This window comes from Mytilus galloprovincialis, chromosome 12 (assembly GCF_965363235.1).
Source record: "Mytilus galloprovincialis chromosome 12, xbMytGall1.hap1.1, whole genome shotgun sequence".
NCBI lineage: Eukaryota > Metazoa > Mollusca > Bivalvia > Mytilida > Mytilidae > Mytilus > Mytilus galloprovincialis.
Window position 1 is genome coordinate 67,524,234 of NC_134849.1, and position 144,179 is coordinate 67,668,412.

The 144,179-nt window shown below is 32.7% G+C and overlaps 2 protein-coding genes across 2 annotated transcripts in view; both read left to right on the plus strand.

Annotated features, from left to right (window-relative positions):
- The first annotated feature begins 43,560 nt into the window (after positions 1–43,560).
- LOC143054619 (two pore potassium channel protein sup-9-like) lies at positions 43,561–117,814 on the plus strand. The gene is made up of 3 exons (XM_076227632.1): positions 43,561–44,182; positions 81,260–82,270; positions 116,308–117,814. The coding sequence occupies exons 2-3, from the start codon at positions 81,985–81,987 to the stop codon at positions 117,111–117,113; spliced, it is 1,092 nt and encodes a 363-aa protein (XP_076083747.1). The 5' UTR covers positions 43,561–44,182; positions 81,260–81,984; the 3' UTR covers positions 117,114–117,814.
- A 25,081-nt stretch (positions 117,815–142,895) lies between these two features.
- Positions 142,896–144,179, plus strand: part of LOC143054621 (two pore potassium channel protein sup-9-like) — a 4,796-nt gene continuing 3,512 nt past the window's right edge. Inside the window, exons 1-2 of the mRNA XM_076227634.1 lie at positions 142,896–142,913; positions 143,729–143,986. The gene's annotated coding sequence lies outside the window, so the exon portion shown is untranslated. The remainder of the gene's footprint in view (positions 142,914–143,728; positions 143,987–144,179) is intronic.

The window sequence follows — 144,179 nt, forward strand, 5'->3', positions numbered from 1 at the left end:
AAGTATTTCGTAAAGCTTTTTTTAGCTATTTTTTAATATTTTGATTGAAAGTGTTTTGTTTAAGGTTCAATAGCAAGTATTTCATGCTTATTCAAAAGAACAATTTGAACAATAAACTAAATGAGTTGGTAAAAGACAAAAATAATTACCAGATGTCGTTATGAGATTTCAGCTACTTATTTTATTTGGATATACATGATATATGGGTAAATTCCTATTTTGAATATAAAACAATAGATGTGGTACGTGTATGATAGTCAATGAGACAACAATCCATCAAAGTTTAAACAAAGTGGATGTAAGCAGCTATATGCAATTCAATTCAATGTTTTATTAAAGTCTCATCTCTCAACAAGTACAATCAATCTTTATACATTGTAAAATAACACTAGATAAAATGAGAGCCATTCTATACAGAATTATAAGAGACTATTAAAATGCATAGATATAATACACAATATATACTATTTACAATATATAAAATTTCTACGTCTTTTTAAAATCAAATGACAGGTTTTGGCACACACACGTATCATATAAAGAATCTGAGAATAAAAACACTAACTTTTGATTATCATCTAGAGTATTAAAATTATCATTAAAAGTTTCACCAACATAATATAAATGGTTTCTAAAATCGTCATAAAGAGGACATCTTAATAAAAACATGCGCTTCATTTTCAATAAAAACGTTACAAATATGGCACACTCTATTTTCTAAAACAATATTTTCATATCTCCCTGTTTCAATTCTTAGGGGAGCAACACCACATCTAAATTTGACGAAAGCACTTCTGTGACTAAAGGGTAAAGCTATTTTCCAGTATTCCTCCGGTTCAAAATTTTCCTTAAACAGTCTGTAAGTTCGTAGCTTATTGCCACCTCTGCCCGATATAGATTTATCAGAATGTAAAAACAGCATGCCAATTATCGACATGTTTTTCGTGTAATTTTGACATAAATTTTTTTTTATAACATAGTTAGTGTCCATATTTTCAGGACACGATAAATTACTTAAATTTAGTTCACAGAAGGTTTTCTTTACTAAAAAATTCCAGTTTTAACACACTTATGCTTAATACTCACCCACTTGTGAACTTTTGCATTTAACCGATTTGAGCTCATGTTATTTAATCTACACCACACACGAATAATACTTTTCCACTGCTTATCAAAAATAGGTGTTATACCTAAGTCTCCAGTAACTGCAGCATTTGGTGCATATTTTCCTACTCCGAGAAAAAATCTACAAGCCCTATTATGTATGGAGTTAATACAAGAATATGTTTTTACACACCATATACCTGCTCCATATTCTATTATAGGACAAACCAAACTTTCATATAATTTTACAAATACATCGAAACAAACACCACCTAAAAGTGTACACTTGGCTATTTCCAACCCTAAAGCTCTATTTGCTGAAGATGCAACTGCTTTTGCAGTAATATTATAGTCTAAATGCTCGTTTAAAATGAGACCAAGATAAGTATAATTACTAGAAAACTTAATAATATGACCATTACAATTAAACATTACATCAGATCTAGGTATAGATGGCGGTCTAAAATGTACAACGTTACTCTTGTTTGCATTAAATAAATTGTCATACAATTGTCCTCACACCATGTAGATAAAGCATTTAACAGAAGTTGTAGCTCTTTTTCATCGTTTTCTATAATTACAACGTCATCAGCATATAATGAAATACACAGTTTTTCATCACCTATTTCTATTTCACAGTCAAAGGACTTAAGAAATGTAACTAAATCATTAATATACAAGTTGAAGAAAATGGGCGACAAGGGACATCCTTGTGTCAAGCCACAGTTAACATGCATCAACCGTATGCCCTACAACAGTGAGAATAAATCATACCGTGGTGTAGGTTAGAAAAACACATGAAAATTATGAAAATAATCAATTGAGAAAACTAACGACCTAATTAATTCATAACAAAACAATTTGCGAAAAACAATAATGAAAGACATAAATCATTGACGTCCACACTTGAAGACAAGCTCCTGACTTGTAAAAATGCACATACAGAATGTAACGGGGTTAATGTGATGGCACCAAACCATCCTCTTGACCAGAAACAGTATTAATGAACTTCCATGAAGGAGATTTGGTTAGAATATAGTTGACACAATTTTAACCGTAAATACAATGTTTCTCGTAGAATAATAACTTATCGAGTACTGTCTTGATTTTCCGGAGACTTTTGAAACCAGTTATAGCACTGTTTCTTAATGTTTGTTATATTTTTTGCGGGAAAATTCAACCAGCAGCTGCGGCAGCCTTAGCTAGCTTTTTAAATTAAGAAATAATTCATGGAAGCCATAGATTGTTGGAAATTTACACATGGCTTTGGCCGTGATATTCGAATTTTATCCTGAGCGTTGTATAAAAGTTTAATATTCGAATAGTGGTAAAATGTTCATCTATAAGGGCACTTTGTCGGTGTTTTGTATCAATGTGGTGGAAAGTCAAGACAGCAAGCTCTTCTATGGTAGAAGCGTGTTCTGTTGTCAAGGCAGCAAGCTCATCTTTGGTAGATACGTGTTCTGTTGTCAAGGCAGAAAGCTCATCTTTGGTAGAAGCGTGTTCTGTTGTCAAGACAGAAAGCTCTTATTTGGTAGAAGCGTGTTCTGTTGTCAAGGCAGCAAGATCATCCTTGGTAGATCCGTGTTCTGTTGACAAGGCAGACAGGTTTTGTTTGGTAGCAGCATGTTCCGTTGTCAAGATCGCAAGCTCATTTTTGGTAGAAACCTGTTCTGTTGTCAAAGCAGCAACGTTTTGTTTGGTCAATGCATAATCTTTGGTAAATGAATGCAACAGTTCCTTAGTGGAGGCGTATTCGGTGGACAAAATATTCAGCAACCGGTTGGTTCTAGTAAGCTAATTTTCGAGTCTGGTGTTGTGATCCATAACGGTTCTTAAAGTTGTGAGCACGACTTCTATCTGTGTTGCCATATTTACGTCATTGGTCTTGTCAACTGTTATCGATGTGTGCTTATTATAATTTGTATTAGTCTGTGCCAAGACTATACTAAATCCACAAAAAAATTAAAATCAACATCTCCAAAATTCGATTAACTTGCAACAATCTGGTGAGCTTATACATGTATTCATGTACATGTAAGGTCAAGACATCTAGTGAAAGAAAGATAAGCAGGTAAAGCGACTATAGTTATAGTCATGAAATAGTGGCAAGGAAAATATAGGCTTGATTGATAAGGGACGACATCAAAAGATCACAAGGATAAAAAAAAATCAAATAACTTGGGGGTGAGAGTTAACATTTATGCAGTTTTTGTTTATTTGAAATCGAATTTACATGTATCCCTTCCCTATTGCTCAATCATTTCCCCCAAATTTAGTTACGAGGGGGACGGGGGGTAGTGAAAAAACTTTGTAAATTAGGTTTTTCATCCTTCATTGAACTTTTTTTGTCGTCCTTAACTAAATGTTAAAATATATGACTTACAAAATGTAATTAGATTTTCAGTTCCCTGTAAAATATTTGCATTTTTAATAGATAATCATAGAAGTTACTGATTGTGCACGTGTAATGCAATCTAAAACCATTTTCTATTATTCGACTCAGATAAAAGACTGCGATATGGGCTTTGCTCATTGTTGAAGGCCATATGTTGACCTTAAAAATCGTTAATTTCTGTGTCATTTGGTATCTTGCAAAGAGTTGTCTCATTGGCAATCATACCACATGTTCTTTTTTATATCTAGATCTAATAAGCTTTGACAGTTTACATATAAAAATCGTTAATCAAAAACAATCTTTCGTTCCGGAAAAATCATAACGATATATATTTTCCAATTGGTATGGTAAAAAATTTAAAACATGGTTTACGAGCTCAACACTACGCACAATATAATAGTTATCCTTATATTTCCATTGAATATAGATCATGGCTTTTTTAACTTGGTAATATCCCAAACTTCTGTATTGCTAGATTTGCTGTGAATTGCTCATATGAGGAGTCTAAACCATGCAAATTATAATGGTTTACTTTTATAAATTGTTATTGGATGGAGAGTTGTCTCACACCACATCTTCCTATATCTATAAACAATTTAATCATATAACTACTATGATAGTGTTGATAACAGTTGTTAAACATAAAACAACATGATGAATAGTAGAGATACAACATTATGAAAACATTGTTCTCTAAAGTAAATAGATGAAGAAGCCATTATTTAGAATTTTTGAAATACTAAGGCTTTTCTACCCCTGGAATAGATTACTTTAGCTGTATTTGGCAAAACTTTTAGGATTTTTTGGACCCTAATGCTCTTCAACGTCATACTTTATTTGGCCTTTTCAACATTTTGGGATTCGAGCGTCACTGATGAGTCTTAAGCTTGTTTGGCGTAAATATGAAATTTTAATCCTGATATATATGATGAGTTTATTTACAATCCAATGCGAGTGTAGAGATAGAACAGTTGAGTTCTAACAAACACTCGACGAGTGTAGAAGTGAGGCGAAAGATACTACATCTGCATTCAAACTCATACATATAAGTGGAAAATAAACTGACAATATCATGGCTAAACAAGAAAAAGACAAACAGGTACATAATAGTACACAAAAAAACAACATACACAAGTAAAGACTACGCAATACAAACTCAACAAAAAAAAGAGGGGTTGATCTCAGATGCTCTTGGAGGGTAAGTAGATCCTGCTGCACTTGTGGAACCTGTCTTGCTGCTCATGTAAGTATAAACCCGATTATAAGTCTACTTCAATAGGTCACATTCGAGAAAAGGCGGGACGAGATTGTAGTTTTGACATTAGGAAGCAAAGGTTTCCCCCCGTTAATCCGCCACTGAGCATACCTGGTTAAGGATATTCCAGAAACAAATGTCTTTCGGACTATCGTTGGTTTATTTTGTTTTATTCTGATATAAGGAATCCTGAAAACCAGGACCATCCGAAACCAAAAACGCGAACATTTCGGTTGTTTACACTAAGATTGTTGTAAATTCTGATCCAAACATCATCCCCGAGTGCCAAATTCAACACGGCAGATAATGTTCCAACGCCATGGGTACTTTTATCTCTATCAAATGAATACACTATCGGAACGCCTTTAAGGACTAATTCAGTTTCAATATCCTCGGCAGAATGAGCCATTATTGTTGCTGAGAAATAATAAAGTCCCGCCTTAGGTGCTCTGAAAACATTGGCCTGTCCATCCCACCCGTTACCAACATTTGTGACAGTCTTTTGGAATCCTACTGTTTGGTGTATGCCCAAATTTTGTTGATGATCGGTCATAACGGCAAAGAAGGCTACACTCTGTCGAACCGGTTTTGATGTCGTCACTGTTGAAAAACAGAATGAAGTTTTACGCAAAAAGTAAATTAGGTATCTTATTTAAAAACATTCAAATGTTTTATATGTTTTGCACAGACCCTTCACATTCAAATTTTACTCACAACAATTTCATGTTAATTTAAATTCATGTGCGTCTCACGTGAAATTCACGTGAAATTTCACCTCAAACGAGCATATATATATACGTGAAAATCACATGAAATCAGTCACATGAATCTCATATCAAACATGTCAAACTGATCTGAATTTCACGTGAAATTCATGTAAATTTTTTAATCAAGTTATCCAAATAACATCTAAATTTACAAACTCAGTCAAAATCATGAAATATAACAATTTTTTGTTGTTGAAAAGTTACTGTGAAAAGGAGTAAAATTGCAAGACAGTTCTAAGCATTTAATTTATACACTAAAGTGAAGTTATAATTCTGTCGATATAAGTTGTTATAATGGCTTTGCAAGTTTTGTGGTACACCTAAACGATTTGTAATATGATGCATATGATAAGCTATATGTGTGATCATAATAAAAATACAGACTTAATTCCTCTGTTTGTCTTTGAACTGACAATATCCATCTATACACCTCAAACATGTGAACACTTTATAATTTTAAACCTCAGTTTTGTATTAGAAATGAGTATGATTTATTATCCAGGAGAAATACTGTAGAAACAAATCTTATTCTCGATACAGCAATGCATATTTAACTTTTCCGTTATATGTTACCTGTATTACAAAAATGTACATGTGAAATGGCGCAAATGAAGTTTTTATATTTTGGCGCAAATGAAATATAATCATGTGGCGCTAATGAAAGATTATATTTTTTTTAAATTGCGCAAATGCAATGGTATTGCTACTCGTGTTATTTAGTTTTAGGTGGGATATACATGTAGCTCCGGTATAATGTACTTGCATAATTTTTTTTTAAAGAAATGGATCAAATTTCGAAAGTATTAAATTTGAACTTACAAATTTAAATATGGACTAAGGAAGGCGCTTGTAAATATGGGAATAACCCTTCATGGGAATCAGTTTTAGATTTTCCCAAATTTTTTTTTAATAGAAGCAAGTTCGTGTTGAGCTTGCTATTTTAACTATCAGTCGTATTTTATTAGCTAGTAAAAGAGTGTGGTCCTTCTGTTTGAAGATGCATTAGGCACTTATTATTGTTATACACTTTTTTACCTGCAATTGCAGTTGGTAGTATAATCCTGGACTGGCGGTTTCTTTCTTTTTCATGTGCCAACGCTCGTTTTACTTTGACTAATTCATTACTAGCTTTGTCAAGGTCAGTTCTGGTTGTATGTAATATCCGATTAGTGATACAGTGATCATCTGTAACGACACTAAGTCTGTTTTTAGTGTCAGTGTGCATGATCGTCAAGGCAGTAAGCTCTTCTCTGGTAGAATCGTATTCTGTTGTCAAAGCTGCCAGGCTTTGTTTAGTAGCAGCATGTTCCGTTGATAAGGCAGCCAAATTTGGTTTGGTAGCAGCATGTTCTTTTGACAAAGCAGCAAGCTCTTCTTTGGTAGAAGCGTGTTCTGTTGTCAAGGCAGCCAGCTTTTCTTTGGTCAATACGTAATCTTCGGTAAATGAATACAATAGTTCCTTGGTCGATGCGTATTCTCTGGACAAAATGTTCAGACGTCGCGTACGGTGTTGGTGTTAGTTTTGGTAACGTTAGTTTGACGTTATTTTTCATGCATTGTATAAATAACGTCGTACTTTTTTCTTTTCGTGCAGCTCAATCATATGTAGCATAATTTATATGAGCGGTGTGCTTGACTTGCTACGTTTAGAACCGAAATGCAAAAGCGGCACATATTTTTTTAAGTACAGTTAAATTAAAACAGAAAAATAATATTCATTTGAATAAGTATCCCCTTGGAGCAAAGATATTTTCTCTTTTTTTAATTGAAACAGGATATTTAAGTTGAAACCCCTGTCTTTTCTGCTGCTTTTTCTTTTAGTTTAAACATATTTATTTATAATGGATTGGGAAACAAGTTATTACAACTTATATTAATCCGTTTCCACTTTGAGGGTGCGAGTGCTTCCTTGTAGCCTTAGCCTGCTCTTTTCGAAATCTAAAAGGGTGACTTCTACGTGCAAGAGATACTGCTCTCTCTTAACACGGGTCAGTTATTTATCGCCCCCTTCCGACGGACTATCATTGTTTCACAAGTCCATCATACTCGCAAATGGTGTCAAGGGCTTATTCTTTTATACGCTTTTGATAATTTCCGAATAAAAAAATTATTAGTTGAATCGTTTGTTTCATCGCCTGTATTAAATGCTAAAAGAATCAACAGTTGAAAGCAAATTCAAAATTAACCACAATAAAATTAATTTAATCAAATTTGCCAATTTCATAAACAAAAGGAAATTTAATCTCACCTATGAACAAGAAAACAGATGGGCGCAGACAATTTTAGCGAAAAACTACTAGGGGACATTTTAGCGCAGACATTAGAGCCCATTTTAGCGCAGAATTAATCCGTTCAGCTGTATTTTCGATAGCCCATTTTAGCGAAAACTTTCCTAGTTGAATAATACTAAAACCACGAGCATTAATTTATGCTGGCTTAATATTAAAGTTGTATGTTTATATAAATATGTTCACTATGTTCATTATGGAAATAAAAGTAATTCTATAGTTGTCACTCAGCTATTTACGTTTTTCTTGATACTATCATCAAATTGCAAACAACAACATATATAAAAATACAATGTATAGACGAATGTGCACCACAATCTAGACAAGATAAAAAGAAAAATCAGTTCCTACTGCAACTTTATGAACAGTATTGTTCAGGGGGTATACCCAGAGCCCATTACGTACGTTTTCTGGAGTATAAATTCCAGGCTAGAACGGACTTTTAAAAATTGATTTTAAAATTTTAGTGTTATACTTTAATGGACATGATATTTTTTAAATTGTGCTGTCTTGCTTCTATTTAATAAAAAATATTGATCATTAATCATTAATCCAGTCATAAAATGGATTAAAGCATTGCTCTAAAATAGGCATTGATAATTTCCATTTTCGCTCGAATGGGTTTTAAATTTTTGGCTAAACTGGGCTTTACTTTGGCGCTAAAACGTTACATTTTTTTCTCTAAAATGTCCTACCAATGCGTTAAAATGTCCTCCGCCGAAACAGATACAGATATTAATTTGAACTAGATTCGATAAAAACTGTTAAGATATTGTATCAAAATTATGATAATTTGAAATGAAAAATTATAAATTTGATACATCAAATCCCTTTTGCACTGATTGTGCATGGGTTTTCTCTTCTAGATCTCGCGCATGGGTCATTGTTTTTAATAAAAAGTGTGCAAACAAAATAAATATTGAAACAAACATATAAAGAAAAATGGAAGGATGAACTTAAGGATGTTTCATTAATCCTTGTATGTGCCCATCGAAATTGATCAAGAAGCATGCCAGGATTTTGAGGAAGGGGAAGCATTTTTTTATCCTTGCATGTTCCCATGTCCCTAGAAACACACTATCCGTTCTTTCTGATTTGAAAATGTGCAATATAAATTGATTCTTTTTCTATTATAATCGTTCGTTCTAAGACACCAGGACTAAATAGAGAACGTTCAAACTAGTCCCCCAAACTGCCTCAAATAATAGATAAAAGGGGAGGGAAAGGGTTTCAGAAACATTAAAACCTGTTAAGAAAGTTTTAAATAAGCATTCACTGACATATTTGTAGCTGGAAGTCAGATAAACAATGAACCAATACACATAAATAATGCGCCAATTTGGGTTACGCAATGTTTCAATCAATCTCATTATTATAATTAAAACATACTATTGGTAGAGAAATTCACAATTTGTTATATCAAATTGAAAATTTGTTATTTCTAATTGATAATTTGATAAATCAAATTGATAATCTGTTATATAAAATTGATAATTTGTTATACCAAATTGATAATCTGTTATAACAAATTGATAATTTTAAATTCATATTTTGTTATATCAAATTCATAATCTGTTATATCAAATTCATAATTCGTGATATCAAATTGGAAAAAGTTAATTAGCATGGCACGTAAAGGCTTCCGTAAGGTGTGACATTATGACTAGACAAAAGTAGTCGCTGACTGTGTCGTTAATTCTTCCGACATGTGATCGAAAATGGGTTAAAAAAAATCCCTGAACAGTAGATTTTAATGTTATATAGTATTTTTTGTGCTATTATAATTTCAAATTTCCCCCCTCCAAAACTGTATTATATGAATTATCATACTTGTAACAAAAATGTAAAAAAACGGCGTTTTGTGACATTATGACTAGACAAAACAAAAAGATCGCGTTTATTTTTTTTGCAATATTTTCTCTTAAAACTTTGACACAATTTTTTTTCATACACTTAAAAAAATAGTTTTCACGTTTGAATAAAATTTCATATCGTAGAAAAGACTGTAACTGCCTATTACCTTTCATAAGACACTTAACAAACACGTCAAAACGTCAGAAAACGGCGAGTGTGACATTTCAACGGATTTAATAAAATGAACAATTTAGGACATAATTTAAACAATACTTACTAATTGAAGACATAGAAAGTTGTATATTTATTGTATAATTTTGACACAGGAAGGGTGGATATGTAAATTGTGGTTTGGATCTGCAGCATTCGTTCGAATTTTGAAGAGCTCCAAATAATATGCGAGATTTGGGTTTTGTGACAGAAATACAAATTTCAAATTATCATTAATTCTGACACGATCCTTTGAAATCTCATAACAAAACTTTTTATTTTTTCTCCCTTATTATATACGGAATAAAAAGATATATCATTTTCGCAATAATCTATTTGAATTACCTTTTAAAATCACTCTTAACTTCACCCCTATCCATTTTTTTTCTATTTTCGGCTTGACCACAAAACAATGTGAACTTTTCGTCCTGGTCAGACGCGTTCAGTTAACGATGACGTCATAAATAAAACATACACCATTAACACCAAAGACTACTCTTGCTAGGAGTACAACTTTTTTTTAATAATTTTAAAAAATGACATGAATAACTTCAAAGCAACGCTGATCATATGTCGCGGTGTTACTTGTCTACACGCTCAAAATCAGTGTTATGAGGGATCATTCGAGTAACAAAATGAATAAAAGTATTGATTTTAAGGCATATTCCATTTCTACTTTTAATTTCGCACATTTTGATATATACATTTATATAGTTATCAATTCCGAAACTTCTAACAAATGCAATAAAGGCGAACTGGAAAGCAAAACCCGTATTATCACCAACACCGTACGCGACGTCTCAGCAAATTGTTGGTTCTACCAAGCTCATTTTCAAGCCTGGTGTTACGGTCCATAACGGATTTTAAAGTTGTAAGGACGACTTCCATCTGGGTTGCCATATTTGCTTCATTTGTCTGGTCACTTTTAATCGATTTGTGTTCATCATAATTTGTATATGTTTGCGCTAACACTAAACTAAATCCACAAAAGATTACGGTGATTTGTAATACCATCTTGACAGATATCTTTAACAATCCTGATAGCTTATATACATTTAAGGTCAAGACATATAAAGAAAGATAAGGCAGATAATAAACGATGGGAGTTTAAACCGACCTCGACCATCAACCCTCGCACGGTCGGTAAATAATACTACAAAGGGATATTCAAACTCATAAGTAAAAACATTCAACCAACGGTCTAATCTATATAGAAAACGAGAAAAGAAAAACACTTACCAACAACATCAACAAACAACAACTACTGAACATCAGATTTGTTTGGATATTGTTCAGCGAATCTCAACATGACTCATAAGAGGCATACAGTGTACATGTTTTCGATTATGTGAACTTATCTGTTTTCGTAATTTTTAAGACATATTTTCTCGTTAAAAATTAAAATCTTCCTAAAAAGTCAAATTTGCGCGAAAACGTTATTTTTATGATGTTTTTGAAAAGGCAAAATTGTACATTGGGAAATAATAAATACAACTACTTTGTACCAGTATCAGTAATTTTTCTGAACACACATGTTGTACTTTAATTTGTACTAATTATCTTCTTAATATAAAACATCAAAAATGACTTCTTACTGGTCAATTGCGATACATGAATCGATTTCTCTTACGAAACAGCAAGCATAGACACAGAATCTACGACCAAAAAAAAATGAATGCTAATCAGTCAGAGTTGACGTGAAAACACGAGTTATGCCGCGTTCACCAAACATTTTGCCAAAGCAACACTTAAATTTATAAACGATTGTGCATTGGTTTTATCCGATTTCCGTGGAAGTTCAAAATACTTACAAAAGAACTTCAATTTACCGTAAAAACGATGCCACAAAAGACAAAATTACAATCAACAATTCGTTTCAGTGTAACAGAAACCAGTGGCGGATTCAGAGGGGGGCGTAGAGGGCGTACGCCCCCCCCCCCCTTTGCTCGGACATTTTTTTTTTTTTTTTTTGGTAAAATGATTAATCAGACTTTGCCATTTCCTTTGTACCTTAATTAGTACTCTAGTATTTAATTTTTATGCGACAATTCTTTACTTAGAAAGATATATTTTGCTGAAATTTACTGATTATCAAAGTCATGTGATTCCCTACGGTGGAGTCGACCAGTGCGTCTCTCTGTCAAATTACAGTAACAATGCTCAGGCTGAGTGAGGATGACAATCATGACACCTTCATAGCAACGAAGTATTGACTTCTATTTCACTATACTACCAAACAGAAAGTAATACTCTCACTCCACAGCAGAAGAGTCATCTAACTACGAAAAGCCCCAAACGCCCCAGCCTATTTTAAAATAACATAGCTGAATAATGATCCCTGGGGCAGTCGTTTTAAGCTCTAGATAGTCGTAATTAAGTACGAACCAATGGATTTAAGGAGACAGTCTTAGATATTTGAGAGAAAAAAAATGACTCTGATTTTTGCCATAATGTCTAACCGGAATGTCTGTTTCGCCGAACTGATATATGGAATACTTTTTTTCAAGACCAGACTGCAACCTGCCTGCTGGGTGTGACCTTTATGAAAAATGTTGGCCGTACCTGGATTGAAAACAAAAATCTTGTCCACCTTTTTGCTATTAGAAATGAATATTTCCAACAGAATTGTATGGCATTAAATGAACATGATGAATAAAACGGGCATATTTTTTTGTGGCAGGGGTTTTAATGTCTGACCCGAATGTTCTTATATGATAGACAAAAAATAGGGAGAATACAGCATCGAAAATGTCCAACCCTAAACACCTTTACAGCAACTACAAAATATGCCCCACGCCATGAACGGTTTTTAAAAAAAGTGCATATTACTTTATTTTATGTTTTAGCCCAAAAAAGGGCCCAAAAAAATTTTTCGCCTCGCTCCGCTCGGCGATCTTTAAAAATTTCGCCCCCCCTTTCCAAAATCCTGGATCCGCCCCTGGAAACACATGATCATATATTGCTCTGAAACTTCCTGCGACAGAATAGAGCAAGATAAATGTAAATGCTATCGGCATTGGTGTATCCTTTATGAAGAATACAAACTGAGACAACGGATCTATATGGAGGTTTGGGGGTTAAGCCAAGCTTATGAATAATCTTTCACTCTAGTGGTCAGGAACGTCCGCTTGACATGCACGTTATTTCTAATCGGAGATATACAATGTAAGTCTGTAATAAATCATAAGTCCACTTAATAAAATTCTGCGTTATTTTCTTTGATACGACTTACAGAGGTTGCATACAAGCTCCTTACCACTTTTTATTTGTCTTTGACAATATCTTACAAAGTGACGAGAAATTACTTCCGACATCATAATAAAACTGAAACAAGTTACATTGTAGGCTAGAACTCACCAGACGCGTTCATGGTACATCAAGATATCATTAATCACAATAATAAAGTTTTGGGAGTCTTAGGTTGAATGCCGATAAACATGAATAGTTATGCTAGCGAGCTGATCTAATGAATTACACATTTTATCAGAGAAATTTACAATAAGTTCCTTTTTTGTTGTTCTTAGGTTGTGATATTTCGCAATTGTCCCAAGATAGGCATTTGTACTGTATTGGATATTTGTCCCATTTGACAATCATACAACATTTCCTTGACGTATAATATGAAATACCAACAATTACTATACTGTGAAACTATTCAACGGGAAAACCAACGGTCTAATCTATATAAAAAACAAGAAACGAGAAACACTTATGAACCACATCAACAAACGACAGAATCCGGACTAAAAGGTGCAATCAATTTCAGCGTGTTAAAACGTCTTAATGATACCAAACCTTCACCCTTATCTAAAACAATAGTGTCACATCACAATGATAATGTCCTTCAAAACTTGCCATTTACTGGCATCTCTGCCTAGTGAAAATCTCGGGAGTAGTGTCGTTTGGTTGCTGTCTCATTGTAATGCACTCGAAATTTTTTTTTATTCGTGTGCAATGTGCTTCAGAAACGTTTCTGTGTGTACTTACACTATACGGAAGACATAAATGGGACAGTCTTGCAAGTTGTTTAATTTGTTGATTGATACCTTTATGATATTGCCGGTCATTTTGATTTGGACTTCTGACATCGGATATTCTAATAAAACCATGATAATAAAGATAATCTAATAAAGAACATTTTTTGATACATCAGTTGTTAGAGTCATGGTTGATAAATTAAGATTAAATTTCATATATGCACATATTTTATTGCGAAATTATGAAACCAGAAAACCATGACCAACCGTTTCCATAAACACGAACGTTACCAGCATTCACGTTAGGGTTATTATATATTCGTATCCAGACATCATCTCCTGTTTGTAATTTCAAAACCCCGGATAAAGATCCTACGCCGAGAGTTCCTTTATCGCCATCGTACGAATAAATCAAACCAACTCCATTGCGCACTAATTCAGTTTCTATATCTTCACCTAGGTGGCTCATGATGGATGCAGAGAAGTAATATAGTCCGGCTCTTGGTGCTTTAAAAGTACTGGTTCGAGAATCCCATGCATTTCCTTCATTTGTGATTGTTTTCGGGAATTCAACTATTTGATGGATGCCTAAATTTTCGGGATGGGTATTCATAGTGGCAAAGAAGGCCACATCAGATACTGCAGGCTGTGATGTCACTACTAGAAAAAAATATGCATTTCAATCTATTTGAAACAATGTTATTTGAACATTGGTGGCTGAATTAAGCAACATTACTATATGTTACCGAAAGACCTTCAGCAGTGAGATACACTCATGCCGAATAGTCAGCTTTCAAAGTCTCTGATAGGACAAATTGTGAAATAGTTCAAAGAAAACGGTATACCGCCAGATGTATAATTAAACAATAAATAAAAACAAATATTACAAAAAGCAACTACTAGCAGCTCAAATAAAATGTAGTGTTTTTCACCCGCATTTTTCAGGATTGTACTTTAGTTTGAACAGTTACAGAAGAATGATGTCTTTTGAGGGCGTCACGTTGCTGTCTCTTTGACAAGTACCCTATTTTTTCTATTCATTCGTCCTACTTTTCATATTGTTTTATTGACTTCTTGTTCATTTTAACAATATTTAGTTGCAGCAACAAACCTTTTCAAACACCTCAGGTTTTTTTGTCTACTGTCGACTATTTGTACTTTAATTTAGATTATCGTTGCCAGTCTATGTTGCAGGTATTTGAATAAAAAAAAGAGTAATTTCAAATAAAGTCAGCCACAATATATTAATTGTACCTGTAGTTTCTGTTGGTGGTATAATCCTCGACTGTCGGTGTCTTTCTTTTTCATGTTCTAACTCTCGTTTAACCTTAGCCAATTCCTCGGTGGTGTGGTCAAGTTCAGTTTGTGTTCTTTTCAATGTTTGCTTAGTGGCGGAATGATCATCTGTAAGAGCACCAATCCGTTTTTCGGTTTCAATGTGCTGAATTGTCAAGGCAGCCAGGCTTTGTTTGGTTAATACGGTATCCTTACGAAATAGTTCTTTAGAAGCGGCGAATTCAGTGTACAAACTATTCAACAACTGATTGGTTCTGGTAAGCTCATTTTCCATCCTTGTACATGTATTATGGTCCTTCCGTTCTGTCATATTTTCTTCATTTGGTCGGACAATTTTAACCGATTTGTGTCCATTATTGTTTGTAGAATTCTGGCCCAAAACCGAATATAATCCATAAAAGATTAACAAGAATTTGAATACACACATGCCCAAATTCAGTTCAGTTTAACAAATGTCAAATCTTGAATATTTGAGGTCATTACTGCAACAAGATAAGACATGACTATAATCGTATGAATACTACTACAAACAATCCTTAACTTTGGAATTTACGAGTATATCACGGACTGGACAAGAATTATAATTTTAGAAATAGTAAACTTCTGTTGCTTCTTATTTATATCGTAACACAAAGTAACGTACTGCTATTGAAGACTAACTGAGTTATATCTATAAGTCTTGTATGTACTTTTGTCATTGATTTAATTTATCGCACCGCTGGTAAAATATCACGTTGTGATTGGTTTAGCGCCGTCACGTGGTGACCCCCTATGAGACCGTAGGGGGTTAGTAAATTTCATAGGGGGTTCATGAGACGTTAATGGTGACGTCATCTATTAATGTTGTTGTGTTTCATTGTTTATTTTTCAACAAAATGCAGCAGAAAAAGTTCAACGTGCGATAAATTCGTTATACGGTTAACTACTAACCATAGAGGGTGAATAAAATCAATAAGGGATTCGGCCTCCGGCCTCATCCCCTATGGATTTTACTAACCCTCTATGATCCGTAGGGGGTCAGTAGCGAACCATATAACTGATATTAAATTGCACATGGACGGAACATGTCAATGCCGATCAAGTAATTTGTTTAAGATTTTTTTCCCTTGGAAATATATATTATTATATTTAAAATTGCATTGTGTCTGTTTGCATGCCTTCGATCATTTCTTTTACTGAGATATCTCAGTTATAAAGATATAGAAAAGTTGCATTCAGTCCAAAAAAAATCACGATAGGGTTAATAATGGTTCCTGTCGCATGGGTATTCTTGTGTTTTGATATATGCAAAAATACCGCGGCGCAACCATGTCTCTCATAGGCTGAGGCTCAGACACACGTAATGATCTTTAAGCTTATTGCATATAGTGTGCCTGACGTATTGTAAAGTATGAATACTTGTAGTCTCCAATAACAACTTCAGCTTGTAAAATCATTCAAGAAGATTTATTATTATATTACGCTTATTTTTGATTACTTCAGGACAAAATACAAGATAATATTATGACATGCGTTTCCTTCCCTAATCTATACAATCCAATGTTTTCTCTCTGTTAGAACTTTATCTTATAATGTATCTATAGAATTCCCTTGTAAAAGCCAATTGTTATCACAAAGGCATAGAATAATTAACATCAAAGAATGATTCTTTGTCGACAGACACTATATAATGAAGGAGATGACGGGTATAGAATTCCAAATAAGACAGAGTGGTAATCATAGTTGATCCGTCACGATTTCGGGCTTTATGTGTCTCCAAAATGGCAGCTAAAAATAAACCGGCTATCATAGTGGACATACTCAATCTGAATAAAGCTAGACAATCATGGATTTAGTATACATTTTGTAATTGTGTCTGTAAAAAGGGTTAACGGTACTGTTAATTAAGGGGCGAAGAAAAAAGAATAATGTTTAGTTATCAACTGGTCGAAAATAGTATGACTACTCACGATTATCACAAATGAAAGTTCGTTTTCTCATTACGAACAATCGGTTATCCTCCTCCGTACATAAAACTACTCCAACATAAATATGAGAAAGACATAAGTGACATCGACGCTTAATGGGTTTAACGGTCATAATCACGAATCGGTCCACCGATACGATGCGTCGCTGTCTCAATTCGCTAGCAATATATGTCGCCGGCTTAAATCTGTATATACCATTATACTCTTAGCACATCGATAGTTTTGCCGAGTGTGACCTATTCCTGTGTGTAGATTTTAATGATGGGTGATACATGCACAGTAGGAAAGTTAACGCTTACTATGTCGACGCAACCAGCTTTGTTACTTTTGGGGTTCATGCTTTCCCTCAGTTTCTGTTTGATTTTGTCTCTTAGAAAACAACCATTTAACTGCAAAAGGGGGGGGGGTCTAAAAAAAATCATTCACAATTTGATGAACAAAATAATCTGACCAAGCAGATGACTAAAAAAAAATTCTGAATCCAGATTTCCCCAATACATTTGATCGATAGCGTTGGAAATTTAAAAAAAAAATCTGACTGAGAAATCCCCCTTATTAAATGGTTGCTCCATTATTGGTCGATTTACGAGAATTGAGAATCAGTAATCTATTGTTGCATTTAAAAATGACTGTTTGCTCAATTGTAACACTCAATAGTTTCTATTGTCAGTATTAAGATATATGTTAATTTACATTTGTCACCCATCTCAAAACCTTTCACCGTCCATTCAATAATCGTTCGCCACTCATTTTTAACATTTCGCTAGCAATTTAAAGACCTTTTGTAAATCATTTCTTGACCCTTAATCGTCCGTTCCTTAACCTTTTGCCATTTTTATAGCATTTCGCCACATATTTGATAACCTTCGCAATTCATTTTATAACATTTCACTATATTTGATGACCTTTCAACAGTCATTCCCCAGTAAGACAAACATATTTTCAGCCGTACTTATTCTTCAGGCGATATTTTCTATTTATTTCGCCTCCGACCATTTATGCATTTAACACCCTTCACCAAATGTTAAGGTGTTGTGAGAGGTTTAGCGCTATAAAATCAGGTGCAATCCACCATTTTCTACATGTGAAATTGCCTGTACCAAGACAGGAATATGACAGTTGTTGTCCATTCCTTTGATGTGTTTTGTCATTTGATTTTGTTATTTGATTAGGGTCTTTCCGTTTTGAATTTTCCTGGGAGTTCAGTATTTTTGTGATTCTACTTTTTTTTATCACGTATGCTTGACTTTCATAACATTCTTTTTTTATCAAAATTGTCCGAAAGCAGATAAGTTGTCCGATTGTACATGTTAATGTGCTTTCATAATTTAGTTTTTAGGACATATTGAAAAGTGGCCAAATTTTAGCGTTGTAAAAGCTCATCTACACCTTAACGAACGGCTTCAAAATTTCTTTAATGTAAAGAACATGGCACTCTTCACATACAAAGGCAGATATCGATTTCCACGTCCCCATTCTGATCGAACGTGTAATCGTATTTATACATCCCACACAGTAAACCCTTTTGGTTGACAAATATGCTCATGTTTCATGGATTATAATTTCTTTTTCGAGTCACGTGGTATCACTACCTTCTACTGTACGATTCTCGGTATACTTTTGTATTGTGTTACATGTTACTGGTTTTAACATTTAGGCAACCCTACACGGTAAACCTTTTCTGAAGGATTTGCAAAGTTATTTTATGTCAAAATGGGATATTTATCAGTTGGTAATTTTTAGAACTTTTAGTATTGAAACGTAACGAAGTCAAATTATAAAATAGTGATATAAAAAGTTGAAACGACACATTTCACTGTTCTTAGTCACCTGAGACTAGCCCGATTTTTGTATTAGACTAGTGTTACCTATTCTTTACATATAAATTGTGTTCTCAGTAGTGTTTTGTGAACGGTAGTTTACTTTTTTGTATGCTCATATTCGGGTCACTTGTGACTAGCCCGACTTTTGTATTAATATACTTGTGTTATCTATTCTGTATATATATATATATAGTATTCTCAATAGTGTTTTTGTGAAATGTGGTTTATTGTTTTGTCTGCTTTAGTTATATGTATCTTCATACTTGTTTTACAACAGGTATGGGCTTTGCTCATTGTTGAAGGCCGTACGGTGACCTATAGTTGTTAATGTCTGTGTCATTTTGGTCTTTTGTGGATAGTTGTCTCATTGGCAATCATACCACATCTTCTTTTTTAAACTATCTATTTTGGGACTATATTTAGAGGCTGCATACATTCATATATACGTTCAAGAATTAAAATGTAAGACTATGTGACTCCCCTAAAACCCAAAATTAAGATATTAAATTTAATTGAACGAAATAGATAAAAAGTATAATCACAAAAATACTGAACTCAGAGGAAAATCAATTCGGAAAGTCCATAATCACATGGCAAAATCAAATAACAAAACGCATCAAAAACGAATATACAAGAACTGTCATATTCCTGACTTGGTACAGGCATTTTCAAATGAAGAAAACGCATTCGGCCGTTCGGTGACCTATAGTTGCTAATGTCTTTGTCATTTTGTAATGGTCTCTTGTGGACAGTTGTCTCATTGGCAATCATACCACATTCTTCTTTTTTATATATATATATATATATATATACATTGCGTTACCCGTTAGTCTAATACTTGGAAATTTTGTATATTCGTAGCATTTCCGGTGCATATGTTTAGATTGTCCAATATCCATACGTGCATTGCTTACGCAACTTTCAAAGACCTCGCAATCATCGTATTCTAGTAATAGAATACAATATAAATCCATCTTATTCGGACGACACGGAATGAAGTATTCCTATCGGCAAAAATGTTCTGAATGATTTTCTCGATAATCTATCATTCATTCTGGTTATTAACTAGATTCTGTATAAAACATAATAAAACATCAATACATCAAGCGTTTATGTGACGTTATTCTGAATATAGATGAGGGTCGCATGTTTACGGACAAACATAAACACAGAATCGTTCCCGGGAGTAACACTGATATTGATTACGGTAATTTTGATTTAGACTTGCAAATGATGCTTCCAGCCGTCTCATCTATCATTAGCTATATGATCAAAGGAAACTTTGTATTGAATATCTGATGAAGCTTTGGTTTTCTATGTGATTGCAGTATAAAAGATGCAGAGGCTGTATTTTGATACTCATTAGAGATTAAACAATGGATAAATCCGAATTGATCCGAATGACGAAATGTTGATGGGAAACTGTCATATTTTCCAAACATTTAAGAGAGCCTTATTCAACTCCTCTTTCTAAAGTTGAGTAAGACTGCAATGCTCATTCTGAAGCTGGAGAAGGTTTTAATGTTCTTTCTAAAGCTGGATTTGATTTCAATGCTTTTTCTAAGTTGTATTAGATTCCAATATACAATGTATGAATTAATGACATTTGATATAATAAAGTCTCTTTTTGTAGAGGGGGAGGGGGCTGACAGAAAGTGAACATCCGCAGGACAACTTCCCGATATAGCCATATCAGAAACACCTATCTTGTTTAAACAATTACAAATGGGCATCGGGTTACTGTTGTTCTGACTTTTAAAGTGGTACTGATATATGATCAGCTTGTATGTTAAAAAACATTTAAACTTACTTTTAGATATTCTTTCTTTCTCATTCAGTTCTGTTCAAAATGAGTTTTCTCTTGAATTCATCAAAATATTTGTTAAATTAATAAATACATGATGAAGGTCGTAAATCAGTCTAATGCTATGTAAGACACAGTGCACACGCACATACACATATACATTGTACATTGTATACGTGCATTGTCATTGTATTGTGTCGTTACACCACCGTCTGACTCTCTGGTAAAGGGATTCATTTTGTGGCGCCTTCAAACATGCAAATCTCCAAATTCTTTATGAACCTGTCCAAAATCAGGTGCCTGTATTTCAGTGATTGTCGTAGCTTCATGTTTGTCATATTTGTTATTCGTTAGTTGTTAAGTCATAAATTGGGAAGTTTTTTCTCAATTGCATTGCTTCACATTTTTCAAGTAAGGGCCTTTTATAGCCGACAATACGTATCCTTGTTTCTCATTGTTGAAGGGCCTACGGCTGCCTATAATTATTTACATCTACTTATTTGAACTTTGGTGAATAGTTTTCTCATTGGTAATCATACCACATCTTGTTTTTATTAAATGACAACCTACACTTTATTTGTACAATCTTGTTAGAGAATGAGGGAGCTTTTATCCTTCAATTGATAGATATAGGAAGATGTGGTGTGAGTGCCAATGAGACAACTCTCCATCCAAATAACAATTTTAAAAAAGTAAACCATGATAGGTCAATGTACGGCCTTCAAGGCGGAGCCTTGGCTCATATCGAACAACAAGCTATAAAGGTCCCCAAAACAACTAGTGTAAAACCATTCGAACGGGAAAACCAACGGTCTAATCTATATAAAGTATAAAAAAAAAGAGAAACGAGAAACACGTATAAATTACATAAACAAACGACAACTACTGTACATCAGATTCCTGACTCAGGACAGGTGCAAACATTTGCAGCTTAAACAAATAGATTATACCTAGTACTTTCCGTTCATTTCGATTTTCAGTTATATTGACAATCGAAAATGAGCCTTTAGGGAACGACCATTTAAATTCAAATGCGGGGGAAGGAGGCATCTGAAAAAAAAAGAACAAATCTGAATCAGACCAATAACGTAACTCCCCCTTCCCCACCCCACCTTTTTTGTTTTGAAATTTATATGGTTGCTCCCACACAAAACTGTGATTATACGATAATTTGAACGAAGCCGTTCACTTCCCTCACGCACATATATATCGCTTCATGTAACATGTATCAGTACCCCTGTTGTTGGTTTTTTTTAAGTAAAATGGTTGCGATGACAGAATGAATTTCTTTTCATTGGAAAACTTAGTCTTGATTGCATGGTTTTCAGTATTTATTTAACTGATATTGACTAGATATTTGATTAAATTAGATAAAGACAGTTTTGAGCGATATGAAGTATTGTCACTGTAGGAACTATTTTACTAGATGCAGGCGATTTATATAATTACTAAATGTTTTATTTCCAACAGGAGACTAGGGTTATTAATCATTTTTTAACTTCCAGTAGACAAGTACAATTACAAAAAGTGGTCACTTATAAACACTGCATAGATCCTACATGATGATATTAAAGAGCTCATTAAAAATTCATAACAAAACCTGAGTTCGGAGGATACATGCGCATGTTTTAATTACAAAGTTTTATATCGGATTCTATTACCCAAGAATAAAGAGTTGCAATGCAATACGTGCATGTGTATCAGGTTGAATAAAGGATATTATGGCCTCGTAAGATAACCATCCAAGACCTCCAGGAAATAACAGTATCCAGCAGCATGGAGACTTACATGTAGGCAAAAAAGGTGGAGATGGATGAGGTGACCAGAGTCGCCCACCGATGATGCATGAACACCTAAGGGGAGAAAAATAGGACGACCCAAAACAACATGGTGAAGAACAGTTGAAGCTGAAATAATAGAACACAGAATCAGCTAGGACAATGGAAAAGAACGCAAAGAACAGTAGTGTTGGATAATCGGTTGAAATTACCAACCGATTATCTATTACAATCGGTTAACAGCAACCAACCGACTATCGGTTATAATCGCATCATAATACCTTGCCCTTTTTTTAAATGAAATCATGCATTTAGTCTCATTGTACATGTCTAATGTGTAGATTCATTGTATAGTTTATTATATTCATATTTGATCTTTTGTTTCCTTTTCATATATTCTGGCGTACTAAAGTATAATCCTGGTACCTTTGATAACTATTTATTTAGCAGTTAAAACAAAGAATTAATAAGAATCAAGATTCATATTGAACATATTTTATCTCATAATTACAACATTAATTACCAACAGTATGACAGTGACACTAACATTTCTAAATTTCAATGGTGTAACTCACAATACAATTTCAATATAACACAGCTGTATAAACATTTGAGTGCTTCTAATTAAAAAAAGATATATAAAGTTTTTAACTTTAAAACAATTAAGATTAACAGAAAAAAATAAAACAATGCATTTGCATTATAATATATACAGTAAACAAAGCCAATGTCTGTTAATTCGTGTAGAATGCTTTTTTTTTCACTTTTGTGATCATTATTTTTCTGTCAATTGTGTCATTCGTGCGTCTGAACTTATAATTGCAAGAATGCGGAATTATTTCATAGTTGAACCGTATCCGATTTGTGATTCTTATATTTTTCAATATGGCGGACAAATTTCGGAAAATTTACAAAAATAAACGATGTTTGACAAGCAATTTGAAAAGGAATATGACGTTTTTGATGCTACAAATGGATAAAACATTAATAAAAGGCAATTTGCAACACGTTCTAATGAAGCAAAGAAATTATTTTGTCTAAACTCAGAATGATTTTATGTACGCTCTCAAGTAACAAGTAGAATCTACCGGTATTGGAAGAAAGTGTTTCATACAAAGTTATTAATTTTAAATAACATTCCATCAATCAGCAAATATTTATAGTCAATGCATTTGTCACGTTTATAAAGAAGGAAATTGGTTAAGTCTTTAATTATAGGATGTTTGACATTGTTATTGTCATCGATCCTGATTTTTTTTGTTATTATTTGTTTGACTGCGCATATAAAATGCAAACCGCAAACGGACCGGAAGTTGATATTTAAAGTCCGGAACTTTAACGACAATCGATTAAACAAAATCCCAATCGATTATCGACATCGCCAGGCCCAACCAACTGATTTCCGACTTATTCCGATCATCAGAACAACACTAAAGAACAGACGAGTGGAAAGGTCTAGACTGTCCTATGTGACTCTGGACATAAAAGGACTAGGTCTTGATTGCATGGTTTTCAGTATTTATTTAACTGATATTGACTAGATATTCGGATTAAATTAGATAAAGACAGTTTTGAGTGATATGAAGTATTGTCACTGTAGGAACTATTTTACTAGATGCAGGCGATTTATATAATTAGTAAATGTTTTATTTCAAACAGGAGACAAGGGTTATTGATCATTCTTTAACTTCCAGTAGACAAGTACAATTACAAAAAGTGGTCAATTATAAACACTGCATAGATCCTACATGATGATATTAAAGAGCTCATTAAAAATTCATAACAAAACCTGAGTTCGGAGGATACATGCGCATGTTTTAATTACAAAGTTTTATATCGGATTCTATTACCCAAGAATAAAGAGTTGCAATGCAATACGTGCATGTGTATCAGGTTGAATAAAGGATATTATGGCCTCGTAAGATAACCATCCAAGACTTCCAGGAAATAACAGTATCCAGCAACATAGAGACTTACATGTAGGCAAAAAAGGTGGAGATGAATGAGGTGACCAGAGTCGCCCTCCGATGATACATGAACACATAAGGGGAGAAAAATAGGACGCCCCAAAACAACATGGTGAAGGGGGTCGCCCCGATATTCCGACACCCCGTTAGTGCGACACCCCATTGTGAATAACAGTTGAAGCTGAAATAATAGAACACAGAATCAGCTGGGACAATGGAAAAGAACGCAAAGAACAGACGAGTGGAAAGGTCGAGACTGTCCTATGTGATTCCGGGCATAAAAGGACTACTAGGTATGTATGTAGGTAGGTAGGTAGGTATAAGATTAAATAAAGGAAACAGAGGTCACGTGACAGTGTCTACCGTCTGCAATGCGATAAACATTCGTATGGTATAACATAAGAAGATGTTGTATGATATCCAAAAGTTATAACGGTCAAATGAAGCCCTTTCCTTCTAAAAACATCTTTTGTAAACATAAATCAGACAGTTTTTTTCGTTTGAATTATTTAAATTTGTCATGTCGGGCCTTATAAAAGTTACTCTTTGGTATGGGTTTTATTATTATTTTTGAAGTAATTCATCGATTTATCGAAAACAAATCAAGGTTAAAACCATGAGAGTGTATTGAAAGAACTTTATATTTGAAAAAAGATAAATAAACATGTGACAGAAGAAACAATTTGCATTACGCTGGTGTGTTGTTAAACATAATTATTTAATATATAGGACAGCAATCTAGCGACAAAAATAATAACAAAAGAAAACATTTATCTATATAGGTCAACACCACATAGACAAGTGTCAATACAATATATAAAGCTACAACTCGCACTGAGTCTAGATATTTCTGAATAACTCGATCAACAGAAACTACGATCATTCGTCTCAACTCGGCCGATTCCGTAGGAGAGTAGCGGATTCTACCGAGGATTGCCGAATGATACTACGATGACTACGATGAAAGTTCTGTCACCACAATCAAATTCCTTAAGGGCATCCGATACAGTTACAGGGGAGGTAATGACGTTGCTAACGTAAAATGTTATTTTCGCGACGTCAAACTGTGACATATCGGGAAAAGATGCATTTTTCGACTAATTTTTATCATTCAGACTGATTTAATTTGAAAACGAGTGCATGGACCCCCATTTTTTAAAACGACATTTTGTTTCATTTTGCAGGGAGATTATGTGGACCAAATTGTATAAAACTGTAAATAGTGCAATTTTTTTAATTTTGAAAAATATACAGCTAAAAATTACGTTTTTTTCCTCAATTCATGACCATTGGATTAATATGAGTTGTTTCTGAACAAAAAATGCATAAATTTTTAGATTACTTATAAAATACAGAAATTACAAATTATTTAACAAAAAACAATTTGTGTTTATCTTTTAAAACAAAAAAGTTATGTCTTTCTTTCGAAAGGGAAAATACGGCCACAAATCCGAATTTTTAGCAAATATACAAAATTTCGACCTCATTTAACTCAAAAAGTAGCACATGAAGGTATATTTTTTATAACATATTTGATTTAATCAGGATTTAGATAGCCTATATGCAAATGTTCATCAACTTGTAAATACGGGATCAAAACTGTATCGTATGCCCTTAAAGGACAAACAATTTACAAAAATGTTAGATAATAGACAATAACTGTTTGATGTCTTTAAATATCAGCTTTATTTATACGAGGCTAGGAAACAAGGTGTATGCGAGCTTTTAGCGAGCTACTACACCTGTTTCGAGCTGAGGTTTGGGATTTGAAATCACTTGAGGCCCGTGTAGTAATACGACACAGTAATTACACATTCAGCTGCAGACGGGTTCGCAAACAAAAAGAATCTCGAATGTCAACAATAATACATCGCTTAAGGTGAATAAGTATCTATTTTATGTGAGGTATAATCACAATGAATGTGTTTGTAGATAGATGTTTTTGTGTTCTGTTAAATTGTTCCTATTAAAATTGTTATACGATGATGACTGATGTACCCATATTTTTACTATTTTATTTATTGTGTCTGTTCAGTTAACAGTTAACAGTTAACAGTTAACAGTCTGGCAGTGGGCGGGCTTTTAAGCGATATCTGTGTGGTATACAGCTATATCATAGCGATATCTGTAGGGCTGTATCTGTATAGTAGAACACCCAATGCAGGATAAATTGTATATCACGATAGCACATTCTAACTGAAGGCCGCAATTGAATTACGTTACAAATTATTTAAACTTGTTTTCCATATCTCAGAAGGACGCGGACTTAAGTAATATTACCCAATAGACATACTAGATGTTTTGGTAAAAGAAAACTTAATTTGTCTTCGTTGTTGGAAAATGAAATAAGACATTTCTTTATTTGATCAAATATGGCGTTGCCAAAGAGAAGCCAAACAGACGAATAGACAGCTTTGGAGAGAATTAAAAACACGTCGCTTTTAATGTTTGAGTCGTTTGACAACTGTATAAGATACCATGCAATTTCATACGATCAATTTTCGTATGACTTAGTTTTCTATCATGTAAGATTTATATTGAAAAAAGTATTTTCAATGAATATGGTATTTAACATGTTTAAAGCAGATTTAATTATATTATTTTGTTTTCTATCTAAAAAGGCAGTTTGATTGAAAAACGTCTGTTTAAATGCACTTTAAAGAGTGTTCTCCACTCATGCTTTCACTGCCTTCTCGGTCAATGACTTTGTCTGGTTGATCTAGACTCCTTATTTTAAACATGGTATCACTTAAAGTCTTTAATACACGTAACGCCAATTTTGATTGGATGGGATTTGCAAGTCTAGTTGATTTTTATTTTAAATATTTAGGCCCATTACATTTGCATCGTTACACATTTGGCTGTTCTAGATTAAAATGGAAAAAAAGGAACTAATTTTAAATATCTTTTTTTTTTATATTATGACATGTACAGTGTTTGTCAGAGAGCAAACAAAAGAAGCACAAGTTAGAGATACGTATGTAGATAAAAATGATAAAATCATTTCGTTATTGATTAAGCAAGCATATCATTTTTGAAATGTTAGACAATTTGGTAAAATATTTAATGCATATTTTTGTTTAAAATCGTGACTTTGTCATTTATATATACGTAATTTCACAATCCAAACTGCAGCTATTGTTTTCTTTTTGTGTATCTTTTTCTCTCATCAGATCGATTGTAATTAATATTCTGTCCAGTTGTGGTCCTTCCAGAATCACATCTGTTACTTCTGGAATAGAGATATTTTACATATCTCGTACTTTTACCAATAAAAACACTTGTTAATATTCCTACGTTTTTCCTTTTGTTTGGAAATTCCTGACATCTTTTTTATGTATTATCTCAATGTTACATGTTTGATTTATGGTTAAAGGTTTCTGTTTAAAGAATAGTTAACCCAAATTATTCTTTAAAATATTACTGCCATATCTGTCTATCTGAAGAGCACGTATTTTCAAGAAGCAATTTCTGAATGCTTACTGTTTTGTTATTATATAAACAAAAATCACTTTTAATCTTTATTCCAATTTATTTTCACATCATTGCATGTTGATAAGATCATTTTATGACAATTGCATGAAGAGAAAAAGTAAATACACCAAGAGAACGACTTAAGAATTTTCAATCGATGATATAGGGTCATTGCACTAATATGTCAAGGAATCATATTTTCCGTAGCACATCATATTGGGTGAAATTCCAAATGTACACATGGAAATTTCACTGACATTAATTTCACACGAGTATTTAAAGTCATGTGAAATTTCACCTCAAACCAGCTTATACGTACGGTGACCTATAGTTCATGTAGTTGTAAATGTCTGTGTCATTTTGGTCTCATGTGGATAGTTGTCTCATTGGCACTCATACCACATCTTTTTATATATTATAAGTGGATTTCACGTGAAAATCACACGTGAAATTCATAGAATTTTTAAAATAAGGTAATTCAAATAACATCGTTTAATATTATCCAATTTCATTAAAATCATAAAAAAAAAATACCATTTTTTCGTAAATTTTACGTGAAATGCATCTGAGATTCTGATGAATATGAATTTACGTAAAATTCACATGCAAATTTTCACGTGAGTTATATGTATGAGACCATTTGAGGTGCATAGTCTCACGTTAAATCTTTTACGTGAATTTCATATGAGATTCATGTGAAATTCACGTATACACATATGCTTGTGCATTACTTATATGATGCAATGGGATGGAAAATACTCCTAATTTTTAATTGATAGCATTACCGATCATCAAAACCATCATGTGAAAAACGCCCTTTTTACCATGTTTCTGACAGATACTAAAAAAGGAAGCACTGCTGCAAAAAATATTCTGCATGTTCAGTGTCTGCTATATATATAATGAGTGTTTTTGCAGTTTGTCATTGAATCGTGATATAGGTGTTTGAAAGAACGAAAGGAATATTGATATAGCTGGGCGATGAACATATGGCTACAGGTTATTTTTTTGTTAAAATCCCTGATTTATGTCAAAACAACAAAGGAAAAACAAAAATGACAGTCAGCACCGAACATTCCATTACAGGTCATTGCTCTCGAATGATAAAATACGTTATCAAACTTGGTTATAATTAACCTATGCACATGTTTTACACGTATGCACGTTTTGTCATAAATCTTCAAATGCTCTTAAATGTTATATAATGTAGGTTGTATACATTGTTTATAATTGACCACTTTTTTTATAATTACACTTGTCTACTAGAAGTTCAACAATGATCAATAACACTTTCCTACTTTCTGAAATGAAACATTTACTTATTATCTAAATCGGCAGCATCTAATATAATTGTACGGCTGTGACAATCCTTCATGTCTCACAGAACTGTCATTATTTAATGCAATTCTCATCTAGATCCGATACTGAAGGACGTGTCATCTTGCATGTGATCTTACTGCGCTAATTTATGACTCTCCTCATGGGTTTTGTGATTATGTGATTACTTGGCATTTTTATAGTGATTATTTGATTATCTGACGAAATATTTCATGATTATTTGGTTTTTGATAAATTAGGACTGCATTTTTGATTATTTGATTATCTGGTTAAAAAAAGGATTATGTGATTATGTGATTATATTGGCAAAAAGTTTGTGATTTTGTGATTACTTGGCATTTTTATAGTGATTATCTGATTACCAGACTAAATATTTCATGATCATTTTATTATTTGATAACTTAGGACTGCATTTTTTATTAAAAATAATTAATGATATGTGATTATATTGGCAAAAGACTTTTGATTATGTGTGATTACTTGACCCTTTTTATAGTGATTATTTGATTAGCAGATTAAATATTTCATGATTATTTGATAACTTAGGACTGCATTTTTGATTATTTGATTATCTGGTTAAAAAAAATAATTATCATGATATTTGATTATATTGGCAAAAAGTTTGTGATTATGTGATTACTTGGCATCTTTATAGTGATTATTTGATTACCAGACTAGCTAATTCATGATTATTTGATTATTAGATTAATCGGGTAAAAAAAATAATTAATGATATGTGATTATATTGGCAAAAAGTTTGTGATTTTGTGATTACTTGGCCCTTTTTATAGTGATTATATGATTACCTGACGAAATCTTTCATGATTATTTGGTTTTTGATAACTTAGGACTGAATTTTTGATTATTTGATTATCTGGTTAAAAAAATAATCAATGATTATGTGATGATATTGGCAAAAGATTTTTGATTATGTGATTACTTGCAATTTGTCACCCCTATGAGTAGCCTCATTTAAGGACGTGTCATCTTGTGATCTTACTGCACCAATGTTATCAAAAGATTTAAATGCATGGTGTTTAGCTACAAATAAACTCATCAAAGTAACCAGGATTGAATTTTTATATTTGCGCCAGACGCTCGTTTTGTCTCCAAAAGACTCATTAGTGACGCTCGAAACCAAAAAAAAGTTAAAAAAGAACTAAAAATAAATAATAATAAGAGCGAAGTTGAAGGGCCTTGAGGACCAAAATTTCTAAAAGTTATAACAAATACATCTGCATTTGTAAGGTAATCCATTCCTGATGTAAATGTAGAAAAGCCTTATAGTATTTCAAAAATGTACATTTTGTAAACAGTAAATTTATAATCTGACCTAACCAAGATATAAAATTGATTGAAACTTATAACATCCCCATTTACAGCTATTAGAATTGTTTATTGTTTGTAAAACATCGTAGACAATTTGTTTTTTATGAATCAATTATATTTGTTTTCTCACAAAGTGTATCATGTTAAATTATTTTCTATTATTATTAATATTATCTTGTTATTTTTTAATGAAATCGCGAACGAAAAAGTTATTAAAGCACATAAAGACGATCTTTAACCAGAAAGGTGCGTACTAAAACAAGATATAATATCCCCGTAAATACCTTTAAGTGCCCATAATCTTCATTAATCAGCTTAATTGATAAAAAAAAAAAAAAAGATTCCTATTAAAAGTACAGACAATTACCAGTAAATTCCATAAACGTGATTCTGAAACATATAAATTAAGTAATTGCACTGTCATCTTATGCGAGAATAAATCTTACTTACTTGTGAATCACGTTGTTTATTCTAATATAACTGTACTCTAACTACAGCACTTCCTAGTTGATAAATTGATGGAAGAAGTCCGAGTACAAGGAGAGAAAAACACCGACAGTATGTAGAACTTAAGATTGAAATCGAACGCACCTGAGACTATGGGGGTTCGAACGGACAACTTCTATGTTGACAGGCTAGTGATAAGGGTAGAACACTGCTACAGTCTTTTGGCTACAGAGGCTCCTCCTATAAACTATAAGTAGGACATTTTAGATTTAATACATGTAGATTAATTAATTGCACTGTCATATTTTTGTAGCTTCGATCTTTAACAGAAAGGTGCGTTTGAAAAACAAGGTACAATATGCCTCGTAAATATCTTTAACTGACCATAATCGTAAATAATCATCGTAATTTCTATCTATGAAAGCATATTCCTCTTTAAAAGGACAGCAAATTAATAATAAATGCTGTAAACGTGATGCTAAAACATATGAACAAAGTGATTGCACTGTCATCTTATTGGAGTATAAATCTGACTTATATATGATTCATGTCGTTTATTCTATAACTGCTTCCTGGTTGATAGATAATTGTACCATTTGGAGTTCGTTACTCTCTATGTAGGCTTTTCTTTTGATGAATTATAAAATCTTTGTCAGTTTATGGACACTGAACATGTTTTCTAAATAGTTAAAAATGCTTTTTTAAATGGGTTGGTATGGTGCAGAATAAATTGATGTTTGGTGATTTTTTTGTTTGTGGTAAGGCCGATTACAAAGGAGAAAACAAACGACATTTAAGGTAGATGGGGTGTCTAAATTATAATCCATAGAATTTTTTAATAATTTGCCAAAATGAAGTTTATATTATGCTTTTAAAAAAAAGAAATAAAAAGAATGGGTCACCGGGCTTTTTTTCATGCTACACGGTGTTCAAAATTGTCAAATTTTGTATAGATTATGCATGGAAACCCCAATTTTCTGCAATAAAGCGTAAACTACACCATAGAATTTTGAGATAACATATGAGAAGATAGCTTTGATAGTATGCTTTCAGTTAAGAAAAAGAAAAAATGGGGTCACCGGACCTGTTTTATTGTTACATAATAAAATAGAGAAATTCCTAACACATTCTATTGTAAAAATACCCTAATCTGAATTATCTGCCCTTTGCATTTGAGTTGCCTCCCCTTATGTGGCAAAGTTGGAAAAAAATTGTTCAAACAAAAAAGTTCTGTTTTTTGTAAAATACAATCATAAATATGATAAAACATATCATTTTCTATGTAGAAGTGGAATTTCTTACACATGAATTATCTACTTCTCTAAATATTTGCACATTCTTTTAAAGATCTAGACCTTGTTTTCTGGTATTTCCAAATCCAAGATGGAGGAAGACACCCTATCTACCTTAATAGGACAAACTGACGACAATACTAGCAGGGCCGTAACTACATTGAGGCAAATGAGGCAAATGCCTCATTTAAAAAAAACTTTAAAAAAATAAATAAAACAAAAGGTTGTTTTCATATCAAATTGTTTTCACGTTTCACGGAAAGTGTCTTGCAAGAAGCAAGTTCTCTTCACTCTCTGGTGTATCCCCTGGATGTTTTTCGTTATCCATGTTTCTATTTTCCTTTTAGTTTTCAGAGTTGATGGTCTATTGTTTTTACTTCTGTGTTCCGGGTTTGTCTTTTGTTCATTTATTGTCCTACTTTATGACTATAGTCTGAGCGTTGACTTTCATTTGTAAACGTGGTTTTGCTTGTAGCATGTCCACCGATGTCCAGAATTGTGCGAGAAATATATTTTAAGAACATGCGATGCTACTCAGTGGACACAAAAACAATTGGCCTTTCTGCATGGACAATTGAAATTTATATCAAAGAATACAAAACAGTTTGTTTTATTGTGAGTAAAACTAGATAGCTGACATGGTTTGAATTAAAGTAAGGTCACATATTTCCCGGTATCAAATAATTTGAAGAAAAAAAACAAGGTATTGCCATATATGGCCTTTTACATTGAAAGGTTAAACTTGCATTAAGTCGTGTTGAGACCCTTTAACAGATAATAAAGGAGTATGGGGACATAATCGCACACATAGAAAAAATACAAATGATCAATGGTCAAAGTTTGTGTTCCTGCTCTTCATCTTGATAGTTGCCGGATGGTCTTCAGCAATACTTTTAAAGAATCATTAATACCGTAAAAGATCGTAAAACAAGGTGAAGATGGTCCCTAGTGTGGACTTAAGCAGTACTAGTACTTAAAGTATAATACTGAAATGTCACTATATTTAAATCTAGTCATAAAAAAATCACCAAGTCTAATCACAATACAGGACAAGAGCAGACAGACAGATACGGTATTAATAATTATGAGAATTACGATTTTTGCTTTATCCTACATATCGGTCTTATGTATGGGTTATGCTTGACTTGTTGTAGTATGTGTCCATTTAAACTATAGATGTTATGGCTTTTGTTTCTGATGCTTAGGATGTAGCATGTTTTGACATTAAACCGCATTCCAAAGTACATCCACAATGTACAAGCTTCTGACAAAATGATGAGGCCTTAGAAAGAGTTATTTAAAAGTTATCCTCTCTGTCCCTTCGCCATTCATAAGCGCTTGAACTGGGTATCATAAGAGTCAATTCCACGCTCGTCCCCTAAACACCTGCCTTAGTATATTGCACGTTTTACCCTCAATTAGTCTTCCCTTTTGCGCAAATAGTTATTTTCTTGATTCGTTAACCATGTTTTCCCCATCTGATAAGTTTGTGTGCTTTTACAGTTAAGACACGGTGATTTAGGCTGATCAATCATCATTCTTCATGTCAAAGTCACATCTTCAAATGCCACCAACGTCTCCCACGCAGTCTTATTTTCCTTTTCAAGCAATCAGAGAACCGTATCACAACTGGTAAATACATGGAGCACAATAAGTGTGTGTAATCACTCATTGCTAGGTTCATTTGTAAATATATTTATCCAAAGCTTTTTGCCCTCCCAAATACAATCCATAGTTCGTCTACCCCTGTCACGGAATAGCGAAACAATAACGACTATTCGAATCATGACTCGTGCAAGTTCGTGGTTCATTGTATCAAACACATGCACCATGATTATATTGTCAGCCTCTTAATGTGAACATGGTGATAAACTTTAAATACATCTCGAAGTAGATAAGATAGAATGTCCTGAGCATTTGTTATAAGAAGCAAGAGCTACATTTAGGGGAAATGGAATACACTGACGAATCAAGACTCAAAACAAAATTACGACAATAAGAAAGAACTTTTAAGTTTTCATTCGCAACAGCTTGCTCGATAGATTTTGAGGGAAAGGTAGTTGTAGCAACAATTACTCAGGATGTTCTGTGTTATCCACCACATGATGATGTTGCAAGCTTAGCATCATTTTCACGTAAAGAGGCTGACACTTGAATCAAGATGCATGTGTCTGATGCAGTGAAACACAGACTTAACTGAGTCATAACTCGAACATTCGATACTGATGTTGCTGTCATTGCGGTTTCGCTTTTCAGTGACCTAGGGGCAGACAAACTTTGGCTTGCATTTGGAAGTGGGAAAAGCTTCAGATATATATCTATCCATGACCTTTCAAATACACTAGGCATTGAGATATTACACGTTTGCTGGAAAAGGAACTGGATGGTGTTTAAAGATGTGACTCTATCATTTAGAATGATGATTGATCAGCCAACATCACCAGATATGGATTTGACAATGTCATTGATAGAACGATACGTGGTTTTGTTGTACGATCGAACAAACTTATCAGATGGGGTTAACGAAGCAAGAAAAAATGTGTTTTTGGAAGAGGAAATACTTATTGAGGCTATTCCCACGACTCGGTCTAGTCTTTTTCAGCAAGTAAAACGTGCAATATACTATGGCGGATGTGAATGAGTAACAAGCTTGGTATTGGTTCCTTTTCTAACTAGTCCATCCCTTATGAATGGCGAAGGGGAAAATATTAGCCATGGCACCCTTTTCAACAACTCTTTTGTGAGGCCTCTTAATCTTATCAGGAGCTTGTACATTATAGATGTAGGAAACAATACCACGATCTTTGTAAATTTGGAAAATAAGCTCTCCTATTGTGAGTAAACATGTATATGCGACCATAAATAAGTCATTCTAAACAACTTTAGTGATTTTATTTTGTTTTAATCAATCTATCCAAAACTCTACATCGAATATATGGATTGAGGATTCATCTTTGTAATTTTCGCCATATTGACTTTTTACCGGAAGTGTTAATTTTGTATTGAATCATATGCAATTGAATAGAATTAGTGGTTTTAAGGATGACTTAAAGCCAAAAGTTTAATGACAACCCCAAAAAATTCATTTTATTTACAGTTTGAAAAAAGTTGAATATAAAAATGAAAAATTATCAATATTTCTATGTCCGCCATATTGGATATTACCGGAAGTAAGGGTTTTAAAGACATTGTATCCATGAAAAGCACCAAAGAAAGGTTCATGCACAATATAATGATAGTAGCAATACTTTAAAACACATTTCAATTATCCTTCCTAAAAATAAGCTTATTGTAGTACTATATCCACCATGTTTGATTTTACCGGAAGTAGGGTTTTTGAAGACATCTTATCTATATCATATATCCAAAAGTAGTACAAAACAAAGGTTTGTACCAAATATTATGAAAGTAGCATGTCAATAACACCGTTTCACATACTAGCCTTCGATATTGGGCTAATTTAAGTATGATGTCCGCCATTTTGAATTTTTCTCAAATGCCTCCCTATCTGAAATGAAAGAGAAATAGTTGAGGAAGGACTATGCCAAATTTCATGCTTGTAGCAGGATGTGGACAATTTTTCACAAAGCCGCCGTACTATTATACCAAGTATTTGATTAACATTTTGCAAGAGGGACAAGACAATTAATAATAATAATAATAATAATAATAATAATAATAATAATAATAATAATAGTATCTTTATTTAGAGAGAGAGTAACTCATTTGGATTACACCAATTTTCAACAATAATAATAACAAAACATCAATAATAATGATAAATAAAGATTATATACAATTTAAAATACAATAAACAATTATGATATGGCATTACAGTACAAATATGACTCGACGATAAGAAACCCTCACAAATATGATGGTAACGTTAAAAGTACATAGATTTGTAGTAATGTTTAAATTCTGATACTGTATTTGATTTTTTGATTGAATTGGGAAGAGCATTCCACACTTATTGGTCCAGTGTACGAGAAAATAGACTTATACAACTCTGTATTTGGTTTTGGAAAATACACCACATGTTGAACCCTCCCAATACAGAATCATAGAATACAAACGACTTAAACATCTAGGAAGTTCTATTTAACTTAACTTAGAGAAATTGTCCAGAAAAAAATATTTTACTTTAATTTACTATTATAATATTGTAATAAAAAAATTTTGATAAACCGCCGCCTTCGATGATGAATTTGAGCTGGAAAAAAACATGTGGGAGGTTTGTGGCAATGAAAATAAGGATATAATTATACTAAAGAAATAAGTTTTATTATACTAGTTTAACATGGGTAGGCATTTTATTCGTGATTATTTTTGCCCGAGCGATCTTGTGTTTGAGGTATTTCGATTCTGATTTAGACAATTACGGTAATTTCTATGTCCGATGTGTATAAGTGAAGAGCTTTTTATGTAGGCTCTTCCATGTAACTCCCTTTTTGATTTTAAACAAGCAAACGACTGGCAATGTGATTTTTTAGAGGAAGGAGTTTTGAACAGCCAGCATGAAGAACGGTGGTCGATGCCTCTGCTGGTGGACTGTTAGTCCCCGAGGGTATCACCAGCCCAGTAGCCAGTAAGTACTTCGGTACTGGCATGAAAATACGGATTGTTTTGTATTATTAAAATTTTCTGTTACAAAATGTTAGAAATTATTATAAATTAAGGAATGTATCAACCTCGTGCAAAGCGCTGATTCCTTTCACGGATTTGGCTATACTTTTTGGACCTTTTCGATTATAGCTCTTCACCTTTAAAAAATTTATATAAGCTTTGGATTTCAAATATTTTGGCCACGAGCATCACTGAAGAGACATGTATTGTAGAAATGCGCATCTGGTGCAGGAACATTGGTACCATTAATGTTATTGTCGTATCTAGGTCAAATACGTCAATTTCGAATTGCAACACGTTACAGACAGTCAAGATAAATGAATAAGTAACAATATGTTCATCATTTAAGAGTTTGGAAGTGTTTTAGGTTAAAGAAATATGTTAAATGTATGCCAATTTGACAAAATTCCTTATTCTGCAGTAGTCAATATACGCATGTGCCAACTCATTTTATTGGATTTAGAGTATGGGTTTATTCACAAAGCGAAAGAAGCAAGTAATGTTAGAATCGGTTTCTATGACACGGATACTTTTTTTCTCAATATCAACGTGTCATACTCAAAATAGTGATACATGGGATAAAATGGATAGTGTAGGAGCAAAGACAATAACAATCAAAACCAAGGAGTAAACAAAGACTCAAAAAACAAAGAGCATTTACATCAACAGTTATAAATAATAAATAAGAAACAACACGAACTCCACTTAAACCCGGGAGTAAAATCAGGTGCTCCGGAAGGGTAAGCATTTCCTGCACCGTATACGGCACCCGTCAACGGACAGAAGATCCAAACAATCAATTCGTTAGCTTCATGAATAAACTTTAAAGGGTCAAGATCAAAATTTGGAATCGCATTGATATTGCTTAATTGCTTTGGTAAAACACTTAAGTCTTAAAACTAGCAATCAACTTATGTTACCATTCCATGTGAATGTTACGAACCTTCGGAACTTATTACTTTATTTTATTTTTGCAAGTTTTAGCGTGTTTTTGTTGGGGTTGTTTTTTTGCTGTTGTTTTTTTGTTGTGTTTTTTTTTTTTATTATACTCTTTACCTCAATTTTAATGCTAATAATTTCGAATTGCATTAATAACGTACTAACAAACCAAACGACGATAGTCTAATCCCTTGTCTTTTGAAATGTTCTACGATTCGAACAGTGTCTATCAAACCATTAAAATCTAATTCCGAATGAAGTCGTTCGGAAAATTAGCCGAATCAGGAACTGTTCTTCATCAGCATATAATTTGAAATAACGAGGAAACAACCGCATTTTCCTTTTAAATCTTATTGATTAATCGTATTAACTCCTAAAAATTATAAATTAATGTAGAGACATTATCGCTAACAGTTTTAGAGCAATTTTGCAGGATTTTCCGACGTAAAATCGGAAATAGCTTAGTTATTGCTACTTCTCTGCAGCTTAAGCAATGGATTTTATCGTCGTAAATAATATTTTATAGAGTTATTGAGAAGTCATGGCGAGGCTAATGTTCTGATAGTATGACAAGATTTAAACTCTCTCTGGAATAGTAACATAGGTGTACGGAATCACGAAGCTAATGATTTGGTGCCGTTTTATCCAGAATTATCTAGTTTAAGACGCAAGCTTGTTATCTATCATCTAATTGACCGATTTCTTTCTTCTGTTGACTGAATTTAACTAATTATCCAATTTACATGTTACACACAGAATCATTTTTTGTTTTTGTTTTGCTGGTTTAAGATCCACAAGACCGAAGTAAACTTGTCGTCAAGGACTTTTAGTAAAAATTTAAGGGGGTGATGGTGTCTTTTCTTTTTTTATAAATACATTTGATCATCGCTAATATGTACAGTTGCTATATACTCATGTTTTGGCATTGCATAAGGTGGGGCGCTTTTCAGACTATTTATGACGTCTGTATACTAAATTCGAGTTGGTTTGGTAAACTGATTTGATTGATTAATTGGTGTTGATTGCTTAAAAAAATTACGTTACTTTCAACACTTTTTTTGTTATTTCGTGGCGGTTAGTTTTTATAGGTGGAGAAAGCCAGAGTATCCAGAGAGAACCACTGAACTTTGGTAGGCAAACCAATAATACTAGTCAATTAAGATTACAGTCGAAAGCAGCTGCATCGTGCAGAATTCGAACTCACAACCTCAGTATTGACAGGCTAGTGAGTGATACAGTATTTCGACTCCTCAACCACTCGGCCGCCGAGATCACCCGAATTCGTTTGACGTGTGCTAATTGACAGTCTGTGATAACATGATTTATTTGTTAAAAGTCACTGAAAGTACAAGTACTCTTATTTCGGTGTTTTGTGTGTTTTGTTTTTTTGTTAATCGTATTTATTGCCTCGTACCAATGCTTTGAGTTAAACTTATTGCAACATGTTTACCCGCAACATTCTGTATATGATTGTTCCTAGTCAGGAGCCTGTAATTCTGTGGTTGTTGTTGTATCATATCGGTCATACTTTATTCTTCGTGAATTGTTTTGTTAAAAATTATGCCGTTAGTTTCTTGATTGCATTGTTGCACATTGTGTCGGAGTCTTTAATAGCCGACTATACGCGGCATTGCTTTTTCTCATCTTTTAATGCCGTATATTTGATGGCCTATGGTTGCTTACTTTCACTTCATTTGAACTCTGGTGAATAGTCGTCTCATCACTAATCATACTGCATTTCCATATTTGTATACTTATATAAGATCCTAAATGTTACAACAAAATCATACGTTTAAATTTTTCTGACGGACATATAGAAACAGTTGCACTCCTGACGTAGCTGTCAATTTCTAAATATCTCATTCAGGGCCGTAACTAGGGTTCTAATTCAGGGGAGGCCGGGGTTTGGGGGCCGCCGACTGAGGCCGCCGCCCCCCCCCCCCCCCCCCCCCCCCCGCCATTTTTTTCTCTCAGTAAAATGCCTAAAAATCACCCTTTTTCCTTTGATTTCCTTACTTTAAGGATTGCTTGAACCTGGAAGCAAATTTTATGCAAAAACAAGTTGAGATTGCTGAGAGTGTTGTTCGGGGTGAGCCAAGGCTCCGTCTTGAAGGCCGTACTTTGACCTATAATTATTAACAATAAATACATTGTGACTGCAGAATTTTTCTCAATAGAATCAGTGGCTAAAAATGATGTTTTCCTTCGATTTCCTTACTTTAAGAAACATCAGTATTGCTGGATCCTGGAAGCAATTTTTATGCAAACAATTATTATCTGTATTTAAAGATATTTTCGTTAGAAATCGACCTGAACTGGTAAGTTAAAAAAACCATATAAAGCAAGATCATAGAACGAAAGATATTTTTTTTTATCGAGGCCCTTGAATTTCAATATTGTTGACATCTGAACAGACATGTATATAACTACAACCAGGGACTTTCTATACTAGTATATATTTAGTATAGAAATTCACTGCTACAACGAATGGGAGTGTTTAACTTCTAAGGTATTGACCACAATGTTCTTGTACGATATGGAGATGATAAAATAAATGATCCAACAGCTGATTCAGTCGGTAACAAATTTCTGATATCATAAAAGATTCATAATACAAAGGGAATTTCCTCTGCTTAATTGAGCCCCTAAATAAATGTGAACAGTTAAGTTTTATTCAAAATTGTCGAAAGCAAAGTTTCATATGTGTTCTCGTACAAATATACTGAATAACAGACGGACGGCTACACGAAAAAAAAAACAAATACTGAAACCAAGGACGTATAAATATTTATACGTCCTTGCTGAAACGTTCCACTATCGATCAAAAATCCGGAAAATGACGTATATATATATCACGAATCATGATAACACTGTTAAAACTGTAAACTTGTATTGTTTATAATACAAATTCAAGTTCTTCGTGTACATATTGTCAATATTTCATTTTATTACTTAAAAAAAATGGTGTAGAAAATTATCATAGGTAGTTACGGCCCTGTCATTGATAGCTAAGAACTCTTCTTTCAAACATTTAAAGACAGTTTTGTTGGGATAAAGCACTCTCTTTTACTATCGTAAAATACCGATCGGTCCTAGACAATTCATAGAACTCTCGTCTAAAACACTTAACTTAATGTACAGTTACAAACTCTTTGAAGCATGTGTTAAAAAAAAGCAGACAAATTTAAATATGTATGTAAATCAATCTCTAAGACTTAATCATCCGAAATTATATTTTCAAACATGTTTACATGCAGCTAGCTGATCCCATGAACGTTTTAAACAATCTTAATTGTTATAATGGATACCCATTACTGTTAAGAATTAATTAAACCCGTAATTTACCATGTAACGATACTTAATTACAATTTTATTAACACGACGTAACATTTAATGGTAGAGGGTACGGATGGGGGTTTACAGAATAGAGAATTATGGGTAAAAACTATGAAGACTGAAGAAAAATAGACCAAAACATAAATAAAAGAGAATTTCGAAGCACTAAAATATAAAAAAATAGAGAATAGTGAGGTTCTAAAATATAAAGAATAGAGGAAAATGGTCAAAAAGTATAAAAAATTGATTGGTGTTTAGTGTTGATGGGTTTGAGTGCAAAATTACATGTAAGAGCAGACGTTCAAGTCATTTCCCGCGATTTATTTGCTATAATTTCCAGACTTTTCAATACTTAAATACGTCATTCAACACTTATATAAATATACATGAAAAATGATGAAAAAGAATTATGAAAGGTTCGTGAATTGAGCGATAAGAGTATTTCTCGCGGTATCATGATATCTAAAATTGAGAAAGGAAATGGTGAATATGTCAAAGCGACAACCACCCGACTATAGAGCAAACAACAGCCGAAGGCAACCAATGGGTCTTCAATGTAGCGAGAATTCCCGCACCCGTAGGTGTCCTTCAGCTGGCCCCTAAAATATGCATAATAGTACAGTGATAATGGACGTCATACTAAACTCCGAATTATACACAAAATATATAAAACGCACATAATCGAAAGTATTGGTTTTTGATGGTTTGTTTCAGGTAAAGTTTAGTATTATGTACTACACATACAAACGTTTAGGTGTACAAGACCCATTTAGAAGGTTCTTGGTGTGAATTCATGATTTGAGAATTCATTGGCTAAAGCAATAAAGAATAATTGAGAAAAAATACATTGAAATCTAAGGAAAGATGAAAATTTACCATTAAACCTAAAAAAAAAAAAAAGAGAGAGAATAATCGGCAAAACAAAATTAAAAGAAAAACGTCACCAAATTCTATAGAAATGGAGAAAAATGGCCAACGAAATAGAAAAAAAAACAGAGAAAAAGACCCCAAATCAAGAGCCTTATCTATTGCATTGAAATTTGATTTCATATGAATGTCAGAGCATTTTGGTCGGGTTCACGGTTGGTTCATTAACAAGTTGATAAGTCAACTTGTCGGCTGTTGAACTATGATCTAAACATCCAATTAAATTTGTATCAGAGACTTTTGCCTTTCCATAACCTAAAAGTAATACTACGTTCTGTTAATGGAAAACAAAATCTGAAAAAATCGTTCTTTAGATTTTTACTTTTAACATGACCTTGAAAAAAAATAACCTTGTATTAGAGACAAATTGTCTTTCCTTAACCTAAATTTAAGAAATATTGTTTATATGAAGAACAAAATCTGAACAAATTGTCCTTTTAACTTTTGATACGACCCTGCATGAATCTCCTACATGTGAATTACAGACTATTGTCTTCCCTTTTCCTATAATTAAGAAATGTTGTTTATGGAGTACAAAATCTGAACAAATCTTCTTTGTAAAACTTTAGATATGACCATACATAAAAAATAACATATTCTAAGCTTGTATTAGAGTAATTTGTCTTTCTTCAACCTTTTCAGAAATATTGTTTATGGAGAACAAAATCTAAACAAATTGTCTACTAACTTTTAACTTTTGACATGACCCTACATAAAAAAAATGCTCTAAGATTATTTTAGAAACTATTGTCTTTCCATAAAAAAATCTCCGAAGCTTGAACGTATTAGAAACTATTGTCTATTATGTCTATCCTTAATCTAAATTTAGGAAATAATGGTTAAATTTTAAACAGTCAAGAAATCATTAAAACATGCTTGGTGTCACTGTCTTGTTGGTTGTGTACGACGTATACAAATTAGGGAAAATAGAGCTTTAGCTGTTATTGAAATTCTATTTTCAATTAATTCTTTCTTCCAAGAATTACCACGACAGCGGTTCTTGGGAGGTTTTCTCATATGAATTAAATGATTTAATTCGATAAAACAGCATCTTCAAAATCCGGTCAACCAATACATAATGAAATATAATATTCTTGTGTAAAATAACATTATCGATATGATGCAATTAGGAGTATTCAAGTTGTAAACTTAAAAATAATAATAATTTCACATTCAGTGTGCGACAGGCGTTCAAAAATAATATGCGTGAAAAAGATCAATACTTGAATCATATCGCGCAGCTGTTAGCATCTTACTCCTGCTAACGTTTGGATGATCGATCGTACATATCAACCAATTATCTTCAAAATAAATGACATTTTCCCATAAAGCACATTGTTGATTGCTATAATTATCAGATATCAAAGAATATCAATATGTAAACACGATCAAATGATCTTGTCTGTTCAGTCGCATAGCATTATGCTTATTTTGTGTTTCCGTTCCATTTTTATAAGGTGTACAATTCTCTCGGATTTTATCCATACTGTTATACGCGAAGCAGACGACATTTTACAAATGTCGGATCTGAGTGTGACTGACAAACGGAATAATGTCCTTCTACAAGCATGAAGATACTGAAGAAATATTTTTGCGTAAATAATGTAAAAATCAATACTACTGAATTAACTACATTTGAACCATCGGAGATAGAACACACATATGAGGAGATGTAAAACTGGAATTTTTAAAAGATAAAATGTGATATTATGAAATTATCATTTCATATTTACAATTCATCACTTTCTAAATAAAAACAGGTGTGTGTCTACTAAAGGAATATTTGATGACATAGATGACTTTGGAATATGGTATATTTATACATTTATGATTATTATATGGCGAATTAGCAAATATACCCAATTAAGAAGTCACCATTAATTAATCGTTAATTATCCGAGGTAGATCGCTATTAGTCAGATGCTCTGATAAGCGTGGAAAATAAACGGATACTTATCTACGCACAGGATCTTAAAAAAAACCACGGTAAGACTTTTTACTCTAACGATTTTTGTCTTTTATCTCCGTTTATTTAATTTGTATCTGTTGCTTCTTAACAGATAATAAAATTAATCATTTGATGTTATTCCACTAAAACGGTTAAAGCTGCTAAAACCGGGAATAAAACGGTTTTTGTGTCGATTATATAGATCGAGACACTGAAAGATTGAGAAAACCGTTAGGATTCTAATTGCCACTTTTATCTTATTATATTATTCTGTTTCTGTGTTTAAGTAATGTTATAAACGCATACTGTAACAGTTGTTCTTTTCTTTACAAAGAACAATATGATAGCTCGAACTTCTGCATAAAAATGTTTTGCTCCGTGTTGAAGGCCTCATTCTGACTTTGAGATGAAGAACAGCAATTAAATCGCTCTTCCTTTTTTTTTTTGCTGTGCATAAAATGAGTTTGTATTTTGAATGGATACTTCATATTATTGCTTTTTTATCATTCCCTTTTAATAGTTCATGTTTTCCCTTTTACACTGTTTTCGTTATTAAGACAGGGTGGGTGGGGGGTCTTTGCCGTGAAAAGACAGAAAAGATAACGACAGTTGACCTATAAAAAATAAATCTAAATGAACAGATCTTAGAACAGGGGTTGGGGATACTTTTTATTTCATGTCAACATTCTGAAGTTATGTATATGTATGTGTGTAATGTTAATGATAATCTTTATTGTCTTAAAACATGCACTAAACAACGTAACGAAAATAACACTACATGCCAAGGCAAAAATAAAAAAATAAATTTATTTGATGGGTTGCTGTTTGATTGACATTTATCCACATTATGTTATATTAAGAGCCACGAATAGTTAACGAACTGCATTCGAACATTCTAAATGAATAAAATATGTCAATGTAAATCTATAATAAAGTCACTAATCATTTTCAAATGTTGCTGATTATATTTTTAACAATATTCGTATTCTCTGTGGAGTTGCGAGAGTTAAGCGTGATCACCTAGAGCTAATTGATTAACGATTGTAACGATACAATATAACATTTTTATAAATACACGTTCTGGTTAAAAAAAATCAATTTCTAAATCTGTGTTTATACATTGATGAAATTACACAGAAATTTATAGTAATTCTCAAAAACTATAAAATATTACAATTTTATAAATACACGTTCTGTGAAAAAAATCCATTTCGAAATCTGTGTTTACATGAACACGGCCGACACTCGGCTAACCGAGAGATTGGTCGGTTAATCTATATTGAGTATGCGGCTATATGGGCGATTGGTCTGTTAATCGGGTTGGTTATACGTCTGTTAAGAGTAAAATGCTTAATTTAATGTTAAACTCTATTAAATATACAGATTTTTGGCATGTTATAAGAACCAAATCAAAAAAAGAAAAGTGTCTGACAAAATGATATCTATCATAGAACATTTTGCATTTGTAAAAACATTTCTTAGTCTGCGCAGTTTTCAGTAAAACTAAAAGGCGTCGCGCAAGTATGTAGTATTTATGCTTATACGCATAGCAATTTTTTGAATAAAAGGCGAAACAAACAAATTTAGATATCATTTAAAGGACAAAAAATAGTACTGTGGTTCTAAAAAATAAATTGACATTAGTAAATATTTCATAAGTGTAAAATCACGTGAATAATACCACGTTTTAGTGAAATTATGGGAATAAAGTCTGTTAATGGGTTGGACAATTGAAATTGTGTCAGTTAAGAGTTATTTAGCCACGACAAATTTAAGAATGAGATGTTCCTGAGTAAACACAAATGACAATACGGTGCCACAGTATCCTAGAAAGAGCATTTTTATTTTGACTTTCTTTGCATTTTATTGAAGGGTGTGTCACTTCAATATAGCGTGATATGTATTGGCCTCTGGAATATGCATGAATTTTTTATTGACGTTTTCAATCAGCCTTAAGTTTTGTGTCTGTTTGAAGTAGCACGTTCTCAATTCCGACTGAAAGTGTCTTTCTAATACAACACAGGGTACATATAACGTGTTCTCGTTCACATATGAACATGATATTTGTCACTGGACGTTAAACCCTAATTCGTCAGCATCATCCAATTGGTTCTTTTCTTCTATTACTTAATCATATGTTGTTTACAAATCACTCTAAAGAAGTAAACGGAAAGGAGCGAATGCAGCTACAGTTGGTTATTTTAAGTTTCAATTGATTTTATTCCGTCTAGTTCCTTTCTACATAAGTGCAGAGGAGAACTACAGTTGTCTATGGTGGCCGGTGAAGTCCATTTCGCGTTTTCGCGATTTCGCCTTTCATATTCTATAGGGCGAAAACGCGAAATAGCGAAAAGGCGAAATCGCAAAGTCGAAAACGCGAAAACGCGAAGTCGAAAACGAGAAATCGATTTCGCATTTTCGCGTTTTCGACTTCGCATTTTTGCGTTTCCGCCATATAGAATATGTAAGGCGAAAACGCTAAAGCGCTAAAACGCAAAATGGCATTAACCTGCCACCATAGTTGTCCGCATGTAAACCTCTAGAATTTGTCACATATATAAGTACATCGCAATCCGTTACTGTTTCAACAGCCATCGGTGTTTCATGTGTGTATTCTTAAACAAGTATTATTTTTCTCTCGTTTTTAGCAATGTATCACTCTCTACTGTCCTTATATATTATTCTATATTCTGCGTTTCCATCCAGATTCTCGTGTATACCATGAGGGTCCGGATTGGGGTTTTTGTTGATTTCTGTACTCTTTAAATTGTTATGTCATTTTTTTTCTACATTTTGTTTATCTTACTCATTATTCTTTCTTTCTTTTCATATTTTGTCATCCCAATATATTTTACTTACTGATGTTTAGTTACATTACGACGTTTATTTCTGATTTATATATATTGGTTACCAATGTAGATGACAAATTTGTGTCATGCATGACAATTAAGCAGAATCAACATGATATATGCGATCATTCTTGGATGAAATTAATATTACTTTAATATTACACTTTTTGAAACCATTTTTATCAATTTTCAATTTCATGTGTTTTCGTATATGCTATGTTTCATTGCTCATGTGGTGTTTCCGTATATTTTAGCCGCTCGTCTTGAGCCTACTCATTTGATCCGATAACACCCCATATATCAATAAAATTATACTTTTATTGCCATTCATAACTCTTAACAGACCAATTAACAGACCGAGTTTTATACATCCGACCCATTAACAGACCAGGTTTTAAATAAAGGTTGATTTATGTCACCAAAATACAGATTTTCGTGTAGATTTTTCACACAATGATATCAATATGGTTAACAAACATAATGCCTTTCTTTTTTCGATGTTCAAAATATTGAATGCAAGTAAATTTAACCAATGTGTCATTTTGTGTACATTTTATGTGTGTAAAATGTGTATAAATTTATTGATGAGTAACCCGCCTTTTCATTTTATAGATCGTACATCGAAGCTAGAAAAATAATAATTACACCACTGAATTCAGTACATTGAATTGTTTTGTTAGACATGAATACTTTTTATGATGAAAATATATTTAGAAAGTTATACCATGAAACATGCTGAACTTTCAATGATTTTCTCGATAACACCTGATTAACAGACTTTAGCCAACCCGATTAACAGACCAACCGCCAATATAGCCGCATACTCAATATAGATTAACCGACCAATCTCTCGGTTAGCCGAGTGTCGGCCGTGATGAAGAAATTACCCAGAAATGTATATTAATACTCAAAACATTAAAATGATTCATCATACATCGTGTACATTTCAATTAATGAAATAAACAGATGTTAATTCGAAACAGCCAACAAGTAATATAATGTTTAAATAACTTGAACTCTTGAGTTGAGAATAGGTTAATGGCCGGTGCAAAATTACTCTTTGTAGCAGTCTCGTATCTCCGACAGGGGGTTGTGGGGGTAGTAAGGTGGGGTGGTACAATCTTTAGTGTTCTGCCATTTCTCTGCGAGTTGTTTTGATTTTCTTTTTATTGGTCATAAACGTGATGCCTGTCTTTCTTTTTTGGTTTTAGGTCGCCCATTTAGTACCCCCTCTTGATAAAAAAAAAATGTGTCAGGGATTTTGAGAACATTTTGTAAACGTTAAGTTTTTCACTATCATTTCTACGTGTACGGTGTTTTATACGAAAAGGAAGAACGATGTAATTTTCAAACAATTATTCTGAATTTCAATAGACATTTTTGTTACGGCATTTGAAATCTAAGAGCATATGATATAGATAAGCTTCAAGTGGTTGTTATAAATACATATTTTATAGCAATCACCTACAGTTTCAATCGGAAACGTTTACACTAATAAAAAGTGTAATCGAACCTTAAAGCTACCTTAGAGGCAGTCGCCGTCCAAATCGAAACACTGGTTATACCTATTATACTTTTATAACATTTAACCAGATTGTCAAGTATATACTCTTCATACCCGTAGCAAAGGGGGGGGGGGTCGGGGGGACGAACCCCCCTTGAAATCAAATAAGCACTGTTAAAGTCAACGTTTTGTTCAAAGTGTGACTGTTAAAGTCGAGTTCATGAGTCCAACGAACCCCCCCCCTTGGAAATTCCTGGCTACGGGCCTGCTCTTCAATCCTTACAGCAGATTATAGTCGGTCTCGAAATATTGTCCCATTTGATTTCTGAACATCATTGTTTAAAGCCTTAATTGTCCAATTGTTTCTTTATTGTTTTTTTTTTTATCTTATTTGTCTGTTATTTGTCTTTGTTGTTATTTATAAGTATCAATTCACTTATATAAGCATGATAAGTAAATAGATATAACAAAATGTGGTATGAGTAAATGAAAACATACCTACAATGTATACTTCTAATACATTGTGACTAAGATGGAGAGTTGTTCCATTGGCAATCATACCACATCTTCTGATTTATAATAATCAAACTGAAACGTGTATTGCATAACGTAAAACTATTAGTATGTACAATATATGAAACAATGATATAAGCATAGGAGTTTCTTCAGTTCTAATAACAATGCAAACTTTAAACTAAGAGGGTGCTGATTACTGCAAAGCTGCACTTGATTACTTCTATTTTAGAGACTATGCAACAATTGAGTTAACGCTTTTCATGATCAGCTATAAGTAAGGGAGCTACCATTTGATTTTTATGGGAGGGGGGGCTAGGATGAAAATGAAAAATTTTGTCCTGCATTTTTTTAGCTTTAATTTCTGTCCTACCTTATTTTTTAGTTTATCCTGACATTTTTTTTTACCTAAATTGTTGTCCTGACTTATTTTTTGTAAGTGTCTTATCCTGCCCTTTTTTTACTCAATACTCCTGTCCTACCTTTTTTTCAAATTTCATCCTAGCCCCACCCCACCCCCCCCCCACCCCCCTAAAAATCAAATGGTAGCTCCCTAAATGCAAATGATGCCTATTTCTTCAGACTTTTTCTTGTGCCTATATTTGTTTTCTGCGCGCATAAAAGCAAATAAGTATAATATCTTGATTCTTTGGTAAAATTTGAAACAGTTATTCTAATGCTAATGATTTGTTTTGAAATAGAAGTTTCTAAAAATACAAGTTCGAAATTTAAGATTTTTTTTTTGCCACTTGAAGATTCGTTTTAGTTTTTGCTCATAATGGAATAAAGGGTATGGAATATGTATTTAAAAATGAACAGATACTATAGAATTGTAAAACAACAAAGTTTCCAGAGGAACTTCTGTTAGTGGAAACACATATACGTTGACAGTGGACTATGATTTGTTGGTTTCTTGTTGCTGTGTGCATAATTATGTATGTGTGTGTGTGCTTTAACTTTTAGCTTTCATATTTTAATTCGTTTAATGGGTTAATGCAATAAGTAGAGCAAATAAAGTATGGATTGACCTCTGTTGTACGGAAATCTGATACAATACAATAAATATAATACATTAACATATGCAATTGATAAATTAATGAAGGCAGCAACCATTTGATTTTCGGGGGGGGGGGGGGGGGGGGGCACAGGCGAAAAAAAAGTTTGTCCAGAAAAAAATCCATAGCCCCCCCCCCCCCCCCCCCGAAAATCAAATGGTTGCTGCCTAAACAGTACAACATGTCAATACTCATTGTAGTGGAAACGAAATAATCCTTCCGCGAATAATTTGCTTCTTTTATCTTTGAACACAATTATAATCCACCTACTTCATGTTTCTAAGAACACTAGGACATGTTGTTCTTTTTTTAGAATAGTGAAATGTAAGGCACTGACCACCCACATCATTTACATTTTAAAATGAGGGGGGTGATGTTGATGGATGTTTTATAAATGAATTTCTAAAATCAGAATTTCTTGAAAACAAAATCGTTTGTTTCAGGATTGAAATGAGCAACCAATATTCCACAGAAAATAGCTCGCCAGTGTCTAATCAGTCATCTGGGATATTTTGGTCATATTATGAGTACTCTTACTGTTTAGACAAATAAACAAGAGAATGATTTTGACTACAGTAAATGAAACCCCATTTTTATGACGAGCAATGCTTTCGGATTAGACACATTGTTGGACCCCCCCCTCCGGCCTTTAGTCAATGGTTGAATCCCCCTTTAAAAATGGCTCGATCCGCCACTGTCAACCATAGATTATGAATGGTCATCTCAGTGCCTTCAAAGGTTATATTTAAAGACTGTTATTATATATACACATGGAAAAAAGTATTGCAACACCAAATTGAAATTGAATTTAACAATTTTTTTTTATTTTTTTGTGATATAATTTGGTAAAATAGAACAACTTAAACATTATTTAAGTATCACCTGAGCTTAATCAATAAATATCGAATCGATAAGTTTTTATCTGCACATGCAGCTACTGTACCCGTAAACAGCAAAACAGATGTTTTCATCCTCATTGTTTTCAACACTTTAAATAACCAAGTTTTTAAAGTTATGTGATTGACACATTGTAATGGGTCCTCGACAACTCTAAACTGCAGCAAGATGGCATATTATCAGCATGAGAGAAGCAGGGATGTCACTGTAACAACTGCACGTATTGTTGGTCATCACCATTCCACTATAAGTCGTTTTGAGTTAAAAATAAGGCACTAAACGATGTTCAAGACCTTCCGAGATAAAGAAGACCCCCTATACCATTTGCTAGGGAAAATCAAGCATAATGAAGGTTTGTCAGAAGGAAACCCATTGCATACAATACAATCCTAAAAAGAGAGTGGTGGGCATACAGGAGCTTTTTAACAAGAACTGTTCGTGATCGACTCATCGCTACTGGTTATCGTGCGATAAGACCATTTCAGAGACCTTTGCTTACAAACAGACACACAGTTTTCCGTATCCAATGTAGTGCAGAGCTCGCTAAAGTTGAAAATTAGCATCGTGGAGGAAGATCCATTGTTCCAATGGAACTCGGTTCATCTTTCTTGGACGGATCGTAGCCCAGATTTGAACCATATCAAGCATATATGGAACACTATTGGGCGGAACATGTGCGAAAGGATACCCCAGTTCAAACACATCATGAAATAAACAATGTTCTTCATCAGAAATGGTTGCTGCTACCTTAGCAACAAATTAGTCGATTTTTGGCAGGAATCAGAAGACGTTTAGATGCGGTTATCCGTTTGAATGGAGGCTGCGCACAAAGTACTAATTCTTTGGCGTATAACGATCAACCATGATGTGAACAGTCATCTGAAGATTAATTTTGAAATGTCTGACATTGTAAGGTTCGACTACAGTAAAAGTTGTAAAATGCATTTTTTTTGTACAAAAAACATTTCATTTTGTTATTAAAATTGTGGTTATATAAATCATTTTTTTCAAACATTTTTTGTTAGTTTCAATGCCAATGTTATCATAAACTATGTTTCAATAATATTATACAAATATTTTATTATATTCCATCCAAAAAAAGAGGCTGATTTTTCAAATTTTAAAAAATCAAGGTGTTGCAATACTTTTTTTCATGTGTATATATCTCGTGCGACATCAGGTGGAAAGTTAATCAGATGTCATTAAACCTAGGCTTATTTGTTTGTTTAACCGTATGACGTTGTTGCTGACTTTTATAATATATCTGTATATATTATTTTATATATAAATATAGGTGCTTCATCACGAAATGTCTATATATATTGATTATACAATCTAATATTATAATAGTATATAAAAATAATGAAATATTGTATAATTGCCAATGCAACAACAACCCACCAGAGACCTAATGGCGAAAATGTGTGTAAATAGTTAGAGGGCACTGTACAGTTACACTTGACGACACATATGCTTCATTTATGACCACAATCCCATCCTTTTTTGTACATATTTACACAAAAAACACGACGGGTGTCACACGTGGAGCATGATCTGCTTCCCCTTCTGGGGCACATCTGTTTTTTTTCGTGATGCTCAGTATTGCTCAGTCTTTAGTGTCCTACCTTGTGCTGCGTTCTGTGTACTGTTGTTTGTCTTTGGTCTATGTTTTTCCTTTTTTTACCATGGTGGTGTAAGTTCATTTTCGACTTAAGAGTTTGATTGTTCCTTTGGTATCGTTCGTCTCTTTTTCGCAGTAACGGAATCTTAATTATACAAGGGAAATAGATTTATTGGAGTAAATCTGTATTCTTGAAACGTTTGGTATTATTTTACTTTTCAAGTTTAACATGTTAAAAGGAAAAACAATCTTATCAAATTCTGTTTTAGCCCTGTGACCCACTTTCCTCTCTGCATGTGAAGAACAAACAACTCGTGGTGGGGTCCATAGGTATAACCTGTTGCAAGGCTAAGTTTGTGTTCCTTATCAAATAAACACTTCCGATGGCACTCCAAATATTCCGTCCATCATCCAGATTCCTGGTCTACAAATAGTACAGGACCTACATGTACCTATAATTGTATGTCCTTTGATATGAAGAAATATTTGCCACTGGAAATAAAGCAAACAATAATCAGTCAACATTTTAAGTTAAGCCTTTGTACATGAGAGTCTGGATGGGGGCGGGGGGGGGGGGGTCTGTTATTCTGCAAACATTTAATTTTCGTCCTTTTTTTCTCTTAATCTTAATTTAAAAATTAACCCCTTTTTCTCTAATCTTCAAATAAATTAACCCCTTTTTTCTCTAATCTTCATTTTTTTGGCCATTTATTCTCTAATCTTCATTTTTTAAGGGCATTATTCTTTAATAATTTAACCCCATCCAAACCCTTGTACATGTTATACCAAAATGCATAAACTGCCATCCATTATGGCTCAAACATGTCAATTTCTTCATTTCCGGCAATGACCGACCAGGAACATCTCAAGTGACAGTTTTGCACTAAGGTCACAATAGTGTTTAAACCTGTTAATCCATTAACAGAAACCGTAATACTACTTTTAGAATTTCAGAGTCCAAACAATGGCTCTTATTCTCCTTTTGCGAAACTGTATAAATTTAAAACATAGAAACAAATCTGTTTCGAACATTATATCCGTCATGTCCGTAAATATATAATTTTTTTATATACCCCTATAAATGCAATCAAAGTTCTATCTAATTTTCATTACATGTCAGTTAAACATGATATAGTATAGATTATCTTTTATTCTCTCGAGTCGAACTCTATTTATATTAAAGTAGCTTATTGTTTAGATGAAAATAGATATAAGATGGTGTATGAGTGCAATGAGAAAACTCTCAATCCAAGTCGCAATTTGCAAAAGTAAACCGTTACTGGTCAAAGTACGGTCTTCAACAAGGATCCTTGGTTCACACCGAATGCAAGTTATACAGGGCACCACCAATGACTAGTGTTAGAATATTCAATTGTTGTGGAAGGTTTTTGTTTGTTTTTATACCCTTATTTGATATAATTGTTTTATTCATTTAGTTATATATATCTATTTATTTTCTTCGTCTTTTGATTGTTTTTGTTTGTTTTGACACATGTCGAGATTGGTTACTGCACCTCTATGAACATCGCATGTGAAAGCACTTATCCGTGTGCGTGAAGCAACACAAACGTTATGTCATAAATAATGGATAAAACAACCTGAAAATTGATGACGACGAACACTTCCATGCGTTTACAAACAAATGCTATTTATTTACAAATATATAACATAAGCGTGTTAACGTATCAAAAATACCACTTTTAAACCACATTAATGTTAAATACACGATAATGCAATTAGAACCTCTACGTCAGGCATAAATATAGATAAATATCAAACTTATGCATGTTATGTATATATATATATCTATTAAAATAGCTGTAAATAATATCACCCACGCCATTTCACTTCCAAAATGGAACAAGTCCTGACTTTAATGGTTTTCTCGAATCATATGTAATTGATTCCCGTGTAATAATAAGTGGCCTTCTGCTATCAATACCAATATTCTGACAAGTTTTCAAGAGTGTATTGTTTTATTTACTGTAAGGAAAGGTTACAAACATGTAAGGAAAGGTTACAAACATACAAATAATTCAATTGTATAGTAATTGATGCTGAAAGCAAATATTTACAACCTTGTGACTTGTTGAACAGGTATACATGTACGTACACATAAAACAGGTATACATGTACGTACACATAAAACAGGTATACATGTAGTACATGTATAAAACAGGTATACATGACGTAGTACACATAAAACAGGTATACATGTAGTACACATAAAACAGGTATACACGTTTAATTAAACTTATCAGAAAACTCATTACAGTAATTTGACACATTTTTTTGGTTTCAGTGATGTTGGCATGTTGAATCCAGAAAATGGCATCGGACATTCCACTAAAGTTTTACCTTCATTGTTCTAGTTGAAAAATGCATGAACTATTTGCCCCTGGAAATTTAAATATTCAGCATTCAATAATTGCCTGCATGGTTTCGATGCTCTTTAAATATTTAATACGTTTGGCCTTCGTAATATAAAACGTTTTAACCTAAGGTAGTATTGTTCGGGGTGAAGTGTATTCCTGATTGAAACACGTGACTTGCGGGCGGACATCCATATCATGCTATATGTAGTAAAATTGAAAATGAAAATGGGGAATATGTGTTTATAAAAATCATGCCTATTTCTTTCAAATAGTTCATTATTTGGGGGGGGGGGGGGGGGACTCAAAAGAAAAGAAACGATTGATAAATAATACAAAGTTAAAATATATGTAGAATAAGATTTACCAAACTAAACTATAGTACAGTATTATGGCATATATTCTAGATTGTCTCAGCTTACACTATAGTACCATCATATTTGTTATTGTAAAAGCATGAAATAGAATATAGGGTCGAAGGTATTACGTTTGGATTGGCAAATAATAGCACAGAATTTTAGCTTGTACAGCACCCCCCCCCCCCTTTCCTCCGCAGAAGGAAACATCTTTTTTCATGTCTACATGTATTTGCGATATTTTGGCTGATATACAATTTGCAAGCTGACCAGTTTGCCAAGAGGCAACAAACTGTACGTAAAAACTCGCTTTTTACGAGTTTGTTTTTAGATTTCAACTTCTGGATCTATTAAATAATAACATAAAAAAAAAAATGTCTGCGCTATAAGTAAACTCAGAGTTCAGCTCTAACTAGATTATCATCTGTTGTCTCAAGAGTTTGCTTCTCAATGGAAATAATAACTTCTAATTATGAGTGTTATTAATTGGACGCCTGCTACCAGCTAATAGTTGAATAAAACTTCTATATTGTCCTCTGTCTGAACTCTCAAAATCCCTTTTTATATTATTGTCAGCTATCATTTTTATTGTTAAATTAGATGCAGATAGTATAATTATAAAGTATTATAAAGTAGCCGTATTACCGTCCATCAACCAATTAACGATTCAATAGAACACGTGATCGCCAATCAACCAATTAACAATTCAATAAAACACGTGGTATTAATTTTGTGGTAAATCCCCAGACCACTTAGACATACTTAGCCGATATGGACGCTTTTTCAGGACAAATGAGAAAGATAAATGCTTACATTTTGAAGCTGTTCAGCAGATCCGGTTGCGAGATTTTTGCTATGTTGAAGATCCATTGATGGCCTTCTGCTGTTTTTCTGCTGTTTGGTCGGGTTGTTGTCTCTTTGACACATTACCCATTTCCATTCTCATTTTTATTATTATAGTTATGTAGCTATGTTCATAGTCTGTGTTTCGCAATAATTTTAGTCCTGCTTTTATTCATTTGGTTAAAATGTATAAAGTATTGTCTGCAGCATCGGACATCTCTGATGTACACATGCATAAAGTCGCATCTGGTGAATTGAAATGGTAACTCAGAAATATACTGCGTTTAAAAATAGCATTCAAAGGTGTTACTCAAATAAGAAATGAAAGAAAACACAAAAAAGCAGGAACATGGTATCGCACATGCACTTGTCAACAGTACTTGATATACTGTAGTTTACAGTGGAAAAACCCAGAGTGCGATAGAATAGAATATAAATCATAGTAAAATTGGAATATACATAATGGTATGCAAAAGTCTAGAAAAAAAACCTGGGAACAAGACAAATTTGAAATTAGATTTGTGGAGATACCTTTCATACAAACCGTTGATAGGTTACTTTCCAGTTTGATTTTAGATAATTAAGCTGTTATCACAAACCTTTATATCAGGAATCTGATGTTCAGTAGTTGTCGTTTGTTGATGTGGTCCATAAGTGTTTCTCGTTTTTAATATATATTAGACCGTTGGTTTTCCCGTTTGCATGATTTTACTTTAGTCGTTTTTTTGGGCCCTTTATAACTTGCTAATTGATCTGAGCCAAGGCTCCATGTTGAAAACCGTACATTGACCTGTAATGGTTTAATTTTACAAATTGTGACTTGGATGGAGAGTTGTTTCATTTACACTCATATCACATCGTCTTATATCTAATAATGAAAATGATACAAACGAATTTAGTTTTGTACTAAAGTTTGATCAGCCAGTGTACCCATGTTTAGTAGCGTGTTAATCTGAAATTGCTCAAACTTAGTACCGCTGCACGGAAACAATAAATCAATAGTTACATTAAAATGCCGTATAAAAAAATCCCAACGAAGATGCAATATTCACAGAACATTATCAAGACAAAATCAGATCAAAACTTGATTTTCCAATAAGACGTAAGACGATTTCTTGAATTAAATAGTCAGGTTTTAAATAGGATTACCAATAAATTGCTTAGCTATGGTGCAGTTGCCTGGAGGTCATGCATGTTCAGACATATTTATTATTATTCTTTATAATTGTTACAATCGGTTTAAATACACCTGCAAAGTTCAAGATACGATCAAATATTTCATAGAACATTCAAGAAACGTATGAAATAGATTTGTCTAATTGATTGCAATATTTCTACAAAACTCGTTATATTTTTGTGCTCTACGAAGGCTACATTAAACGCGAGTAGAAGTGATCGATAACGTGGAGGGCCAACATTATTCGGGATATGCCTCAGGTTGTTACAATCGGTTTAATAGTCCTTCAAAGTTCAAGATACGATCAGATATTAAAGAGAACATTCAAGAAACGTATGAAATAGATTTCTAATTGGTTACAATATCTCAACAAAACTCTTCTACGAAGGGTGCACATTAAACGCGTGCATGTAGAAAAGATCGATATTGGAGAGGGCCTGAGTTATGTCCTAAAACGGTCTTAGATGTTTAGTATGCAAAAGAAGATGTGATAGGTCGTAAATGTGGCGTAATTTACTCAAAATTTTCTTTGAAATTAAGTTCCAACCTTGATTCGAATTATGACCTTACTGACACTTTGAAAGTCAACTTTGACGTACACTCCAAACTCTTAAACTCTAGATCACTCTATGTTTAGCTGAACTTGTGATTAATCAATTTTCCAGACGACTATGCATATGGCTTTTAATTATCCCCTTCATAAAATGCACGTGGTTCGTGTAAAAAGCAATAGTTGAAAACAACATATCGTTGTTCTATTACATGAAAATGGTGTTAAAGTATTGATTAAACAGATACCATTAGATAAACATTTATAAACATCGTTTTTGATGTTTTTAGTCTAAGATTAGTTACAAATACATGTAACAATCTTGTTGATTGAGCAGAATAAATGTATCAACACATTGAGGAACATGTAAAGGATCTACCATTTGATTTATGGAGGTAGGGGGCTAGGATGAAATTTGAAAAAGGCAGGAGGGTAGCATTGGTGGATCCAGGGGGGGGGGGTTCCGGGGGGTTGGAATCCCCCCTTTTTTTTGGCCGATCAATGCATTTGAATGGGAGCATATAGCTGGAACCCCCCCCCCCCCCCGCTTTACTCTGGATTGGGAACCCCCCTTTTTAAAATGGCTGGATCCGCCTCTGGGTAATTTTGAGTAAAATAAAAGGCAGGATGAGAAAATTTCCAAAATAAAAAAAAGCAAGATTGCATTGTAAAAAAGTCAGGATATTCGAATAAAAAAGGCAGGATATTCTAATAAAAAAGGCAGGATCAAATACAGGGAAACATAAAAGTGCAGGACAGAAATTACAGCTTAAAAAAATGCAGGAAAACATTTTTCACCCCATTGCATTGATGCCCTTTAGATGTTTACATGTTATTTTTTTGTCGTTGGATTGCTTTCTCGTTAATATATACCTCATCAGGGGTTTGAGGGAAGGGGTCAGGGGTACAAGAGGAAACAAACACATGCACCCTCTTCCGACATCAGTCGAAACAAATCGCTGCTGGAGTGGCATTTAAGTGTACAGCATTGTTGACCTTTAGATGTCTGCATACTTGTTAATTTTGTCGTTTGAATGCTATCTCTTTAACATAAACCTCATTCACTGGCGGATCCAGGGGTCTTGGGGAGGGGGGTTAACAACTCATTTTTCTTATTATAAAAAAGTTTCATAGTATTTCGGAGGTTTGAACCCCAATTTCAAAATGGCTGAATCTGCACCTGTCTTTCCTTTATTTTATTTTGACCTTTTGGCCTAAAATCCTGTACCTTTTTATAATTCTGTCTCATGATAATGCAGAAAGAATGATTTTAAATAACGTAGAACACATCAACTTAAACAGGTTGTCGTAAATACTTCTATAAACAAAAAATGTCTGGTATATTGGAGAATTTGAAAAAAGTGTTTAAGAGTAGCATTTCAACAATTCTAGGTAATTTCAATGTGTAGGTGGTAAAGTTCCAGGATCTCGAGTGTGTGCTTTAACAAGTGTTTAAAAACACCATTGCAACAATTCTATGTAATTTAACTATGTAGGTGGCAATCTTTGAATTTCAATTTCTTGATAGTATGCTGATTAGAAATCGTGTTAAAGTAAAGTGGTGATATATTTATTTTGTATTCTGATTTATGATTAGATTGCGTAACGTACATAGTACTCTACTTTAAGTAGTGAACGATGTATTTTCTCGCCTCGGATCAATTTGCTTGTTTTCGAGATATTACCCATTGGAATTTTGGCGGGAAAATATTCTCTCTTGATTTTTTTATAGCTTTATCATTGTCAAGTTACAGTTCTCAAACACTATTAAAAAATAAATAAAATTTTATAAGACTTTTACAATTGGCCTATAATTATACATGTAAAAGATTTATAAAAAGAAAAATGGGATCCATGGGCAAATTTTTTAAGGCATTCAAATGGATAAAACCAGAGAATTTCGAAAATCTGACAAAAATTCCAAAACATGACAAGCAAACATCCTTAAGTAGTGAACGATGTATTTTCACGCCTTGGATCTACACTTTCTGCTACTGACGCTAAGAAGCAGATCATAATGTAAAAACTTGTTTCGGTAAAAATGTTGCCAACTTCTATGTTATTTGGTCACACTTTAATTTGTTTGCATGCGTTCAAGTAATACAGAATTAGCGTGTCTTTAACGTACTCTCTGGATATATTTTAAAGTTAGATTATTTCATATCTTCTTGGAACACATAGTTAAGTCGATAATTCATTTTCAAATAAGCATTTTTAGAACACAGCAAAGAAATTCAATATAACAATTACATACATTTAAAGAAAGTAATTAAAACTTGTTTTCAGGCGTGGTCTATTTCATGTGTATATATAATGTAAAGATACTGTGGACAAATAAATAGACCCCAACTACTTTGTTGCACATGACACACCATATATTGATGATACTCATTTGGTTAGAAGTCTTCATAGAGTATTGTAGATCACCAAAAATAGTTCCTCAAATTCCATTAAAAGATCAATGTTTAAACAAATATCAGTTAAGAAGCAGTAGCAAAGTATTCTTATCACACCTTCATGTTCCCGTCCGGATAAAATGAAATATTTGCCGCTGGACGTTAGATAAAAACATATCACATCTTCATATTCCCGTCCTGATATGCGTGTACTACTTACTGCTGGACGTTAATTTTAACAATATCACATCTTCATCTTCTCGTACTGATATGCATGTACTACTTACCGCTGGACCTTACAAATAAAATTATCACATCTTCATGTTCCCGTCAGGATATGCATGCACTTCTTGCCACTGGACGTTAAATGTAAATATATTACATCTTCGCGTTTCCTTCCTGATATGCGCGCACTAACTGCCATGCCGCGTGTACTAATTGCCGCTGAACGTTGAATATAAACACATCACATCTTCATGTTTCTCCAGATATACATGTACTTATTGCCGCTGGACGTTAAATATAACATATCGCATCTTCATATTGTCGTCCTGATATATGCATGTACTACTTACCGCTGGATGTTAAATATAAACATATCACATCGTCATGTTTCTTCAGATATGCATGTACTACTTGCCGCTGGACGTTAAATATAACATATCACATCTTCATATTGTCGTCCTGATATGCATGTACTACCTATCGCTGGACGTTAAATATAAACATATCACATCGTCATGTTTCTCCAGATATTAATACATGTACTGCTTTCCACTGGACGTTAAATATAGACACATCACATCTTCATGATGTCGTCCTGATATGCATTTACTGCTTGCCACTGGACATTAAATATAAACACATCACATTTTCATGTTTCTCCAGATATGCATGTACTACTTGCCGCTGGACGTTAAATATAAACATATCACATCTTCAGGTTTTCGTCCTGATAAACATGTACTATTGCCACTGAACGTTCAATATAAACATAATTATCACATCTTCATGTTCTCGTCCTTATATGGAAGTAATACTTGTTGCTGGACAGTAAGTATAAACAAATCACATCTTTCTGTTCTTGTCCTGATTTGCTTGTACTATTTGCCACTGGACTCGAAATATAAACATATCACATCTTTATCTTCTTGTTCTGATATGGTTGTACTACTTGTCACTGGACGTGATATATAAACATATCACATCTTTATGTTCTTGTTCTGATATGGTTGTACTACTTGCCACTGGATGTTAAATATAAACATAGTACATTTTTATGTTCCCGTCCTGATATGCAAGTACTACTTGCCACTGTACGTGAAATATAAAAATAGTACATTTTCATGTTCTTGTCCTGATATGCATGTTCTACTTACCACTGGACGTTAAATATAAACATAGTATATCTTCATGTTCTTGTCCAGATATGTATGTACTACTTACCGCTGAACGTTAAATATAAACATATCACATCGTCATGTTTCTCCTAATATACATGTACTACTTACCGCTGGACGTTAAATATAAACATATAACATCTTCATGTTCCCGTCCTGAATTGCATGTACTACTTGCCACTGGACGTTTATTATAAACACATCACATCTTCATGTTTCTTCAGATATGCATGTACTACTTACCGCTGGACGTTAAATATAAACATATCACATCGTCATTTTACTCCAGATATACATGTACTACTTACCGCTGGACGTTAAATATAAACATATCACATCTTTATGCTCCCGTCCTGATATGTATGTACTACTTGTCACTAGACGTTAAATATAAAGATATCAAATCTGCATGTTCCTGTCATGATATGTATGTACTACTTGCCACTGGACGTTAAATATAAAGATATCCCATCCATTTTCATGTTCCCTTCCTGATATGCTTGTACTATTTTCCACTGGACGTGAAATATAAACATCAAATCTTCATTTTCTCGTCCTAATATGTATGTACTACTTGTCACTGGACGTTAAATATAAACATATAATATCTTCATGTTCCCTTCCTGTTTTGCTTTTACTATTTGCCACTGGACGTGAAATATAAACATCACATCTTCATGTTGTCGTCGTGATATGCATGTACTACTTGCCACTGTACGTGAAATATAAGCATATCACATCTTCAGGTTCTCGTCCTGATATGAATGTACTACTTGCCACTGGACGTTAAAGATAAACGTGTCCCTTTTTGACGTTCTCGTTCTGACATGCATTTACTACTTGGTACTGGGCGTTAAACTTCATGTTCCCGTCCTGATATGCATGTACTACTTGCTGATGGACGTTAAATATAAACACATTACATCTTCATGAATCGCGCTGATATACATGTACTTCGTTAACTATAAACATATTACATCTTTATGTTCTTGTCCTGAAATGTGTTTACTACTTGCCACTTGACGTTAAATATAAACATGTCACATCTTCAGGTTGCAGTCTTGTAATTGACTGCTCTATAGGCTTACATGCAAAACAGCTGATTTTTGAAAATAAAAAAATAAAAAATACTTTCTGTTTGCTGTTTTTACTAGGTCGCACTACTTCCAGTAAACATGATATCCTTCAACTTTCCAGGATTGATATCCCCCAAAAGATGCAAGATTTTTATATTTTTATATTATTTTCTATATATATGTTTCAATTTAGCATAAACCTATAATTAAACAGAAAAAAAATTGGAGTTCAGAAAAAAAATCAGAAAAGAATGCACTATTTTGTTTCCCTCCATGTTTTGTCATGCACCGGAAACTGGAGTTGTAATACAAGACTGGTACCTATAATGTTTTCGTCTTGATATGCATGTACTACTTGCCACTGCACATTAAACACAAATTCATCCACCGTTCATCAAGTTGGACATTAAAGTGTCATGTTTAAACGGTAAATCTATATTATAGTGTCATATTCAAATGGTAAATCGACATCCCCATGAACCACAGGGCACCTGTTGCAAAGGATAGATAAAGTCATCCATAAAATTGTAAACATAAATCATAATCGATCCTATACGAACACGACAAACAATACCTGTACGAGTGATACGGGTTATTTCTGAATTGTTTGTTTTATGTCATTTTGATGTGTTTACTCTTGCAAACAGCTGTGACATTCTGACTCCTATTGACCTTTTAATTAAGTGCATATCATATTGTTGATATATATTTTTTATACAAAATCAATGTAAAAAAAAATAATATTTCATATGAATTATGGTTGACACGTTCAATGTCAGTGCAGATATTGAAATATATGTTTTGTCAATGATTTTAATATTTCTGTAAAAGATACATGTATATTTATAATACTGTAATTTACTGTCACGATGTTACATTGTGACTGGCATACTTTTAACGACTCGGAATGTTTGCATTAATCGGATTATCCTAAAGACAGTACATTGTCAACATTCGTTAGGTAGGATTTTATACTATTGACGGATCGCGGAAGAACGAGTACTTGTAAACGATCACGGCAATCCGATTATATAAGTTTAAGGACATTTAACACTAAAAAAGGTAATTCGTATTTGTTTCTTCTACTATAGTCTTATTGTTGTGCCATTGACTTATTCACACCAACTAATTATAAAGGAAGTTCAATGCCGCCCTTTGTTTCCGAAATGCAAATCCATTATTTTTATTTCTTCTCTTCCTTGTTGATAATTACTGGAATATTTAAACAAAAGATATAAAAAAACTATGCACGGCAAGTCCAGGTTGGCCCTACTGGACTCGAATGAGGGCCCTCCAACGATAGATGTTGCAAATACTAATGAAAGCACATACATGTAGTTAAAGCAGAACTATAACAATATTTGAAGACAAGCCAACTGTTTTACTTCATAATGGTTGATTCGCTTTCTCATATTTTTATCTACTACTCTGTATCACCTTGCAAATATATTAAAAACAGAAGCTGTCGTATGCTATTTTAGAGCATTTTTGGAAATATTGTAAGACAAATAACGTATCCATAAGCGATCCACGTCTACTATCCATGACATGTTTTTCGGAATTACATTAATTATAATACCGTTTAAACTACACATTGCCTTATCCATTTATCACATTGGAAATGAAAATATAGGTTCTAAAAAGCATGGTTAACCAGTTAATCTTTTGAAGTTTGTAACTGTATATTTATTGACAAAGAATTGTAAAGCAATGCTTTAGAAAGTTCAATCAGTTCAGTTGCAATTCATATATTAATCAGGCCAAACATAAAAGTATGTGTGTTTACTGTTACATGCTGAAAACTATGGTAGGTAGGGAGGGAGTTTGTAATTGTATATTTATTGACAAAGAATTGTAAAGTAATAAACAATTCTTTCGAAAGTTCAATCAGTTCACTTGCAATTCATAAATTGATAAGCAATTCAGATCTTCGATGTATATTTCGTGTTAATTAATTATTTTGTGTAAAAGGAGATATAGTCCGAGTAGTTATGTAGAAGATAAATTAAGTCCATGGATTAACACAGACAATTTTCAAGACTGAAGCTATTATAATAATTACAGTATTTTCGTCGTAGGAAAATCTGTAAACATTCTAACCTTTTGAAATACTATTAAATACATGAATGTGTCTGAAAAATTGAATGGGTGTAGTGTGTTGGAGATCCATTGGTGGCCTTTGCCTGTTTTCTGGCCTTTGTTCGGGTAGCTGTTACTTTTAAAAAACACATTCTACATTGCCATTCAATTTCATGTATATTAATAATTCCATGACCAAAAATAAAAATTGAGTATAGCCTTTCAATATATTACTTTTTATGAATTACCGTCTCAAAACGGTTTGAACTGTAACAATAAAGAATAATGCAGAAGATCTAAAGACAGTGCTCAGTAATAGTTAAAGGCAATGGTAACGCGACATCGCCGTTAAATTTGCTGTAGTGATTCCTTCAAACTCTTTGTATACAAACCTGTATTTTAAAAAATATCAAATATTTTAAATATAAAATAAATGAAAGTACGAAGCATTTTCTTATGGCATCAGTTGTAAATGAAGGACGGAGAAATTGTATTCGTCGTCTCATCACTATCGATACTACAAAATAGTGCTAATAAAAATTAGTGTTTCGGTGAGTAAACACAACAAACTCCAATATATTCGATTAGGCACAATGCAAATTAACTTGGTTGCTGTAGCTGATTTTGAACGAGGTTTTCAAACACATATGTAAATGAATGAAGAGCAAACAGATGTGTATGACGTCCTTCTTTTAAAACACCATGATAAGGCAGAACGCATATAATCTCCTGCGAGTTAAAATTTTCGAAATTAATAGTGTGAATTAGTGTCATTCTAAAGATTGACACTTGCTGATGTTCCATGCAAACGTCAAGCTATATTTGCGTCCATGCTAGTATATTTGTTACAATGAGACAAAGAAGGCAACTTTTACATGACTTTTTCGTGTATATTTCTCCGTGTGTTGACCTTTATGACCTAATGTTCCACGCTAACATCAACATAAATATGCGTCCATGCTATAATTGTCACACTGTGGTTATGTGTACATATTTTACATGTGTGTTTTACCCCATATGTCGTATGCTATTGGGTGGAACACATTCACTGTGATGCTGGCATCATGTTAAGCATACATATTTGACATTTCGTGTTAGGATGCATTATTTCGTAGATGTAGAATTCGGCCTTTTTAATCATCTTTGATATAACCATCATGACATTCAGTAGTGCCAAACCCAATAAATACATCGTCTATGACGTTTAATACTTGACTTCAATCACCTTCAATATTCATAATTATCTTGGTGTATTATGATTTGCACTGACATCCGCGTATTATGATTTGTAATGACATGCGCGTTATATGTTTTGTACTGACATGCGCATGACCTCAGTGAAGGCCAAATTTAATCAGACTTGTTTTGTTTAAAGTAAACTAGGTTGTAGCATTGTTTTTACATATCACGAACATGCATCCAATTGGGAATAATAAATTATTTACAGTATTATTGTGATTTGATCAGAAATTATGGGGATTATTGATGCAGCTCAGCTGTTTACTTTTTAAATTCAATAATTAAATGTATTCTCAAAATATTGACAGTTACAAAACAGTCCTGCAACTACAAAGAGGAAAATAATAGGATTATTGATGTAGTGTACGTAGCTGTTTATATATTTTTATAAAATTTGATGTACTCATAAATAAAATATACTATGAAATAATTGAAGCAAATATTTTATTTTTTGGTACATTTTATGTTACATATTTTTTTTCCTTCATTTTTTGTACATAAATTAGGCCGTTAGTTTTCTCGTTTGAACTGTATTCATTGTCATTTCGGGGCCTTTCATAGCTGACTATGCGGTAGATTTGCTCATTGTTGAAGGCCGTACGGTGACCTAGTTCTTAAAAAATAGTTCTTAATTTCTGCGTCTTTTTGGTCTCTTGTGGGGAGTTGTCTCATTAATCATACCACATCTTCTTTTTTATACTAATCAAAACTTTTGACAAGCCAATGTAGAAACAATCTTACAGAAACTGGTGTCACTTGTATGTAAATGAAAGTTGTGATTTAAGGTGGTACCTTACACTACAGGGAGATAACTCTTTAAAAATCATATAAACGTTTTAATCACGTTGTATTGATAAGGAAATATTAAGCTTCTCAATGATCAAAATTGTCAAACTGCTATATTTCTATGAGAATTTGTGGTTCAAAGTTTTTGAAATTTTAATGTTTTTGTCAAAGGGTCAAAGTAAATATTTTATCCAAATTTTAAATGAAAATTAAACGAGCCAAATTAATTTAAGTCGAGTTATTTAGTACGTCCACCTTAAATGAAAAAGCCAGAAGTCAATGACAACTTGTCTATTGCCACAAAAGAATTTAGGAAAGAACGACGACTCTTGCTAGGTCGTAATTTATCGTTTACTGTACTTGTATTGTTTTTGTAGAAAACAATGAATTAATCAAGTCCTGGGTGTAGAAAAATATACTTTGGCTTACATATAACAATTGATAGACTAGGTAATTTGCCTAAACAAACATACTATGCTTATATATGTTGTTTTTGCAATGTAAGTTATTTACACAACTCTCTTCAATATACATACTTATTCATATTCATTAACTTTGGTACATTTGCTGCGATTGTTTCTGTTTAATAGGTTACTATTATAACAGCTTTTCCTGACATATAGATAAATAGTATGATACTTTTTCTTTTACAAATTGTGACTTGGGTGGAGAGTTGTCTCATTGGCACTCATGCCACATCTTCTCATATTTATTCATTCTAATAAACTTTGGTACAGTTTCTGAATGTTTTTCTGTTTAAAAGGTACTGCAATAGCATGTCCTTCAGTATATTTACTTTTTCTTTTACAAATTGTGACTTGGATCGAGAGTTGTCTCATGGCACTCGTGCCACATCTTCTTATATTTATTCATTACAATAATAGCATGTCCTTCAGTATAAATACGTTTTCTTTTACAAATTGTGACTTGGATCGAGAGTTGTCTCATTGGCATTCATGCCACATCTTCTTATATTTATTCGTTGTCATTATCTTTGGTACATTTTTTGCAATTGTTTCTTATTACAATAGCAAATCCTGAAGTATGTATACTTATTCATTGTCATTAACATTGGTACATTTTCTGCAATTGTTTCTGTTTGATGGGTACTATACTAGCATTTCCTTCAGTATACATACTTATAAACTTATATTATTCATTTTCATTAACTTCGGTACATTTTCTGCGATAGTTTCTTCATAATAGGTATATTATAATAGCTTTCCTTCTGTATACATACTTATATTATTCGTTCTCATTAACTTCGGTACATTTTCTGCGATTGTTTCTGTTTGATAGGTACTATAATAGCATTTCCTTTCTCACTTTCCAGACACTCAGAATGCAACAATGTTTTGATGTGTTCTGGATAACGGTAATTGATGATTGTAAAGAGACACATGTTTGATATTAAACAATCTTCTATGCTATGATTAGTTAGTATTAACTGATTTAGATGAAAAGTAGTCAATTCTTGATGGATATATGCTTAGGTCTTTACGTAACTACAAGGATTTCGTAACTCGCAGTCTAACTTCAAAGAGAATTACATGCATGCCATAAATAATGATATCAAATTGAATGTACATTTTTTTTTTTTTTTTTTTTTTTTTTTCATTAAAACTAAGTTTTATTAACATATTTACATTTGTTAATAGATACATCAAATACCGGTACCCTTTCCCGGCCTCGTTAATATTAGTATAGAACATCTATTATGGTTAATTATGTTAGTACACAAATTTTCAAATAAACAAAGAAACTAGTATAGAAAATCAGTCAGGCGAAGACATGAATTATATCCGGATTATTGAATGTACATTTTGTACATTTCTCTATATGTACTTTTCATGAAAGAACTGTTAGTTATTGTATAAAATAACAGATGCATAAACTACTCCTCTTTCAGAAGCACATGATTTGAACGCCCTTGTTTGGAAGGTGTACATGTATGTATATTGATTGATTGTTGGTTGCTTTACGCCGCATTAGCACAAAAAGGCTATATCGCGGCGATCACACATGTATGTATAGATACACTCTCTCTTCTGTTCTGAATGAAGTCGTGAAAGCCAATGAAGGGAGAATTATCTGCTCTCTATTTGTAAAGGAATCAATCATTTCAACAACTCTGTTAAGGGTCAACAAGGGGATTATTGCAGGGTCAGACCTTGTCTCATTCCAACATACGGGTATCTTCATTTTGAGCACCAATCGAAGTCCTATATTGCAGTCTATATCCATTTCCCAATTTTCCTATTGAATAAAATTGAGAATGGAAATGGGGAATGTGTCAAAAAGACAACAACCCGACCAAATAAAAAACAACAGCAGAGGGTCACAAACAGGTCTTCAATGTAGCGAGAAATTCCCGCACCCAGAGGCTAGTTATCTGTTCTAGTCATGAATATGCATGAACGTATTACACTAGATTAAGTTTCCATTAATCTAAAGTAGCTGATGCATTATCATACATTTTTTTTTGTAAATTCAAAGAAAAGTTTTACCGTCCTAAAAATGAGTGACTGAAAACACATTAGTTGTTAAAGCACATTAAAATGACAAAAACTCATGTATGATGTAACGTTTTGAATGATGTTAACGTGTATGGTTGATGGTTGTCTCATTTGCAATACCACATCTCTTTATCTTGTATAAGGTGTAATGAAAATGCTGTAATGGCTTTATGGTGTAATTATGTACGGTTTTAAATTTCAGTTCGTTTTGTAAAATAAAAATGTTTTGAAATCTGAAATTTTCTCAAAAACGTTACGTTGTCGCTGATTTTGATTGGTGTAAATGCTCCACTAGTGTAGAGTCAAGTAGAAACGATAAATAGGTGGGGGATTTTTTTTTTGGGGGGGGGGTACAATTCAGGGACTATATTAATCAGCTTCTAGATAATTTCAATGTTATTTTTAGTCGCAGTGCTGCATAAAAGACTTCTGCCTCTAGCTTGTTTATACTGTGCCTATTAGCCCGGTTGGTAGTGATGAATTATAGGTAATTGCATTGTTTCCCGTGTACTGCAGAATGAAAACAACGTCCCGCCATTGGTTGAATTGTCTTACTTTATTAAGGATGTTGTTAACAAATAGCAGAATGTCGGTGTATATATATACGTATCTCAAAATATTATCTAAAAGATAATATATTAAGTTATCTCCCTCGTATTAACCAATCAACATCTGACATTTTAACATGAAGTATAATACTCTGGTATATCGAATATTTGTACAATTAACCATGAGTAACAGATCAAATTGGCATGTCTTCATGCTGAAACTTTTAGCAAGATTTTAGTTTAAAAAAAGGTTTATTAACATATCTAACTCATTTACAGTGAGAAACATGCAAATACTGATCGTTTGAGTAAATTCCCTCATCGACATTTGCATGTTTTTTTTATAATGACCCGTATGTGAAATGACCCGTATGTGAACATAAAATCAAGGTCACAAAGTCTTTCAAACTCTTGTAAGTGCTTGTAGAATTTGCAACTTTAGAGGATATTAAGTAAAATGTATAATATATCATCTAGTATATGTTTAATCATGCAGAGACTAATTCCAGTATATATGCATTTAAGCTCTTTGAAGTATTTGATCCGTAGAAATCAAATGAAATTAACGGACTATTAGGTACCAGCATTTCTTTTGTCGAACATGAAAGTTTAACCCGTAGATTGAAGCAGTTTATTGCGGGAATTTACATTTCGACAACATTAAGATAAGGTAACATCTTGGAAGTAATGTACCAAAAAAGTTCATGGAATTGAAAATTTATATCAGAAACATGTTGTATATAACGCGGAATAGTGGAACAAACAAGCACGGAAAACACCGTGCAAAGAAGGTGTATCAAACCTACAAAATACTGAAACCAGTTCAGATGCAACAAATAAACTCTCGCATATCATTACTGTAACAGCGTCGTGTGTTGTCTCACAATAAAAGGTATCATCATTTAGCCCATCGTATCTTTGAGCTATACTGTTAGCGTCAAGTCACGGAAAATGTGTAATGTAATTTGTCACGTGGGGTACCTCATTCCCAATCTCTTTCGTGACCGAGCCTTTCGTATCTTTGGGCTATACTGTTAGCGTCAAGTCAAGAAAATGTGCATCGTAAATCGTCACATGGTGTACCTCAGTCCCAATATCTTTCTTTACTAACTGCAATATTTTTTGTCAAACATGTGTATCGTAAATCGTCACGTAGAGTACCTCCTTCCCAATATCTTTCGATCGTAAATCGTCACGTGGGTTACAATCATGAACCTCATTCCCAATCTATTTCTTAATTGACTGCAATAGTCATTCCCAATCTATTTCTTAACTGACTGCAATAGTCATTTGTCAAAAATTAAATGTTGATTATCACATCAAAAGAGTTATGCCTTAACCTGCATCGTGACGTCATCATCATCTTACCAATTAACATGCCATATTGTTGAGTATATGAATGATAAGAACCGACGTTACAAATAGTGGCTATAGAGTATGTGCATCGACTATAATTAGATATGTAGGAATTATTTTGAGAAGTATGTTCTTAATGAATAAAACCTTTACGACTAATGTAGAAGGATTTCTGGTTCAGAACTATGATCATGCTGATGTTGCTTCACTGAAACCCTAAAATAGTCAATTTGACATTTAATCAGTCAAGTATACTACAGAAAGATTTCGGGTTGTGAATCATATAGCTGGTGTTGCTTCACTGAAGATCTACATTAATTAGTCAACTGACCATTTGAATCGGTAATTTTGACTGTCCTTTAGCTGACAATGCTCTAGAAAGGCCTTTCAAAATAGTGAGAACGAAGGGTTTTCATATCCTTGTAATACACCTGCTGTGTATTAAGATTAGATTCAGGCGTGGATCCAGAAACTTTTAAAAGAGTTGGGGGACTGACTGCCTAAGAGGTGGTACGCTCAAGTCATGCTTCAGTGATTCCCTACTTGATCAATCATAAAAGAAAACCCAGCAATGTGCAGGGGACGGGCCCTATCCCCTGATAAATCCGTCATTGAGAATGCGTACAGAAAGAGACATATATATACATGTGTACACGTGTGAATACATGTCTCTGGTATAGGTCTACACTTTCAACTAGACCTTCAAGTCTTTTTTATACGTATATATTTCATTTATGGTCAGAAGGAATCAGAGTTTTTAATTATTCATACATCCCAGATTTTCAAATATTTGTTGGGTTTTATTTATGCGCTTATAGATCTGTTGAATGTTATAACCACAGCAATGCAGGGGCACTAAATTCAAATAAAAGTTACTTTCATTTTTTTTACGATAAGGATAAAAAAACATTTCTGTTTAAATTAAACAAATCTTATCAGAGCAGGAATCTGACATTTTAATGAATACAATGTATAAAGATTGGAACAATACCAATAAAGTGAAACAAAGAATTCAAGCTCATAAAAAATAGAAATATTCAATTTACTTCCTGGTGGGGTTGATTTTGTGTATTAGTTTTCTTTGATTGACATTCAGGTGCAATGGGAATGAGTGTACTGCTTTTTGGATTTGTTTTTTTACATGAACTTTTCACTTTTTCAGGTGAAACATTATAATACTGACGAATTTGGCTTCCTAGTGAGGTTTCTTTTGTATATTAGTTTTCTCTGATTGACATTCAGGTGCAATGGAATGCATGCACTGCTTATTGGACTTTTTTTATATGAACTTTTCACTGTTTTGAGGTGAAACAATATAATACCGGTGAATTTGGCTTCCTGGTGGGGGTTGATTTTGTATATTAGTTTTCTCTGCTTGACATTCAGGTGCAATGTAAACGCAAGTACTGCTTTTTTGACCCTTTTGCATGTTGAACTTTTCACTTTTTACAAGACTTGGTGAAACACATTTAATACCGTTGAATTTGACAGCACATTGCAAGGTTACTCGTCCGTCATTACAATGTAATAGGTACTAAGGCAGCAACCATTTGATTTTCGGGGGGGGGGGGCTATGTTTTTTTTTTGGAAAAAAAAGTTTGTTTCCAGTTTTTGGAGAAAAAAATAATTTGTTTTTGATTCTGAGAAAAAAAAATTGTTGGTTTCACCCTCAGCTGCCACTATATGTAATGCTAAAATTGAAAGAAAAAAATTGTTTTCGACTTGTCGCGAAAAAAATAGATTGATTTTCAAAAAAAATTTGTCCAGAAAAAAAAACCAATAAATAAATAATAGAAATTTCTTTTCATTGCTTAATTAAATTAATATTGTAGAGAAAGCAGTAGTTATGTAAATTTTTTAAAAGCTCTGCATATTTATGTAATTCATACGTTACTTCAAGTATAGGGGCCTAGGTGGCAGAGTGGTCTTAATAAACTACTGTATACATTGTAACTAGGCGTAGCCAAGGCAACCAACACCGAAGTTGTAAGTTCGAAAACTGTGCATGACTGGTGCGTTCTGCTCTAATCTGATAGAGACACACATGTCGTCCCTTTTTTCGTTGTCGTCCCTTTTTATATTCCCTAGTGTTGACAGTGGGTTACTTGCCATTAATTTTTATACCCCTTCAAAATTTATTTCTCCATGTTTAATGCCTCAAATTGCAAGGAGGGGGTGAAATTGCACTTTAAAAAATTTTTGGGTCCAGAATTTTAAAGGAAAGTAGTGATTTGGTCCAGCTGAAAAAGGTTAAAAATTAGCACTTCGGAATCTGTCAAAAGATTTCAAGACGCCCTAAACATAAAATTGTCCATATTTTGAGTTAGAGCCGATGATGTTTTCTATAATTATGATATAATTTGTACCAAAAGAAGTACAACACACTGTAAAAATTTCATGGAGAAAGCCCAGGTGGCATATTTTTAATTACGAAACTACGAAATAATTGTGGTCCGAGTCGGACCATCTGTATTTGACGAGGATAGCCAGTCGAAGTTTGATGTTTCTCTCCGAGCACTCCAGCTTCCTTTGACCAATAAAAACTTAGCGCAATGAAATAGAGTAAAACAGAAATAAATTATTCATCTATAAAACTAATAATTAATTCAAAAGGTGATATTACTTGATATGTTTATGTACAACGAATCACTTTATACAAAGCATGAAAACTTAATATTCATGAATATTTTTTCTTTTCAATTAAACCGTAATATTGATCAGATGAAATACATTTGCAAGGCTGATATGCATAAATCTACTGAAGTTGAGATTCATTCCGAACGGACAGATTTTCCAACATGTCCTACGACAAATTAGTACTATACGAGTGGTTTTATGCATAATAGTAGCGATTTGTGTTCCTTGTTCAAGTTGTTGACATGCATTTGTTAAAGTCGGGTTTACGTTTTAACTAAGTGAAAATTAAGTATTGACTTAAATGTCCCGATAATTAAAATCAAAGTGTCGGGTCTATTGCATGCAGAACGTTGACATGCTTAAATTACAAATGAAATTCACGTTACAGAATAAAAATAGAGATGTCATCACATGACAACTTCGATGGAAGAACCTATAAAATGTATTAACAAATAATCTTCTATCGTATTGTAAAACGATCTTTTTGTACAAATTTTATGGCTGCTATGTTGTAGGAAATGTAATCAGCAAATGTGGGTACACAATAGTGACACGCTCAAAGAAATACGTTATAAAACAGAAATGTACTAGTAGATAGAAACGCCATTTACGCGAAGATATTGACAAAGATTCTTAGCTCGTACTGTATAGCCTTTTTTGTACAAAAATAATTTGACTGCTATGCTGTCAGAAATTCAATCAGCAAATGTGGGCGCATAATATTTACATGCTAAAATTAATTCTGAGGAAAAAAAACATTTTCGCTCGTGCATAATGTTCAAATATCTTTTTGAAACAAAATTCAAAAAAGTTGTTCTGCTGTAGGAAATAGCTAAAGGAAATATGTGAAGAAAAATTCTTATACCCGGGTTTAAACGTAAAAGACCAATTTTGTTGTGTTATTTTCATGAACAATCCGACATGTACTGTATTATAGCCATTATTTATCAAGATTTCCTCATACAACACATGCAAGACTAATTTCTACTTGTGATCTCATTTATTTCGTAATACCGCTTATTGTATCCTTCCCTTATTCAAGACATTTCGAATTAATTTCTATTTGTACATGTAATCCATCTATATTCCTGTCACATCTCTTATTTTTCATACCCTGCATGGCATTCTGGACAAACCCCCTCTTTACTCTACTGTGAAGCAGTCAGGCAGGTTCCATGGTATTATTTTTTCCTATCTACAGAATTTTTATCATAAGACTTTTAATCCCACCAATCTTGTTATCCGTCTCATCATCAGTGTTGATGTTTTTTATCATTTAAAACAATAAATAAGAAAGTTGTTAACTAATTTCAGTAATTACATTTTCCTGTAAGTGCTCCAATAAACTATCATGAAGATGGTTGCATAATATGGAGGTAATTTGTTTTAATGTGAAGTTTCTGTACAGTTTAATGTATTTCTTGAAATAATGCTATAACTTCTACGCAAAAGCTGATGAAACAACACTAGCATTGCTATAATTCTGTGTATTTATTGAGATAATGATACAATAATACAAAAAAGCTGGTGAAATGACACAAACATTGCTGCACAGTTTTAAAATATATTTATTTTCTTTCGGTTATACAGTTTAATGTATTTGTTTTCTTTCGGTTGTACAGTTTAATGTATTTCTTTTTCTTTCGGTTGTACAGTTTATTGTTTTTTTTTTTCTTTCGGTTGTACAGTTTAATGTATTTTTTCTTTCGGTTTTAAGGTTTTCCGTCATGTTTTGAAGATATTCTTTCGTGCACTAAATTTAAGGCTTGTGGCTGTTTTCTGCTCTTTAGTCCGGATGTTGTCTCTTTCCATTCTCAATTTTATAAACGTAGAAACACAATTGTTTCAATTTGGTTAATTTTAATAGTTCTATATATATACATGTATAGTGCATTTTTATTGAAATAATATTGGTGTTTACTGATATAACTTAAATCTCTAGATTTCAAGTTTTCTTTTATTTAAAATAACATATGGCGATAATTCGATCGAGTCTCGTTTTTCTTCCGCAGTTCATCAGGTGGTTACAGCTGTGATCTTTTATTCGATTTGCAAACATTGAATATTTTTCCTTAGAAGAGACTAACATTTGTAACCTAAAGGCATATAACTTATACAGAACAAAATTATTGTCATCTATCAAAGGAAACGAAATACAATACAGCTAGCTCTGAACAGTGATGAGGATCTAGATGTGTCAGACCGCGCACATTCACTTCTTTCAATTAAGTAGAGTAGTCCTACTCTGACAAAAAATAGTGTTTTTGATGTAAATGTTTACTTTATCTAACCTACAAATTTGCAGAAAAAATAATATCGAATAATAGGTTAAAAAATCATAAAGATAGAGAATAATCGTGTGCTATAATGTGAAGAAAAGAGAATAATCGTGTGCTATAAATATAAAGGAAAGAGAATAATCGTCTGCTATAATATAAAGAAAAGAGAATAATCGTCTGCTATAATGTAAAGAAAAGAGAATAAAGAGTAAAGAAATATAAGATGAGGCAAAAATCATGTGCTAAAATATAGAGAATATAAAGAATAATATAGTGCTTTATTATAAAGAATAGAAAATAATAGGTTTAATCTAGATCAGAGAGAATAAAAGAGAAAAAGATATAAGGAATAGAGAACAAAAGATAGGATGAAATATAAAGAATAGAGAATAAAAGATAGGATGAAATATAAAGAATAGAGAATAAAAGATAGGATGAAATATAAAGAATAGAGAATAAAAGATAGGATGAAATATAAAGAATAGAGAATAAAAGATAGGATGAAATATAAAGAATAGGGAATAATAGATAGGATGAAATATAAAGAATAGGGAATAAAAGATAGGATGAAATATAAAGAATAGGGAATAAAAGATAAGATGAAATATAAAGAATAGAGAATAAAAGATAGGATGAAATATAAAGAATAGAGAATAAAAGATAGGATGAAATATAAAGAATAGGGAATAATAGATAGGATGAAATATAAAGAATAGAGAATAAAAGATAGGATGAAATATAAAGAATAGAGAATAAAAGATAGGATGAAATATAAAGAATAGAGAATAAAAGATAGGATGAAATATAAAGAATAGGGAATAAAAGATAGATGAAATATAAAGAATAGGGAATAATAGATAGGATGAAATATAAAGAATAGGGAATAAAAGATAGATGAAATATAAAGAATAGAGAATAAAAGATAAGATGAAATATAAAGAATAGGGAATAAAAGATAGGATGAAATATAAAGAATAGGGAATAAAAGATAGGATGAAATATAAAGAATAGGGAATAATAGAAAGGATGAAATATAAAGAATAGGGAATAATAGATAGGATGAAATATAAAGAATAGGGAATAAAAGATAGGATGAAATATAAAGAAAAGAGAATAAAAGATAGGATGAAATATAAAGAATAGAGAATAAAAGATAGGATGAAATATAAAGAATAGGGAATAAAAGATAGGATGAAATATAAAGAATAGGGAATAAAAGATAGGATGAAATATAAAGAATAGAGAATAAAAGATAGGATGAAATATAAAGAATAGAGAATAAAAGATAGGATGAAATATAAAGAATAGAGAATAAAAGATAGATGAAATATAAAGAATAGGGAATAATAGATAGGATGAAATATAAAGAATAGGGAATAAAAGATAGGATGAAATATAAAGAATAGAGAATAAAAGATAGATGAAATATAAAGAATAGGGAATAATAGATAGGATGAAATATAAAGAATAGGGAATAATAGATAAAAATTATGAACATAATAAAATAATCGGGTGCTCAAATATAAAGAAAAGAGAATAAAAGATTAAAAAATACAAAGAATATTATAGAAACAGAAAAGAAAATTGACTTAAAAGAAATAAAGAATGGTTACTTATATATGAAGTATCCCCATCCAGGTCCTCAATTATGGCTTGAGGATTCTAACGCAAAGAATCACTAATAAATAATATTAAACAGGTTTCTTTTCCGAACGTCACTGTCCTTCGGAGATATCCAATAGTTCTGTCTTTTGTGTACATCATTATATTTTGACAACTGAGAAAATAATGTAATTTCGAGTTGTTGCTTTGGAAAATATACAATTTTCCCTGAAGATTTGTCGGAAAATTAGTTTTGTGTAAGGCAAATTGACTAGAATTTAGAGTAGTGGTTATATCAACAGGGTTATATACAACATAGGTCTGATTGTGTTAAGTCAACAAGTCAACACGTGGACAAAGGCGGAGGGTTCCCTTTTCAATCGAATGTTTTGTTTGTGCTGTCAGGGTTATACATGTACGTATGTTTAAAGAAAATAAAAAAGATAAAAAAGCCAAATTAAAATTGTACAAAAACATGTAAAATTTACATAATTGAATTGGATTCGTGTCAATAGCAATATATAGCTTAATAAAGTTGGATTTTATGAAAATACACATTTCTAAAATGATTGCAGTTGATCTTTATACAGTATGGTATTGAAGTTGCAACGCTCCACTCGTCAGTTGTAACTTTCACATGATAATAATTTTCTCAAAAGTTTATGCAAGATATTTCGGTTTACAATATTTTCTTTTGTATGGTGTACTTTATTATACGCGTCTTTTCTTCATGTTTTCTTTTTAGATATCTATTTCGTCGTGAACATGCATGAAATATTTGCCACTGGACTTTAAGCCACCAACAATAAATCATGTCAATCACATTTTTTGTAAAAGTGCATTACCACAGTAAATAAAGTGTAACAGTTTAAATGAACCAAGTACTCTTGATCCGAAGAGCCGAATACAAATTATTTCCTTAAAATGTATTATATAATATTGGAAATGTATTAAAACGTCTGAAAGTATTAGTTTGATTCAGTTCCGGTAAACTTTACACACTTCCGTTTTTAAAGTACAAACTCATCGTTAAAGTATAAATTATGACTCTTACACAAGGGCCAATAACATGTAACTTTGTTTATGATGATGGATACATCAGTGTTTTTTTTATTGATTTAAAATTTAGAATAAAACGTTTTACACATGCAATTTCCAGATAGATGTTTTAAGCGATTAATAAAAATGCACTGTTGGGTAACCGACTATCGACAATGAGATGTCAACCTTGGACTGTAGCCGGACATAATTTGTATTTAGTCTAGCTCTTTACTTTGCGTAAGTGAATAGACCATAGCACGGATATATATATGTGTGACTGAGGCATCGGTTTGGGTTCAAGAAAACCTAATCTATATTTATAATTGATATGGAAAATTTACCATATTGATTTTTTGTCAGCTTTTTTTGCATATTTTGACCAAGGTGATGTGTTCCAGCTACATGTGCTTAAATTGTGATATTTTTAACATTTTTGATGGATTAAAATCATATAGCACAAATTTTACTATCTCGAAAAATAAATTATTATCTGTGTCATTTGGTCACTTGTGGAGAGTTGTCTCATTGGCAATCATACCACGTCTTCTTTTTTATACATCTTCACCGACATTTACTTAATATGATAAAATATACACTTTAATGACAGCCATCTAATATCGCAATCCTCAAAAACTGAGTCTTTTTAATTAACATTTAAAAGAAATTGATTTGTTTTTACTGCAAAGAAAGTAATGGAGTTGGTGCGTTTCTTTTATTGTTGAGTATTTTTACTCTTATAGTTTCAGCTTATATTAAATACTATTGGAATTATTTTGACAGCATGACAAACTAAGTATCTACATTAGTCAATTATATAATACAATAAACTAATTAACATCTGGAATTCTCTATTTAAATTGTTTATCTTCTTATACTCAAATGGAGGTTATCCAATATACAGGAGGAGATATAATTTAAAAGTACATTGAATGACGTCATATCAACTTAAGTTTCTGACAGGTTAATTTTCTTCTGGTGGTTGTAGCGCCATTCTATTAAACAAATAAGCTGTCAAAACAAATAAAATAAATGAACTGTTCTTCACCCTCTTAGCTGATTTGTTTTCTAAAAGAAACTCTGAGTTATTATATATACTGAGTTCATGTAAAAGAAAGTACTTTTCACTTTTTTCGAGTTCATGTAAAACAAAGTACTTTTCACTTTGTACTTTTTCCAGTTTTCAATATGATTGTAGTCAAGAAAATTTATTGGATTTTCTGATTTGAGTCACGCTTATTTAATTCATATCCAGTAAGTTTGTGTAAAGGTCACGTCTACTTAAAGGTCATATGACATTGTTCTTCGTGACTTATGCATTTAAACCTCAACTTAAAGGTCTCTTCCCTAACAAGGTCAGCTTCCATTATGTTTCACTGTTCTCATCTTTTTAGAAAATTTCATATCACGAAGAAGTGACGTGCAAATGTTGGTAATGGACGATTCAATAACAGCTTGTATGGCCTATTGTTTTTATCATTAAATATCCACAATTACAATACGATGAAACTATACATGCTTTTTTAGTATAAGCATATTAGATATTCTCCATATTGAATACCACATCTTCCTATATCTAACTTATGTCTTCTGAGACTCGTTGCTGATATTTTACAGTATACTTTCAGATACTCAAATGATCAGAAATTAACGCCCCCCTTTTATTGCAACTTCCATGTTCCATAGTTATTTGCAAAGTGCTGCAAATGTAACATATGTTTCATTGGCACTCGCACCACGTCCTCTTATCTACAAATACTAACCATCGTTCCAATTATGTAAGTGTGTGATCCTAAAATAAAATACAAAACAAATTAAATGTATAAATTGATGTGATTCTATTTAAAAGCATTTTTGTCTTGTTTTTAACAAGCTATTATATGTTTTACATGCTTTGTCATATCAGCTATTATCATCAATATTTTTTTTGTATATTCATTTGTTTTCAAAAAGAAACCCTTGTATGCCAGCACGTGTTTGGTTCGTTTTGTCCAGTACACAAATCTCGTTCTTATGTACCAAGCCTAGTTTCACCTTTCACACCTGGTCACGTTTCACACCTATTATCAAAAGAAATATTTTAAAGTTTGAGATAAAAATATCTGCTTCGAATACTGAAACTAAACTATCCATTATTGGAGGTTACCAATGGCGGATCCAGAAATTTTCATAAGTGGGGGCCCACTGACTGACCTAAAAGGGGGCCCGCTCCAGTCACGCTTCAATGATTCCCTATATAAGCAACCAATTTTTTTCCAAAAAAAGGGGGGCCGGGGCCCCTGCCCCCCCCTAAATCCGCCTCTGGTTACATGTCAATTTGAAGTACACTCAGACTATCAGAACATTGTTAATAATTGATCAGTATTTAGCTTTTACAAATCTTGGTTATCAATGTTTTTCAACAGTTTTTTTTTTTCTCATTTCAGATTTTACATTTGAACACTGTGATCTTGTAGCATGATACTGCCATACTGATGACAAGATCAACGGTTGTTTATTTGCATTTAAAACTCATGGTGTGTGGATTATAATTGATTTTTATCAGAAATATGGTATTGACAGTTGTTTCCAAACTCATTATACACCGGAGATCAAACAAAATAAATCATTATTCGAGAAACACGAATAAATTCCCAATCAAACTGATTTAATTTTCAAATTAGCGTTTCTCGGAAACAATGGAAATGAGATTTTGATGTATAACTAAGGAAACATATGGAAGTATAATGCAATTGATATTCTACGTCACAGGAGTGATTTAATCAATGTCTTTAAAGCGTTTACATCATCTTAAATAGGACGTCACATTGGTTCTTAAATGAATCAAACGAACAATCAATCAATAGTTTAATTTACTGGTGCTCTATTTAGACCGGAAGTCACATTGCAGTAAGGATTTTATCAGAAATGTCAGATATTTTACGATCGGATTAAAACTATATCATGTATGATAGAATAAATGCAATATGCATTTAATTATGCAGTAATCAGTTTCGATTACAAACAAGAAACTAGTTTTTGCTCATAGGAATATCAGGTATTGCATATCTTCTTCATATGGAATCAGATGGAATTAAGTGACAAGAGTTCAGACAGCCCGGAATAGTATAGTTGTAGAACTGGTTCCGGCGATGGATACGGATTTCAGGATATGAAGAAGCAGAACGTTCGAACTTTATCCCTAATTGTGTGCACTTTTACCTACTTACTCATTGGAGCAGCTGTGTTTGATGCGCTGGAATCAGAATACGAAAGCGAATACACAAGAATATACGAAGAAGAAGAGAATTTTTTCAAGGATCATTATAATATAAGTACAAAAGAATATGAAGAATTGCGGATAATTTTATGGAAAGCAATGCCGTACACTAATAATTCTAGACAGTGGAAATTTCCTGGTGCTTTCTATTTTTCTTTGACTGTAGTTACAACGATAGGTGAGTATCAGGTTAACATTTTTTTGAGTATAAAAATATGTGCTGCTTGGCAGTCACTGATTTTTTTTTTCAGCATGTTCAGAAAGACTCCATATGTTATTTTTAAGCAACTTCAAATAATTGTATCCGTTCACATGCGGTAAATGTTGATGCATATAAGACAGGCCCGCCCGGTCCATCTATTTTTGAAATGAGATTACCAATTAAACCAATCACATGATAAGGGATTTGAGAAGAGGGGTCATCCATATTTCCCAATCAATGTGCAATGGTCGACAAAAAGGGGGTTAATACCCTTGGACAACCCTTTCCCCCCTGAATCCGCAACTGTACGAGATACTAGTATCCTTGACCATAAAGTAAGGTGTATTTAAAAGACAATTAAGCATTGACAGTAGAAGCTTTAATGGCACTATAAAACAAATACATTTTTTGTACTTTGAAATGTGTTTTACAAATAATCTCGACTTTAAATTGCTTACCCGATATTGTCATCATATATGTTTGCCTTGCTCTTCTCAGAGATGGATGTCACGCTTTTGTGATAAACGATACATGTTTGATTGTTTTATTTTTTTAAAATCTAATGGGGGTATATTGGAGATTAGCCCACACGTGTTAGTCCACTCTATTTATATTGTTCTTTAAAGTTCATTTGATTGTTATGATTGTGTTGTCGTTGAAAGTTATAAAGTTGAATTTAACTTTTATTGTTCTACTTTTTATCCAATTAAGCTCCCAATTGTATTCCAATTCAGTATGATTGTGACAACATACTCTTTGTAACTATAATTACATGAATGAGACAGGACTTTTATGTCAAATCGAAGAAGATTTAATCTAGGGCATTGACCTAAAAACATTGTCAAACACAATAAATTCGAGTACAATTTTCTAATTAAGATTGTTATGATTATTATTGGGTTATCTTAATTTGTTCAGCACTTTCAAACGTTTGTATTTATCCATCGCATCGATTACGTATAAATAGGGTATCAAATTCCTACAGCATGGCTCTAATGAAAACAGCATGGTGTTATAGATGCTTTATTTCTTGTTATCTTAGAGATGCAAATTGATGCTTCTATCAGGTCAATGGTTTAATCTTTTTATTTTGTTGTCGTCAGACAGCATCCAGCTTTGGCGACACATAGGATCCAATTCAGTGCTGTCTGAGATTGATATACAGACTTGTGCACTTTCTGTACTCATTTTTATTGGTGTGAATTTTGGAGTTCATCACATCAAAACATGGATTAAGGGAGCTATCATTTGATGTTTAATTGGCTAGGATGAAATTTGATAAAAGGCAGGCCAGGAGTTTTGAGTAAAATTGCAGGATGAGCAACTTGCCAAAAAAAGTCAGGAGGACAATCTGTGTAATATAATGTCAGGATAAACATGATAAACAAATACATAAAGACAGCACAGGAATAGAGGGGGAAATAAAAAGGGAGGAAACAGATAACTAAAAACAATGCAGGACAAAATTGTTCATCTTAGCCCCCTTAAAATCAAATGGTACATCCCTAAGCTATTTAAGCATTTATCAGTTTTAAAACGGCTGTACCGATTTCAGTAATACTTATCTACAGGAAATGCCGTTGTGTACATGTACATGCTTTCTTATTTCTTATTTTTGAGGTTCACAATTTGTCCCAATATTGACTCTTCTGTTCCTGCTTACACTATTTGCACATGGCAGACGACAGACTTTTTTCTTGGAAGACTCGTCCGTTTTATTATCGTTAATAATTTAATGATGAAAGTTCATTTTCAAGATATTATTAATAAAAATGATAATGAATTCATTTAAAGAGGGTAACTCAATTGGCATTTACTAAATTGCTTTCTCTCAGTTTGAGGCCCTCACTAAAAAAACATACAGAAAAAGTAATTAAAATATTATGCGGTTCTGGAAGGAGTCCTTAAATTCTATATTCTTAATTTTTAGTCTACGTTTCTCTCTTTTTTTTTTACCATTGACACATGAACAATCAAATTGTCTCAAAGACTCCAATTGCATTGGCTAAATGTCTTCGCTAGCCAAGGGTTATGCTCGAGTCCCCTCCTCTCCACTAGATCGTAACCCTTGGGTTGTGAAAATGTGGGCTATTCATTATTGTACATTCTTTTAAGCATTAGGCAGCAACCATTTGATTTTCTGGGGGGGGGGGGGGGGGGGCTATGTTTTTTTTTTGGAAAAAAAAGTTTGTTTCCAGTTTTTGGAGAAAAACATAATTTGTTTTGAATTCTGAAAAAAAAAAATTGTTTGTTACACCCTCAGCTGCCACTATATGTAATGCTAAAATTGAAAGAAAAAAGTTGTTTCCGACTTGTCGCGAAAAACATAGCCCCCCCCCCCCCCTAGAAAATCAAATGGTTGCTACATTACAACAAGAGAACAAATTGATCATGCACTGTATTGTGAACTAGTATCAGCCCAAATCTAATTAAGTTTTATGTATCTAGTATTCTACATGACAATTGTCTTAAAACGAGTGTTAACCTAGTTGTTTCAGAGAGACAGACAAATCAATGAAACTCAATATCTATAAAGTATATAGTATTATCGTACATGTACATCTAACAATACACGACTTACTACTCGGAATTCAGTTAATTCTTTTCCCAAATTGAACCGATGATTGTACATGTTGTAAGCTTGTTGTTACTGTAAACATATTTTATTAAAGAAATCATTATATATATAGCTACAAGGGTAAAGCCATAAATACGAAATGTATAAAAGATTCAATATCTGGGATTAGGAAACAAGAGCAGTGCTCTTATATAAATCCGTCTCCCTAAATTCGAAAATAAAATTACAAGCTATGAACATATGCTGAATAGCAAACGAATAAATATGTAACAAAATACAGTCAATGATTACAATAACAAAAAGAATATTCATAAGAAATAATTCCTTTGCTATATATTTTTTTCTTAAGCTTGTTGTGTTGCTGATGCTTGACCGCGTACCAGATGGTGCACGTGATGATTATTTCAAAACAAAATAATTTTGTAAAAATAATTGCATTTTGGTAAGAGTCAAACTCATAACTCGAAAATAAACGGACAACGCCATGGCTAAAAATGAAAAAGACAAACAGACAAACAATAGTACAAATGACCACGATGACACAACATAGAAAACTAAAGAATAAGCAACACAAACCCCACCAAAAAATTAGGGGTGATCTCAGGTGCTCCGGTAGGGTAAGCAGATCCTGCTCCATGTCTCATGATTTAAAGTCTAGATTGAGGGTTTAAAGTCTAACTTGAGATTATAAAAGAAAACTGTCATCGAAATAAGTTTTTCTTAAGAAGTAATGTATAATATAATAATTATATATGATATGAAACCATATTTTAAATTGTTACACATGTTCCAAATGTACTGCAAATGGGTCAATGTCACGTTTATGTCTTTTACACTTGTAAATCAAGACCATGGCACACATATATATTTATATATGGCTACACTATATATAAGCACAGTTATCATGTTATGGTCGATCCGAACTGTAACCAAAATATGCGATTTCCTCGGGGTTTATATTTAAAAGTAACATAATACAAATAATAACAGGTACAACAATTAAATATGATCGATTGTAATAACACCACCAGATGTCGTATTGATCGTACAGACACCATCTGTCTGTGTCAGTTAGATGTTTGATTAAAAGAATTATATGCTGATTCATTTAAACGCTTAATTGAAGTTTCAGTGCATATGTGTAATCAATTCTGTGTTATTTTCCGTTCTGCTTTACTGTTTTTGTTCCTTTTCTGGTTTTTATTCTTTTGAAGAAAATTAAAACAGTCTGTATTCGCAGCTGGTGGTCTAGTAATGGGTCGATGGCTGAAAAGTTGTCTACTGCTGAGAAAATTGGACATTGATTACCGGATAATTGATCATTATAGTAAAGATGTATACATTTATATCTTCGTCACATTATTCGTTTGTCTAACATATCCGATGGAAATCTATCAAATTAATAGTCTGTCTATATATAAGAATATTGGAGACTATTTTATTGAATCCAATTAAATAGCCCATTTCCAAGAATATATAAATATATATAAAAGTAAATTATTAATTATTCAGTAAATTTTTAAAATATATTACACTGCATATAAATGAATAAATAACTTTACTCTATTCCATGTGATATTTGAAAATAAACTAAATAGAATATTTATTTTCTCTTATACATTAACAATAAACTAGATCACTACTACATGTACATGCATATTTAGTTTCTGGAATGTCCCATTCTCAATATTATTTTCTCTTATTTCAAAACAAGTACTAATAAATTTTGACACACTGAAATATACTTTATAATATGTTACAGGAATATTGAAACATACGCTTAATCATGTCATGAATAATTTTGATATAATAATGAAAATTGTGGTTTTGTTAAGTGGTGCATAAAATAAACTTCCCCCATAAACAAATCAAAATGAGTTACGTAGTATCTTAAGGGAGCAATGCAGTTCCAACTTTAAAATTTTGGTTCAAGCTTTCCGTTTGAATCGCCTTGTTTACATATATATTGAGTTTTAAAAAAATGACCTAAATATAATACTTGACTTTCTCATTTTACAAATGTAAACACTTCTTGTAATTGGTTAGGTGTCTAAAAATTAACATGATAAAAGCAAGGCGATTCAAACAGCAAATACTCTTTTGTCTGATTTTGTGTGAACAACCTTTCTGTTCATTAAAAAATAGAAGTTGCTGAAAACCATTTTATAAAACTATCCAAAATATATTCATTTTACATGTATGTATCTCAGATAGTTGGTAATCTTTTCTGTTCACACTAAATCAGACATTTCGACAATCGTCGGTACTTTTATTACACATTCATCAATTGAGTACTCCAAAAATATTTGACAGAAAAGTCAATCGCAACATTACTGTCAAACTTCTGACGTCATTCGTCGCATTTAGAAATAATGGTAGATATTATTTGTGATTTTTTTTTACTATTGTCATAATCTTGCCAAAAACGGAATAAAAATAATAAAATCACATACCACAATCAGCGATGCAAGCAAATTATGACAGCGTATTTCTTCTGGTTACAATAACGCTGACATGACGATTTGTCTAAAACCGTCTAACGCGGATTAATTGCAGTAACTCGGTGTTATGATGGAATGACTGAATACTAATCAATACGAGCACGGTCGTCAACGTCGGCTTTAAGGACATTATTTCACAGCATTATCCACTAAATCTATTACAGCTATCAGATTGAGTTAGATATATCCGTTTACCGTTACTGTCAGGCGTGTAAAATCTTTCCTTTCTCGTTTGTGTTAGAGTATCCGGCGTGAAAAACCTTGCTTTTATCAAATTTATCACGTAAGGAAGAAAATAGATCGATATATGTTATTGCTTTCAACATTATGAAAAGCGTAGATTTTGTAATCCTGATAATTAACTATTTTTACAGATTAACTGTTTGTACAATACAGTGACTGCTTTGTATTTCAATAATTTCAATTTAAGGCGTTGAAGTATTTACAAGTAGTTGAAAAATAGCATTAAAATTAATTATCTTATACAAAACGAACTAGAGTAAATCGAAGAACTCGTGGTAATTTCATATCAGCGTGTGCCCTCTTGTTTCATAAAGCGGGAGGTTGGCACTTTCTAGCATAAATCCTAGTTTCTTTTATTTGTGTTCGATCGCATATCTTGGGTCTAAAACTGTACTCCTTCACGGGGTCCCATGTGATATGTCTTACTTCTTATATCAATCATATTTGTCTATTTTTAGACACATATCTTGTTGTCACCGGTTTATTTGTACTTTAGGGTGCATTTGGTTTTTCTTTTTTTCGTATCATCGTCTTGGTGTTGAATGTTGACTTGTTTGTTTGTTTGTTTGTTTGTTTGTTTTAACTTTAAAAAATGATTTTTTTCTTTGAGATATGATGTCTTTACTTTGATTTCTCTTAATCAAATACAGAAGATTGTCAAATAAGTGAAACATTCCGCGTGGAGGTATAATTCCTTGTTGCATGCAGGAGGCAAATAAGTAAGAAAATCGTAATTTCAATATTGAGGTTTTATTCGACTTAAATCAATTACAATAATGTGTCAGGTTTTCTTCATACAACATACTAAAACGTTTGATTGACAACAAAAATAAAACTAATACCACAATCTACATATTACTATATAGACATGCACTTCAATCATCATGCAGACAATTGACACTTGACATTTCAAACGTGACATATTTTATTTCCCTGAAAGTGCAAACTATGCTTATTTTGTAATATCTCCAATATTAGTTCAATAAAGTTAACATGGTTGACAAATGTGCTGTATCTTCATATATACATAGGAGATCACGTATTCTGTTACGAGGTCACGTCTGGTGTTTCGGGATGTGACTTTTCTTACAATACACTATAACTCACATGTATTTTGCCTTTCCTGTAGTCTATGGTAGGATAAGTAAAAAAAGGTTATGATTTTTCCTGATCTCTTAGCCTTAGAACATAAAATGATTAAACAGTATTTTTTTTTTTTGGAAAAAGGGGGGGGGGGGTTAGACATTGTATTCAAAGTGTTCACGAAACTAGCGATACGTTATATTTAAGCGAACGGTCAACCATGAGCTGGTGCAAAAATCAAAATTCTCCTGAGGTGTTGTGTAACTTTGAGTCACATTTGTTCTCTATTATATGCACATTCATTTGTATAAAAAAACATGTCCTCGCCCTCTTTAAGGTCTTTATGTCAGACTTCAACGAAAGCTTCTCTTTGCTTCTTAACTGGTGATTTTTCAGGTCAACAAAATTGCATTCAATGTATGTGATGTGCAACGTACTAGAAATCTTGACATTCAATATTATTTTAATTAATGGAAGAATAAAATCTTCAGTAATATGAAATATAAGTAGCTTATGTCGATTAAACATAAGGTTATTATTTCATATTTCAGATATTTGAGTCACGTTTTTGTCGAGCCTGCGACTTTTGTATACAGTATTGCTGTTACGTGTGAGCCAACTTGAAAGTTCCGTGTTGAAGACCGTACTATTACCTATAATCATGATAATGGTTTACTTTCACAAATTGTGCCTTGCATGCACTCGTCCGCATCTTCTTGTATTTAATAGCTATAATAATATTGTTATGAATTTTTGTAACAAAAAAACATATTTTATACTTTACCGATAGAACATCTTCCATTGTCCATAACACATTTGGATATTAGAGAATTATTATAAGGTTCAAGGTCATTGGTGATTTGTGACCTTCACATTTTACAGTATCGGTACTCTTTATTTCATTTTCATTATCTTGTATAATTTGTAATTCAACCGAGGAGACTAGTTGTGAACATTATCACACATTCCGTAAATAATATATTTGCTCAAATACTTGAATCTTTAATTTTTTAATTTTATGCTGCAATTATTTAGCGAGTAAAAAACTGTTTTACTACAGGACAACAGAACAATTTGATTAAATTCGATGGGTTTTATATATCTATAATTGATAGAAATACAATTTAATTTAATTTACATTAAACAACATTATTGAAATTGACAAAAATTCATTTAGAATTGTTGATTTTCTGTACAAATCGACAACAAACTCAACTGTATAACAATAAAAGAGGGACGAAAGATACCAGAGGGACGAAAGATATCAGAGTGACAGTCAAACTCATAAATCGAATCGCCATGGCGTTGTTATGTCATCAACTTGCTTTGAAACTGTCTTAATTTGAAATTTGTAATATTTGATTTAATAGTAAAAAAATCAGATATTGGGCGAGAGTCTTAGGTAGCAAATGATGACTTCTAAAATTTTGTTGCTAAGATTTTGATGAAGTCTTGTATTAAGCAGCTTAAAGAAAAATGTTGCATACAAAAGAGGTGGACGATACCATGGATATCGAATCTCATTGGTCGAAATAAACTGACCACGCCATGGTCTGTTAGATGTGTATTCAAACTCAAAGTTGAACAATCATGGAGGAGAATGACTAACAAACGTTATGTAACCATTTTAAATACTCGAGGGCAAGTCAGACCACTTGACATTTCCTTCCGCTTTCACAAACTCTTTTTTTCTATTTTTGGTTTGTTTTGTTTTGATTTTGATTTAGTTGTGTTCGGAAAAGTGGGTTTTGTTCATGTCGCATTGCAATTTCTGCTACATGTAATGTTTTATTTGAATACATACAAACTCATGAACAACCACTTTTCAAATAAAAGTGTGTACAGTACATTTATACTCTGAAATATGATACATGTAAGATTGAACAAGTTCTATTATACAGTGAAACCTGTTTAAACCGAACCTCTTTTGGACCTAATATTTTGTTCGGTTTTGGACGATGTTCGGGTTTATCAGGTTCACAAAGCATACAATTTGAGATGACGGTCCTTTAGAACATGTTTGCAAATTGTTTTATACAGGTTTTCCGTATATACAGGATTCGGTTTAGGCAGGTTTCACTGTATTAACTATCGAATGACATATTTGCAGCATAATCATATCACACTCGACAGACATCAGCCAAGCTATGTTGAACAATACTAATACTTCCGGTTCGTTGTTTTAAACGACCTTGACTACCTACGAGGGTCTCGGACGGCCAGGTTTCAAACAATTAAAAAAACCGTTGGAGTCTGATTGTAGAATACGTGGCGATGTAGGCCTCGTGTACCGATTAATTTTACGACAATGAAACTTACAATTCCATTTGTTAACGCAAAGTATGGATTTCTGTAAAGATGTCATTGAATTAGGGACTGGTCAAAATTTATCGTCACATAGGACCGGTGCAAAAAATAAAAACATTTAATAAAAGTAACATCCCTATGGCTTTCTGACTGAAAAAAAATGATGTCCTATGCCAACTTAGTAATAAAAAAGTTGGTGTCCTATCCTACTTTACCAATGTATTGTTAATAAAAGTATACTTAATAGAGGCATTTAACATATGTTGTCTTTATAATATGATCAAAAGCAACAGTTTCATGTTTTATTTTGTTGATTCACATACAATTACAGGCATGGCATTATCATAAATTATACTATGAATATAGCATTGAAAAAAACAAAGACATTGCATAATGCAATAAAACCACAAATAGGTGTTTGTTAAACTGAAAAATTAATGAAGCTGCATGTATCTTATATAGAAATTTATCAATGCCTATAAATATTAATTATAAAAACAAGCTCCAGGAGAAACATGCAACTCAATAGCATTTGGTTTAACTATCTATATATATTTTAACCTGAAGACACATAGGTTGCCTTGGAATGTTTTTTTTATTAGGAATGGTAATAATTGCTTTAACATTTTCCCATTTACAGAAAATGTACCTGATGTGACCCCTGAATGATTTTTGCTATTTTGTTGGTTGATGTAATGTACATGATGTATGTTTGTTGCACTTCACCATATAAGTGAAAAAACATTTTACAGCAAAACAACAAAAAACAAAATGACATGGGATTCAGTAAGCTTGATATATATCTAAGATAGCTGCATAGTTTGATGAAAATCCAAGTTGAATTTAAAAAGTAATACAAAAATTAAAGTGTACTATCTCTATTTTGTTTGAACTGCAAATTCTAGCTTTTTTGACCTAGATTAATTTAATTCTTGAATTTGATAGCAATACAACAAAAAAACAAAATGACCTGGGATTTAGTAAGCTTAATATATATCTAAGATAGCTGCATAGTTTGATGAAAATCCAAGTTGATTTGAAAAAGTTATTAAAGAAATTAAAGTGTACTATCTCTATTTTGTCCATATTGCAAATCCTAGCTTTTTTTTACCAAGATTACTTTAATTCTTAAATTTTTTACAGCAAGACAACAAAAACTAAATGAAATGGGATTCAGTAAGCTTGATATATATCTAAGATAGCTGCATAGTTTGATGAAAATCCAAGTTGATTTGAAAAAGTTATAAAAAAAATTAAAGTGTACTATCTCTATTTTGTCCGAATTGCAAATCCTAGCTTTTTTTTACCAAGATTACTTTAATTCTTAAATTTTACAGCAATACAACAAAAAAAATAATTGAAATGGGATTCAGTAAGCTTGATATATATCTAAGATAGCTGCATAGTTTGATGAAAATCCAAGTTGATTTGAAAAAGTTATAAAAAAAATTAAAGATGCCTATCTGAATTTTTATATAATAATTTTTATTTTTACATATTGTAAATTATACTTGTTATTTCAAGTTATTATGTTAATAAAAATTATTTCAAAGTAATCGTTTGAAAAAAAAACTTGTGTCCTATGGATATTATCTGTGAAAAAAGTGATGTCCCAACAAAAGCGATTCCGGAAAAAAGTATCTGTCCTACTGCACTTTGCACCGGTCCTATGTGTAGATAAATTTTGACCAGTCCCTTATTTCCTTCGTATTGTACCCATTATTTTGTGAATTGTATTGAAAATAACTTGACATTCACGTTTCAGTGCAATGCCTTTGATGATGAATAATTATAGAAGTAAATGTATTTCCAGCACTACAAATGCACTGTGCCAACTTAGATAAATGATTTTAAATTTATTTTCCTTCTTATTGAACATGTTTCAGCTTTTATATACATTTGTATATTTGCACGAGAGCAGGGGCGGATCCAAGAATTCAGATTAGGGGGGGCGGAAATTATATATTCGCCGAGCGGAGCGAGGCGAAAAAATTTTGAGGTAAAATTATTGAAATATTCTTCTAAAGGGGTGCAATGTAGGTATTTCGAACTATTCTGAGGTAAATTTAGCGAGAAATTAAAGTTTCTAGCAGAAACCGCCTAAATCCACCCTGTAAACAATATACAATCACTAGTGACTGACTACCGGATGGACGGACAGATGTAAAACAATATATATGTATATATATATATGTTCCTTTTCCGCGTAGAACTTCAAGTTATGATGGCAAGGTCTCCTACAAATTAGAAAATTTACAACAATCTTCTAACACCCCTTACTTACGCACTAAGAGATTCATATTGCATACTATGAGTTTATAAAGCTACAGTTATAAAGCTGCAGCCCTAAAAACAGAATCTGAAGACCATGCGAACATATTATTTTGATTCTGTGTTCCTATGCAAACCAATCTACAATCAAGACACCAGCACTTTTTGTAAGATGATCTATAAAGCAATATCAGGTAATAAATATCTCAACTAATCCTTGAAAGACATGGTGCTGGTAGTTGTGACAAACAGAAATACAGAAACATCACAAAAAGAAATTACCCTTGTTTGCACATCGCCGGTCAATGTGTCAAAGCCGATTGTACATGCATTCAATAATGTGAAATGAAATCGGTTCACATTAGAATTATTTTACCACTCCATAACACCATGAACACCAGCCCCGACAAACTTGGTTAAGACGATGGAAATGTGAATAGTTGACAGATAGACGGGTGGACCGACGGAAGCAAGGTGAGACGAGACAGATCAAAACAGCTCACCTGACCAATACTTGTTTTAGATTTGGAAAACGCAAATTTCTACTTTACTTGTTTTAGATTTGGAAAACGCAAATTTCTACTTTTCTCCGTGAATTTGAATTGTCCTCTCATAATATATCTGTTTTTACTTTTTTGATTTTCGGAGGTCGTGCCAGACTTTATATATACTGTGTTCGGCACAAACCACATAAAATCAGAATGAGATGCATTTACGTAGTTATGTTTTTTTTCTGAGGATCCCATGCATGTAATAATGCGGTATATAATTCGGAAAAAATTTCAGGTTACAAGAAGAAATATATAAAGACACAGAGATACAAATTATAAACTAACCTTTCGCTCGAAACAGTATTTCTACATTAAGAAAAAATCTCACCTTGACTGTTTTCTTGGCCCGTGCCATGATGAAATTGTGAAAGTGAGTAAGTCCGTTAGGGATGCTTTGGAAATTCGATTATCAAAGAAATTGATTATAAAAACCGCAAATACAATGTAACAATTGTTTGTACTTTAACTGCTAAAACCCTATTTCATTTGTCATCAAACGCAGCTCCGTGTTTGACACCTTCCTTTTAGGTATATATATATATATTACAGAACTTAAATAAATCGTAGGTCAGTTAAATGATAATAACGTTGACTCTGTTAAACTGACTGTTTTATATACTTTCAATGTTAAAAAAGATGGAATGGTCTCTTCTGATACTTAAATAAGTTAGAAGACAACGCATGCTTTGCAAATTTTAGGGGGGGGGGGGCGCACGCCCGCCACGCCCCCGCCTAAATCCGCACCTGGAGAGTTTGATGTTTGTAGCTGTATTTTTTTTTAATAATTTATAATCTCTAAAATTTTATCGCTAAATTATCAGATTTTGTTTTTAAATTTCTCAATTAATCCTATACTGTATGTACTAAGATGATGATAAAAAATGATATTAACCTGTAGGGATGAGTGTAACAATATAGACAAAGACGTGTTCAAACTTAATATTGATATATATTAAATAACCTTTAATGAAATTCGTATCTGCATGATTGACAAGAAAAGAAGTATCTGCATGATTGACAAGAAAAGAAGTATCTGCATGATTGACAAGAAAAGAAGTATCTGCATAATACCAACTATATTTTGTATGTGTCGTCGTACGACCTTCCATAATGAGCTACATATACATACATAATAGGCCAAGGACCAATTTTATTTTCCTATTCTTATTTTTATGTTATTGCGTACCGCATTTTATGTTTTTATTCTTTTATTATTCTTTTTCCTATTGTGAACATATTTATACCACCATTGAAATTTAAGCAAAGTGACATACGTTTTAAATTACAAGATACCGGAAATAAATTAAGAAGTTATGTTGCATCATACGCAGACGACAACAATTTATTTCTCATTTTAAAGGCGGGAAAAACTACGAGTAAGACATAAAACGTCATTACTTAACATTTATGTGTCTGAAAATTACAAACAATAATTATTGACTAATCTCATTGCTTAGTTTTGCAATTGTTTTGTCCTATGCTATTATCATTTTCCCATTGTTTGCTTTATATAAAATGCACATATTTTGTTTAATAAGTAAACAAGCTATTAATTACATAACACATGCTAAATTCAAACATACAACCATCGAAAGAAAATTAAAAATATGTTGAAAACTATAAATCAATTATAGCTTATGGTCTGCGGTACATTTGTAAATACGAGTGTCTGGGAAGGGACTCATAATGAAAACAAAACATTGTTTTAAATGGTCCGAGAACACAATTAATTCGTAGTGCATTTCTTTTAGAACATAAATGAAAATAAAAAAAATCCCACCTGCGCTTTCTCAATGAAATTTTTACAGTGTGTTGAACTACTTTTGGGACAAATTATATCAAAAATATAGAAAACTTCATCGCCTCTAACTCAAAATATGGACAATTTTGTGTTTAGGGTGTCTTGAAATCTTTTGACAGCTTCCGAAGTGCTAATTTTTAACCTTTTTCAGCTGGACCAAATCACTACTTTCCTGTAAAATTCTGAACCCAAATTTTTTTACAGTGTAGTTTCACCCCCCTACTTACAATTTGAGGCATTAAACATGGAGAAATAAATTTGGAAGGGGTATAAAAATTATTGGCAAGTAACCCACTGTTAACACTAGGGACTATATTCGTGAACAACGAAAATCAAGGGACGACAATTGTGGTCTCGGACCAAATGTCAGTTCCTTTTTACACCATAACCTAGGGTGGTGCTCCTACTAAAGGAGGAAGATACAGAACATTAATACATACAACATTTCAGTAATATAAACATGACCATGCCAATGTACTCCTTCCCTCCACTTAAGCGAAATCAAATATTAACGTGTTTATCAAATATTGTCATCATCTAAAATCCGGAAGCAAAACTGGTGCTAAATTGCGATGCCCGATATGGGCTTATTACACCTGTAAAAGACATCACAGTTGGTTTAGTCAGAGACATATAGTTCTTGTATAAAATGTCTCTGGTCTAGTGCTTCAAATTTATATTCAATGTTAGTATACTTTCAATTTGAAATGCACGAAAAGGTATCCAGCTTATTGGCATACAATCCATTGTTAAAAAAATGTTCTTGATTTTTCTGCGAGGGAATAAGAAATATTGTAAAAAAAAACAAAGGAAAAAAGTTCGAAAAGCGGTTTGACTATATTAAATAAATTTTCCGTATATTATGCATATATATACAATGCAGGTTTCGTATTCATGTCGATAAGCCCAAACAGTTTTTTTTATTCTAAGGGAAATTTAGTGGAAACGTGTCAACTTTTATTTCAATTACCTCAGTCTGTCTTAAAATTGATATTTTATTCAGTTTAATTGGATGGAGTAGACGTAATTTAAGAGGGTCACTCCTTGCAGGGGAGATCAACCATCAATTGATGATTACATAATGTTGTATATTCCTCTGTAAGAAATATTTATAGGATTGAAATAGTAGATGGTTTTAATCGCCAAACTCTTGTAACTGTCTTTGTCATGTAATTTAAATTTAATTGCTTATTCATTCTCATCAATGCATTTTTTAAATACATATAATGAATCATTAAACGGGAAACATTCTTCAATTAGTATACCAGCAATGATCTAAAGTAAACATGCGTACATAAAGTACTAATGGCTTCTTGTAAAACATATTTCAAAGACAATACGCTATATGCTGTAGGTCTGAACAATGCATTTCAAAGACAAAACATGCTGTAGGTCTTAAGTCTGTTTTAAAGATTGAAAATATCATACGAACTAATAAATCAGCGAAATTCTTTAGTAGTGGTTTAGGGATATTTGTTTACATTGTCATATAGAGGAGGTTTTAAGCTAGCCATTAAACCAGATCAAGCCATCATTATTTCTTAAAATGTCCTGTAACAAGTCAGAAATATAATGTTTATTGGCTTTTGTTTTTGTTGTTCCTGTTGTTCCTGTTGTTCCTTTGTTGTTATCTTATAGTAGTTTTTATTTCTCTCGGTTTTATTTGTTTGTAACCCGGATTTGTTTTCTCTCAATCGATGTATGACTTTTGAACACCGGTACCCTACGGTTGCCTTTATTTGACAATGTTGCCTTTCCTTTGTTAAATATCTTTCGAATGATCGAGCTAAGAACATTTATAGCCGTTTTTCGTTTCGATATTTTAATACAATTGTCATAAAGTTCTCGTTCTTCTCAATTAAACCAAGTTATTATACAGATAGCTGATAAAACGAAGAAGAGTAACTAATGACGTTTTCACTTATTTTGCATTTGAAAATATAGAAAATGTTCTTTTCAAACAAGATGTAAACAATTTCACAAGTATCAAAAGGTTACAGTTATGTCTTTACGATAACTATGTTCTAATTGTAGAGAACTGGGTTGAGTTCAATATTGTAACAGCTACGTAGATTTTTCCTATTGAACGTGTAGCTATAGACTAGATGTTACATAGATATTGAAAGCAGCTACAATGTACGTAGCCGCTACGTAGCTGCAACGATATTGAACTCAACCCAGGTAACTATGTTTCAATCGAATAGAATCAATAATTATGTTCTAATCGTAAAGGATCAATAACTATGTTATATTTGTATAGGATCGATAATTGTGTTCTAACATTAAAGGATCGATACATATTTTCTAATCATATAAGGTCGATAACTATGTTCTAATCGTACAAGATCGATAACTGCGTTCTAATCCTATATGATCGATAACTACAATGTATGTTTTAGCTGTATAGGATCGATAACTATGTTCTAATCCGACATGATCGATATCCATTCGTAAAAGATAGATAATTATGTTTTAACCGTAAAGGATCGATAACTATGTTCTTATCGTATAGGACCGATAACTATGTTCTTATCGTATTAGATTGATAACTATGTTCTGATCGTGAATGATCGATTATCATGTTCTTATAGTACAAGATCGATAACTGTGTTCTGGTCGTTAACGAATCTCTAGAAATTAAGGACATACCGAAATTCAAAACTAAACCCTGATTCTTAAAAAGCAGCTATAATGGGCGATATTCTAGTCCTTGGGAGGATACTGAGCTCCAGCAATAACACATCTTCATTATTAAATATCGAAGAAAGATGTGGCATGATAATTTGCCAATGAGATGTCTCTCCACCAGAGACCAAATGACGTAGAATTCATAAATAATTGTTTACTTAAATATTTTTTTTAAAGAAACTGTCTGGAAATGTTCATTTTGAAGTTGTTTTACTCATTAAATTTAGCAATGAGAAGTTTGTTGATTTTTTTTGTCTTACATACATAACGTATTCTAATTTTGTAAAGCAGGTGAAATGTTATCGGTTTAACATGTGTTGAAATGAAATTGACTGCAATTGCTAATATTATCATCAACGACGAACCACAAAAAATTAATCAAGATAGGTTTATCAAAATTACATCTTTATATAAATGCACTCTTAAATCAATTTAAACATTCTTTGGATGATTTGATCAACACGTTATCCTTCAATTCGTTTTTATAGTAACAGATAATATGCAAATTTTTTCAAAACATCATGTTTAAGGAAGCTTGTTTATTGTCTATGACTTTTTGTCAGATTTTCCGAATTCTCAAGTGTTATCCATGTAGTGCCAATAAATTTTTGACCGCTAACATTAACATCGGTTCATCAGTAGCCAGTACTTCGGTACTGGCATGAAAATACGGATTTTTTGTGTTATTAAAATTTGCTGTTACAAAACGATAGAAATTATTATAAATTAAGGAATGTATCTCCCTCATGCAAAGCTCTGATTCCTTTCACGAATTTGGCTATACTTTTTGGACCTTTTGGATTATTGCTCTTCATCTTTTATATAAGCTTTGGATTTCAAATATTTTGGCCACGAGCATCACTGAAGAGACATGTATTGTCGAAATGCGCATCTGGTGCAACAAACTTGGTACCGTTGATTTTATTACATTCTTTTCACTACGTATAATAGAGTTAAGAAGAAAAAATCTTGTTAAATCCTTGTTATTTTTCATAATGTTTGAATGACAAAAGTCTTAACATTAAATATAATTATGATCGAGAAATCTAGAGAGAACCATTGCCTGCCAAATCAATTGATTATTTATATATATTTATAAAAGAACTATAATTTTTTTTTGGTATTTTTTTAAGTTATTTTATTCTTACACTGTCGATGTATACCAGTCTTTTAAAAGTCGACTTGTTTTGAAACAGTGTTGCAAACATACGTAAGGCCATCATGTGCTTTGAAATTTTCTTGATGATAGGTGTGATCGTACACATTTATGTGGTCACGAACTTGATTGGATTACTATCACGTGGTGTCTGAACTGCTATTTTGATTGGCTGATAACAGCGGCTGCAAGCTTGAGTATGGTGGTTCTGATTGTCTTTCCTTTATGTCGTTAAAAATGCTAGTTTGCATGGTTTTTGTGTCGAGGAATCCTTAAAAGAAATACTTTGTTGAATTGTCGCGGCATACCTTGTATTCAATAAGTTTGATATCTTGCAATTTTAAGTATAAATGTCAATGTTGTACGGTGGTGGGTCCAGAACTTTGCATAAGGGGACGCTAACTGACATAAAGGGGAACCCGCCTACTCCAGTCATGCTTCAGTGATTCCCTATATATTCAACCACAATTTTTCCCACGAAAGGGCCCCTGGATCTGCCTATGTTGTTATCCCTTCAAGCTTTTCGTTTGGAATCAGTTTCAGTAGACTTCTCAAGTTCCTTTGTATTGAGACCTCTTTGACTGCATAATCTTACGGATATGAATACTCTTCATCACGGGGTTGTGTAGAATTTCACGTTTTCGGTATATTGCCTTCGGTTAATATTTGCACAATTTATAATCATACCACATCATCTTTTTAGATTATATTTTAGCAAAGGACAACGACAGACTAGAAAATACGTCTATGGACCGGAATGTTTATGATATTGGGAGTTAGAATTTATTGATATTAATATTGGTTTAGTCGACATTTAGACTTGAGATACATATACAAACACATGTATTTGTGGAAAAGAGGTGCTCCATATAGCTATTTAATGGCGGAAGTAGATACATTTTTCCTAATTTAATGCGCATGACAGTTAACGAAGTAAGACATACTACATTTTATATAATAGTCAATTTTGCAGCACTAATTAAGAATGAGATGACTTCCTTGGTTTATTCTCATACGGTAAACTCGATAACTCGTCTTTTCACATTTAATGTAGAAAATTTGCTGCGGAGATTATATTGACACAGGAAAGCCAGTATAATTTACTGAATTTGACAATGTATAACTGACATTTATTCGAAAATGACACATTATGCTATAAATTGTCCGACTTTTGTAATACAATTTGTATGTATCATTAGAGACTTAATATAATATACAACAGCTTGACCTTCTTTGAAGAGCCCACTTTGTTCTCTTAAATCGGTCCATCAAATTGATAAACTTAAGTCATACCGAGGTAAGAGACGATTTGAGACTCCTTTATTCGAAAAAGGAGAGAAATGCATAGTACTGCATGTGAATTCGTCATTATATGCCTCCGGGTAAGGGATTTGTCTCGCTGTGCTGAAACCCCATTGGTGGTTTTTGGCAGTTTTCTGTTTTCGGGTTGGGCACATTCTACATTTCCATGCTAGTTATAAAGTATGGGATATCGAGCTACTAAGGAAATTTGAAATAAACACCTACTGACCTAATATCAATCGAGATGATGCCTTTGAAATGCCATAATATACAAGAATGCCTTATTTCCCCTTTGAGTGTTTGCTTTTGAAGTGCATGCATAAAGTGCATATGTCGTATAATATTACACAGTAATAATGCATTAAAATTTTATGATGTCACTTTTGGTAGTAAATATAAACAGAAAGTTGGTTTGCAATCTAATTAAAATATTGATCTCTGGCCTTAAAATCATAAAAAAAGTTCGAGTCAGTTTTTGTACTCATACTCCAAAATCAACCAATCAAAATGCTAGATTTCAAGTTTCGAGTACGATGTTTGTGCTCCAAGCACTGAGTAAAGTTTTATGACTTCAACCCCTGATTTCGTTACACTACATACATGTATGAGTATATTAGTATAACGAAATCGGAGATCAATATTTTAAATAGATTGGTAGGTTTGTATCAATTAAAAAAGTGGAAATAATGTATTTCGATTTTTTTTTTGTCACCTGGTCATTGTCTCTTTTTTTATGGCCCACCTACGATAGAAGAGGGGCATTATGTTTTCTGGTCTGAGCGTCCGTTCGTTCGTCCGTCTGTCCCGCTCCATGTTAAAGTTTTTGGTCAATGTAGTTTTTGATGAAGCTGAAGTCCAATCAACTTGAAACTTTGTACACATGTTCCTTATGATATATATTCTTTCTTATGTTAACGCCAAATTAGACTTTTGACCCCAATTCCATGTTCCACTGAACATAGAAAATGAACGTGCGAGTTTCAGGTTAATGTTTTTGGTCAAGGTAGTTTTTGATGAAGCTGAAGTCCAATCAACTTGAAACTTAGTACACATGTTCCTCATGATATGATATTTCGTATTTTTTAGCCAAAGTAGACTTTTGACCCCCCATTTCATCGTCCACTGAACATAGAAAATGAACGTGCGAGTTTCAGGTTAAAGTTTTTGGTCAAGGTAGTTTTTGATGAAGTTGAAGTCCAATCAACTTGGAACTTAGTACACATGTTCCCTATGGTATGATCTTTCAAATTTTAATGCCAAACTAGATTTTTTACCCAATGTCACGGCCCATAGAACATGGAAAATGATAGTGCGAGTGGGGCATCCGTGTACTTTGGACACATTCTTGTTTTTTGGAATTCTGAATTATTGATAACTTTGCTCTTTGATCGGAATAGCTGTCTCTATAACACATCTCAATTTCACTTTTATTGGAACATGTTGTATCGTTGATGATCTTGAATTGCGAGTCTTCATTTTCAGATTCAAGTTTTGTTGTGATTTATCGATGTAATTTGTACTTTCAGTGCATGATTAGAAAATGTCAACTTTATAATTGGATATGGATTAAAATCTTTATTTTCACGTAATCTAACAGAATGTTTCAAGGTTAAACTGACAATGTATGAGGAAAAATGTGTAAATTAATGACATAATCACGGTTGTCACTATTAAAACGACAATTGGTGGTGTGAACAATTTTTAATGAGTGCGTATGTACTTTCTTCAAATTTTTGGTTTTCTTCAATACAATGAAACCTGGCAAAACCGAATCCTGTATAAACCGAAAACCTGTATTTATAAACCAAACATTTTCTAAAGCACCGTCATATCAAAGTGTATGCGTTGTGAACCTGATAAAATCGAACATCGGCCAAAAACCGAACAAAATCTTTGGTCAAAAAGCGGTTCGGTTTAAACAGATTTTACTGTATATTTAGAACATGGGTGTTTACTAACTGTTTTGAATTAAAGGTAGAAAAAGTGTTTAGGAGGTTAAGGGTACGGTTAACTGTATATCTAGTTAATGTATCATGATAGGTAAGAATATATCCTTGCACTCTTGCCATTTTAAATATGGGTTAGTATTATTATGCGAGATTTTTTTCGCTGTTTTAAAGACCTATTGGGGGTCTTCGGCTGTGTTTATGCTCTTTGGTCGGGGTGTTTTCTCTTTGACATGTTTCACATTTCCATTCTCAGTTTAGTTATTGCATCCTTGCTATTTTATATATGTAGCATATATATTTTATCTTTGCTGTTTTTGATATTTCAGCATCGATTCCACCCTCTAATTCACGGTGTGTAACTTGCATATCAATATATTTAAATGAAATAAAACAGTCACTGATCTGAGCTAGCATTGACAATAGTTGAATATAGGAGGAGTTTCGTATTTAACTGTAATGATCACACTGAAGAATTCATAAATAATATTGACTTAAAAGTTAGTAATTTTGTTTAAATACTTTCAACTGTAAAGCGAAACAACCAGAAAAATGTGTAATAACAGAATCAAATCGAAAATTGGAAAATAGACTACCCCTAAGACAATAAACAAATGCAGTTTAAACACAGTAAATACTAATAATACTTTATTCAAAAAGCAATACAGCTTATAGGAATAATAGTTGTATATGCACCAAATTACTTATTAAGACTTTGTACAAAAGGTCAAAGTAATTTTCAACGCTCTTCCTAATCTCAGTGTATGTTTGCTGATTTGTTAGTTTGTTGGTCACTGGTGTGTATTAACCTAATTAAACATGTCAAAACGTCGTATCTCATTCTGAGACGTGTTTAATCAATAAAATAAGGGTCATTTAGCGGTTTCTACTAATGTTGTCCACAATGCCTCATTTATTTTTAAACATGGAAGAATAAACCAATAAACATCTAATTCAAAAATGTTGTTTTCACAGCAGTCATTACACGTACTAATCGGCAGCAAATCTAAATTACAAATAGTCCCACAGTGAATACTCTGTGTGTTTTAATTGGATGTTTGGCACTGTCTCATTTTTTTCAATCTTCCAGTTAGCAAGACGATATGGAAGATATATATTGATACACGTGTTTTATCTAATTCAATTAATTTAATAAAACCACATGATAATATGAAATAATAAAGCAGTATGTACATGTATGTATCTGTGTACGAGTAGATTTCTCCGTTATTTGGAGCACCCCTCGAGAGCTGCGAGGGTACAGTGGAATCCCATGTTCACTCCCTTTCTGGATTAATGGAGATGTGTTACTAACTTATTTACAACAAATTTTACAGTTATTTTTTATTGAAAGCATCTGAGTTCACCCCTAAATTTAGTGGGACTAATGGTGTTTCATATAGTGTTTTGTGTACTTTTTTTCCTCTTTTTGTCTTTTTTCGTTTTTTGTTAGTTGCCATAGCATTGACAGTTTTTTTTCGACTTATGAGTGGGAACATCCCTTGGTCTTTCGTCTCTCTTTCACATGTACAGAATGTCGTAGAAACATGTTTTTAATACTTGAATGTATTTCTCATTTCTTTGTTTATTTTACTTCTTGGACAAGTTGTCAGTTGGTATCCAATTCAATTTGTTTATTTTACGTCTTGGACAAGTTAACTGTGTCAGTTGTATCCCACTCAAATCCTGTATTACAAAAATAAATTATGATATTTTAAGATTTCCTATTATGGAATATTTTTCCTTTTTCGAATAAAATCAATTCTCTAGACTAGGAAGAAGCCTCTGTTGAGATCTAAACTCGTTTGATATTTAAAAAGGTTAATTTAATGAGGCCCCTCATGGGGGTGTCCAAGTAATCACATAATCACAAATGTTTTGCCAATATAATCACATGATCATTAACTATATTTTAAAGAAGATAATAAAAAAATAGTTCTAGATTATCAGCTTCTTGAATAATCATAAAATATTTGGTCTGGTAATCAAGTAATCACTATAAAAACGACCAAGTTACATGTATAACATAATCAAAAACCCCGTGAGGAGTCTCTATAGTGGTTTACAAGTTACATGTATAACATAATCAAAAACCCCGTGAGGAGTCTCTATAGTGGTTTACAAGTTACATGTATAACATAATCAAAAACCCCGTGAGGAGTCTCTATAGTGGTTTACAAGTTACATGTATAACATAATCAAAAACCCCGTGAGGAGTCTCTATAGTGGTTTACAAGTGCTTCCTGGTAGAAATTGGATTTGTGCAAAATTGTGAATAATATGTCAGAAAGTTAAATCTAGGTCATGACCTATATTTCTAAATTACTATGATTATCAGGAATTCATGGTAAATACAATATGTTTTGTACCCATGTGAAATATAAATCTACACTAAAAGGAATACAAGTTGGAATTAATATAATCTAGAATTCCCCATTCAGCATCTACTCGGGGTCAATTAGAATAATTGTACTTGCTGTTTGTGGCAAAATAATTCAAATTAAGAATATTGGGTATTGCAATGTGTGACATTTTATGATAAAATCTGCAAAAAAAAAAAAAAAAAAAAAAATAGGAAAGAAGATACTTATATTGATATATAGAAAGGGGGTAATCAATGCAAACAATAATGTTTAACAATTATATAAAACCGTGAAGTTAACTTGGAATAGCATACAAAACGAAAGAGATTACCGTGTTCCATTGTCGTGCAGCGACATCAATTATTATTACTGCGGAATGAAATTATACACAAATGTAACATTAAATGCTGTGTTATTTGAAACGCATAACCTTGCATGAACTTTTCATATGTCTAATACAAAACTCGACCGAAATATACTAAACTTTGACATTTCAACTGTTTGTATTTTTCTTACAAGATGAATCGAAAATCAATTTCAGCCTATTTTCAAAAGCTACATACAGCAGTGATGATAACATGAATGACAGAAATTTAATTTATTTTTCATTAAGTCATAAAACTTTTAAATTTTGTTAATTCATTTTAGCAGCATGGCACGGTAATTACCAAATGAATTAATGAACAGAACTCCCGGTAACCCGAGCTGAACTCAGTTGCTCAGGAATTGGAGACCTTTTATGCTCTATTTGTTATTAGAACATACTCACCCATTTTGCTCCAATGAAAACTCAGTATTTTCCGTTCTATTTTTCTAAGTATATGGCTACGCCTCAGGCTTTAAATATTAATAAAACATGACCAAGTATTATCTAACCTATAATCCGACTATACAGAATATAGGTCATTTTGTTTTGGCTGCTATTTGCGTTTTTGGTTTGATTCATCATGGTATTATATTTGGTTCCTATTGTCCCTTTGAAAAAGCTTAACATGTCTGATACATGTTTTACAATTTTAAAAAAGAAGATAACTCCAAGCAAGAAGTTTAGTTTAAACATATTTATTTTATAGTGGATTGGGAAACAAGTTTTGCAACTTATATTAATCCCTTTCCACTTTGCGGGTGCGAGTGCTGCCTTGTAGCGGCATTAGCCTACTCTTTTTCGAAATCTACAAGGGTGTCTTTGACGTGTAAGATATATGGCTCTCTCTTAACACGGGTCAGCCATTTATCGTCCCCTTCCAACGGACTATCATCGTTTCCTCAAGACCATACTCGCAGAAGGTGTCAAGGGAGAGCCGAAAATTGAGTTCCTGAAATTTTCATCCCAAACGGGAATCGAACCAGGAACCTTTGTGTTAGTAGTCCGATGCACTAACCACTACACCACGGCTCTCTAAAAGAAGTTTGTTCTTTCATTAGATGGGAAAACATTAATTGTCAGAGTTTGGAAAGGAAACAAACCCATTTTTGACAGGAAACACAACGAGTTTGCTTATTATTAATAGACAGATCTCTTACAAGAAACCGAATAAGCATTTTTCAAAGAGGATAATTTCAAGCAAGAAATGTATTCTTTTGTTAAATGAAAAAAAAATTTTAATATTGCAGTTTAGCAAAAAAAAAAAATAAATAAAATAGACCGATCTCTTACATTGTACTTGAAACTGAAAAGTTCACTCGTTTTGAATATTTACATGTACATGTACTATAGTAACTTAATGACGTCATTGTTAGCATCGATGCAGCACGATTCCTTTGGAGGATTTACTATAGATTAACATTGATTTTGAAATTCAACTTTGTAGAAATCACCAACTGCGAAACGTCACAATGACATTATTCTACTTACTGCTTTTCAAACTAGGTGACTCGTACTCCATGTGAGTGACCTCCCTTTATTGACTTAATATCATAATATATCTATATTTAGATCAAAAAGGTCAAAATGTGTTAATTGAAATTGATATAGTATAAAAAATATTTGTATCGTATCTAATTGCATGTGGTTTATTGGCTTCGTGTCATAGAGCAAGCTGAAATTTTGATCGGTAGAGAAAGGAAATCTTGGTTGACTAAGAAATGGATGGATAACTAACAGTTATACTGGAAAATCTACTACATGTAGGTACACCGAACGACAGATATAAAAAAGGGAATCAAAAATCTTATCTTATCAGACAATAATTATCAGAAAGAATCCAACATAATAGATAGGATACATGTAATTTGTCAAATTCGATTGCGGTAAATGAGTCCATTTTTATCATTATTGTTTTACCACTGTTTTATTGGTTTATACCTGAACAAAAGTGGTGGTCCCTTGGTTGCCAAGTGGTCTTAAAATTGAGAATGGAAATGGGGAATGTGCCAAAGAGACAACAACCCGACCATAGAGCAGACAACAGCAGAAGGTCACCAACAGGTCTTCAATGCAACGAGAAATTCTCGCACCCGGAGGCGTCCTTCAGCTGGCCCCATAACAAATATAATTTATACTGGTTCAGTAATAATGAACACCATACTAAACTCCAAATTGTACACAAGAAACTAAAAGTTTTTCTCGAGCCTGTTGACACGGATTGTGAGTCTGAACCTCGAATGTGAAAAGTGTGTTCTTCATCATAATTGACAAGAAATGCCAGTTTTCCTGACAAAAGATTGATGGTTCTTTACGGAAATTTCCAACTTTCTGAACCAATAAAAAAAGGTCGTTGAGATATAGCTATAACAAGGCGCTCGGTAAATGCTGTTTATATAAGCCTTTAAAAGGTTAATCTCAACTCTCGATTGAAGGGTCGGTCTCAAATTCAATTTTGAATTGAACGCAGTTTGAATTGCTCATAAACATGGCAAATCCCCTGTTGTGAAATCAAATTATGTGGAGAATTTTTCAAAGATTTAATCTAAACTTTTTAAAATGTCACTTAGAGAAAGATCAGACGTCTGAAATCTATACCAAAAATATGAATGATGGTCTGTCAATTTGAGTTTGTTGATAAGATTGGTTTTTTGATTGGATGTTTTAATATCTTCCCTTTCGTAAGTTTTGATCCCTTTGCTATCTTCCGCCTCTTTAGTTTCGAATCTCCCTTTGGTATCTTCCGCGTCTTCAGTACCGATGCTCCCTTTCTTAACTTCCGCCTCTCTAGTTTCGATGTTCCGTTTGGTATCTTCCGCCTCTCTAGGTTCGAGCCTCATTCTTCTATCTTATGCACCTTTAGTTTCGAGGCTCTCTTTAGTATCATCCGCGTCTTCAGTTTCGAGGCTCCCTTTGATATCTTTCGCCTCTTTAGTTTCGAGGCTCTCTTTGGTACCTTCTACGTCCTCAGTTTCGATGCTCCCTTTGATATATTCCGCCTCTTTAGTTTCGAGGCTCCCTTTCGTACCTTCTTCGCCCTCCGTTTCGATGCTCCCTTTGATATCTTCCGCCTCTAGTTTCGAGGCTCCCTTTAGTACCTTCTACGTCCTCAGTTTCGATGCTCCCTTTGATATCTTCCGCCTCTTTAGTTTCGAGGCTCCCTTTAGTACCTTCTACGTCCTCCGTTTCGATGCTCCCTTTGATATCTTCCACCTCTTTAGTTTCGAGGCTCTCTTTAGTACCTTCTACGTCCTCAGTTTCGATGCTCCCTTTGATATCTTCCGCCTCTTTAGTTTCAAGGCTCTTCATCCTTTCTTCAGCCTCTTTAGTTTCTATGCCCCCTTTAATATCTTCCTCCTCTTTAGTTTCGATGCTCCCTTGGTATCTCCCGCCTCTTTAGTTTTGAGTCTCCCTTTCCTATCTTCCGCTTGTTTTGTTTCGAGTCTCCCTTTGGTAACTTTCGCCTCTTTCATTTTCATAGCAGCGTTGTTTTCATTTTTATCCTTTAAAGTTAGATTGACATTTGAGTCATCTTATTTCTCTCTGAGAATATAATGCATTGCTATTGTAGTATTCTGAACAATAGAATATTTACAAAACAATGACACAGAAATCAGGAACAAAAGGCTGCTGAGAAAGAGAATTCATTAAATCAGGAACAAGAAATCGATAAGAAAGAAATTTAAAACATCATCGTGACCTAATGATCAATCCAATTTTGATTTCGAATTAGTGCATGGCTTATTATTGGATAGTCTCTAGTGACAAATGAAGTTATTAATAAATAATGGGAACTGGTGTGTGGGTATTGAAGTATATTTTAAAGTTCAATCATGCGGGAGTTAAAAATTTGCTAATTGCATGAGATCATGAAATTATTATATTCATGTTATACATAAAGAGTAACTACATGTAAAGCTAATATTATATTGTCAAACATACGATTTATATTTATATCAAATACATACATATATATATATACATGTATCATACAACTTCAAGAAGTGCTGTGTTTTCATAGAAATGAGTATAGTCTAAACCCTAATCTTTCGCATTCTTCTTGGGGACAACAGACTAACATTCTTTCCTAGTTTCAAATTGGTAAATTATAATATATTAAATTATGTTGTCCCAATAATCATTCAGATACATACCCGGTCTCATTTTTTATAACTTCAGTCTCTTCTTTTTTTTTTTTAGGGGGGGGGGGGACACAAGAATGGGTAATTGGATTGCATTATTACATCAGAATTTTTATATTATATATTCAATAAATATTTCATGTGTTTCTCAAAGATTATTTTTTACTTCAGAAAAATAATTTTACGTTTTTTGTCTCAAGTACCACACGTTGATTAAGCAAAAAGTAAAATCACAAAAATACTGAACTCAGAGGAAAATCAATTCGGAAAGTCCATAATCACATGGCAAAATCAAATAACAAAACGCATCAAAAACGAATGGACAAGAACTGTCATATTCCTGACTTGGTACAGGCATTTTCAAATGTAGAAAATGGTGGATTGAACCTGGTTTTATAGCTAGCTAAACCTCTCACTTGTATGACAATTTATCAACCGTTTGGTGGTACGAACAAAATCGTCGTAAGAATTAGAAAATCAGATATGCAATATGAAATCGAGCTGAATAAAACAGATAGAAGAATTAAACTCGGCAATTCTCACTTTCTTCCATGTCCCCAATCGAGCGGTTTGAAGTTTTCTCTTATACTTAATTTATATATGAGATTTAAAACCTTGGCTTTTTTTCAATGCGTTCTGTGGTTTTGTACGCTCAAGTCTAATAATTCTTAGTTCTGAAGATTGTTCAAGTTGTATATACGGGTGATATATTAATTTCCTTTTATTCTCCTAGGAACTCTTTTCGTTGGTAAACAATATAAAACATGAACAATAAAATATGCCACTGACTATGTAAATTCACATGGTTGATTAATCTTGTATGTGCCTTGACTATTTACTTTCTTGGAAATTATTCCCTTGAGATCACCAGAACGTTTAATATTACAACATTCTATAACTTGTCTTTGAAGCTTGGCACTAACTCTATTAATAAGATGATCACGTGCCCTAAAACGAAAATTGCCATATTGAATTTGTTGACACTTTTGACTAAACACTGTCAAAATTATGCTTTTTATTTCCCGTGTGTTTTAGATTTAATTACGGCAAATTTGATTGGCTGGCACATTTACTGCTAGGGATTTATGCACATTTCGAACACCTTTATGTGACATCAAATTTAATAATTTGTCTATAGGCATTATGGAAATAGATTACAGGAAGACAATTAATAGGTTGAAGAGTCTTGTTGCTATGGTGACTTTTATTACAAATATACCAATCTTTCTCAAGATGTACGTACCTCTTGATGATATATAAGTAGCTCCTAAATCAAAGGGCATAATGATTTTCTTAACCTAAGAATTGAAAACAAAATTGTAATGAACCGCAAAGATGTTCTCAGTTGAAATTTAAGATATAATTCACGAGAATATTATTTGTTATAAGATTAAAAATCTTATACAATAGAAGAAACAACCTTTGCTTACAAGGTTAAGAACACATGTGGTGTTTACTTTCTGTTCTGGTAGTTATTGTATTGGCCTATGAAATGCCAGCCTTCAAATAGTGCAAGGTGTGTATTAACCAGAGGATCCCAAGATATCTATAAAACAGAAAGTAGAACGAGAGTTTTCATATCCCTGTAGGCAAAGCTTTGAGACTATCTGCATTTCAAAATGATTGCTTTGTTTAATGAATTTTAGCATATATCAATGTGTAATATGTCAATTAGACCTGCAGATGTGTCAATTCGCTTGTTTTAAACAAAAGAAATAATATGCATTTGCGGAAGTTGAATTGTACCGGATAAGCGATTCCTCTGGACTTTTCCAATGAACTAAAGTATGTGAAGAAAAATAATGTTAAAATGCATAGAATCAAGACGAACAAAAAGGAAAAAAAAAAATCACGTTTGCACATGATCAACACTGTAAACAAATATGAAAGATATATTGTAGTTCTGTAATAGAGACATACTGTATAGGTGTTGCTGAAGTTATATATATATATATAAGGAAATAAACCATCCGTTTTGTCCATATGGTTAACGCGTCTGTTGCTTTGAACTGTTATAATTACATGTCTATCAAAAGAAGTTATATATATATATATAAAAAATGAAACTCATTTTGAAATGAAGCAAAAAAAAAAGATTCTCATATTTAACAAAAACCTTTCAAATTTTTCATAGCACGATTCGTTTTAAGGTAAAGACGAAGTCGTGTAGTGTAATTATTTTAATATTTCTATATTAGGAAACGTAGAGCTTTATGCGACTTAAAATGATATACAACATACGAACAAGGCTTCAGCCTCAATCGATATTTTATACTCAGAATATCACATCAGGACATTTGTGTTAGACGGCACGAGAAACTGATGTAATTAACGGGAAAATCGGTCGCTGACTTTTCCTTGTTTTCCCATTGAATCCCCGACAAAACGGACTGTCTGTTTCTTTATATACATATATATTTTTAAGTTGTTTACTTTACTTTGTATGCCCGACAAAACGGACTGTTTGTTTTTTATAAATATATTATTTTTAAGTTGTTTACTAACTCTTTTTATCATATTTTCTTAAAAAGAATGACAAATAAGACTGTTTACATGGCTGAATCCATTTGCAGGGTGTTACATTGGTTCATTTCTTAACTACCATTTTATATGTTGTCACTGTTCTTTCTTTTATTTACTTCTTTACATGTTCATATATAGAAATAAGGAGATATATAATGAGCGCCAATGAGACAACTCTCCATCCAAGTTACATTGTATAAAAAGTTGACAATTATAGGTCAAAGTTCGGCCTTCAACACTGAGCCTTGGCTAACACCTATCAGCAAGTTTAAAGGACCAATTCAAACAGGAAAACTTACGGTCTATAAATTTAAATATATATATAAAACGAGAAACACTTATGAACCACTCCAACGAATGACAACCTTTGAACAATAGTCTTCTGACTTAGGACAGAATATATTTTGTTTGAAATTTCGCTCAGCAATGTAGGATCAGCAATAATATTTTTTCCTGACCTCAGCATAGTTTTAATACATAAAACACTTGTAATATGAAAATAAAAAAACCAGTAAAGGCAGCTGTTGGGTATAATATGTCTACTTTATGGGGAAAATGGGAGGAGTACACATTATACAAGAGAAAATCATCAAAAACTGATAAAACAAAGGATCTTTACATTATAATATCAATAAGAACAATAACTATTAACTGCAATTGTAAAATGATGAATAAAAATCCAAATAGATGTAGAGAGAACATTAGAAGGCAAAACACACCCACCAAGAATGCATTTAAACAATGTGTCGCTATTTCAATTGATTATTTATAGTGTTATTCTTATTGCGATCTTACACTATTGATTCAGATAAGGGTGAAGGTTGGTAAATGTACATACTTAAACGTTTAAAACTCACTGTATTTGTTTCCACCTGTCCCAAGACAGGAATCTGATGTTCAGTAGTTGTCGTTTGTTGATGTGATTCATAAATGTTTCTCGTTTCTCGTTTTTTTTTTATATATATAGATGAGACCGTTGATTTTTCCCTTTGAATGGTTTTACACTAGACATTTTTTGTGGTCCTTTATAGCTTTCTGTTCGGTTTGATCCAAGGCTCCGTGTTGCAGACTATACTTTGATCTTTAATGGTTTACTTTTACAAATTGTGACTTGGGTGAAGAGTTGTCTCATTAATTGGCAATCGTACCACATCTTCTCATATCTATAGCAAATTAACAGACCGAAGAACAGTTGATACTTTCTTTTTCCTTTTTTGTGATATTTATCTTTTGTATGAAGATTTTCAAGGTCCTGTTCCATTATGATATTGTTCTCGTAATATTGTTGCATACCAAGAACTTGATTAAGACGTTCTGATATTAAATGTTATTAATTGCCTTGCTACAAATGACAACGAATGTCGTTCGCTTTTAAAATAAAATCAGCTTAAATTAACATTTTGTCTATCAGCCTTTGAATAAAAACTAAATTGGAAAAAAGACGATTTTAGTTTTGCGGTTGACATTTATCTCAAAAGCACTTAATTGTTAACATATTAGCTGTGTCTGGGAATAATTAAATCACATGTATGTTTCATAAGAATCCGTACTTTTGATTGGCCGAAATAATCGAGGAGCCGGCATTCCAATATCAAACTATCTGTAAATAAAATTGATGACTAAACGAACTTTCCGTTTTAATATCACAACAATGTATTGAAAAAAAACGTATTTTGATAGTTGTAGCATTTAAATTTAATTATTACAGCAGATTCCATTGAGTGTGTAGCGAAAGGTAATATATTTGGTTAGCTTGCTTGTTAGCTGAACCGTAAAGACATTATTGGGTCAGGTATACTACCCTTCTTTCGAAGTAGCATAGTCCAACAGATAGATCGATTGTTTTTATGTCGAACTAGTCTATTCTTAAAGTAGGGTAGTTTACTTAAAACCTAACAATGATTCACGGTTCAGCTAACAAGCAAGCTAACCAAAGATATCACCCATGGCTACACACTCAATGGAATCTGCTGTAAAACTAAATTCATCTGTTTATTATTTGACTGGTTTGTCAAAGCATTGATTAAGCAGCTCTCCGAACAAAATTATGTAGTACGGTAAACGCTTTGTCACGCCGATTAAATTACAATTGAATTATTCAAATCTTTAATAATCAGATCGTGCACACATTATAAAGTCCATTCACGTGTGTGTTAAACTTGTTTGCAATACAAACCATTTCGTAAATTGAAATTGCAGACAAATCATAGGCGGATCTAAGGGGAGGCCTTGGGGACCGATCCCACCCCTTTTCGTGGGAAAAATATGGTTGATTATATGGGAAATCATTGAAGCATGACTGGAGAGGCCCGCCCCCTGATGAAAAGTTCTGGATCCGCCACTGTAAATGGAGATACATAAAGACCATCGCTAATTGTTGCATGCATTTTAAGCCTATAGTATGGTAACGTTACGGGAATATAAACTCTGCTTGATATTATCCATCAAAAAATGTTTACAGGTTAACAGAATTCGTGACAAGTCAGTTAATCTCGATATATCATTCTGACCTTGACCCGACAATTCTTTGCTCTCTCTTTTTAATATACATTGCTTAGCTATAAAAGACAATAATGATAGTACACTCAATGTAATATAATATTAGATAACACACAGATGAGAGGGTGATACAGCAGGACAGGTACCCCTCTAAAAAAATATTGTCAACCTCGGCTTCTCTCTGTTGATCTCAGCTGTTGACAAACGTTTTTCGGGATAATAATTTTCTGTATCACCCTCTCTGCAACTATGTTATCTATATGATATTAACCCTATTTCAGTGGGACGCATTTACGGAACACGCGTTGCAAGTAATCATAGATGATTGTTGGTCTTCATTTTGAACTGATAATTCGGTTGATTACATATTGTGCATATAAAGGAAAGAACATTAACCAGTTTATCGTTTACATAAAAAAATGACGTATCTGAACAGTGATTCATTCATTCGGTCAGTTCGCATGCACCAACAAAACCTTGATAAATCAGAAAACCAATTAAGCAGTATGAAATTAGTTTGTACTTTTTAGACGAGATTTCTAATATTTTTTAAACTACCGTAATCTTTTACCCGTAAGAAAGCATATATATATATATATGTTTATATGGTACTGCTTTTATATTCTGGTCGCTAATGTATTGGGACTAGATGGGGATAACTGAAAAGAGAATAATGGACAAGAAGTGGCGAATAAAGGACCATGAAAATAAAAAATTATGAAAACAAGGCAGGACAAAAAAAAAAAAAAAAACGACTGCATGTGAAAAGAAAAAATGTTCATGCTTAAATCTAAAGAATAAGGAATAACGGGTAAAATAAAAAGGTACAGAGAAAAACGGTCTACTAATATGATAATAAAAAATAAATGTGCGACCCCATGCAGATCCTCAATTAATTGCATTCTAACGTTTTTAACTATCCGTGCGTAAAAACATAGTGTTATAAAACTGTTTATTGTAAGATCAGCTGTTTTTAATGTTCATATTTTCGCCGCTAAGTATTTGCCAAACACCAATATTAACAACAAAAGAAGAAATAAACTCTGTTGAGATCAATGAGGTAAATGGCCATAAACAGGAATTACATTGTCGTTATACTCGGTGCAGTAAAAGCAGTTCATGTAATGAGACTCGAATCTAGGAAATCTACGGAAGCCAGTACGTGTCATGTACAATTTTGTTGTCGTTATCACGAGTTAAAAAACAACTATTACCGCCTTCCGACAAAATCCTAGCTCTAAACTTATACCTGAAGCTCTGTTAGTTTGAAATCAAGAAATATTCTAGGACATTCTAATTTGACCGTTTGCTTGATTTTGTACACTACAGGGGCGGATCCAGCCATTTTCAAAATGGAGGTTTTAACCCAAGATAAAGGGGAAAGTTCTAACCATATCTCTCCATTCAAAAACATTGATCGTATGATTAAAGGAGTTACAACCCCGCAATCTTCCCCACCACTTGTTTCGCTACTGAACTATATATGTGTGTACTATATGATACCCTCATTTTCTCTTAAGCGACGCCAAACCAATTGAAACCATCAAACATAATTATATCTATACTTGGTTAGTTTCAAAGCTTTAACTAGTATGTTGTGTCATTGGCAATCATACCACATAACCATTTATATTTTATATTTAGCAGTCATAATGAGTTTATACTATTTTGTTATTCTGAAATCTTTATTTTCAGGTTACGGACATAGTACCCCTCAGACGGATGGTGGGAAGATATTTTGTATGGCGTACGCTCTAGTCGGAATACCTCTGTGTTTAGTGATGTTCCAAAGTGTTGGTGAAAGGCTCAATACAATTGTAACGTATCTTCTGAGACAAGTCAAAAAGTGTTTTAAACTAAAGAACACTGAAGTTTCTCAAACAAACCTCATACTAGTGGCTGGGAGTTTGTCAATAGTTGTTTTAACGGCAGGTGCAGCAGCATTTTCAAAATACGAAAAGTGGCCATATTTAGACGCTTTGTATTATTGTTTTATAACGTTGACTACAATAGGATTTGGCGACTTAGTCGCTTTACAGAAAGGTGATCTACAAACAAATCCATCTTACGTAGCTTTTACCTTAATATTCATTTTAGCTGGATTAACAGTTATTTCCGCTGCAATGAATTTGTTAGTTCTACGATTTTTGACGATGAATACCGAAGATGAACGACGAGATGAACTCGAGGCTGCTGCAGCTGCTCAGACCGCCGTACGATTAGACGGTGACGTCATTACCGCAAACGGTAATGTCGTGTCAGGTGCTCAAGAGAGTCCGGAGTTTAACGACGTTATATCAGTATGTTCTTGCTCATGTTATAATTTATGTCCAATAAACAGCAATAAACAGCGTTATAAAGTCACGCGAGAACCTGGGAAAATCTCACATTTACTTCCAATGAATAGTATAAAGTCCAAGGAAGATATAAATAGTTGTGGAGGAGATTCGAACTCTATAAGTAATTATTATTCATTATCTAGAAAACGTGCATCAGTCTGATTTATGTAATTTAATATTATTTATAATTGTTATTTATTTTTTAAGAAATTCCAAATAGTTTTCATACTATTTCTTTGCCATTTTTTTCCAATGTCAACTGATATATCTTACATATGAAATTGAACCAAATTAGACTAAGCATATTGCTTTTCATTTCCCCTGGTTGTGCCTCAAAGTAAAAAAAAATATTCAATTTTTGTATTGCATTTAAAATCATCCAAAGTAAAAATCAAATATCGGAAATTGTATTAGAACATTCATATGTAATCACGTGATCAGAATAATAATGGACGCCAACAGATATATATGTCAAGCAATCTTGTCTTTGCTTACGACGTGGTGTATGATTAAACGGTACTTGCTATACATTTGAAATACATTAGAAATTAAAAAAAAAATGTATTCTATTGACGCATGTCAGAATGACGTCAATTAAAAGAACTTCAAACGTGAATTGACGCTTTGAATAAAACACTTTTGATGAAGATCATAGGGATTGAATGGTTCTGGATATTCCTTTTAAGGCTTTACAATTTTTTTTTCAATTCTATAAGGAAAATTAATGTTATACGTTCGATGACGCATAGAAAAACTTCTGCTTGATACAGCAACTGCAAAACAAATCAAAGTTTGATTGTTTTCGATTATGCAAACATCAATCTATTTTTGTATTAAAAACGTAACTTTATATTAAATATCAAAAACCCAGTCTGCACCAAAAACTTTTGAGAGTACTAGTCCACTGGACTAGTAATTATTTAAATTTACTAGTCCTGAATAATTTCCACTAGTCCGACACCGGTGAGGGTCGCGAAGCGACCTGAACCAGCTAGGGGGGTTTGGGGGCATGCCCCCCCAAAAAAATTTTGAAATCTTAGATGCAAAATCCTGCATTTTGAGCACACCTGAAAGGGTTTAAGCTGGTTAAAAATTATTTTTTTTTAGCTAATTTTAAGGATTTTACATTTGCAAAAAATTATTGAACAAGGAAAACTTCCTACAGTACACTATTAATTTTTAGTCATGATAAGTTCATAACAAAAACAATGTCAGAGTTTCCAAGTAATTTATAGTTTTTTTTATTCCTCATAGTCTTTTAATAATTGGTTTAGTTTTAATTTAAACATCCCTTTAGCAAAATTGGTTTTGTTATTTTCTTTGCAGTACGTGCAAAACATTAAGAATTCAGTTCAATTCAAAGTTTTATTGCCATATATAAACTTTAGTTTGTGACATATAAGAACAACAAAAACAAATAAAGACAATAAATTATAAGTCACTCAATATATATATATATATATACTAATTCAGGTAAATATTAAAGGGTCCCCTGTCCTCAGTTCCATTGACTTTTTTTTATAAAGGATAATAGTTTTTTCACTTGTGTTGGTGTTGATGGGTTAAGTTAAAGTATAAAAATATGTCATTGTTAGTGAGATTAGCAAATGAATTATTTTCTCTGTTAATGCAATTAAAATATGTTAATCTAATATTTGAATTGTGAGAACAATTTATTAATAAATGTTTTTCATCATCTAGTACTTTGATTTTTTTGCAAAGTGAGGAATTTGAAAATGCCTTTCTTTTTTAATTAATAAATGAATGGTCACTGATTTGTAAGTTTTGTAATTAATTTTCTAAATTTAAAGTTTGAGTTAGAGAGGTAAGGTTTGATCAATAGATGGATCAAGTCCTTTATACAAATTTAATTTACTTTTATCATCAATATATCTCAACTTATCCATCAACAGGTTGTTGTAGTATGAGTTTATTTATTAAGGATGACGGTCATTCTTCCAACTACACGAGATCCGAAACCCTCTGGTCCTGGTTACCTCGGATTTTTTGTTTGTTCAGAAACGTCATCATTTGATCTCTTTCGTTTTATAGCTTTCCTGGCTTTGCCCCATCGGTACATTGAAGAATGTTTACGTTCTCCGGTCTTTCTAATTACCAAAAAAATCGAAGTGTACCAACACGATGTTGTTAAGATAACTCATAATGACATACATCTATTTTAATAACTTTATTGATGATGTGAAGTAAACTTAAACATTTTTATAACATTAAAGATATATAATTAATCGGGGGAAAACTTGTTAGTCTTTTCGTTTTATAAACAATTGACGTCATTATTAGAAAATTTAATGTGTCCGTGTTGGTCCACTTTCTTCTGGTTATAAGACAGATCGAGTTACCGGAACTATTGCGACTGGGTTTCGTTTCTGTTTCACTTCCTCGGGAAATGTACAAATTATCGATCTCGATAGTTTAGACTTCGCAACGCATTGATATGACGATCTTTTCTGCATTACTTGTCAATTTGAACTTCAAAAATGTTCAAATTTCAAATAACATAGAAAGGACGTTATATTTCTTACTAGTCCGGTCGGGCTAGCGATAAATAAAATTTACTAGTCCGAGCTGAAAATTACAAGTCTGGGGCATCGGGCTAGTGGTTAACGTCGCAGACTGAAAACCCCAATCATAATTTGTTTTACTTCTCCCTGATATGTTTTTTTTTTAAATAATAATTATTTCATTAAAAAAAAGCAAATATAATTATACCCTCCTCAGAGCCAATTGGTTGTTTCCTAAGTTTCAAAATTTACCAACTAGAAAATGATAACTAAGTCTACATGTAACACAAGAGTTTTATGTATGTCAGGTTAGGTATACAACTCAAGGTTATAGCAAGTTACCTTGAGATGAGCTGAAAATATCAGTTGGTTTTCATTTGTTAATATTGATAATGTGCTGAAAACTCTGTCAAATCTCCATAAATCCCTTGTACCAGTCTCTATTATTATGTTATATTTTTACATGTTAGAAATTATAATGTTATATTTGTACATGTTAGAATTATAATGTTATATTTTTACATTTTAGAAATTATAATGTTACATAGATACATGATATCCCAATAACATAATGTTATATTCTTCCATATTTCAATTATTATAATGTAACATTGCATTGTAACATCATGGTTAACTTATATTTGTCTTCCAGCATTGCGTTTCGTTTCAATTGTCTGTACTGTGGACTCAATTATTTTAGCGGGTAACAATTTTAGTGGATCAAGGAAAAATTGAAGTTTTGTCTGATATGTGATTTCCTGGTTTTGCAAAAATCTGAACAACAAATTGAACCTATTTCAAAGTTGTACTTCGTTGAACATTTAAATTCGAGGTTAACCTATATTCACGAAATCAACGCTAGTTGATATCCCATGCACAAGTAACATTGGTATTAATTTTTCTTGATTCTCGACATGCTCCTACAGTTAAGCTCTGCACATGTACTTGTTAATTACATATCTTATACATGTACCAGCATAGTTGTGTTTATGGCTGATGTGTTTAAGGCATTACAGAGCTTTTTAAGGCATTACAGAGCTTTTTAAGGCATTACAGAGCTTTTTAAGGCATTACAGAGCTTTTTAAGGCATTTTCTATGGGGTTTAAAGGCATTACGGAGTTTTTTCATTATGCATTATTTTTAATTTTTACCCCAATACAGAGGGTTTTTAAGATTTGACAGAGCTTTCACATACCGGGTATTACATAAATGCATTTGTTATTTGTTTACTGGTAACATTTTAATTTTTGTGGGTATCTGTTACATTTAGCAAAAGTATTGAGTCACATTTTCAACTTTTGTTGGTACCATTCCATGCTATACAAAACCATTTCTACATTGTATGAAGATGTCCCGAAGTAACATTTTCAACGTAACCTTGTACTTTGTCACAACTGTTATTTTTTCGTTGTCTATTACATGGAATTTTCCCTAAAACTATTCCTCGTTTGTTAAAGCTTAACATCTTTCGTCATTTCGGAGTTTGATTTAAGGAATGACTATAATAATTTTTCTGTCACTGAAGAAATAACGTTAAAATGTGGTGCACTCTGAGTAACCCACGTAACCACCTTGCCTTTATACTTATTGTAGAAGTATTGCACAGTAACACAATGAAAGAAACGTCTTTGTTGAAAATGTGTCTCATTACGATAGACTTATGTGGCGATTAATATCGTGATGTTTTGATGTTTTTTATTGTTCATTCCAGTGCAAACATGCATCGGACATTCATTATGGTTAGATTTTTGTAAGATTGTAAATTTTAAATTTAGTAATGTTTCATTTGTATAGGCCATTGTGTCATTTTATATGTTAATGTTATTTTTGAAATCGAGGCTCTAGGAAGCGAACAGTCAATCAATCTCAATTTTCTTTGTTAGTTCTTTACCGGGTGGTACAAACTATAATTATCGTCCTTTATCGGGCGATACCAATTATTATCGTCCTTTATCAGCGATACCAATTATAATCGTCCTTTATCGAGCGATACAAATTATTATTGTCTCTTATCGGGCGATACCAATTATAATCGTCCGTTATCGAGCGATACAAATTATAATCGTCTCTTATTGGGTGATACTAATTATTATAGTCCTTTATCGGGTGATAGCAATTGGTATCGTTCTTTATCGGGTGACACCAATTTTATCGTCCTTTATCGAGCGATACCAATTATTATCGTCCATTATCGGGTGATACCAATTATTGTTGTTCTTTATCGGATGATACCAGTTCGATAGTTTTATCTATAGTGTGTTCGTGTTTCTACAACACTTGGTCTAAACCAGTGATTTGAAAATTTCGTGTCCATTTGTTCGAATTATTTATAGTGATTTGAATAAATGCCAACGATTTTTTTATTTTGATGCAATTCTTTGAGTAAGATGAATAGTTTCTCCTTTAGTCGGGTTTGAAAAAGGATATTGATATTAGACACTATATATTATATCATATATAGCCACTTCCTTGTAGGGTGAACAACTCTTCATATTTCCCGTAGCCAATGGAAATGAATGTTTTATTTTTCTGCTGAAACATTTTTACTTCCTTAACAATAAATATTAAGTATCATTCAATTTTCATATCAACTAAAGACGACATAAACATTTATAAACAAAACCGACCAAAAGTAAAAAAGAATCTATTTGATTTTCACGTATGAAACAGAACAGGATAATGACTATCGCGATTAAAAAACATATTTTTAAAATGTTATGTACATTAACCGGGCGAAGTTATTCCGATTTTCAGAGGGGAATATGCAGTTTTGTTAAATGTCATGTGGGAGAGTTTCAACCAATCAAATGTGGTTTCAATATCAGCATTTACATAAAAGGGAATATTATGTTGTTTTTTTTTTTATAAAATGGTTGCTTCCTTGCAGTTTTCTTTTTGTCCATTGTTTCGTATTTTTGTTACGTGTTCGTTTGTAAATAGTTTGAATATTTAAATCATGATTAGGTATCTTCCATTTTAACAGCTAGATGACATTGCAATAAATCGAAGCAATAAAATGTATATTTTGTCATCTAGCTGGTTTAAGCGTCACGTCTTCTAAACGTTAATCGTTGAAATTTGTATATCATTAGAATTTTTAACATTCAGTTTTTACGAGAAACAATTCCATATTTCTTCCATTTTTTGTCAGTTTGTTGAATTTGTTGTGACAGAATTGGTAAATGAGGTAGTAACGACTGGATCCCAGGTTATCTAGGCTGATTTTAGGTTACCAGTTTATGTGAATTTGTTTCTTATAACTCAGTTACCACAGTTTTTACCAAATAAACCGACTGTTTTCACGCGTAACTTGTTCTTTTCAGAGACCACCTGTTATATTTAATAGTACAGACATCTTAAGGAGGCAGACCTAAGTTAAGGGAAATCACTCTTTTAAATTATCTGTACGTTTTGGTCAACCATTTTCTGAAATATATTCTAAGCTTCTAGGTGATATAGGTTATTTCCAATCTGTTTCAGGTAAATGCTTAAACTATATTGATGAAACTTGACTTTTACAAACGCATCACTGATGTTAAGAGTCATCTCCTTGAAATAAGGTCTACACCCTTAAATTAAAGTAGATATTGGTATTTTAAAATAAATTACCTCTCAATTAACACTGTCTCAGTCAAGATATCTGTATGTTTACCCCTTGAACAAGAAAAACGAAACCAATAGTTAGTTTGATATTTACCTAGAAACCAGTCTTTGTATGTGTATGTATGTTGATTTTGTATGAAAATGTATGTTGGATACCCTGAATAATAAATCGTTTTATATACACTGTAAAACTCGTGCTTACACTCTAAAAATTGTGTTTAGAGCCTAAACACTTTCCTAAACACATTGATGAAACCGATTTTTGACATGTTTTAGATCTAAACACGTTTAATATTTGATGTGCTAACAGCCTAAACGTGTCAAGCTATAAAGTGCTTAGACTGTAAACATGTTTAATTATAAAGTGTTTAGACCAGAAAAATGTTTAGCTGAAAAGTGCTTAGACTGTAAACATGTTTAACTATGAAGTGTTTTATCTGGAAACATGTTTAGCTGTGAAGTGTTTTGTCTGGAAACACGTTTAGCTGTGAAGTGTTTTGAATGTAAACATGTTTAGACCATATAGTGTCGGAAAGCTAGACTGTCAAACGTTTTTTAATACATGGTAGCTTTTAATAAAACAGGTTCTCATACCATCACAAAAAAAGGAGCCAATGCATCAAACTAACAACATGAAATTCCCATTTCAAATTCAATGTGACCAATAACTTTTCAATCCTAATGAGTGTTTCTTTACTCCAATTCACATCCTTTGACGATTGTTATTCTTCGTAGAATAGTAATTGCCATGTTCTAGAAACTTTTGAAATGTAATTATAATAACACATCTGTAACATCTAGCTTTAAAAACAAAATCACAACATATAAAACAAATGAATTAATGTTACTAGTATTATTTATTTCAGTTAATCATTGAACAGTCAAACATTAATTCATAACAAGGTACATGTACATAATATTGTTAATGACCACTCCTACTACAATTTGAAAGTGTCCCGTTTTCATTTTACAGGACAACAAGCCATGGCACTTCTTCTTTCTTAGATCCTAACTGCTGGTCATTTGCCTGGAATATAGAAAAAAAAATGATAAGCAACTTAGTAGAATACATTTTAAAATATAAGTTTACGAAATACATCACCAAAAAGTAATAGCAGGATTCATGATCTATATATATATATATAACAACGTTTAGACCAAGTTGGTGTAAAAGCATACATTTACTGATGTATCAATTGATTTAATATAAAACTTCATGCTTAACATTATTCATTAAATTTGATCAAATAGTCTACATATTGGCATTTTAAAAATCAAATACACTTCTGATTCTTACCTTGCAACAGATTTGTCACTACTGTTCTTATCACCTCTTGTAGCATGTCAAGACAGACATTGATTTATTCTGCTCTCAGCAATCTAAAATAAAACAATACATGAATATAAATCATAAGAAAAGCAAAACCTCTTTAAACTATTGAAATAAACAAGCACAATTCTTATATTTTGGAGAAAAGTGTGATTCTCCATTTCGGAAGTAGTTACAAAAATAATGAACTCGAAATGACACTGGCTTTGCAAATGATGCACCTCATCCTAGTGAGACTCGGTAGATTCCGTTACCCTCCCTGTTACATCATAATCTGCCGAGGAGTACCGAGTATCCTCGCAAACTCCTTTTTCCAAGCACATTAATCAAATATAAATGAAAACTTGCATGATTGAACATTAAACAACTCTTTATATCTTTACACAAGATAATTTGAACTCCTACAATCACTGACTGCAAGGTTTCGTGAGATGGTACCCCACCCCCTTTTTTCTCCTGCATTGGGTATAAGGTAGTGTACTTGTAAATAACGCTTATAATTGTCAATAATCATTAACAATTGGCAGTACAAAATAAAAGACAGTATAATCATAACTCCTTACCTTTCTAAAATAGTAAAGTTATGGTCGGTTATGGTCAGTAGTAAACAGCATGGTCTTTGACTTCGGGTTCTTTGTTTCGTCCTCCCGCTCAAAAATTATCACGTGATATGAATGCCGTCTTCAGCCTAAACGTGTTGTAATTCTAAACATGTTTAGTAAAGTGTCTAAATATTGAAAGTGCTTAGAATTAAAACACGTTTAGCTTCATAAACTTGACGAAGCAGCTAAACATGTTTAGCACAGCAACATGTTTACTGCCAAGTGCTGAGGGCTAAAACATGTTTACTGCGAAGTGCTGAGAGCCAAAACATGTTTACTTTTTTATGTTTAGAAATTAAACACTTTCCTAAGCACATAAGTCTTACAACACGTTTAAATTCTAAGCACAATTTTTACAGTGTAGAAATTAAACACTTGTGTTACATTTTTAGATCTAAACGTGTTCAGGATTGTGTTTAATTTCTAAACACATTTCTCAGTAAGCACATACTATTTAAACATGGCGTGAATTTAAACACGTTTAGAAATGAAAGTGTTAAGAAATTAAACACTTTTTTAAAGCTAAACACGATTCGAAACGCAATCCTAAACTCATTGTACTGAGAAACGTTTAGACCTAAACATGTAAAAAAAAAGTGCGTAAAAGATGTGCTAAGAATTGTGTTTAGGGTCTAAACACCATTTTTACAGTGTACAAAGATCTGTTTTAAACACAACAGCCGCCAGAGCAGACGTGAGACGAAAATACAGAAAATTTGATCTTTCAGGTTGTTACATTTTGAGAAATCGTAAATAGGTTTTCTACAGTAATGTCCTTTTTGTTTTAAACTAAGGCGGGGAATAAAACGGTAAAACCTTTTGCTAATTATGTATACTAAAGGTATATGATAAGTGTATATTACAGGTAATATTTACAAATCCAGAATGCATTTGTATTGAAGAATTTAATTTTTCGTATAAGCTAATACCAAAGATTTAAATTGAGATGTTATATTCTACAAAACATATCAATTCGCCAATGCAGAATTCAAAGATCTATTGGGTAATTGCAGATGAAAATAAAGTCATAGCATTGGTTGGTTTCCATTGTTTTTGGACACTTTAACCAATCAAAACGTTTTTGATGTACGCATTTGAAAATATTACCCAGAATGCTATATATTCTGTGATGGCAAATTTATCAGAGTTCGCTATCAAAAGCCAGGACTCTATATCTAATAGTTTTATTCTGTATTCATTAAAATAGTGTAAATTATGTCGGAATACTTATAACTTACATTGCGACATACAATACACATCATATATTTTTTCAATGTTTGTATGCATTTTCAATTCGTTTATAAAAAATACATCGTATTGGGTATTAAATTATACTGATCAGGATTGTGCTTTAACCTAGTCACTCGTTTCAACGTTGATTTACAGATACATGTAACATGTGTGTATTGAACAAAAATGAAACTTGGATGACGGAAAACAGACGAGAAGACAGAGCTCGATATATTTCACAAATGCCAAAAGTTATATTGATTTTTTATTCAGATAAAGTACTTGCTATGCTATATTCAAACGTCATGTAAAATCAGACTTGTCGACCTAAATTTGCATATAGTATGAACATTTACGAAAGCAGTGTATTAGGAATATACATGTAATAGTTGTGAGGCACGAAATATGCGCAATTAGAATAGCTGAAAGCGCCATTAGGCTCCTTGTCTGTGTATTTCAAAGCCTTTGCTTGAAGCACAGAATCTTCATACCACGAGGGCTAAGATCTATAGTCTTTTACATTTTTTTTTTATTTTAACTGGCATTTGTTGATTTGGCAAAGAATCTAAATGACCAAGAACAACTAAAATCTACCGTATAATACAAATGAAAACTGTTACTGTTAACATTTTGACACGTCAAAATGGCCGAACATGAAAAAATATGATTTAGTGTAAAGGATTGAATATTAAATAATGATATTTCTGAATGAAAATTTCAATTCAAAGATGTATTTAATTTTCAGGGTATCATATATGTCTGTTTTCAATTTGTTATATGAATTGTTACTATGTGAATGCCGGAGATTATTTTGTCATTTCCAAGACCAATAAAGGTTTGTTATAATAAAAAGTATTGCGTTCTATATGTCTAGGTCATCTATCTCACTCCGGTCTACTTAGTGTAGACATTCTGTGTGTGCTGTCATCAATTGGTAATTGGCTTGTCATACATGTACTTGCCATTGTCACTAAAAAGCTCGCCCTCTGTATACGAAATGATGAGGAACAGGCATACTCAAAATATCTTTTGCATCAGTACGACATTTCATTTACATCAACATTTCTGCACAACAAAACTTTTGTCAAATATTTCTTTGGCATAATGGCTGCTGCTCATACATGTATCTTATATATTAACGGATAGAACTCAATATAAGGCGATGTTATAATATTAGTATTGCGTTTTCTATGCCATCTCATGCATGAAAAACGGGAGTTGAAAAGGAAAGTCACACACTGATCGACAGCCTCTTTGACATCGAATGTGTGTATACAATGTACATATTTATATGGCATGAGATGTGAGATAAACGTCATTGAGATTTACATGTTAAAAAAAAAAGCAAAAAACAAAAATAGAGGTCGCCTAGAGTCTATAGACAAAATTTAAATAAAAATCCTACCAAAGATAAGTGTTGATATTTAAACGAAGTTCCGGCACCGTATATATGGGTTGTAATTGGTTTGTTTTAATTTCTGGAGTTCATGTATGTATCAGGGAAAACACCGAACAGCAAGCTATAAAGGGCTTTAAAAAAATACTAGTGTTAAATCAATCAAACGGGAAAACCAACGGTCTTATCTATATAAAAATAAAACGAGAAACGAGATCTGAACTACATCAACAGACGACAACTACTGAACATTAGATTCATGACTGAGGACAAGTGCAAACGATTGCAGCGGGTATAAACGTTTTAATGGTACCAAACATTCAACCTTATCTGAAACAAAAGTGTAACATGACAACATATATATACATGTATAACGTAGTAAAACTACACATATAACTCCGGTCTATTTAGTGTACACGTTCTATGTGTGATGTCATTAGTTTGCAATAGGCTTGTCATACTTGACATGGTTACTAAACAGTTATTTTTGTAAAAGAAATAATGAAGAACAGGCACATACCATATGTCATTTGCATCAGTGCGACATTTCACTTACATCAACAATAATGCAAACACAACACTTGGCAAACTATCTCTTTGGTAAGGCTGCTGCTCATACATGTATCTTACATATAAGTGGATAGAACTCAAGCGATGTTGGCACAGTTTGTCGTTAGACAGCGAAAGGATGTTATATATACTAATATATTTATTATCTGTCGAATCACTGAATCAACCACAAAAGTTGATGACCTTATCATACCAGACTCAAGCTAGCGACCAATCCTAGCGACCAATCAAGCTAGCGACCAATTCTAGCGACCACTAAAGAACACAATGTGAATCAACTTTTTCAGCATTGAAGGTCTGGAAGAGGGTCCTCTGTTTCTTTATACTTCATATTTTTGGTATATAGGTGGCACGGTAGTATTTGCATTCCAGAATTTAGGTTGCTCTTTTGTGTACCCTACTTAGGTTAATGTATCTAAACAGTGCGATTGGACAAAAAATACAGTATCAACTGAACTTACTTTCCCAAACTGAGGGATGAATCAGGTGTAGAAAAATATGAAATAATTTTACACACAGAGGAAAATGAATTTTTTGAGAATTTTTTGAAATCTTGTATTCACTGCACCATAAAAGACCTAAAAGTACTAGTGGCCTTAGGTTTTTAAAAATAGCAAAAAAAGTAAACGGTCATGATACATATTCAAATTCATTTGTGAATAGTAAAATGAAAGTACTTCAGTTAACTGTGAATGTAGAATTTTTTGCAGTGTTAGAAAGTGGTGAAAATTCTAAAAAGGCTATCATTATCCCTTATGGGCCAGGAAATACTACCGTGCCACCTATAAGTGTTGTTCGGATGCTGTATGTTTCATACAATGTAAACGTGCAGCTGATAGCCTGTAAAAATGTTCTAGAACGCTAAAAGACAAATTCGTAAGGGAGCTAACATTTGATTTTTATGAGGGGGGGGGGGGGGGAGTCTAGGATGAAAAATTTTGTCCTGCATTTTTTTTAGCTGTAATCTCTGTCCTGCCTTTTTATTTTTCACTCTGTTCGGTCCTGCCTTTTTTTTAGTTTAGTTTATATAAATCAAATGGTAGCTTCCTAAGTGTTGTTGGGATTCTGCATGTTTCACCAAATGTAAACGTGTAGCTCAGAGCATGGATGGATTTCCCGGAATGCTAAAAGACGAAGTCATCTACGGTTGTGGAGATGAGAAATAAAACGTCTGTGTATGTCTTTGAATTACAATGTACCTTTCTTTCTTAAATTTCTTTAACATCTGTTGAATTTCGATGCTATCGTTGAGAATTTTCTTATCGCTTAAATCCATTCATAAATCCAATATAATTATACAACTGTTGAATGACGTCTTAAAATGCTGAAAAGTCTAGAATATGTGCAAAAACATGGAATAAAATGACGTCAACGTCTGCTTACTACGTTGCATCTATGTTTTATCTACATGCATAAAGTCACGTGAACAAGTCCAAACTCATTTATGGAGCAATTAAAATTAACGATGTGTGAAAAAAATTTAATACATCATCGCATAATGAAATAAAATTCTTAAGAATTTTGGTGCAATTCTGTGCAATAGATATCATTACTTAACTGATGAAATAAGTTTTACACATTGCAGATGATTTATAATGAAAAGAATAAATGGTAGATTAACTTTTGCGAAAATCCAGTTTCTCGTTTAATATATACTAGAACACACCCGCGAAATCTCGGGCATATACATTTGAACAGCGTGTGAACTGTTGTAGGATGATTTTTTGTAAAATACATTATGTATGGAGAATTTCATAAAAGGTATCGAAGCCCTCTCCCTTTTTCCAAAGTCCGATATTTGTTTCCTTTCTGTTGAATTCAATTATTTTCGTGTTTCTGGCCCCAGACCACAATTCTTTTTCTCCTTTGCTACAATGCATCTATTGGTAACAGTCAAATTAAATTAAAAAATTGCACAGCTTCAAACATGAAACAAACGTAACTGCTTATATATAGACCATTTTTAGTCTATAAAATATGCTTCTAGGACAATCCATCAGTGATTTTTCGTTTGAGAGCCTTATTAACATGCCAATGGTAGGATATGAATCTTGTATAAATGACTAAGACTGACTACGGCTAATTTGAGGGGTAGTCGGAGGGGTCCTGATTCCGAAATCCCGGGCTTGAAACCTTGAAATCCAGAGATTCAGAATTTAAAGAAATTCATTTCCCGAAATTCTAATATCGAAAAATACATTCCCAGCCCCAGTAAGGATCAATCCCCAAACCCCGAGCTTAAAAACATCCGATCCAGGGGCGGATCCAGCCATTTTAAAAGGGGGGGTCCCTAACCCAGGACAAAAAAGGGGGGTGTTTCAACTACATGTCCCCATTCAAATGCATTGATTTCAAAAAGGGGGTTCCAACCCCCGGAACCCCCTTCTGGATCCGCCACTGCGATCCCGACGTCCCAAAAAAGGTCCTGCCTCCCTCTAATCTCTACCCTACTTTCATTTTTATTTTTGCCTAACTTCACTTTCAACAATAAGTTTGTATGCCCTATTTATGTGCATTATGTTTTCTAGTCTGTGCATACGTGTGTTCGTTCGTTCGTCCGTCCGTCCGTCCGTCCGTCCGTCTGTCCCGCTTCAGATTAAAGTTTTTGGTCGAGGTAGACAAAAAGGTGATGAAGTTGAAGTCAAATCAACTCGAAACTTAGGAAATATAGTGCCGATGTGGCATCCATGTACTATTGACACATTTGTGTTTCCAAATATTTACTTATTCTAATATATATGCAACTGGTATGACCCCTTAAATAGTAAACATTTCAAAGAAAACAGTAGACAAAATACAGATATTCTCTATATATCAAAGTAGTACAATTGTAGTTTACATGTAGATAAACGCGAAAAAATAATTTTCCTCTCTAAGCCCTAAGGAGGTATAATAGTTGTGGTTCTTGCGATCTAAACACCATGATATGAAAAACGCTCTGATTGGCTTATTTATTTTTCATTTTTGTTATCTATCATATGATTGGTTGTACTTGTGCATGTTTCAAACCGGAAGTCTTATCTATGACTAAAAGTCAGTCTGATGACGGAATCAATATCCGGACTCCTTTTTTGTTGTTTTTCTCCAAAAATAACCCAATCTGAATAATCATAAGAACGGATGACAAATACGACTATGCATGTTACCTATAGAACACTATATAAATAACACATAGATGAGAGGGTGATAGAGCAGACTGTGACCCCGAGAAAACATTGTCAACCGCGGCGAAGCTTTTTCGAGGGGTACCAATCTGCTCTATCACCATATCAGCTATGTGCTATTTAATTTATCATACTGAATGTCCTATCATTATAGCCTTTTACAGATTAAGGTGGTACCTAACACTTTCACTAAAATTAATTTGGCTCGTTTAATTTTCATAAAAATTTGTCAAAGTATTTACTTTGACACTTTAACAAAAATATAAAAATTTAAAAAATTTTGAACCAACCGTTTTGCCAGAAAAATTACACTGGTTATATAGCAATTTGACAAACACACATTTTGATCATTGAGAAGCTTAATATCCCATTTACAACACAACGTAATTAAAACGTTTAGCTGATTTTACAGAGTTATCTCCCTGTAGTGTTAGGTACCACCTTAATTTTATTTTAAAAGTATTTTCTATGACGTCACGTACATAACAACGTTACGGGTGTTAGAAAAAAATAACAAAAGTTATTCAAGATGTTTTATTGTTTTTTTTTTAACAGTCCAATAATAAAATCTGAGCCAAAACGTAGAATTTTAGCATTGTATTTAATGACTTGATGTATAGTCAATGAATTGTCCTTTAAACTATCGGTTTTGATTGGTCTAGTCGAGAGGGTAACACTAAAAAAAATTGTCAACCTCTCAGCTATGTGATAAAGTAAATTAAATATAGAATAAAGGACTTTTTGTTTTTGATACTGACTTTATCACAGTAAAATATCAGGTGAGCCCGAAGGGCGAGCCTGATATTTTCTGTGATAAAGTCAGTATCAAAAACAAAAAGTCCTTTATTCTGTTTATCGGTAATTTAAAAAAAAATTAAAATCACTACAATAATAGAGAAAATAACAAACGAACTTCTTTTTCGCGTCGTATCACGGCGAATCACACTTGACGTCACAGACTGCATTACGTCATTTGAAATTTTGTCACAGTGCAGTAAACATGGCGTTCTCTTGCACAAAGTCTTGAAAAGGAATTATTGCATGTGTTTCATTAATATTCTGCTTTGGACATGACTCTAACAATGGCAATATAATGGTAGCATACCGGTAAGTCAAATTTCTTTATTTTTCACAAAGCATCAACATTAGAGGGGGATAGGAGGGTCCTGATCCCGAAATCCCTGGACCGGGTTTAAAAGCACGAAATCGCGAGGTCCCGAATTTAAATAAAGTTAAATCCCGACGTCCTGATAAAAAACATAATTATTTGGACTATGTGAGGAGACATTTCAGGAGGCATTGTAAGCTTACTGTAAATAATTTGTAAATTATCTGAACAAGCTCATTTCTAAATTCTTGTCTACTTCATAATTATTTCAAACATTTTAATAGACGTCACTAAACATTTAGCTTATAATTTTTGCTTTTGTCAAAGTCTTCGTGTTCATCTATTTTCAACACGGACCAGAAATGTGAAACTTGGAGTTTAAAGGCCCTGTGGTTACCTTTAATTTCAAAAGCGAATTTAGGGGTAGGCGACGCGGGTCACAGTCACCCCTTATAAAGGCTACAATTCTGGTCAAAGCAGACCTTTTGGTTCCCCCGGTTACCCCCTCCCCCCCTCTTTTTTGAAAAATTTATCCTAGATCCGCATATGAATAAGTTCACTTTTTTGTTCTTTGTTCTATGAATATCTGTCTTTAAATAAAATTGACAATGAAACCACATCTTTTAAAATTGTATATGATGGTCCCACAAAAGTGTCGAAAATGCGTAAATTTCATTTTTTTTTCTAGCTTCTCTCATGCGATAGCGGTACCTTTTTGGTCACTATTTATGTGTTGCGTTTAAATATGAATTGTAACACTTTATAGTGACTAAACAGGTAAAACAAATACTTCTCAGGAAACAGAAAAAGAAAACTACTTGGAACAGCACCAGGCTATGTATTGGTATTGTATTAATAAAAACTTGGATTGGAACATCATGGACGATATGTTAGTTGTACTTCATATATATCAATTATAGATAACGCATTTCTTTTTTTAAAAGTCTATCGGCTTTTTCATGCATTTTCTGTTCACATTTTCACAACCATCGTTCAAAAAGGCTAAACTAACTTTGAGAAAGTTTCAAACAATGTCATTGTCAAGTGTTTCATTCGCCAAAAATCTCGTGCGTTTCTGCGAAAAAAAATCACGCGCAATTTTGTGAATGAAAGGGGAAAGTAGATCCTTACGCGTTGCATTCGCGCATGTCATTTGCGTACTAACCCAATAATTTTCATATCACGGCCAGTCCACTGATACTGACATTATCAGCGAGTACACATCAAAGGAAATATGTACAAATTACCGATAACACCCTCTTATCAGCCAATCAAAATATTGCATTTTAACGTGAAGTATACTAAAATGGTATGATGATTAATTTATCGTGGAAGGAAGAGAAGCGACACACAAAATGAGGTCTTCTCGTTTAATAGTATAGATGTTGTAATCCTCTCATAATCGTTCGTCTTGTGGTTCAATACGATTTCCTAGTTATAATAAGCAGTTTAAGTAGAAACTGACCTAGAGCAATGTCCAGGTATAAGACGGGGGCAATACCTTTTTATGTTGACCTGTTTTGGCCTTTTTTCAATGTGTTGATAACTGTTATCTGAGATAAATTTAAACTATTAACTGTTTTCAACCAACTATGTTAACTGTTATCAGCTTTTTGCATTTGTTGTTAACTGTTTTTGCCAAAATCAAGGTGTTGTTAGTGGGTGTCATTGGGGTCTAAGCGTGACGCTGGATTACCGATATTTTGTAAGCTTGTCACGTGAAAACCAAATTATTGTGTTTGAAAATGGGAAAGGAAGTCTAACGGGAAACGGGAAAATAAAAAAAAATGAGAATTGCTCACGTACATAGTGCAAGCGGGATACTGGAATCTGACAAAACATTAAGCGAGATCCGTGATCAGAACCCCCCAATGAGACCCCTTTGTTAACATGTTAACGGACCTATTGCCCCTTCGTATAAGTAATATATACATGGAACAGGATCTGCTAACCCTTCCGGAGCACCTGAAATCAAACCAATTTTTCGTAGGGTCCGTGTTGCTCACTCTGTAGTTTTCTATGTGGCGTGTTGCATAGTTGATTTTCTTTTGGTAGTTTCGTTTCTTGCCATGGCATTGTTTTTATTTTTGACTTATGAGTTCGAATGTCTCTTTGGTATGATATGTCGCCTCTCGTCTAATACAATTTAAGTACTGCAGTTTCAAATCTAGCCAAAAGATTTCCACAGGCCATGGGATGAAAATATCGCAGAACTGTTGGATCAGCTCTCATACTGCCCGCTATCTTCTGATAAACTTACCAGTTTTGACCAGGCAATAGCAATGGGAGCAATGGCAGAGATGAAAGATGACATTTTACATTGCCAACAAAACGACATTATGACATTCTTCCAAAGCTTGATAAAACTAATTGAGTTGAGCCAAATATCAATATTTACTGAGAGAGAGCACTTTCAATTATAAAGAAATTAACACTGAATTCTAATCAGAACTTGACAATGTTACATTTATATTGTGTGCTGTTACAATGTATCAAATAAATTTAACTAAACTTGAAACTGGCAGTTGTTTTCAATATGCGCCTATATAATATAGCTAGTGGTGTTGCTTTAAAAACAACATAACAGATCACTGTAGGATACAATAAAAGTTTACAGAAGAATATATATTGTTCTTTTATAATAACCCTTTTGTATAATGTGAAATAATGAACATTACCACATTCATATTAAAAAGTCTGCATCTACGTCACGCGTTTTCACACGCTTTTTGACATGTCATGTCATGTCATGACATGATTTCCTATTGTCATGACATGATTTCCTATTGTCAGAGGTTGGCAAGTATGCTACACAAAATAAGTACATGTATTTCAATCATGTATTTTTTCTGGTTTGAGTCAGAGATTTTACATTCAATCTCTTTTTAAAACATTAAACAACTGCAAGAGAAATTTGGTTATTAATTATTCATATTTATATTTATCATCGTTCAAATAGAATTTTTAAAATATGAATAATTATTTTTCTTGTCTCACCTCGAGATTCTGATTTTATAATTCTGATCGATTATCGATAGAAACTGCATGTTTGATAGGAACCATTATGCCTGCAACGAAATTTGACTGAAATGTTTGTCAAACACATTCGAAATAAATCTTAACTGTTGCCGGAAGTTTAGTTCAAAATACCCATAAGACACTAGTATGATCGTCAAGATCGTGACAGCCCCAACCGTCAAGGATTGTGTAACCACCACAGACAATATTGTATATTTAACATTTTATTAGTTCGTGTATTACAGACAGTATAAATAAACCATTGAAAATAAAATGTTAATTGTTATGACTAGAGGTCAAAGACAAACCATAACAAACACGAAAGGAAATTTAATTGTTTTAATAATTGACCAATCAAAGACAAACAAACTGGGATATCATCAAATACTAGTACTACGTATACAGGTCGCTGTACCGTATTTAAATAGATTTACTGAGAGATAATGTATTTGTTGTTGCTGCATACCGTTGACCCGGGCATGTGTGGTGGTTGAAAAACTGTCAAACATGGTTTGGCTGACTGTAACTAAAGACCTGTATCAAATATGACGATGGGGTTGCTTAATCTCCACCGTTTACAATGAAGTTCTTTGCGGCAAATTTTATTCTGTTTTCTTGTCTGATCTTCCAATCGGGTGTTTCTAACAATATCCTTATTTTTTTTGTCTTACAAGTTTTTATTTCTTCATATCCTCAATGCAAAAGTACACAATATTACTTCCTAGAGATGAAAAAACAGTAATACATTATTCGTCTTTAGAGTAGTTTCAATCGTAGTTAATGTGGTTTAAACAATTGGGTATAATGTTCTCGCCATGCATCAATAAACTGCATCTGTTATCTGATTGGTAGTTATTTGATAGAATTGATAGAACATGCATGTATCATGACAGAAAGTCTTGATGGGTCCCTCATGTCTTTATTCATTAATTTTCTAGATTAATGTTCTCTATTCTTTACTTTGTTTGCCTATATATAAAAAAATAAGGTGTGGTATGCATATGATTGCCAATGAAACAACTGGGGCAATATGCGCAATTGTTTCTCCATAGGCCGTAATGGTAACGTTTTCTTCTCTAGCTCAGCCCATATAGTAAACTTGTATATGTATGATGGCTTGTTTCGAAGCTGAGACATTTTCACATCTGTGGTTAAATTTTCGGGGTACGAAGTGTGATTCATTTTTCCGTAAATTAGCATACCCCGAAAATCCTTTCGTGATGCGGCTCTTCATGGTAAAAAGTCCCTTTTTTCGCACAATAATTTCTTTGAAAATTTAATACTTTGAATACATATAATAACTCCATTGTTTTTACACATTTATTCTAAGGTCCTATACTTTCCAGATCAACACAAATGGTTAAGCTCAGTCACTTGTTAAAAATTGAAACATGTCCAATATCACTACACAGTGATTTTTTGTTTACAAAGAACTTTTGTGTTCCTCAATCGGAGGCGCATTAGGGATATTGTCCCAACTCTAAACAACAAACCAAAATGACAAAGAAGTTTACAACTATAGGTCATCGTACGGCCTTCTACAATGAGCGAACCCAATACCGCTTAGTCAGCTATAAAAGGCCCCAAAATGACAATATCAAACAATTCAAATAAGAAATCCAAAGGCCTAATTTATGTACAAAAAATGAACGAAAAACAAATATGTAACACACAAACAAACAACAACCACGGAATAACAGACTCCTGACTCGGAACAGGCATATACATAGAGAATGTGGCGGGGTTAAACATGTTACCTGTTGGTGACCTTCTGCTGTTGTTTTTTATTTGGTCGGGTTGTTGTCTCTTTGACACATTCCCCATTTCCATTCTCAATTTTAGCTTGACCCCATCCCTCTCCTAACCTGGGACAGTGGTGTACCAGTACAACATACATGTGTAAGAACGAACTATAAAAATTATCTAAAATAGGCAGATAAAAATACAAATACTACAAATAAAAATTGACGTGACCGGGTACATCCCAACAACAAAAAGGCACTAAGTACAGATATGAGAGTACTCGTAGTTACTGACAGCTAGTTCAAAGCCACTTACAACTAATACAAAAAATCATGTATCTAAAACTAAATTACCAATCACTACGCATCCAACATGCAATGGATTAAGTGTAAAGGCGTCATAAAGAGTCAGAGAAAACATGACTTTGTGCAATGCCAAGATACAGGTATCAACAGATTGTAGATCCATGAATTTGTATATGTTTGTATAAAAATAATATTTAGTTTGCTTTTAATTTACTGATAAAAAACAAAAGCAATACCAATAAAAACAATATATCAGTGATCTAATTACAAGGTTGAATTGATAACCTTTTATGATAAGTTTATTTAAAGGATCGATGAGTTTACCAGGATCGTTTCTAAATTTCCGGGCACGGTAAACAACATTTCCTTAAAAATGAGGATGTACTATCTCGTTTGGAATAATTTATCTACAGGTGCAACTAAACTTTAAGACCAAATCTCTATATCTATGAAAGAATTTAGTAAAGGCTTTAAGTTATTTGTGGTAACGAAATCCCTGGGTTAATAATTTACCAGTAATACATAGACAACGTTCGTTAAAATCCAAAACGTCACAAAAGACACGGGCATAGCGAACAAATTATGAAATATAAACACCGTAAGATGGTGCCAAGGGAACCTCACCATCCAAAAAGGGAAAATTAACAATAGGGAACGAAAAATCGTCCATTTTATATGTTTCTCTATACTTTATTTGTTTTTGTCATTTTTGTCCAATCTTCTCTATTCTAATTAATCCATCCAGAGCATTGTTGAATAACTGTCGTGCGTAGTTAATCAACGAATAGTAACTGCATTGTCTTGTAGAATTACATGTTTATAGTTACCTGTTCTGTTATAATAGACTAAATTATCTTCTAGCATGTGCGATTAAAAATTAAAACAGCAACACAAAGTTAAAATCAATATTTCAAAAAAGCTTTGAATTCCCCGTCAAGATTGTGACAATTAGCTACAATGTTTTCAATGTACCACAAAGACTAAAAAAAACAAAACCAAACAGTACTGTACTGTAACAAAAAGCTCATATCAATATTTCAAAATATTCCACTGACATCGTAGCAGCCCAATAGCGACAACGACCGATTAACACTCACAAGGACTATTATAGTATACATATTTGAATAGAATTTTAGAACATGAATATAATTTTTTTGAAAAATTAAACATGCACATATGATTCAGTGTTCATTGTATAAATCTAAACAATTACATAAAGATCTTGAAAACAAATTAAAAGATAACTAAAACAGAAACAACAAGCTTACATCAATATTTCAAAATATCCCACTGATATCATGACAGCCGAATAGCGGCAACAACCGATTAACATCCACAAGGACTATTGTAGTATACATATTTGAATGAAATTTGGAGCATAAATAAATCATTTGAAAAATTAAACATGCAACTATGACTCATTTTTCATTGTGAAAATCTAAACAATTACTTAAAAATCCATAATTGCCTGCTTGGCAGATGTTGTTGCTGCAAAACATTCATTCATGGGGTTTCTGATATCGAGAGAAAACATTTTTGAACAATACGTATGATTTTATATTTAGTATAATTCCAGTCCAAATAATTGATTGATTCTAAAAATAAATTGAAATATGAAGAAGAGAGGTGAATGATATCAAAGGGGACATTCATGCCTCGTTAATCGAATTCGCTAGTCGCGTTCACACACTCTTCTTTTTTAATTCGAATTAAAAATACGTTTTTGTTAATACGAATTAAAAGTTAACGTCGTTTGGACAGTAAAGCGAATTTGACGCGCATTGTAATTCGAATTAGAATTGACGTTAGGACGTATAACGTTTCAATGCGAATTAAACTAATTCGAACTAGTTAATGCGAATCGAATTCGAATTACGTGTGAACTCAGCATTCAAACTCATAAATCGAAAAGGAACTGACAATTCCAAAAACAACAAAAAAAAAAAAAAAAAAAAAAGCCACAAAACAAACAACATCCAACGGGATTTTAGGATCCCACTAACATGTTTAACTCCACCACATTATTTATGTATGTGCCTGTCCCAAGTCAAGAGCCTGTAATTAGTGGTTGTCGTTTGTTTATGTGTTACATATTTGTTTTTCGTTCATTTTTTTTTATATAGATAAGGCCGTTAGTTTTCTCGTTTGAATTGTTTTACCTTGTCTTATGGGGGCCTTTTATAGCTGACTATGCGGTATGGGTTTTGCTCATTGTTGAAGGCCGTACGGTGACCTATAGTTGTTAATGTCCGTGTCGTTTTGGTCTCTTGTGGACAGTTGTCTCATTGGCAATCATACCACATCTTTTTATTATAACATCATACAAAACATGACACATAAAAATATAGACCAAGTCTCACCGGGGTGGTCTCATCCGGAAGGGTTGCGTGTCGTTCTTCAACTGATTGTTTACGCATGCGATATGATGAGTTTTTTTTTACCTTTCTTGGTCAAGCAACAGACACTCGTAATGAAAACTCATCGTAGTCTTGTAAAAGAGATTTTTTTCAAGATGAAGGCTTTTTAATGTTGTATACTGCTTTTTAATTAATTAGATAAGAGAGGAAAAACACAAGGCTCATTTAAATAGGACATTTGATTTCCATTCGTTGATGAGTTTGCGCTTTTGATTTTGCCATTTTTAAATATGACATTTCGTTTGAATTTTCTTAGAGATCCGTATCTTGCTGTTTTCCTTTTTTGTATTGCAAGATTTCTCCTCCAAAAGTAATTTTAATAAGTATAGATAAAAAGTTATAAGTTATGAATACTTCTTTGCTAAAATGTAAACAGAAATGAATATTCTTATTTATTACATTTGAAATACTTTTAAAAAAGACATGATTTATCTGGAGCATTGGCAATCAACATGCTCATACATTGTACCACATGTTCTTACGTCTATATATGTAATAAAATCTACCGTACATGTACGTATGTATATATGAAAAGAGGCAATACAAATTATTAATCTCGGTCGTATTTGAAATAGGTCTATAAAAAGTTTATTGCATTAATCTTTCTGGTCATAGTTAAATGTAATAATATGCTATATGTTGTCTTTAGAGCTGAGGACAGGGGACTCTTAGTTCGTTTTACTTGTACATGTATATATATAGATATGTGTGTGTTCAACTCAGTTATTTTATTGTTGTTGTTACTTAAATTTGTTTATGTCACAAGTACAAATGTATAATGTTAATATTTGACAAATAAAGGTTATTATTATTGTATAATACACATTCTGCAGATACCATGGTTCACTGAAATAATAATTAAATAATCTTTTATAACAGACCGATCACATTCCACGCGGAAAATTGAAACTGACAATTTTCCGGCCAAATTATGTTTGTCGAGACAAATTATCACATCAGACTGGACATCAATATAATAGTAAACAGCTGTCTTCATATCTTACTCCAGCCAAGTTCATTCTGTACGTGGATATGACAGAAAATGGCGGCACAATGGTAGTCAGAGTCTATCCAATTACCGTTTAATGAAACACGCAAATATCATCAGAAACTCATCAAAACTTCATAAATTGATATTATCTACTCTATCGTAGAGGCGATTTTCGTCCATTCAATTGTGTTTTCTGTAAAAATAACATCTATTTAATAATAAACATATGTCTTGATGTCCGTTTTAATATCTAGAACGCACGTAATTGTCCATGACCTTTTTACCTCTTTGATATGGTTCTTCAGACTGACAGCTTTGAAGAAGCTTCACGATGGTTATTATTTTTACTGGCGCGTAAATGTAAATGGGTGATAAATATATAATATATTTAATTGGTACATAGTTTTCATAATTCTAAATCTAAAACAAATGTGGGTGCAGAATTATATCCATCGAGTAAACTACAGAAATTAAATTTGCATAAACCCGACTATTCGGAATTGTAACATCGTATTATTAGTCACTTTGTTTGCATCTACTAAGTGGACACCCATTAGGTGGCGTTAAAGAACGGAAACGATTTAATATTTGAACGTTTGATTTCACACGAATATCACACCTTGCTTGTTTGTTACACCACATGTTCAAATTGCATTATTTATTTAGGGAACTTATTTGAATTTCGATGAGTACATTTGTACTAACTGTTCATGTCTAATTTGAATATCGGTTATTTTACTTCATAAAAATCTTTTTCAGGGAAATTAAAACTTCAGGACAGGAAGATAAGATACTAATATGAAACAGCAATAGAAAATACATCGACGATGAATTTGCAGATGATTATCTTGCGTGTATAAAATATTATAAAATAAAATTTATTCTAACCCTAATCCTAATCCAAATCTTAACCCTAACCCTTACCCTCACCCTAACTTTAACATTTACCCTTATCTTAACCTAAATCTGAATCCTAACTATAAATATACTATTTATACCAGAAGAACTCTAACCCTACTCCTAACCCTATAAGCCTAAAACTAACCCTAACCCTAACCGTAACCCTTACCTTAACCCTAACCCTAACCATAACCATAACCTTAATCTTTACCTTAACCTTAACCTGAACCATAACCATAACCTTAACCTTAACCTTAACCTTAACCTTAACCTTAACCTTAACCCTAACCTTTACCGTAACCCTAACTTTAACCCTTATCATAATCTTAGCCTTAATCTGAATCCTTATACTTAATTTTAAATTTACACCAAATTCCAACTATTAATCTAACCAATACCTTAACCTTAACCCCAACTTTAGCCCTAATGCTATAAACAACAAATATAACCACAAATTCCAGTGGTACATGTAATTACGGAGATCACGAAGTAATAAAATCAGAAATATGTGCTAATCTTAGATACTAATTCAAGTTCATCAAGTCTTACGTAATAGAAGATCAAAGAACCAGATTCTTTGTTAGTACAAACAGTGTAGTTATTTGTTTCTACCAGTTGACTAAGGGAGCAACCATTGAACTTCAAAAGGGGAGGGGTAACATATTTATTTAGTTTTTCGACGCGATCAAGACTATCACTTTATTTTTGTTTCAAAATGTAACACTATAAGGTGTTGGCGACATTTACATTCAGAATATTTCGTTGTCTTCTGCTTGACCAGAATATTTTTTTGAGAAAAAACACACCATATCCCCGCACCTCCCCCATTTGGTAGTTAAATGGTTGTTCCCTAATTACTATTCCGTACGGGTATGCATGTATACAGAGCAAAAAAGTAATAAATGTTACTAATAGCATTGTTATTTATGTTGATTGGACAGATATAGCAAGTTATTTTTGGAGGTACACATGCAACATGTCTGCCTTATTAATAAATAACACTAGTTTTGCTTGAAATAAGGGCACAGCTCATCGGTTGAAAATTGGAGTATTGTAACATGTGTAAGTCTTTTTTATAAATATTTCCACAAGAAATGATCCCGGACAAGTTGTAAGGATAAATTCCTCATGCTAGGTTGATCTTTGATGAAATTGTTAATTCTTTCAAGTTGTCTTTGGGTCATTTAACTTTTAATGTTTCTTCGTATTTATACATTGTACATCCATACCGAAAAGGTGTTAGCCATACGCAAAATCCATCATGACTGCATAGAAAAGGTAAAAGGTTCTGAAACTACTCAAACGAGAGAAAAAAAAAAACAAACGGATCGACATTTGTTTAGGTTTTACTCATCGTTCATGATGAACGTTTCTTCGGGATTTTTTTTTTAATAGTACCGTTTATATTTTTGTTTGTATAGTTTTACATTTGTCATTTCGGAGCCTTTTATCTTTGTTATGCGGTACCTACCGTTTTTTCCCCAATAGAACAATCTTAACATTTGAGTTAAGTAACGAAGTATACGTGATTTTGTGTTTTTGAACGATGAAAACATTAACGACGTCAATTAAGAAATATTTGAAGATGATGAAAAAAAAGTGCATAAAAGTGTCAAAAAGGTATCAATCTGAAATCAAAAAGAAAAAAAAAAAAAAACAAATTATGCCACGTGCCAAGAAAAGCAACCTCTTTTTCCTTTTTAAAATATGCAAAGTAGTTTGTTGTCTAAGGATTAATGTACATGATATTGAAAACAAACCAATTATCCCAAGGTCGTTTGCCTTTTGACGCCATTGTTTACCTTTATCTGACAAGCCAATTAATATTCACAAAATGGCTGATCGATCTTAACATCTTTACATCGATTTTATTACAGTTTATTAGTTGTTGAATAAACCTTATCGGATTTCCTTGCGGCAACCTTTATAACTAAACACCATAGAACTGTAGCAGCCATTTTCATCAGCAGGCTAAAATGCAATTGACGGATGAGTTAGCTATTGTGAAAATTCAAGTTTTTAAGCTTCAAGCAGAGTAAGTAACAACGAATTATCGATTGCCCGGATGCTGAATGGAGTTAGAACAGATGTCAATACGATGAAGAAACAATGGTGACTTTCATTTGTCATGTTGGGTGAGTTTCTATTTTTATTTTAGTTTTACGACATTGTTTATATTTTGATATGTTAAAAGAAAAACGAGCATATTTTTACTATGCTGTAGTGTTAGATATTTTTTTTTTGCAAGAATGCAATATAATCAACGACTTGGAATAAAACTAAACAATTAAGTTACTATTAAATGTGTGTATATAATTAAAACATGTG

Excerpts from the sequence above, each read along its gene's own strand:
- LOC143054619 (XM_076227632.1), top strand. The coding sequence starts at position 81,985 with ATGAAGAAGCAGAACGTTCGAACTTTATCCCTAATTGTGTGCACTTTT. Across the intron at positions 82,271-116,307 it reads GACTGTAGTTACAACGATAG|GTTACGGACATAGTACCCCT; the intron begins GTGAGTATCAGG and ends CTTTATTTTCAG.